Source organism: Peromyscus eremicus, chromosome X, assembly GCF_949786415.1.
Source record: "Peromyscus eremicus chromosome X, PerEre_H2_v1, whole genome shotgun sequence".
NCBI classification, from domain to species: domain Eukaryota; kingdom Metazoa; phylum Chordata; class Mammalia; order Rodentia; family Cricetidae; genus Peromyscus; species Peromyscus eremicus.
Genome location: NC_081439.1, coordinates 50,057,934 through 50,202,112, shown reverse-complemented (window position 1 = coordinate 50,202,112; position 144,179 = coordinate 50,057,934). Strand labels below are relative to the sequence as shown.

The 144,179-nt window shown below is 38.2% G+C and overlaps 1 protein-coding gene across 2 annotated transcripts; it reads left to right on the top strand.

The window, feature by feature from the left end:
- The first annotated feature begins 25,948 nt into the window (after positions 1-25,948).
- Positions 25,949-123,160, top strand: Arhgef9 (Cdc42 guanine nucleotide exchange factor 9). Of its 2 annotated transcripts, XM_059250136.1 has the most exons (10): positions 25,949-26,125; positions 49,408-49,599; positions 62,067-62,246; positions 84,561-84,793; positions 89,012-89,141; positions 97,144-97,275; positions 105,998-106,241; positions 117,943-118,011; positions 118,661-118,722; positions 120,885-120,995. In XM_059250136.1, exons 1-9 carry the CDS (start codon positions 26,000-26,002, stop codon positions 118,684-118,686), a joined length of 1,332 nt encoding a protein of 443 aa, XP_059106119.1. In that variant the 5' UTR covers positions 25,949-25,999; the 3' UTR covers positions 118,687-118,722; positions 120,885-120,995. The 2 variants fall into 2 exon arrangements, with proteins under 2 accessions (XP_059106119.1, XP_059106118.1); XM_059250135.1 differs by lacking the exon at positions 118,661-118,722 and having other exon boundaries at positions 120,885-123,160.
- Positions 123,161-144,179: the final 21,019 nt, after the last annotated feature.

Here is a 144,179-nt window from a genome sequence, read left to right as displayed (position 1 = left end):
GGGGTTTATTAGTAATTTTTGACCTTGCAACTGGCTGAGTGATGTGCAAATCTAGATTAAATTGCACAGGAATATTTAAGATCTACTAAACCATGCATATACTTTAAAGAAAAAGAACTGGCACTAGTGGACACTTGATTCCTGACTTTTCCTGTTGAATGTTGGGTTATATTTTTAGTGGGTTTCATACTTTGTATCACCTGAATTTTCCTGTGACCTTGTAAAGGAGTTATGCTAGAGACTGAGAAAAAAAATGAGATGCAAAGCCTTAGTTGTTATATAATTGCTTTCAGCTTGATCTATACTCAAATTCTGGAAGTTACAGTGTCATTTAGTCATTCCAGACAACTTTATCGGCTACAAAAGGAACATCAGTGCTGTCTTAAGTCTAATCCTCTCATTGTGGAAGCTGAGGAACTAGACACCGGGAAGACAATAGCTTTGCATAGGAAAACACAATGCAATTGTAGTAGGGCTAAAGCTAGAGCATTTCCTGATAATGATGTGAGTTCCTGAACCCATAAGATGTGCTAACCACTCTAGTCTTTCCGTCCAGAGATGACTTTAGAAACCTATATGTGTTATGGAAACTAGGGGTCTGTGACAATGGGCAGGGGAAGCCAACCTCGCTAACTTGATTTTCTTGTCTATAAGTTGAGCCTCATAGTCTCAAAACTCTGTAAGGCAGAGTTCTGTGAGTGACTGACATAGTGGAGGAGTTTGATACTCAGTACTCCCTGAATGAAAATACAGAGGATATGCTAATGGGAAGCCAGTCACCGAGTGCCCTTGAACAAATCCCTTTGTCTTTGGAGCTAAATTCTCTCCACCACAGCAGAGAGGATGCTTATTACTGTTCTGTCTCTTGGAAAGAAAGGGGCCTTATGATCCATTCCTGTGCTTTGAATTCTTGGTGGAAAGCCGGGATAATTTCTTAAACAAGAAGCTTTCTTTTATTTATTCCCAGCTCTATTCTCCATGGAGCCACACACATGTTTCTATGAATAGCAAACCAGTTTTCACTCTCCCTACCTCCTGCAAAGCTAAAAGAGGAGTTTGGAAGACAGCCCAAATTAATTGTGTTATTATTTAGCACCTTTTCAAGTTCCTCAAGCCTGAACTACCTAAGCACACTGCAGTTAAAAACAGTTCTTGGCCCCCAGGTCTTTGGCTAAGATTTGTTATGAATATTACTGTTTTCTTAATATGATTAGGAGCTGTTTTGAAATCACAAGCTTTTGACCAATGACCTACATAGAATAAGTGGATAGTCTCCATCTTTAACTCTACCATTTCATTCAGAATTATCTCCTCCCTGCTCTGGGGGCAGATGAAAAAGATCAAAACAGCTAAGAGAAGCAGTGGAGCCTGAGATGGAGAATGATTGTTTCTTTAGACATGCAGGTAGACCCTGACACCACCCCCCAAAATCCACAATGATAATTAATAAATAAGAACCATTATAGTTCTGTATTGTTTTCATTGACTCAGATCAGTGGTGCTTTAAAAACAGTGTTGTTCTAGGCAGAGCTAACTATCCCTAGTCCTTGAATACTTAGAACAAGCAATTCTTCCTAAAACTGCCTTGTACTCTTTGCTTCTATCTCAGTCTTTTTAAATAAAAGCTAGTTAGCCAGGCATGGTGGCACACGCCTTTAATCCCAGCACTCCAGAGACAGAGTCAGGCGGATCTCTATGAGTTTGAGGCCTGGTCTACAGAGTGAGATCTAGGACAGCCAGGGCTACATAACACAGTGACACACTGTCTCAAAAACAACAAAATAATATTAATAATAATAACAATAACAATAATAATAATAATAATAATAATAATAAGCTAGTCAAGACAGCAGGAAGAAATAAGTGGAAGATGATACCACTGGATCGCTCTAGCTTTATTAACACTAAGCCACTAGCTAGCATTTCAGGTACATCTACTCCATGTATGGTAAGTCTATCTGCATATATATTATCTAAGGATGTTTGAGAAGCCTTACTACATGTTGAAAAATGATCCTAAATTTGGCAGCCCTTTGTACCTTGATTAGTTGGGATGTTTTCTCCGAAGATTCATCTAGGTTTGCCCTTAAAGAGTGGGCCTTGAGCTTAAAGGCTGCCCATTAAGCCAGGTGCAGTGTGGCTCATCCCTATAATTCCAGCACTAAGGAGGTTGAGTCAAGAGGATTGCCATGAATTAAAGGCCAGCCTGGACAACATAGTGAGTTTAAGGACAGCATGTCTGTAGTGTGAGACACTGTCTCACAAAACTAAACAAAATGCTGCCTCATCTTCTATAGTTATTCCAATTGGATCAAGTGCCATGATTGAGATAAACCAAAACAATGTATTTCCCTGGGCTTTAGTGAATAGTATATGTCTTTGAGGCCTTGCTTACACTTGTATTCCTGTTTACTAAGGCCCCTGGGAAAATGGGTGTTGTATGTCCGACAGGTATAGGTTCCAGAAATTTGCCTTTGTCTAGAAGGGGTTTAACTGGGATAAACCACTTCAGATGCTAATTTACAGATACATATCTGCATTTGGATACATTGTGGTGGGGAGAAACAAAATTAACCCATGGTACTTAAGGTGAGAAGCCACGAAATAAGTGAGAAAGAAGTCACACATCACATTAAGCTTGCTCCTTCATAGTGCTGCTTAGGAAATTGAGGCATAAACACAGGCAAGTAACTGCCTGAAGAGTTCAAGTTGATATTTGATTAGTGACTTGTATCTATTCAGTAATTGCTGCTTGACTCACAGTTATGAAACTCTTTAGATAAATTACTGGAAATAAAATTTGAACCCATATTCTTCATCTAGCTTTTGTGCAGATTGACCCAGGTGTCTTGAAGGAAAGTTGTTAAATTATTGGGAAGTAAAGTTGGTTCAGCTTTGTTGTTTATCAGTGCCCTTTATCCATACCAATGCATACATGTACACTCAAGTCACATGTAATACAGCACACTCAGGCACACATGTGGAACACATTTGGGACATGTAGGGCATACAGAATTGGTGAGTGTCTTCATATTTGCATACTTAAAGCACAAATATTCATTGAAGAATGGGATAGTCTAACAGTTGGACATTCTCAGCAAAAGCAAGATATGTACATGATCACATGTGGTACACTTGTATATATATTTTATGTTTAAACATGTATACATTATACACCTATATACACATGGAGCTCACCCAGATGCATACCTGGATATGCTTGGACACTCTCTGTCCCTGGGCACACACTTAGATTCTGGAAAGACAGAGTGTTAAGTATATACTTGGAAAAAAATACTTCAAAATGACAACATGAGACATTCTTGAATACATCTACAGGACATACTCACATATGCCAGACACACCTGTGCAGAGTGAATCCTAACCCTGGGGCCAACCTGGACATGTACCTCTCTTCTAAGTGGAAATGGTAGGTTTCTAGTCATATCGGATGGACCTCTTATGAGCTTGCTCTGGCCTTCTTTTCTTCATCTTTGTTATCAGGCATAAGAGAGCAGGAAGATAAGTAATAAAATTGATGTTAAAGATGGCAAGTCACAGCAGGCTCCACAAGGAAAACAAGACTCAGATCTGAGACCTTAGATGTGAGTAAACAGGCAGTTATAAGAAGAATGGAAAAAGCAAATTGGCACTGACCAGTATAGAAAGCTGAAACCTGCTCCTTCATCCCTGTCTACTTAGAAAACATTACAGAGTGATTCAATTGTAAAGCAGCACCCTAGTAAACGTAAGGTAACTTAATATTAAAGTTCATTTTTTCCCCTCGGGGCTGAAATAGTATCTTGGATCAAAACAAGTATCTGAGTTGTGGATGGGAGGTTTGAGGGTTTAGTGACAGGATGCATAAAGGCAGACTCCATTGGTCAATGACCCAAGTTTTCACATTTGACCCGGGCTTACAGACCAGCCACAGCTTTAATCATCACAACTCAGACCCTAAGTACAGCGGCTTAGGCCATTTGTCCCCACTAAAGAGGGCCTACTATTTTTAGAATTCCTCAAACTAGAAACCAGGTCATGGTGTCCAGAGGAAGATTTTTTGGCTTTTGGTAGTACAGGCTGGAGCTGGAAGCAGGTAACCCTAAGCTGGATAAAGGGTGGGAAGCAGTGTGATAGGTAACCAGTGTGTGCTACCTTTAGAAACTGCTCTTAAGAAGCAGCTTCATAACCTTTGCTGCATTACCACAGACTGTGAAAGCCTTGAGACATTTATCAGCTTTGGACTCAACCTCAAGAAACAGGAGTTACAGTTGGTATTCTTGTTCTTAGGCTGAGCCTCAGTTTGTTTCCACTTTGTTGTCTGGGTCTTATTCATTCAACTTGTAAAAAGCACTGCAATCACCCTCAGATGATGTCAAGGCTCTAAGATCCAAAATGTTTTGTAGATGTACTTGATCTCCACCCCCAAATCTGCATCTCCTCCCTCCCTGAGCTGGTTTAAGTGGGCATATAAAGAAGAGTTCAAAAAGGGAACCATGGGAAGCCAGGCAATATGCCTTTATAGGGTCAGGGTGGTTATAGTCATGCTGGTTTTGCTTCCGCTCACACAGCTTTCTGATGCAAGTCAGACTGCTAGGAAAGACAGCAGGTTTCAACATTTACATGATCAAATTGCTGAGGTTCATCAGGAGGTCAGTGTAGTGACTGAAAGAAGGCGTCAGGGACACGATCTTCCCCTAAAACTGAGAAAAGCAAGCCTAGTCTGCCTGTACTTGCCTTCTGCTGGAGGAATTACCCTAAGGTGTCAGGTTTGGCCCCAGGAGAGACAATTTTTCTAAGAGTTTATACTACTGGCCATCTACTTTGTTTTATCTACTTTTTTGAGAGGGGAGGTCAGGAGCTAGGATATATAGTTTAGGTTCCCTCCTAAACTATTATGTCCCAGACATTATGAACAAAATTTAACTGAGCTTCAGTTTTCTATTCTATAACATAGGCTTAAGTTTAACATCATATGGGATTTGGTTTACAAGAACACATTTTGACAAAGGATATGGAAAGTGTTATTTGAAACATCAAAAATGGGTCTGTACTGTTTGAAATGTTAAGGTTTCATGCAGGTTATGGTTACAGTGAGTTTAGGGGTAATCAGGAGCTTGACTTCCCCATACCTCTCAATTTTACTTGCTCCCATCTCCTGCTCCCACCTCTCAAAACTTTCGTAAAGTATTAAAATAGTAGACTAACTCAAAGGTAACCTCATCTTTTCATTAAAGCAAATTGTCTTAGTTGCTTTTGTATTGATGTGATAAAATACCCTGCTGTCTTAGTTACTGTTCTATTGCTATGAAAAGACACCACGATCAAGGAAACTTATAAAAGAAAACATTTAATTGGGGTCTTGCTTACAGTTTCAGAAGGTTAGTTCATTTTCATCATAGGGGAAGCATGGTGGCAGGCAGGCATGGTAGTGGAGCAGTAGCTGAGACTTTACATCCAGATCTGCAGGCAGGAGGCAGAGAAGTGAGACTGGGCTTGGTGTGGATTTTTGAAACCTCAGAGCTTATTCCCAGTGATAAACCTCCAACAATGAATGCTACATCTCCTAATCCTTCCTAAGAAGCCCACCAACTGTGGATCAAGCATTCAAATATATGAGCCTATAGGGGCCATTCTCATTCATACCACCACACCTGTTAAAGGCAACTTAAGGGAGACAGTGTTTATTTGTGCTCAAAGTCCAAGGGTATATTCCGTCATGGTGGGGAAGTCAAGGTGACAGGTGCTTAAAGCAACTGATCACATCTCATGCATAATCAGGAAGCAGAGAACAATGAATCTGTTAATCTAGCTTTCTCCTTTTTATGTAGACTAGGACACCAGTTCTTGGAAAAGTCTTACCCACATTTAGGGAGGTCTTCTCACCTTAATTAACCTAATCAAGACACTCCCCCAAGACATGCCTAGAGGCTATCTAAACCTAAATAACCCCTTACAGGTGTACTTGGAGGCTTGTCTAGATAATTCCACGTCTTGTCAAGTTGATAATCAACACTAACCATCACATAACCTAATTCAGCTGGTGGGATTGTCCAAATTTATACAGTAAATAAGTAATTAGGTCAGACTTGTACATAGCCTATTCTTATTCCATTTGTTTTTCAACTAGCACTTGCATTTCAGATTTAATTTGAATTAGAAGTTTCTAAGCCAACATTTCTGGTTGTGAGGAAGATTCTGGAGTGTCTGTATTCAGTCTTCATTCTGAGATATCCATACCCCATAATCCATAGAACGGTGAGATCCATTTGGGAGCCGGAGAAGAGGACAAAGCAAGGAGTGGCTGTAGTAACGAGGGCATAATGTGTGTAGAACTGTGAAGAAAATAAAACCAGAAATATCTAAAGGGACGATCTCCTAAATGAATCTTATGGAAAAATATTAGACAATAAAAATGTTTGTATTTGAATTATATTTATTTTATAGTTAAATCATTTCCTCATCCCTCTCATCCTTCCAGCCCTTTCCATGTCCCCCCTCATGCTCCTTCTCAAATTCATTAACTCTTAATTTTAACTATTATTGTTACATATACATATGGAAATAAATATGTAAATTCAACCTGCTGAATCCATTTAGTGTTGTCTGTATGTATGCGTTTTCAGTGCTCAGCAGTTGGTATTGGATAACCATTTAGGGTACTCATTCCTCTCTCAGCAGTTGTTAATTGCCTATAGCTCTTCGTCTAGGGATGGCCCTATGACATTTCCTCCATATACATTGGCATGTCTACTGCTGTTGTCATTGTTTAGGTCATAAAAATCTAAATGGCACAGTCTTGCGGCAGACTTCTTGGTACTCTGGCTCTTACAGTCTTTCTATTCTTTCCTTCATGTTCCCTGAGCCTTATGCATAGGGGATGTATCAGTTGGAGCTGATCACCCCAAAGCCAGTTGTTTTCTGCATTTGACTAGTTGTGGCTTTCTATAATGTAACAGTTATATAATTATAATTATATTAGTAAAGTGACAGTAGTAGGTTCTCCTGTAAGATACATGATCTCACTAACCCTGGGTAGTTGGCTGGGTTTTCAATAACAGGCATGATTTTCTTCCTGTTGAAAGGGCCTTACGTCCAATTAGAAAGCATTTGGTTATCCACAAGATGTAAATGCCACTATTATACCTTTATGTAGCACAAATCTTAAAAGGTCTTATTAATTAAAACAAACCCAGGAGCCAAATATTGGGGTGAACACTGAAAGATCAGAGAAGCAGAACAAGCCACATTCAACCTCACCTTGCCAATTCCTCAGCTGATCTCGTTTCCTCAAACTGGAAGCCTCTGTGTCCTCATCTGAATGGATCTCAGCTGAACTGTTGCTAAAAGCCTAAAAGCTTAACAAGACCTCTAGTTCCTGGTCCTCACACCTTATATACCTTTCTGCTTCCTGCCATCACTTCCTGGGATTAAAGGCGCGTGTCACCATGCCTGTCTCTTTCCAGTCACAGAGATCCGGATGGATCTCTGCCCCAGAATGCTAGGATTAAAGGCATGTGTGCCACCATTTTTGGCCTCTATGTCTATCTAGTGGCTGTTCTGTTCTCTGACCCCAGATAAGTTTATTAGGGTGCACAATATATTGGGGGACACTATCACCACACCTTTAAGGATATTTTCCTTGCTGGTCATGTTTGTGGTTCATAGGTGTTACAGTTGGGTAGGACTATTGATTACTTTCAATAGGCTTTCAGCTCAGATCCAGCTGAAATTCTATGAGTCCTGTGTCCAAAGTGTATAGTATCTTCAGTAATAGGGACTAACCTTCAAATTTTGGAAAGCATCAAGGTAAACAGCAGTAGCCTATATTGTTTTGGGAATCACTTGGACTTCTCTGACCAACAACTCAAAAAGAGGTTGAAGTTTCTCATACCTGTTACTGGGAGTTTTGTTAGTTAGTCATTGGTTCTAAGTGGATACATTATCATCCCAAGTAGCATAACCTTATTTTAAATGTGGTATGTGTGTGTGTGTGTGTGTGTGTGTGTGTGTGTGTGTGTGTGTTTATATGTATTATATGTAATTTTAGGTAAACATAAAATAATATTCCCTGTGGTGGTTTCAAAACTCCTCAGTATTATTTTACTTCCTTCTTCTCTATTGCCTTGCATTATCTTGCCCCAATTATAGCACCCACATTTCCTCATTTCCCCTTTCATATCACCTGTATCCTGTTAGTCCCATCTCCAGAGCTCTTTACACACCCCCATGGTACTTATTTTAAAATTTCTGTTTTTTAAAATAATTTTTATTTTTTGAAATTAAAATTTAATGACATTATTTCCTCCTGCATTTTCCTTTCTCCAATCCCTCCCATCTACCCCCTTGCTCTCTCTCAAAGCATGGCCTCTTTTTCTTTAATTCTTGGGGTGTGTGTGTGTGTGTGTGTGTGTGTGTGTGTGTGTGTGTGTTTGCATGTGAGTATTCCTAATACATATAAATACAAATGGCTCAGTCCATACAATGTTACTTCTATGTATATGGTAACCAATTCGGAGACTCTGTCCTGGGAAGACTATTTCTTTCACTCTCAACATTCCTTAGTTGCTTATAGTTCTTTGTCTAGAGTTAGGGCCCCATGATATTTCTTCCTTTCATGTTGGCTTATCTACTGATGGCGTCCTTGTTGAGGTCTTGTTTAGGCAGCCATGTTGATGAGCTTCATTGGTGTAGCTTCTCTGACATGTCTAGAAGATGCAATCTCACAGCAAACTTCCAGTTTCTCTGGTTCTTATACTCTCTCTGCCCCCTCTTCTGCTGTGATCTCTTGAGCCTTTGGTGCAGTTGTGTTATAGCGGTATCAGTTAAGGCTGAGTACTATGGGGCACCTGTTCTTTGTATTTTGATCACTTGCGATTTTCCGTAACCGTCTCTGTCCGTTGGAAAGGGATGTTTTCTTGATGATAAGTGAGACCTATACTTATCTGTGGGTAAAAGGATAAATATTTAAAATGTAATAAGGAATTCTGCTGGTTTAATAAAGTGATAGTTGTACATTATCCTCCAAGATTCCTGACCTCACTATCCTCAAGTAGTTGGCTAGGTTTCAGTACCAGGCATAATTTCTCTCTTGTTGAACAGGTCTTAAGTCCAATTAGAGAGCTGTTGATTACTGCCAAAGTGTTTGGGACACGATTGCACCCATAGAGTTATCCTGTCTTGCTGGCGGTTGTTATGGCTCATAGGTGTCATGGCTGGGTAGGATTGCTTGTTGCTTCCCTCCTTTGGTACCTTGCATGGCATCTTCTTGTACTACAAAAGCTAGTCCTCATCAGGAAGGCTTTTGGGTAAGTTCCAGCTCGGGGGCCTCTGGGTCCTGTGTCCGAAGTGCAAGGTGTCTTCAGCAATAGAGACTTACCTTCAACCTCTGTGAGGCAACAAATGGCAACAGCAATAACCTATGGTGGGAGTGCCTTGGACAGCCCTGACCAACACATCAAAGGGAGCTACTTAGGCTTGGTGTTGGATTTGCTGTGTGGGTCTTGCATTATCCACTCAGATGAAAAAAAATATTTAAACTATTTACGTATATGAATATACAGACTTATATGTATTATATGTTATTTAAGTAAATAGATAGTTCCTTGAGACAACCTTACTGTTATTTTTATCCTCCTCCCTCTTCTTTTTTTATTTATCTTTCACCTCCTTCTCTAATTAAAGTAACCCCCAATCTCCCATTCCCCTTCAAATCACTTGTATTCTTTTAATGTTCCACTCCCATGGTTCCCCTTTACTTTTCTGAATTTGTGATAATTTATACACTCAAATCTGAAGTTTTGGAGCTAGGAACCATGAGCAAGAGAGAAACATGTTTCTCTTTCTGGATATGGTTACCTCAGTGAATATAATATTTTCTGGTTACATCCATTCACTTACAATTTCATTTTTCTTTACAGATAAATAGTATTCCATAATATGTATGTATCACCTTTTCATTATCCATCCTTCAGTTGATGGACATGTAGGTTGTTTCCATTTCCTAACTATTGTGAATAGGGTGGGCAATGAACATTGCTGAGCAAGTATCTGTGGAGTCAGATATCAATTCCATCAGTCATATATCAAGAAGTTGTATAGCTGGATCATATGATAGACCTATTTTCAGCCTTTTGAGAATTCTGATTTCCTGAGTGCTTGCACCAGTTTGCCATCTGACCAACAGATAGTATTTCATTTTCCTCACATCCTCTCCAGCATTTGTTGTCAATTGTTTCTTGATCTCAACCACTTCAAAATTGTTATAATTTACATTTCTATAGTTTCTAAGGATGATAAGCACTTTTTTTGATATTTCTTAGCCAAGTTTTCTTCTTTTGAGAACTCTCAGATCAGGTCCCAGAACCATTTTTTGAATGGGTTGTTAGTTTTTGACTCTTTGTTTGAGTTCTCTATGTATTCTGGATATTAATCCTCTGTCAGACGTATAACTGGCAAAGATTTGTGGGCTTTCCCTTCACTCAATTGATTGTTTCCTTAGTTGTACAAAAGTTTTGTAATTTTATGAGGTCTCATTTTAAAATTGTTTGCCTGAATCCCTGGGCAAATGGAGTCCTTTTCAAAAAATCCTTTCCTACAATTATGTCATGTAGGGTATTGCCTATGTTTGTATGGCAGTTTCAGTGTTTCAGGTTTTATATTGGGCCTTTGATCCATTTAAAATTAGCTTTTGTGCTGGGTGATAAATCCAGTTCTAATTTTATTCTTCCACTCGTAGACTCACAGTTTTCTCCATCATTATCTGTTGAAAATGCTGTATTTCCTGCAGTGTATGCTTTGATACCCTTGTCTGATCTCAGACGACTCTAGCTACATGGACTCATTTTTGAGTCTTCTATCTTGTTCCATTTGTCTATTTTTCTGTTTTTGTGCAACTAACACATGATTTTTATACTATAGTTCTGTAATATTTCTTAAAATCTAGAATGCTAATCCCTCCAATATTGTTCCTTTTGCTTATAATTGCCTAGGTTATCTTGGCTCCTTTGTGATTCCATACAAACTTCAGGAGGTTTTTTTTTTTTTCTATAAAGAATGTTGAACATTTTGATGGAAATTGCATTGAATCTGTAAATTGTTTTTGGTAGAATGATCGTTTTCACCATAATAATTATACCATCCCAGAGCACAAGAAGATTTTTCCATTTTCTAGTATTTTGTCCAATCTCTTTCTTTGGGGATTTAAAGTTTAAATTGAAGAGATCTTTCGCCTCCTGGGTTATGTTTATCCCAAGATAATTTATTCAAAACAATAGAAACTGAGGAGCACTCTCAAACTACATCTATATAGGCAGCATAATTCTAATACCAAAACCAGGTAAAGACACACACACACACACACACACACACACACACACACACACACACAAGACTACTGTGAACAGCAGTATATCCATTTCTTTCTTACATTTGTTAATGGTATATAAAAAGTCCAGTGATTTTTGTAACTTAATATTTTGTATATTGCCATGTTGCTGAAATTTTCATTTTCAGAAATTTTCTGGTGGAATTTTTGGGATCTCTTATCTATATTTTTATGTCATCTGCAAATGTGGATAATTTGACTTTTTATACATTTTAATGTTCTTCTCTTGCCTTATTGCTTCAGCAAATGCTTTGAGCACTATATTAGAAGGAGTGGGAATTGTGGCTAGGCCTATGTCATTCCTGACTTTAATGGGATTACCTTAAGTTTTACTCTTTTTAGGGTTGTAATGGCTGTGAGTTTGTTATATGTAGATTTTATTTTGTTGAGTTATGTTCCTTCTATTCCTTCATTCTCTAGGATGTTTAACACACTGGATTTTGTCAAAAAAACATTTCTGCTTCTATTACTATGATAATGTGGCTTTGTCTTTAAGTACATTTGCATGATTAATATGTTGACCCATCTCTGCATCTCTAGGATAAAGCCAACTTGTTCATTGTGGATTACCTTTTTAAAATATAAATCTGTATTTGATTTGCAAGTATTTTATTAAGGCATTATTAAGGCATATTGGCTTATAGGGTTTTTTGTTTGTTTGGGGTGTGAGTGTGTGTGTGTGTGTGTGTGTGTGTGTGTGTGTGTGTGTGTGTGTCTGTCTGTCTTCACCTGGTTTTGGCATTAGAGTTATACTGCCTATAAAGATGGAGTTTGGGAGTGCTCCTCAGTTTTTATTGTTTTGAATAATTTAAGAACTATTGGTTGCAGATTATGTTTGAAAGTCTGGTACAATTTTGCTGTGACTCCATCTGGGCTTGGCCTATTTTTGTCAGAAGGCTTTTTTATTAGTGTTGTACTTCCTCATTTGTTATGGATCTGTTGAATTTGATGATCTCTGTTTGGTTTAACTTTGGTGATTTATATGAATCTATTTTTCCATTTTTTTTAGGTTTTCGTTCTTAATGGAGTACAGATTTTTACAATATTATCTTATGATTTTCTGAATGTACTTGGTGCTTATTTTAGAATTTCCCTGTTCATTTTTGATTCTGTTAGTTTAGTTTAGCTCTTCCTCTTTTCTGTTTAGTTGAGACAAGGATCTGTCATTCTTGCTTATCTTCTTAAAGAACAAGTTCTTAGATTCATTGATTCCTTTTAGTGTTTTCTTTGTTTTTGTTTCATTAGTTCCTGCTCTGATGTTTTTATTTATTGCAATTGAGTGGGTTGGGGTTTTGTTTTGAATTGCATCATTAAGTCATGTATTTGTTCTCTTTCCGTTTTTGTTTTGTTTGTTTGTTTGTTTGTTTGTTTTTGATTTTTTTGAGACAGGGTTTCTCTGTGTAACAGAATTCTGGCTGTCCTGGAACTCACTCTGTAGCCCAGGCTGGCCTTGAACTCATAGAGATCCCTCCTGCCTCTGCCTCGAGAGTGCTAGGATTAAAGGCGTGCACCACCATGCTCTCTTTCTGATTTTTTAATGTAGGTGCTTAGAACTATAAATTTCCATTGTAGGACTACTTTCAGTGTGACCCAAAGGTTTTGTTGTATTATGTTTTCATTTTCATTTAGTGCCAAGATTTTTGTTTTAAATTTATTTCTTGATTTCTCCTTTGACCTATTCATTAAATAATGAGTTGTTTAATCTCCATGAGTTTATGTATTCACTACAGATTTATTTGCTGTGGATTTAAGGTTTTATTGCATTATAGTCAGATAAAATATACAGAATATTTGAACTTTCTGAATTTGTTATGGTTTGTTTTGTGTCCCAGAATATAATCCATTTTAGAGAAGTTTCCATTGGCTGCTGGTTAGAATGTTTTGGTGCAATAATCTATAGCTACATTAAGTCCGTTTGATGTATAATGTTATTTAATTCTGATATTCCCTTTTAGTTTTTGCCCAGATGAAATGTCTATTGGAGAGAGGTGGGCTTTAAAACCTCCTAGTATTGGGAAGTTGATGATAATTTGGGTCTTTGTTCCAGTAATATACTTTTTCTGAAATTGCATGCACCACAGTTTGGTACATATATATTTGGTGTTACAATGTTTTTTTGGTTGATTGTTTCCTTGATTAGAATGAAATGATTTTTTTAAACTGTTCTAATTAGTTTTACTTTGAAATCTATATTATCAGATATTAAGATAGCAACACCTGCTTGCTTCATGGTCACATTTGTTTGGAGTACTTTTTTCCCATAAAGCTGAGTTTCTTTTTTTTTCTTCATTTTTCTTTATTAAGAAATTTTCTACTCACTCTACATACCACCCACAGATCCTCCCTCTCTCCCAAGCCATCCCCCATCCCCACATCCCCCAAATCAAGGTTTCCCATGGGGAGTCAAAGCCGAGTCTGTTGTAGACAACAGAAAATGGGTCTTGTTTCTTAACCTTATTTCTCAATTTCTTTTGATTAGAAAGTTGAGGCCAATAATATTTAAATCTATTAATGAAAGGTTTGTGTTGTATGTAGTAATTCTGTTTTTCTTTTCATTTTTTTCTGTTTGTATTCTTAATCATACTTTGTATCAGTACACTATATGCTCATTTTTTTTCTGGAGTGTCTTCTGTATTCTTATCCCTCTCTTCAGTCTAAAGTTTTAGTTTCAGTGGTCTGTTGGGCTGGGTTTTTTTTGGGGGGGATATGAATTCCTTTACCCTGTTTGTATCATTTTCTTTCTTCTTCATCTATGGTGGATAGTTTTTCTGGACATCTGTGCTCTCTTAGAACTCAGAGTGCTGTAGCAGGCTTTTTCTTTTGGGCCACCAGCCAGCCCCCAAATCATGACAGAGACTTCTTTTTTAGTTATGAATGTTTGGTCTTATCTTACGCTTGTCCCACTAGCTCTTATAACTTAACCTGTTTCTCTTCATCTATGTTTGCCTTAGGGTTTTTTACCTGTCTTTCATTCTGTATGTTTTACTCGGTGTCTGACTGGCTGGCAGCTGCCAGGCTGGCTGGCCCTGGATATCTCCCTCTCTTTCTCCCTGTTCTCTCTTCTGTCTCCTTCCTTGAGCCTAGATTCCTCCTCCCATTTATTCTCTGTGCCCATCAGCCCTGACTGTCCCTCTCCTGCCTAGCTAAAGGCCATTCACCTTTTTATTAGACCAATCAGGTGCCTTAGGCAGACAAGATGAAACAAATGCAACACACCTTTACATAATTAAGCAAATGCAGCACAGACAAATGTAACACATCCTTACATCGTTAAACAAATGCAGCGCAAACAAATGTAACACACCTTCACACAGTTAAAGTAATATTCTGCAGCATAACCAAATATAATTCACCTTTACATAGTTAAAATAATGTTCCACAACAGAGTGCATTGCTCCAGGCTTCTGGCTTTCAAAGTTTTCTACTGAGAAGTCACTTGTTATTCTGATGAGTTTCCCTTTATATATGTCTTGTGGTTTTGTTTTTGTTTTTCTCTTTTGCTGCTTTCAATACTGTTTCTTTGTTCTGTTTATTTCGTGTTTGAACTGTGATATGCTGTAAGGAGTTCCTTTTCTAGTCTTGTGTATTTAGTGTTCTGTGTGCTTCTTGTAGGTGTATGGGTATGTCTTTCCTTAGTTTGGGGAAGTTTGCTTCTATAGTATTGTTGACGATTTGGTATTTGCTATTAACCTGGGATTCTTCTCCTACATCTGTGCCTATAATTTAAAGATTTTTTTCTTTTCATGGTGTCTCACATTTCCTGAACAGTCCTTTCTTCCCTCCCCCTCCCCCATGTATGTGTGTATCTGTGTTTAATTTTATGTATTCTTTGCTTCATGGTCTAATTCCTCTATCCTTATTTCTTACTTGATCCATTCTACTGGCAATGCTTTCCCCTGAGTTTTCAAATTTTGCTACTGAGCCTTTCAATTCCTGCTTAATTTCAACTTCAATTTCTTTTCAACATTTCTCTCTTTATTGAATTTGGTTTTCAATCCTGGATTGTCTTAGCCATTTCATTCAGACTTACATTTGTGTTTTCTTGGGTATCAATCAAGCATTCTCTTTGAATTCATTCTTTTTAAGTTTATTCAGCCTTTGATTTGTGTCTTCTTTAAACTCCTGAATTCTTTGATCAATATTATGACTGTCCTTTTTAAGTTCTGTGTCCTGTGGTTCATCTAATTCTTATTGCAGAACATTTCTATAGGACTAGTGAATTTTGGGCGAACAACATGCTGTCTTGACATTTCCTATTGTTTTTGTGATGAGACCTGGACATGTGTGCTTCTTTTGTTGATTGTGGGTCTCATGTGGACACAGCAGGCTATGCTGGTCCATAGAATGTGCCACCAGACACAGACACAAACCTGGCAGTTGTGAAGCAAACAGGAGAGGTTCACTAGTCTGGGCTGAGGCCCTTATTGTGAGTCCCAGAGTAATCTAAGAATTTAAAATAGTGTAGGCAGTGTAGGATCAGGTAGACCTACTAGGCTGTGTTGTAGAACAAGATGTGCCATTCAGCCTGTGCCTGGAGGATGGATCTGTTGCCCCCCCCACACACACACACCTACTGCCATGGGTTGACTGGAATGTGATGCTTGTGCTGAGGAGCACATACAGTTTATGTGTGTCTCTATACCATGTGGGAGGGCTAGAGAGCCCAGTCTATGATTTGGCCAGTCCCAAAGAGAGGGAGAGCTAGAAGGAGGTTATGATTTCTGGGAAGCAGAAGGTAGGCAACTAGGAGGCTGTGCCAGGGAGTACCGGAAGGTTAGCCCTGTCTCTGTGCTATTGGGTAGACTAAAGGGTCTCTGGGTGGGAGCAGTCAGTCAATGATCTGGCCAGTTCCAAAGAGAGGGGCAGGGGCTGGTAGGATATCATGATCCTTGGAAAGCAGTCACAGTGATCAGATTGGGGAGGGCTGTGCGTGGGAGCTCAGGTGGTTTTCCAGAGGGTCTCTGGCAGGAAGGCTCTATGGTCTGATGAGTCCCAAGGAGAGGGAGAGAGGCCAAGATAAGATCAGGGTCCCTGGAAATGAGCTGAGGGGTGACCAGAGTAGGGTGGGAGGCTGTGCCAGTGAATGCAGTCTAGAAATCCTTGATATATTAATTGCTTAATCTCATTGGTTTTTACAAATCAAATTGATTAGGAGATTTTTATGAAGTATATACTATACCAAGTAGTGTTCCGGTTATTGGGTTTAGTATGCTCTTGTATTTTAAATTTTTGAAAATGTGTTTTTTAATTATACATTTTCATAATAATTGTTCTTATTTGTTCCACCCCTTACTCTCTTCTCAGGCTCCCAGCACCTCTCTTTATGGTTCCCCACTGCCCGCCAATGACCCTGCTTTTGTTTTCATGTCTCATGTGTTTTACGACTCTCTCTTGGTTTTTTGAGACAGGGTTTCTCTGTGTAGCTTGGGAGCCTGTACTGGATCTCACTCTGTAGACCAGGCTGGACCCGAACTCACAGAGATCCACCTGCCTCTGCTTCCTGAGTGCTAGGACTAAAGGCGTGCGTGCGCCGCTGTCGCCTGCAGCTCTTCTCTCTTCTCTCTCTCTCTCTCTCTCTCTCTCTCTCTCTCTCTCTCTCTCTCTCTCCCTTCCTCCCTGTCCCCCTAAAGTCTCTTATTTCTCCTTCCATTCTTTTTTTAAAAATAAATTTTATTGTGTACATTTGAGGTTTACAATATAATGGTATGGGACACATGTAGATGGTAAAATTATAATAATGAAACACCATGGTCTATGATTAATCACATACAGTTAAAACACTTAACTCTAGTTTTTGACAACAGAGGTATATAGAACAAAAACAAATGCCAGCCATTCTTCTGAAAGATTCAGGCTTAGTTTCTCATGTTAGCTCTGCTGTTCGCTGGATTGACCCTGTAGAAACCTTTCCTTGTGGGAGCCTTCATTTTCTTACCCGTAAAATAGAGGGCTGAATTAGTTCTGATAGCTCTTGAGTTCCCTATTATAATCACTTGTATGCGGACTCACTAATTTCCAGGCTCTTGAGCCTCAGACAAAGTAAAAAAGAGCAACTTTGAGCCCCAGAACCTTATTAGATGCTTTGTCCCTTAATAAGTGGCCCTGGATTCCATCCCTTCGCTACCCTGACATCCTTTACCTAGTCCAGACAGGCAGATGCTGCCTTACATAAGCTTGACTGACCTACTTGAAGTACTTTTATTTAAGCACAACCACTTTTTTTGCAGACCTAGACCTGGTGCTCTCTCTCTAGGGCCCTGGGAGGAGGCTTGGTTTTGCTTCTTATATTATTTCTCTTATATTCTGTTCAAGTCTAATTTTTGATAATGTATCCATCTAAATCTTTAACCAGATTTGAGGGGAAGCCACGCCAGCCAGTTTCAGTGCCTGAGGCCTGACCTAGTCGTTGCTCACTGAAATGCGTCAGCCCCTCTGTCATCTACCATTTACTGAATACTTGCTGGAAACCCGAGACTACTAGACTTTTGACAGGAGAAACATGGCCTACTGGTCAAGAAAGACTGTTGACAAGGACTAGGTGTTTGGCCCAGGTTGGAGTTTCTTTTTTCTCTCCCGAGTCAATAGGCAGAGGGAAATCAAGGAACTACTGGAAAGCATCTTTTACTTTCTGATGGACTGTTAAATGCAGTTTCCTCTTTGAGCAGGAGACACAGTCTCTTTGAAACTGAATACCAAGGTCAGGAACTTTTTTTAAACTTTGGTCTTAGGAGATCATATCAAGTAGACTTGAAGGTGATTTAAGTCGATGGACATATGTTTTTCCTCTCTATTCTCTAGATGTAGGAACATTACTGTGTTGAATAAATGATGTTCCCGTTCTAGCCACCTTAACCAGATGGTCACATTTGGACATTGGATCCATTAGTTTCTGTTCCAACCTGGCTGTTCCTCCTTTCCTCCCCCCACCTACAAATCTCTTTTCCCAGCAAGATTTTAACACGACATCTGTCAAATGGATGAAAAAAATGACTTCTCCTTCTCTTTGCCTTGCCCACCCACCCTCTGGCTGTGGTGTTGATGATTATAGAGCTATGTATGTGGGTGGTACAGAGGACAAATTCTTCATGCAGTTCTAGCCCCCTCCTCCTACCCTTCTGGAAGCGTATAGGCTCTCTAGCCAGGAAACTCCAAGACTGAAGTTCAAATCACAGACTGGGAAAAAACTGAAGCCCCGAGGACTCTTCATAGTAACCCAAGAAAAAAGAATTTAGAACCGGCTGTGGATTTTAAGGTCGTTTTAGGTTACCTAAGTGACTTGGCACTACTGTATCTCCTCTGGCTTGCCTCTAGCAACAACCAGATTGAAGCTGGAAACAAGCAGGTCTTAATGTCCTAGAGAGAAGGAAAGGCAACAGTTGTCTTTTTTCCCTACATTCAAAGTGGCTTTTTCTTGCCTGTCATCTCTTTTTCTTTCTCGGATGACCACAAGATAAATATGTTGATCTGTAACAAAATCCAGTGCAAAATAGAAAAGAAAAAAAATTTAGAAGCCTTTAACAAGCTTGTAAGCTACTTGGATACATATTGTATAAACTGATTATTTGGCCACATACCATGCTTTAGAACCCGAGGGAGATGCTAACTCTCTTACTGATCCACTTGGAAGCTTGTCTGATTTTTAGAACTCATGTTAGTCACAGAGATTTAAAAAAGAAGTTAACAACAATACTGTCCATTGTAGATCAAGCAGATGTTGTATAGCCACTGCACAAGTGATGTTATTTGTAGAATTATACTCTTCTTGATAACTTTAACTTCTCCTAGTTGTTATTTCATCTTCTCCTAAGTAGAAATTACTAAAAGAGACAGAGGGAGAGAAGATAGTGGCTGGAGTTATCAGCAAACGGATGAAAGAGCAGGTAACCCAAGATCACATAGGAAGAAGCAGTCTGTCTGTGGAGTATGGCTGCATCATAGGCACAAATGTAGGGTTGTATTTTCATGTAAAATTCAATTTGGCAATCCCGGATTGTATTGTAGTTCAGTGGTAGAGCACCTTGCTTAGTATATGTAAGATCCTGGCTTTAATCCTCAGCACCACATGAAGAAAAAGAAAAAAGAAAGTTCTTGTCCAGTTAGAGGCAAGGACTGGATTCAGAGATGGGACTTACACAGAGTTTTAAGAGATTGATTGAGCACAAAGAGTGATATCAGCAAGGAAAATTGAAAAATACATCAAGCTACTCCTTAAAGTAGCTGGAAGAAAAGAGAAGCATATGGAATGTGGAAAACTAGTTAGAAGGCAGCTTGAGGTGATGAGGACCAGGTCTAAGAAAGGATAGTGGAGGTGAAGAAAGATATATCTGAGAGGGAGATGCAAGGAAGAAAGAAGGAAGTCCAGTAGAATTTTGTAAAGTAGGAAAACTTAGAAAGGAAAGGAATATGACACATTTTACACTTCATTGGAGATGACAACAGGCATTTGGAAGGATGGAACTGGAGGCATATGAGAGGTCTTGTCATGATAAAGAATGATTTCTCTGGGGACCTAAGTAGAGAACAAAAACCAAAATATTTATTGATTTTTTTTTTATGGGGCAGCCAAAGGCTAAAGTGTAAAACACATTCCTCAGTTTTCCTAGCCATTCTGGGAAAAATGCAGGCAGAAGCCTATGGTTTAATGTAATGCCATCTAGTCTCTGCACGGGTTCTCATTTTCCTCAGCAATGGACCATAAAAAAACATCCATTAAACCCAAAGAAATGGTAAGGAGCAATAAACTGCAAAAATTAAGCCTTTGTCCTTTATCCCTTGAAGAACTAATGTATTAATCTCAGCAGAATGCCCAAAGTGAGGGGGAATTGAGGGATCATATTTAGTTTCAGTGTACCATCTGACTGATTAAAATATTAGACAGGGGCTAGGTAGACGACACAGTTGGTAAAGTGCTTGCCATATAAATATGAGGAACTGAGTTCAGATGCTAGCACCTGTCTTAAAGGTCAGGCTCTGTGTCACACTAATCTCATTCCTATGGCAGTGGAGACAGGAGGTCCTCAAGGCTTACTGTGTAGCCATTTGTGAGCTTCACGCTCACTGAGAGACCCTATGTCCAAATAAGTCAGCAGGTAGAAGCTCATACTGTAACTCCAGTCCAGGTGATTCAGCAGCCTCTTCTGGCATTTGCAGGCACCCCCACCCATGTGTGTATACTGCCACAGACACAAAGAGTAAAATAAAGTGTACCTGCACACACACACACACACACACACACACACACACACACACACACACACACAGTTATTCAGTGAGTTCCTGGCAAGATTTTTCCAGTAGCCATTTGGAGCCCTTTTTAGGGCTGTTGTAGCAACCTGGGTTATACCTTGTCAGAAAATGGGGACGGTTGTTCTTCAACACTTTTGGCTAAATAGTCAGCGTCTACTTACAAAGCTGTTTAAAAAGGATAGCTTATCGACTCTGAGAGAACATAAAATCCCAGCTTGTCTTCGATATAACTTAAAGTGAACCAGGAAATGGAACTTGGCTCTTGTTCATGCTTAGCCGTTGAGAAAAGGGGCCATCTGAGGGGAAAAGGACAGATGAAACTTCATAGGGAGGTAGCAGCCTCCCTTCATATCCTTCCTTTTCTTGCTGTGTATATTTCTAGAAGGCAGACCTTGCTCAGTTACCATAACAACAGTTGGAACATTTGTTATTCTTTACAACACATAGTGGTTCATGTTTAAATTTAAAAAGTTATTTTATGTGATGGGTCTTTTAACTGCATGTATGTATGTATACCATGTGTGTGCCTGGTGCCTGTGGAGGTAACTAGAACTCTTTGGATCCCCCTGGAACTGGCATTACAGATGGTTGTGAACCTCCTAGTGGGCTAGGACTCAAACCCAGGTTTTCTGGAAGAGCAAGGAGTATTCTTAATTGCTGAGACACCTCTCCAGCCCCAGTAGTTCATTTTTTAAATGTATTCTGCTTCTTGATATTAAACTTTAATATTCTGCTAGCTAGTCAGGTTAATGACTAAATATCTATTTTGGGGGTGGGTTATGTTGTTCAACTAAAGGGAAAGAACAAAAAGAATAAAACAAGTGATACAGTTCTTGAAAACTGACTGAGGGCTCTGATCCTAGGTTACTTTATCCTTTGTCATTGCAACCTGCCATTGGGCATACATTTTACATGACCATAAATATCCTCAGACATACACCAACCACTGATGAAAGCCTCGTAGATAGGCAGGTAAAAGTGGAGGCAGAGAAACCAAACTCTGTGGTAGCATAGGGATTTCTGGGGAGAGTGAGTCATCTGGAGATGAAAGGACAGTCCCTAGATGAGGGAAATCTACTAGGTCCTCCATGTACCAACAGTGTCAGGATCGTATGAGGACTTGTTTTAAATGCAGGCTCTCAAGCCCCAGTTTAGACCTACCGGATTAAAATAAGAAGCCGCTCTTCATCCTTTTATTCATATCCAAGAGCATCTTTAGTGTAGATGTTGGAAGCACTATGTGCCCCACTTATTGGAAATCAAAAGAAGAACCAATATGTATTTGGTGCTGCATCCAGCATGCCTTGGGAATTGGAAGTTAATTTGTTAGATATCACAGGAGTGCTATTTCATAGCTAGAAATATTTGTGTTCCATGCTAGAGTAACTAAGCACCATCTCCTAGCTTTATATTGGGATTTCAGGATGAAGAGTGGAGGCAATTGGGAATTAGGACTTTCGGTGGGAAGTGAGGCATAAAGTAGAAGGAAAATAGGGGATGGAATTCCTGGTACAGCCACTCCCAAGTGACTTTTCTTGGCTTTATTTACAATGATCTGCTGCCAACTTTATTTCGATTTGTTTCTTTGGCTATTCTTCTAGTCCCCATCTCCCTTTGTTATTAATTTTTGAGGTTTATGGCTTTTTCTCATAATTCTATCCTCTGAGACAAAATTTCTTGGTTTCTACAATTTCTTCTGACTCCAAGAACTTTCTGTTTCTCTCTTCCTCTGACCTCTCTTGAAATTCCAACATATTTATATATTCAATTAACTATCCTCCATATTTAGCACATTCAAAAGTATATGTGTCATTAATTCTTTTCCTTCAAAGTATTCATTATTTCCTAGTATTGCTTGTGTTTTAATAACCTCATTTAGGATTGATATCCTTTCCTCAATTCAAGCCTCTTCACATGTAACTCAAGTTTATTTAACCTCATTCTTCAGCCTCAAATACCCTGCTATTTTCCCCAGCATATGTTACTATCTTATCCTTTAAATTATACTTCAGTGCTCCATAAAACCTTTCGTGGATCCCAGTAGCTATGCATAATACCTCCTACCCATGAAGTCTTCTAGGCTATTAAATCCAAGACTGTCCAGGCATTGTATATCCATCATGTTAATCCGCCCTTTCTGTAATCTTGCCTTTTGAAGCAGATATTATCCTGTTTCATAAATGAGGGAAACTGAAGTTCAATGGTGGATAGTTGGAGTCTATTGCATTTGGCTTTTGTAAAATGGTACTCCCAGTATCCCTATTGCATGCCGACAACTCCGTTTTGGTTTGTCCCTTTGACTTTTCCATTTTCACCTCATATCATCACTATTAGTTTCTAAAGTAGCAAAATCCAGAATCAAAGGTAGGTTTTCATGTTGTTTGAAAGGCTTTTTGATCTTTAAGTATGACTAACCACAGTGAGCAGATCTGTGCACACAGCAGGTCATTGAATGCATGCTGGATGAAAAATGAATGTGTAAGGTACATAAATGTATGAAAACCTTGTAGCAAATTAAAATTTAATTCTGTATAGAAAAGGAATACATAGAACCAATTTTAGCCCAAATTTAATTTACTTTTATTAAAATACCCAGAAGATAGGAGAAGAGCATTCTTTACTCTGACAGGTATTTATGGTAAACGAGCATAGGAATCACAAAGAGCTTCAAGCCCCGGTGGATTCATTATATTCATCACACTTCTGCATACACAACAGCCAGTTCTTGGCTCAGTGTTTGATAACTCATGCAGAAAGTAGGAGTGTAGAACCACGTAGCATAGCTTATAAGTTAAAAGTAGATTCTCTAGGGAAAGGCTATATCTGCATTTGAATTTTGTTTTCATAGATGGTGTCCTGAACAGAGGACTGATATTCAAAGCTAACAAACTGTAGACAATTGATCAGAATCTGGAAATATAGTTCAAACCATAATCCTCATGGTCCTCTAGGCTTGATCTACCTGGGCTTATTGTACTAATTAGCAACATTCAGTTGCCACCCATCTTTAGTCTTTATCTTATCTATAAATGTTTATTTTACTAAGATTACTTTTCATATCACGTTTACAGAATACTTGAGAGAAACAAAGTAGGGGGGATTTATTTTGGTTCATGTTTTTTTAAGGGTATAGTCTTTCTTAGCAAGGAAGGCATGGAGGCTGGGTTGGCTCTTTCTATAGCAGCAGGAGCATGGAGAGCTTGGGTTGTCATTAGAAGTGTGTTTAAATTTTCAGGGTCTGCCTCTAGTGACCTGCATCCTCCATCTAGGTCTGATGTCACAAAGGTTCCATAAACTCCTTAAGACTGCACCAGGAACTGAGATCAAGTTTTAAAACACATGAACCTGTGTGGGGCATACCATGTTCAAACCATAACAACCAGTGACTAACAATTCTCTTTCCCCATTGAGACCAGAACTAGCAGAAATTGATTATTGTTCTTTGGAAGAAAACAAGATCAACATAAAAATGAATCTTGTCATAGAGGAGATTAAAATCTCCTTCCTCAGGGTTCTTTAAGACCATCTGTTTTTATGATAGCATTCTGTAAGTTCAGTATAAGTGAGCCCATATTAGTAATATGGTTTGATGGTTCTGAGGTCTAAAGGCCTGTTTCTGTAATTTATTCATTGTTGTTGGCTGAAAAACAAGTTTAATTCACTGAACCTCAGTTTTCTCATCTTTAAAATATGGTCAATGGTGAAACACAGCTTATTTAGTACAGATTGTGTAATATGGTAGGTGAGAAAACCATTTGTGAATAGTAAATCACAAGGTATTTGAAATACATTATAAAAGGTCCTGCTGGAGATTTCCAAACTGAGGTTTTCCTGTGCCTGGCTTTCTGTGGAGAACATAAAGGTTAGAGTCCTGAGCAAAGAAGTATGTCTTAGGCAGGGCCTAGGGGATTAGAATACTTTAACCAAGTCAAAAGTACAGTGTATATTCATATGCATGTGTTCATATGTGTGTGATGTTCTGCATATTCATTTCTTGGCTGGACTGAGCATCCATTCTCTGGACAATGTATTATATGACAGGTCTATTGGACAGGATAAATAATCTACAGATGACAGTTTTTGTTCTTTGAAATGTTTTATCTTTGGTCTTATGGAACTATGATTTCCTTAGGCAGACATTTCTTCTTCAAATAGGCTCATGGAAAAACTTATTTATAAATGACACATTCAGTAATTCAGTATGGAGAGAGTGTTTAAGTCTTTTTGCTAGGCAGGCCATATGTTCTCCAATTCTAAAATGTGCCTCTACAAATGCTGGGAAGACAAATAGTTAGAAGGTGGAAGAGTTCATGGTAAAAATGAATATATAACAGTGGTCAGTAGCTAGAGAGAGGCAGTCTACCTCCCACTCCATCCTTATTTATGTGCTTAAATGAGTACCATGATGATATGTGTCTTTTGTTCATGTGCATGTGGTAATGAAATAGATGTTTGCTTTCTGTTGTGTAGAGCCCAGTCCTGTTTCTATGAAATTTGGTGACCCAGGTTAAAATCAAGGATTATGCATACCCTCTGCCTTACAGAGTGATCTTTAGTTTGTGGCCTCATTTCTTCATTATCAGTTTTATTTTTTAATCTACCAAATGAAGCCAACACAGACTCCTTAGTTATGCCACAGGCCAGTTGAATAAATTTTTATGCACCTAAGCCAGGATTGAGTTTATCATGCACAGCACATCATAGGAAGCCATACTCTTCCATACCTGTGATCTAGCTAAGTGGAATCAAGCATGGGTGAGGGTAGGAACCATAGGACTGGGGTCTATTATATTTGAAGAATGCCATACTCTCTTTTGACTTGGGAAGGCATATAGTAGAGTTAAATAATGTACTACCAACCCTCAGTTGGTCAGTTTCAAGGAGGAGAGGAGAGGGAGAGGAACATGAAGAATTGAAAACAAATACGCCTGCATTTCATTTCAGTCAGTGATACTAGCCTTTCTACTTTACAGATCCAGGGCTGCTTTAAAGCAGCAAGGAGAGCTAGAATAGAGCTTTGTTTATTTGTTTTCATTTTGGGAAGAGGAGTTCATGAAAATGAATGAAAGCATGATGCTTTGTTCATATTCACATGTTGGCTTATTCCATGCACTGGCTAATAGAGAAATGAAAGCATTGTTTGTCTTGTAGTCTGATACAGCTTGCATGTTGGTGTCATTTCCCCTTACCTCCACATCTCACCACTGGAACATGTGAGCTTTTCCATTAAAAGTAGAGCATTTGGGATGAGGGAATGCTTAAGTAGACCAGTCAGATGTATGGACTGAACACATTCTCATTTTGTCTCCTAAGCTGATCACTGGAGATTCCATCGTTAGTGCTGAGGCAGTATGGGATCACGTCACCATGGCCAACCGGGAGTTGGCATTTAAAGCTGGCGACGTCATCAAAGTCTTGGATGCTTCCAACAAGGATTGGTGGTGGGGCCAGATCGACGATGAGGAGGGATGGTTTCCTGCCAGCTTTGTGAGGGTGAGTGTCAACCTTCACTCTGCTCTTCTCTCATTGGCTGCCTAACCCTGGCTTTCCCTACACACACTCTTGTTTTACTCATTCCTCTCTTGGTGGGTTTTCTTTTGTCTTTTCATTTCTTTTACTCTTTCTCCCTCTCTGTCTCTTCATCTCCTTCTTTTGCTTCACTGGTACCCCTTTCTTAAATCTCTGCCTTTCTAATCTTTAGACCTTTCTTCTATCTCTTGTTTATTTTGGTTGCATTCTTTGCTGCTCACCTTTTCATAAGTCACATCCTATGTTTGATCCTATTCTTTCTAGATTTGACTTGGATGGTTTTGAAGTCTTTTCCCCCAACCTCTATGTAGTTGTGATTTTTTTCACCTTCCTTTTCCCTTTTCCCATCTACTTTCTTATTTTCTATATCCCCCTTTTTGATCCTTTCTTCTTCTAGATCCTTCTTATCTCTTCCACTCTTCAGTTTTCCTCTCTTCTCTTCTCTTTCTCCTAACATCAACTATACTTCTTTCCTTTTTCTTTGAAAGAAAGTATGAACACCATTATGTACTGTTACAGTCTTCAGCTGTTAATGTCAGCGTATGTACTCCCTGTTCTCTAGGTGCAGAAGCTTACTTATTGCAGGTCTTACTTCTTATACCAAAGTCAAATGGCTGGGATCCAAAACATGCTATGTATGAGAACAGGAAGCCTATAAAGGTTTTGAAGGCTCTGGACTGATTGTTTGATGCTTTACCATGAAGAACCTGGACATTAATAATGGTGCTCTATGAGGCCTCTGTTTCCACTAGATCAGCTTTCAGCAGGTTGCTGTGGGGGATTATCACTGACTATAGGTTCCAGCTCTTGGCTTTCCTTGAGGCTGTTAGTTTGAATTTGTTCTTTGACTATTGGAGGGGCCAGCTTTCCCTATCTGCAAAGTGGTCTTGGCATTTTTTTTTTTTTTGGCCAAGGGGGACATCACAGTGAATAGGAGACAATGAAAATTTCTTTATGGGAAGACAAGTAGCAAAGGGTTATGGCCACCCTTGCTATAACCTATCACTTTCTGTCAGTTCCTTTTGGAATGTCCTGTTTTTCTTTTATAATTTTTAAAAGAAATTCTTTGAGACTTTCATACATGCGTATAATGGAAGATCTTTGTTCTTTTCAGTACGGAGGAACCCAGGGCCTCATACATGCCAGGCAAGTGCTCTACCAACTAAGCTCTATCACCATCTTTATTGTTGCTGTCTCCTCTAAGTATTCTGAGTCCCAAACAAAAGGTTAGAGGGGCTTGGGATTTGGGAGATCGAAGGATCTAAAGGTTGGCCTTATGACATGTATTTTGAAGTGAGGAGAGAAACATTGGAGTTACTTGGATTGCAACTTTACTAGTTCCTGCCAATATGTTTTTTACTTTTTATTTATCTTTTTGGCAAAGTTTTCAACTGAAACATAGGGATCACAGCAGACTTTCTCTAAGAATTTAATGAGCTGACACATGCTAATAAAGATTAATAAACTATTTGACAAGTATAAAGTAGTTGAAAATGGCTACTTATGTTTTAGTTTTCATCATAAATATAGCTGTGATCATTTTTACCATCTTACTAGCTCTACCAAGCAAGGTTCACACATCAAAACTGGTCATATTACTTGAAAGAGAAACCATCCTGCAGGGTCTATCAACTTATAAAGCACAGTTAACCAATTGATAGGATTTAGGTGTTGGCAAGACCCTGAAGCAGGGAAATGGATAAAATTGCCTCTTCTCACCTTCTACGCTGAGTGTTTTCTAATGAAATATCTAATCCTTTATTCTCTGCTCATATAGCTTATTTTGTTAATACCTTGAAATGTTATCTGTGTCCCAACCCAGCTTTACTGGTTGATGAGTCAGTCCCTAGAGTATTCAGAATGAGCTCATCAATAACCACAAGACTTAAGAACTAATGTGAATCCCCATGCACATAGAGCTTGTGCCTCTTGTGCTGACCACCCCCTCTTTTTAAAAGAATGATTAAACTACACTCAAATATTAATATGTTTTGTTTTCAGGGAAATAGACCATGGGATGAGAAGGAACACTGAGCAAGTCAGGATGGCTTAGGGAAGTGAATGGGCAGGGTCAAGGTTTAGAGAATGACCATGAACAAGCACTGATGGTTTTAAGTCAAAGGTTAAAAGGAGTGGTATTTCAGGCACATATCCCTGGTAGCCATTTTGTATAGAATCACAAAGAAACAGATTAATAAAACTCAGAATCCAAATTAAACACCACCACCTCTTCAAATCACCCAATCCATTTATGTTCTAGTCATCCAGAATAGACAGTTTTCCAAAGAAGACATGAAAATAAACAGTTAATAAGTAATTTTTCCAAATGTTCAATATTCTCAACCATCAGGAAAGTGTAAGCCATTAATAAAACTACTTTAAAATAGCATCTCTCCCCAGTCAGAATGGCTAACATCACACACAAACAACAACAACGAACCTCAACAAATACTGGTGAGAATGTGAGGAGGAGGAACTCTATGCTATTATGGAAATGAATATTAAAAATGAAACATAGGCCGGGCGGTGGTGGCGCACGCCTTTAATCCCAGCACTCGGGAGGCAGAGCCAGGCGGATCTCTGTGAGTTCGAGGCCAGCCTGGGCTGCCAAGTGAGTTCCAGGAAAGGCGCAAAGCTACAAAGAGAAACCCTGTCTCGAAAAACCAAAAAAAAAAAAAAAAAAAAAAAAAAATGAAACATAGAACGATTACCTAATCCTGGCTATATACTTGTGTTTGTTAGTTTTCATAACTGTCATCCAATACCTGACAAGAAGCAACTTAATGGAGAGTTGGTTCATTTTGTCTTATAGTTTGAGGGATATAATTTATCACGGCAGGGAAGGCACATGTTTTCATTTGCTTTCTGTTGCTGTGATAAACACCAGACTAAAATGCATTAGGGATGGTATTTCATCTTGTAAGTTTTAGGCCTTTATTGAGGGGAACCAGGACAAGAACTCATGGCAGGAACCTGGAGGCAAGAACTGAAGCAGAGATCATGAAGGAATGCTTCTTACTGGCTTGCTCAGCTTGCCTACTTAGAGAGCTCAGGCCCAATGGCCTAGTGATGACACCACCCACAGTGAGCTGGCCCCCCACAACATTAATTTGCGATGAATAAAATACCTCAAAGACACTCTTCCCTGGTGGCTCTAGGTCTGTTTTAGTTGAAAACTGAATCTAACTGTGGCAGCATGACAGCAGAAGCATGAGATAGCTGTTGTCCCCAGTCAGGAAGCAGAGAAAGATTAATGCTGATGCTACGTTAACTTTCTCTTTTATTCAGTTCAAGAGCCTAGCCTATGTCATGGTGCTGCTTACATTTGGGGTGGGTATCCTCTCCTCAGATAAACTTTTCTGAAGACTTCCTCATATACATCCCCAAAAGTATATTTTCATAGAGGGAGACTAGCCACCATAATACCCAAGCACTCTCAACTCTACCACAAAGATATGTGCATATCCACATTACTATTGTGCTGCATTATTCATAATAGATAAAAAAATAGAACCAGCCTTAATGTTTTTCAACAGATGAACCCATAAAAAAATGGGAAGAAAACATATACAGAATGAGATGTTATTTAAGTAAGAATGAAATTTGCAGGAAAATGGATAGAATGAGAAAGCATTATGTTAAGTGAAATAAGCCATACTCAGATACATAGGAACATGTGTAGTTCATGAAACTAGAAAAAGCACCATGGAAGAGGAAGAAGAGCTCTTAAGGAGGCTAAGAAAAGAAAAAGAAGGTAGTAGAATATGTATGACGTGAAAGCAGAAGGGTATATATTAGAGCAAGGAAGATGAGCAGGAGGAGCCAGAGGGTAGGAGAGAGGCTTGGAGGAGGAGTGAATATAGGAATAAAGTATGTACAAAAATACTATAATGATATCTGTTACTTGTATGCTAAATAAAAGAAACAACTTTAAAAAGAGGGGAATGCCCCACTAAAATTCAAGCTAGCTTAATAAGACTTATTAATGATAAGGAAATTAGAATTTTCTTTTTAAAGAAAACCTAGATAAGTGGTTCTCAATCTGTGGGTCATGACCCCATTGGAGGTTGCATATTAGTTATTTACATCATGATTCATAACAGTAGCAAAATTACAATTATGAAGTAGCAATGAAAATAATTTTATGGTTGGGGTTACCACAACATGAGGAACAGTGTTGAAAGGTCACAGCATTAACAAGGTTGAGAGCTACTGTTCTAGATGCTTTTATGTTGTAGCTGGTATATAAAAATGTTGGTTATTATGTTTCTACTAGAAAATATACAATGTAATAAAAGACACAGACGTAGTTAAAATTTTCTAGTAGTCACAAGAAAAAGTAAAAAGTTACAAATAAAGTTAAATTTCATATATTCCAGTATATATAAAATATTATAGAATATCATACAATATCTATAAAATTAATAATTATATTTTATTACATTTTTTGAAATATGGTATGTATTATATATGTAGTAGATATCTCAATTTATATTAGTCACATGTCACTAATTATTACTTTCTCAATAATACAAGTACAAGTCTAGAGTGAATAGTATAGTTACAGACCTGCAATGTTAATGCAGAGCATAAATTATAACTTAGAAGTCTAATATTTTCTACAATATCAGTGTTTATTCTTTGCATATTTAAGGTAGTATCCCATGTCTGCTTCAAATTGTACTCTGCATGAACTTTTTTTCCTTTGTGATCTCCTTTGTTGTTTTAAGCAGAGTCAAGTGGTTTCAGCATCACTATTGGGGACTATTGAGGAATACCATGGAAATGTAGTTGTCAGCTACAATGCTATCGCTAGTTAAAGAAATGATATTAGGCTGTTTAATGATTGATAGTATTATTGGCTCCAAGATAGATCTTTTAATTCTCATGAATATTTATGCTTGTGTTTAAATTTATAGTACCATTGTGTTATAGTCAAGGGATTCCATGGTGAAGGTTACTAAGTTTCTTTTCTAGTAGATCTCAAAAATTAGAATTACTATGTCCGTTCTTTTATAATGGTTTTAGTTGATGGTAGAATGATATTATGAAAGCCAATACTGCCTGGGTTAGGAAGTGCTACTAGTGTGATATATGATAATGGGCCTTTATTTTTTTGTTTGTCTCTGAAACAGTATCTAGAGTCTAGTCCAGGTCTAGGTAGAATATAGAAATAGTACATTTAAGTAAGCTGGTGAGTGGGAAATTTCCTGGAAATGAATATATATTGCAGAATAGTTGCCCAATTTGTTGAGATTCACTAAAACCTGAGATTCAGTAATATCTTAAGAACAGATACCTAGGGTAAGTGCCATACAATGAAAGTATGGTAAGGAAGAAAAGGCTTCCTTCAAATGATATATCAAATTGATACTTTTGTACGTCATCAAGCTAAACTGATGACTGACTTAGTAAGAAATCTCTATTTCTTACCCGGATGTCTCATTTTTTTGTGTGAACATTTGAGTCCTGCAATGAATAATCAAGGGTATTTTGTGTGGTTCTGTTTAAAATTAGACACTTGTTAGCATGTTTTAAAAAAGGGTGGAGAATCTGAGAAACCAAAATTCTTGCCTCAGTTCTGTCATTAGATGAACCACTCAACCATCTTCCTATGCATCTTCAAAGCTCAAGCTTCCTCCTTGTAAACTGGGTAAAATGGGTCTTGTGGAAATGCTTTTTAAGTTGTGATATTCAATGTACATGAAAATAGAAACTACATGCCATTGGCTTCTGTAAGAGGTTATGAGATGTATGTCTTCTCTCTAGTCAAATCTGTATCCCTCGTTATTTAAATTTTTATTCTTGTATGTATGTGTTCTTGATTTCATTTCTTTTTGTAATGAGAATTTGGCACTATAAGAGCAACACAATAGTCAATGTGCCTTCTCACCAATTGGTCAGGTTTGGTGAATCAGATCATGCTGAATATCAGGGCCTATATCTGGCTGTAGAAATCTTTACCTGCTTTCCTGGGCTTGTTTCCCTGGGAGCTGAGAAGGATCTGCTGGCACATGATTGTGTTTCTAAGTAGCCTGTGGTAGGTATTTTTTCCCTGCTAGGGACCTATTTCAAGTCATTCAGTCTGTTTTACTTTGATGCTGTGTAGAAAAGGAGCCTTTGTTCTGACATTTGGCCATGGCCTGCCGAGAGCATATGTTAGGGCAGTTTTTATATAGGATACAAAACACCTTGTTATTAATGAGTGGTGAGGTTTGTGTCACAAGGCATGGATTTGTTCAAAAAGTAAATAATTGGCCAGCAAGATGACTCAGCTGGTAACAGCGCTTACTGCCATGCATAATGACCTGAGTTGTTTGATCACTTGAACCCACATGGTGAAAGGAGATAAACAACTTCACTTTGGCAACTTGTTTTCTGTCCTCCATACACATGCATGTGTACTGCCCCCAACTCACTCCCCAACAAAACCTAATATATATATATATATATATATAAAAAGTTGTATACATTTCCCTTGTTTTTTCTTTGTTGTGTTTTATTTTTAGTTCTAGATTGCTTTGGTATCTCACTTTCCTGGAGGTTGGGACATAAAAAGATTACATGAGGCTGGGAAGATGACTCAGTAAAGTGCCTGCTGTGCGAGCATGAGAACCCAAGTTTGGATCCCTAGAATCCATATAAAAAGCAGGGCATGGTGCCATGTTCCTGAAATCCTGCATTATCAGGCTTGGCCAGTGGTGCGGTCCAGGGAGACATGTGGATCTCTGAAGCTCACTGGCTAGCCAGCCTAGCTGAATCAGTGACCTTCACGTTTAGTGAGAGACTTTTCTCAATAAACATGGGAGCAATTGAGGAAACATGCCTAATGTCTACCTCTGGCCTCTATGCGTGCTTGCATACATAAGTACACACTGATACTAACAGGCACATATATCACACCATACACCACACACACACACACACACACACACACACACACACACACACAAGCATTGAGAGATGTACTAATATATGGGTATCACTATAAATCTTTAGGAGTCAGTTTGTCCATTTAGCAGAATAACAGTACCAGATTATCCCTTAGGGATTAATCCTACCTAGTCTCAGGTTCTTGGCCCCATTAATGACAATAGTCATGAATTTAGTCTTGTGGAACTTAAATCCAATCAGAATGTTGGTTATCACCATAATATTTATGCCCCTTTTACTTCAGTGGGCATATCTTGCCAGACTGGTTTAAATGTAATTGCCAGAGTTTACAGCTGAATAAGAGTGATTATTTCACCCCCCCCCAGAAGCATGCATATAACTTTCCAATACTATGAGAGCTAACCAGTAGGGATGAGGCTTTTAGTCAGTACTAGCTTTATTTCTTCCAGTGTTCTAAGAATCAAGAATGTGGTATCCTCAGGAATAGGGTCTTACCAGCAGTTTCTGGATGGCAACCAAAAGCAATGACAGTGGCCTATAATGACCAAGTTGTCTTCATCCCAAAGATACAGGGATGGTTCAACACATAAATCAATTAATGTAATCCATCACATAGACTCAGGAACAGAAATAACATGCTCATCTTATTAGACACCAAAAGGGCCTTTGACAAAATCCAGTATCACTTCATAAGGAAAGTCCTGGTGAATCTAGGGATAAAGGGAACATATCTTACTATAATAGTGGCAGTGTTCAACAAGCCCACAACCTACATCATGTTAGAGAAGAAAGTTAAATTATTTCCACTAAAATCAGGAATAAGACAAGGATGTCCACTCTCTTCACTCTTGTTTAATATAGTACTTGGAATTTCAGATAGAACAAGAAAACAAAAGAAGGAGATAAAGAGTATATGAATAGAAAAGAAAGAAGTAAAAATATTCTTATTTACAGATGCTGCTATACACAAAAGAATACAAGGATTTCATCAGAAAACTATAACTGTTAAACATATTCATCAAAGTAACAGCATACAAAATTAACTCAAAAGTTAATGGCCAAGAATGAAATCAGGGATATAATTCCATTCACAGTAGCCTCAAAAAATTGGAGGGATAATTCTAACAAGGAAGTGAAAGACTTATACAATCAAAACTTTAAGAGACTGAAGAAAGAAACTGAAGATACCAGAAAATAGAAAGACCTTACATGTTCACAGACCGGTAGGATCAATGTTGTGGAAATGCTCATCCTACCTAAAGCAATCTACAGCTTCAATAAAATCCTCATCACAATTCCAGTGCAATTCTTCACAAAAAATGAAAAAAAAAACAATCTTTAAATTTCATATGGAAACACACACACACACACACACACACACACACACACACACACACACACACACACACAAAAACAAGGATAACCAAAACAATTTTGAATAGTAAAAACAGTGCTGGATGTATCACCTTCTCTGATTTTAAATTGTGCTACAGAGCCATAATAATAAAAACAGCATGTTATTGACATAAAATAGACACATTGATTAATGGAATATAATTGAAGACACACAAATATCCCCACATTCCTATAGTCAGTTGTTTTGTTTTTTTTTTAACAAAGGGGCCAGAAAAGCACACATGGTAGAAAAGGCAGCATGTTCAACCAATGGTGTTTGTCAAACTGGGTAGCTACATAGAAAAGAATGAAACTAAATGCTTGTCTCTCGCCCTTCACAAAACTCAACTCCAAATGGATTAAAGTCTTCAACATAAGAGCCAGTAGCCTGAGTCTGTAAGAGGAGAAAATACATGGGCAATAGCCTTCAACTTACAGGCACTGGAAAGGACTTTCTGAAGAGGACCCAGTAGCACAGACATTAAGACCAACAATTCACTAATGGAACCTTATGAAACAGAAAGCTTCTGTATAGTGAAGGACACTGTGCTGGCTAGTCTTGTCAACTTGATACACAAACTAGAGCTATCTGAAAGGAGGGAGCCTTAACTGAGAAAAGGCCTTCATAAGATCCAGCTGTAAGGCATTTTCTTAATTAGTGATTGATGGGGGAGGGCACAGCCCATTGTGGATGGGGCTACCCCTGGGCTGATGGTTCTACAGGAAAGCAGACTGAGCAAGCTGGGGCAGGGGGCGGGGCAAGCCAGTAAACAGCACCCCTCCATGGCCTCTGCATCAGCTCCTGCCTCCAGAATGCTGCCCTGTTTGAGTTCCTGTCCTGATTTCCTTCAGTAATGAACAGTCCTATGGTGTGTAAGCCAAATAAACCCTTTCCTCCCCAACTTGCTTTTTGATCATGGTGTTTCATCACAGCAATAGAAACCCTGACTGAAACAGACACCATCACTCAAGTAAAGAGACAACCTACAGAACTGATAAAATCTTTACCAGCTATGTTTCACCCACAAGAGACACGAGAGAGTGTCACTCAGTGAGGTCAGATTAAGAGCCCTTTACTTGCCAGTGGTCTAGAGCAAGCTCACACCAGAAAAAAAACCCCCTCTGGACCCCAAAGTGAACAGGATGGGGCTTATAAAGCCCTGAACGACAATTACGTCATACAAGAGGTAGGCCAGGTGACAAAAGTTTCAAAAGTTTCTGGTAACAAAGGTTTCCAAAGCTTTAGTTAATTAAATAATTAGTTTCATTTTGTAAAACATGGATTCCCCCCAAACTGCAGGTGCCTTAGAATGTGCTGCTCATCAAAATGTAGATAGCAGGGTCTGGGAAGGCTTTGAGTGAAGCAAAAGCTGACGTTAGCTAAAGCTAGGCTAAAGCGGAGTCACTTTGGGCAGTTCCCTACACGTCTGACAAAGGGTTATTATCTAGACTGTACAAAGAAGTTAAAATAAAATAAAAAAAAAAACCCTGAACACCAAGAAAACAATCCAATTAAAAGTTGGAGTCTGGAATTAAACAGATAGTTCTCAAAAGGAGAAATGCAAATGACTCCTAAATATTTTGTGTTCCATGTTCAACGACCTTAAGCATCAAGGAAATTCAAATTGAATCTACTTGAAGGTTTCATCTTAGCCCAATCAGAATGGCTAAGTTCAACGAGAACAAAACTACAACAGATGCTGGCATCAATATGGGGAAAGGAAACACTTATTCACTGATGGTGGGAGTGCAAACTGGTACAACCACTATGGAAGTCAGTGTGGATGTTCTTCCAAACACTGAAAATAGACCTAGCACATGCTCCAGCTATGCCACTCTTGGGCATAACCCAAAGGATTTTATATCCTACTACAGAGTCACCTGATTATTCATGTTTATCGCTGCTCTGTTCACAATAGCCAGGAAATGGAAACAGCCTAGATGTGTTCCATTTACACAATGGAATGTTTTTTAGCTGTGAAGAAAAATGAAATTATGAAATTTACAGGTAAATGGATAGAGCTAGAAATATTCTGAGTGACGTAGCCCAGATCCAGAAAGGCAAACGAGTGATCTTGCTCATATGAAAGTGCTAGCTTTGAATCTTCAGATGCATGTGTTTAAATAGGAATACCTATATTATTAGGGAACCCAGTAACGGCCTGATTGGTTGAACTTTCAATAGAGGGGAAATAGGGTGTAGGTGATATTAAAGGGTAATGAGGAATTGAGCAAAAAATATTATATGTGGTACGGGATAGGTCAGAGGGGGTAGAGGACTTAGTATGGGGAGAGATAATTAACACCAAATCTTTTAAAAAGTCATATGGAAAGCTACTACTGTAGAAGCATATGCATATATTTAGATAAATAGTTTAATTGAGATGCATTATAATGGGGTGGCAGTATTTTTCTCAGACACCACAAGCTATCATATACAAAGCCAAATGCAAGAAAACTAGATCCATAGCCTTCCTTCCATTTTCAAAGAGAAGAACATATGGATCTATGTGGAGAAATCTGTGTGTAATACTCAGAGCCTGGAGTTCTTGTTTTGAAAGCTGCTGAAGAAGGGGATCTAGGCATTCTGTATTCATGCCACTTTCCTTCTACTGCCATTCCCTTTGCATCCCTCCTTTCTTGTCACTGTGTATTACTTAACCTTTACTATATTATGGAAAGGTTTAATCGTTGCTTTTCCCATCCCAGTTACAGAATAAGGTAAGGGAATGACTGTTTCATGATAGAATGGTATCCATCAAGGATCCTAGAGATAATTAGAATTATAATGCTGAATCAATCTCCAATTGATTGATTATTCATTGATATTTATATGACATTGCATTACCCATTAAACTATATTTGACCATCTAAAGATGCATGGAGATTAAATTTTCTTCTTTTCTTTCTTTTCTTCCTTCCTTCCTTTCCTCCTCCTCCTCCTCTTCCTCTTCTTTCTCCTCCTCCTTCTTCAATGAGGCATGTTCTTTGAGAGATTTTAATTATGTAATCCAGACTGATCACAATTTTATGATCCTCCTGTTTGTGTCTCCCTATTGCTGGGATTGTAGCCATGCACCACCATGCTCTGATCAGAATTTTCCTTTATGTGGCATAAAATCCTCTATGAATTCCTTCTTATATAACAATATTACCGGGGAACCTTAAATTGGTTCCCATGGATTATCTAAGAGAAACTACGAGTATTGTTATGTTATCATTTGTGTATTGACAGTTAGCTCCCTGCCTCTTAAGTCATTGTTTATGGCTGAGGGTGGGTTTGAGGGATTTTCTTTTTAGGCCAAACTATACTTTGTTTTTCCGGAGCTTCTACTCATGAAATGGGTTTGTATGGCCAAGACCACTGGCTCTGGAGATTCTCTCTCTTGGTTGGAATTAGAGCCTTCCCATTTACTAATAAATGTCTAATATTAATGAAAGGTGGCTTGTGCTTTCTGTGCTACAGTGACCACATTTTTGTAAACTAATGATTTCATACCACCTAACTGAATCTTTTGTTATGAGAACTAAATAAAATCATGCAATGGAGGCACTGACAGTATACTTGTTATATTACATATTATATATATATATATATATATATATATATATATATATATATATATATAAAGTATATTATATACTTAGGAAGCATTCAACAATAGTACTGCTGATACAGCAAACTTTTAAAGCTAATGTCAGAAATAATGTCTTTATTTTCCCTTGTTTACACCCTCCACTTGAGAATAGTCTTTCTTTCTACTCAAGAGTCTAGAGTCAAGATCAGATCTTCCAAGCCTCTCCTATCCTCTGACTTCTAGGCTTTTAGCCTTTTTTTAAAATGGGGTTTTTCTGTGTAGCTCTGGCTGTTGACTGTCCCAGAACTGGCTTGGTAGACCAGGCTGGCCTGGAACTCATAGAGATCCTCTTGCATCTGCCTCCCAGGTGCTGGGATTAAAGGCATGTGCCACCACTGCCTGGTGGCTTTCAGCTTTAATCCATCTTTTGGATAAATTATTCCATCTGAATCAGCTTCTTGCTGCTCCTACATGTTGCTAAGGTTAACTGGGCATACAGAACTTATGTTCCATCTCATCCAGCCATTTGTACAAGGACATGATCTACTCGGAGGTCTGAACATGCTGATAATGTCAGGCTTTCAACTTAATAGTGATAGTATTGTGACTGATGATCCTGCTGCATTTGTAACTGGCCAGTGTGCTTTTTTTGGCTATTTGGTTTCCAGAAAGAGACATAATGTTACTGCAGTAGTACCTTAGCACTTAGCCTCCATTTGTAAGCAACTAAATTGTAGACAAGTAAAGTACATTGGAGACTAAGAATAGATTAGATGTTATCAGGGAACAGAGCTGTAATAGCAGACCTATAAATTCTTCCCATTAGTCCAGCCCTTCTATAGTTTTTGCACCAAGGTTAGCAGGTAAAATACAGAGGATATTGTGGGAAGAGATGTGATTCTCAAGTTGGGGTGAGGAAGGATCATATGATTTGAGTAACCATTAGATAATACCAATGGATGAAAATACAAGGAGAGTGTTGCAAGAGCACACGTGGAAGAAACCAGCCAGATTTGAGGTATCTGTACCATTCTGCGGGATAAGAATGACCAAGACCCTAGTGGACCTACCTTTGAAAATAGATGGCATGGCCCAAAACATGCTTCAGTAGGTTATTATTATCCCCTAGGCTGGCACCATCTGCCCCTAGAATTATGAGGTAACATCTAAGAAAAACTTGTCCTGTATAGTCAGTGAACAGTTTAAGAAAGGATTTTTGTAATTGATTTCCTACTTTCCTCAAATCTTATCATACTTTAATAGCTATCTCCCTTGCAACCTGTTTCTAAACAATTTCTTACACCATTAACAAGGGGAGAATTATAGCTAGCCCAGGCTAGGCATATTGATGTCCTTTCTCATGACACAGATTCCTAAGGTGAGAATTCAAGAGTCCCAAGCCAATGCTTTACCAAATCCTACCAACACTTGTGTTTTAAGAATTTTTTTCTGAATCTTAGTTTTAAAAAAAAATGCCTGTTTTCTGGAAGATGAGTAACTTGGGTCAGATTGATATTCAGAATTAAAAAAAATTTAATGTGGATTTCATCATAAAATCAGGCAGGGCAGGACTTTGTATGTCCAAATGTGATAGCTTAAATGGAAGCCTTTTATATTTTTTCACATACTTATAGTGTATCCTGGTTATATTCATCTCACATACCTCATTCACCTCCAGCTCCCAGCACACACCTTACAGCATATCTCCAATCTCCCCTAAAGTAATGTCTTTTTTATAACCTACTAAATCCAATTAATATTGTCCAGGTGTGCATGTGTTTGGGTCATCCAATGAGACATGAACAACCTACAAATGGCTATCCCCACACCAAACAAAAGTGACTTTCCCTTTCTTAGTAGTCATCAACTGCCATTAGTGGGACATTGGGAGTCCCTCTTCCCTTCATGCTGGAATTTTTAATTTCATTGATTTTGTGGATATCTCGTATCTGTAACCAGAATTGCTGTGAGTTCATGTATGTAACAGCTATGTGATATATACAGGCCAGGTTTTCACAGTATTCTTCACATCCTCTGGCTTTTATATTTTTTCCAGCCCCTCTTCTGTGAAGTCTCCTAAGCCTTGAAGGTCTGGTGGTGGTAATATAGAGATGTTCCATCTGTGGCTGAGCACTCACTGGTGCTTATTCTTAGCATCTTGAGGAATTTGAGTCCCTTCCTTAACCACTGCACATTACAATAAACTGCATCTGTGACTAAGGTTGAAAACAGCACAAATCTATGGATGTAAACAAAATTATTAAAAAGGAATTTGGCAACATGACCATTAGGAAATAATAGGTCCTGCCCTACAGCCTATGGAGTCCCTAGCCATGAGTTTTGATCATGTTTACAGTACCAGGTGTGAATTACTTCCTGTGGAGCATGCCTCAAATCCAATAAAGTAGTTGGTTAGCCCATAAACTGTCTTGCCACTATTGCCCCAGTGGGCACATTTTGTCTGGCACATCATTATCGTAGCACGTAAAGTACTTCGTTGATTAAGACCACTGATCTTTTTTTTTTCTCCCCATAGCAGTCTCCATAGCACTTTCCATCATTATGAAAGCTAGCTCTCAGGGGAAGAAGTTTATTGGTCAGTTCAAGATTGATGTCTTTATGTACTGCAACTGAAGTATATGGTATTTTCAGCAATAGTATCTTAACTATCTATTTATGATGGGCAACCAAGGGCAATGCCTATAACCTGTCCTGTTTTGGGTGTCTCTGGGGCCTCCCTGACCAATAACTCATAGGGAGGTAACCTGTGCTTGGTGCTCATATTTTTACTTAATAGCTTACGTCTTCTGAGAGTAGCATTTTTCTCCCATGTGGGACATTTCTGTTCAAACTCATTTTCTTTTAAAAATTATGCTTTAGTTAACTTATACTAGTGGGGTTTCATGAGGTTTCTTCACACATCCTTAGTTTTGGTTAACCTCCGCTTACCCTTCATTTACTTCACCCTCTGCCCCCAGCCCCACTTAAATCTTTAGTTCCCAGTATTGCCATACTGTCTTTGAAATCACATGTGTTCTACATTATGCTTTCTACTTGGATTGCAAGATCATAGGTTCCCACAAAGATTCTTCAGTTTGAAGAATTGCCCTCTAGCAAATCTTCCCTGGCCCTCTAGCTTTCCCATTTCTCCACTACCTGCTTGACTCTTCCTGCCCTCAGTATTGCTGTCTCTACTTTCATCCCACCTATAATCTATACCCCCTTCCTAATATGCATCCCTTCATCCAGTGGAACATTGCTAGGTTCCTGACTACCACACATACTCTAAGCTAAATACACAAAACACAAGGTTTATGTCCTCACATAGGACAGCTAACCGCACATTTGTCTTTTGGGGCATGGGTGAATGCAGTGAGTAATTTTTCCAGTTTCATCGACTAATTTTTATGACTTAATTTTTCCTCTCAACTGAGTGGTGTTCATCAGTTGATATACATCTATTTTATTCCATTTCTTAGTTATTGTAGATAGAATAACAATGAACATAGGTGTGCTTGCATCTCCATAGTAAGATAAAAGTTCCTTGGGTACAAGCCCAGGAGCGGAATAACTGGGTCATATGGCAGATATATTTGTAGTTTTCTGAGATACATAGCTGGCAAAGATAGTCACCCATTTTGTGGGCTGCCTTTTAGTTGTCTCATGGTTTCCTTCGCTATAGTAACTTTTTAGTTGTGTGAGATCCCATTTGTTAGTTGCTGATCTTATTTCTTGTGCTTCTAGAGTCATATTCAGAAATCCTTATCTTTGCCTAAAAATTGACATGTGCTCCTTACTTTCTCCTCTAGTTGTCATAGGGTACTAAGTCTTATGTTGGTGACTTTGATCCAGTTAGAGGTAAGTTTTTTTCAGGGGTTGGAGAATAAGTATCTAGTTTCATTTTTCTGTATGCTGAAACCCATGTATCCCAGCACCATTTGTTGAAGATTCTGCCTTCTCTTCCATATATTTTTGGCATCTTTGTCAAAGGTTGTGCAGCTGTAGTGTATAGACTTATATCTGAGTCCTCATTCTATTTCATTGATTTCTGTGCCTCTTTGCCAGTATCATGCTGTTTTTTATTATGATAGCTCCTAGCTTGAAATCAGGTATGATGATCTATCTTACAGCTCTGTCACCTAACTGGATTATTTTGATGATCCTTAATATTTTGTAACTCCATATAATTTTGAGTTTTTAATTTTTCCTATGTTTATGAAGGGAGGCCTCATATTTTAATTTGGATTATATTGGATCTGTAGATTTCTTTTGGTAGGGTGACTATTTTCACGATATTAATTCTTCCACAAGCATTGGAGATGTTTCCATTTTCTGATATCTTCCTCAATTTTTTTTCTTCAGTGTCTTAAAGTTTTAGTTGTAGCATTCTTAAAGTTTCTTTGTTAACTTTATTTAAAGTTATTTTATTTTTGTGTGGCTATTGTGAAAGGGATTTTTTTTTCTGATTTCATTTAAGCTCAAACAGAAAGCCTATCAGAGGAAATGTAGAAGACATGGACTTGTAATGGTCCTGTCAAAGCACTCGTTTTGGGTTACTTTATTAATGAACATGAATTGCATCAACGTCCAAGCAAGAAAGCCCCATGAAAGTCAATAAAAAGGGGAAAAAAAACAGGGAGAAAGATAACATGGTATATCTTAGAGCCATTTAACCTTTATTTTCTGTTTTGACTGACTAGAACACTGTATTGTCTGTGAAGAGCTTCACAGTACCCCATGTTACCCCTGTTCACTTTGATATATTACCTTAGAAAGACTTTTAATAGGTTAAAGATATCAAGATTCCAGACTATGGTGATGGGGTACAGGGGCTATAGAGTCTGGCTACAAAAGAAGTGGTATTTAGTGTGCAAAATATTTAGGAAAATTATGAGAACAAAGTACTTTCTAAGTACTTTCTAAAGTATCCTGACTAGAGAATACCTCTCAGATGTTGCGTTATTATTCTAGGGGCAGATGGTACCAATTTAGGGGATAATTAGAATCTTGACTTGATTCTGGGAACTATTATTCATACCTTATATAAGAGTTTTACATGCATTACTTCATATGATCCCTACAATAGCCTTTGAAGTACATTGATACTATTCTATTTTACTGATGAGGACATTGATTGAGGATCAGAGAATTCAGGTAACTTACTGTGTGTTGGAAAGCCTGTGTTTCTACCCAAGCTATCAAGTCTACATTGTTTATTTTGCCAGACTTTTCTCCTGATTTTGTCTAAGTATTTAGAGACTTTGTATCAGTCTCTGATTCTCCTTGTTCACCATAAGAGACCCACTACTCTAGTCTTGGCTTTCTCACATAGGAAGTGGAAATAATAAAGCTGATTTGGTCTGCTGCATTAGTTTTGCTTGCTTGTATTGCATAGCTGTGACAAAAAATACCTTAAAAAAAAACAAATGAAGGAAGATTTATTTTGGCTTACACTTTCAGACTTAAGCTCATGGTACCTGGCTTTACTGATTCAGGATCTATGGTGAGTTAAAATGTAGCAGCAAAAGGAGCATGTGGTAAAGGCCATTTACTCCATGGTAACTATGAAGCAGAGAGAGTGGGGTGTGGACTGGGGACAGTTATAACCTATTTCTTCTATGAGGAGTTATTTCCTAAAATTTCCACCACTTCTCCAAATAGCTTTGTCATTGGAACTAAGCATTTAGCACATCAGCGTATGTGAAACATTTCATATTCAAACCCATACCGTGCTGGACAGTTTTAAAGCCAATGTAAGATGGTTTGTAGAAAGAGATTTAAACTTAGTTTAGGATCTAGGAGGAGATGGGAGAAGGAAAACCATGATCAGAATATACTGTATGAATTTTCAATGAAAAAAAAAAGCCAGGGGAAAAAAGAATGACAGAAAAGAGTGGGAAAAAAAAGAAACTGGTCTTCTTGGTCAGAAAGTAGGACCCTCACATTAGAAGATACAATGAAATGATAGTGAGAATAAACAGGATGTATTGGAAAGACATGGTTGATATCATGGGTGTGTTATGGTACAGTAAAATTCCATGGACAAGTCCTAGTTTAGTGTGTTGATGTAGTCATGAATGCAAATAAAAGTATTTCTGTGGGTCTTTCCTTTTCTCCCCATCCCTCTCCCTTCCATTTCTAGTGTAACCAAAATTTTTATGGTTTTATTGGAGGTCATTACTTCTAATTATGTGTATGTTAGAAAGGGAAAACAATTTGTTAACAGCTTTCTTATGGTGGTTTTCATTTAATTAGCAATAATTACTAATTATCTTTCCCTTGAGGGCCAAGGAGTAGTTTCTGTGCCTGCCTCTGTACACTATGTTGATTATCTTTGTGCCAGGCAAGAATGTGAAGTGTTTATATATTGGTTAAAGGGGAAATGTCCTACTTTATTTTTCTGTTGCTGTGATAAAAATCTGACATGGGGAGGAAAGGGTTTAATATATATTACAAGTTACAGTCTATCATCTAGGGAGAAAGGGAAATGGAGGCAAGAACTCAAGGCAGGAACCTGAAGGCAGGAACTGAAGCAGATATCATGGAGGAGTGCTGCTTACTGACTTGCTCTCCCTGACTTGCTCAGCCTGCTTCCTTTTAAATAGTTCAGACCCACCTTCCCAGGGATGGTACCAACTCCAGTGAGCTGAACCTTACTATATCAATTAGAAATCAGAAAATGCCCCAAACATGCCCATAAGCTTGTCCAATAGAGGCAAATACTAATTGAAATTCCCTCTTCCTATGTATATCAAGTTGACAAGTGAAGCTAACTGTGACTTCCACACCTTGTCAACTTTGACAGACAAACACATCACATTACACCAGAACTTTTTCCTTCTTGTCTGTCTCCAAGATCTCATATTAACATCCTAATATAAAACAGTCTAACTTAACAAAAGTCCTACAGTGTTTAAATTTTTCAACACATTTAAAGTCCAAGATGTATTTAAAAATTCAGATCTTTTATCTGTAAGTTCTTATAAAATACAAAACAATTTCTTATTCTAAAAGGGAAGAACTAGAGCACAGTTACAATTAGATCAAAGCAAAATCCAAATGTAAAAGCTCACTATCTGACCTCTGGGACTCATTCATGATTTTCTGAATTCCAAAGAGTTTGGCGAGTCCCACTTTTCTTGCTTTGCCATCTGTTGTCTTATAGGCTTAGGCTGTCTCTACTCCAAACTACCACTGCCATTTGTGGTCATCCTACAGTTCTTTAATATCCAATATGCTGGGATATATGCTGTAATTGTGGCTGCACCTTCACTAATGACTTCCCTTGGCCTCTTCAGGGATGCTAACCATGCCACATGTTGACAAGCATTAACCTTTCTCTCTTCAGTCCTAGAATTTCCACTGCAACTGACACTCCACCTTCGTTAATGGCCACTTGGGGTGTCTCTGTAGGGATTCCAGCACTGCCACAAGGTGTTGAGATTCAGCTATTCTCCGTGTCCTCTTCATGTCTTCAAAACTAGTACCATGTGGGAGAGTCTTACACATTATTTAGCAAGTTCTTCTGCCAACTTGAAGTGTAGTCTTGGCCCTGCCTGGACCAAATGTTTATGTGATAACCCTGAGCAAACACTCCTGAGAAGATTTTGTGTCAAAAATGCCTATCTCTTAATAATCATAGCTGATTTTTCATTACTAGCTAACCAGTGTCCATTGTCCCATTAAAACAAAGGCTTCAGTTCCACAGATGCTTGACCCAATATATCCCACAAATGAGAGAGCCTGATAGAGTCTTTATGGGATTCTCAAATTTTCTCTCTGAAACTTCACAAGCCAGGCCTCCATTACTGACATTTCTCTCAGCATTACCTTCCAAGCTCCCACAGAACAGCCCATCAAACTCAGCATCCAATGTTTTTTTTCTAGCCTAAAGTTCTAAATATTCCATCTTTCACCCACAAAACATCACATTGCTAAATTAAGAGATAAGGTAATTTTCTAAGAGACTCATAGAACTTCCCTTGAACTTGTAATGGTGCTAACAATAGTAGTTGGCTTTGCATCATTGGGACAAAATTCCTGCAGGAAACAATTTCAAGGGAGGAAAAGTTTATTTGGGATCATGGTTCAGAGATTTCAGCCCAAGATCAGCTGGTTACCACAGAGGCATAGCACAATGGTCCTTGGAATACATTACCATGGAGGCAACAAGAGAAAGCACAAGAACATGAATGAAGAGGAAGAAACTGAAGACAAGATAGAGCCCTCAAGGCCACACCCTTAAGGACTATTCCATTTAGCTAGGTCCCATCTCTTCTTTCCAGCATTCTCAATAGTCTGTCAAATTACATGTCCGTCAATTGATTAGCCTGTTGATGAAATCAACACTTTCGTGATATAGTCACTTCCCCAAAGCCTCACCTCTGAGCACTGCTATGTTGGGGACTCATTCTTTAGGAACATATGAATCTTTGGTGAGACATTTCAGATTCAACCAAATGGATATTGCCTTCTTTTATAATTACCAATTTATTTGGAGAGAAAGGCTACTATAAATGTCCAAAACTGTTAAATTGTTGAATTCACTCAATTATTTGTTTTTTTGGGGGGAGTGCTATTTAAATGTATCAGTTTTCTTAATTTTATTCATAGATTGTTCAATATTACTGCCAGGAAACACCACTTGATTTTTAAAATATTTATCTTATATTCTACAAATATTGCTGAACTTGTTTATTAGAGCACCTTTTTGGGTGGATTCTTTAGAATTTCCTATGTATAAGGTTGCATGACTAGAGTTAGTTTTTATATCTTCTATTAAATTTGAATTCTTTTTATTTATTTTTCCTGTTCAGTTACTCTTGCTAGAATTCTCAGTACAATATTGGATTGGAGTGATAAGAGCAGATATCCTTATTTCTTGAGTGTGTGGACCTTTCATATTTATTATTATCATTTGGAGAAAGTTACTTCTAAATTCTTAAATATTTTTTTAATCATGAAAGAGTGTGCTGATTGAGATAAGCATGTGGGATTTTATAACCTTTATTATTATGTTGTATTACATTGATTTTCTTATGTTAAATCAATTTTGTATTCCAGAGATCAATCCCATTTGATAAGAAAGATTTTTTTTTAAATGTTGCTAACATTTTGTGAGGTGTCTGCATTTTTATGTTTTGAGGATTTTTGCCAAAGATGAACAGTTCAAATATTTAAACCGCCAGACCTTGTCCTCTGCTTCCATGTGAATAGTTTCTGATTATTCAGTCTTGTACTTCTTATTGCCCTACTTAGATTACTATTTGTTCTTGAGTCTGTTCTAGTTTGTATATTTCTAAGAATTTATCCATTTCATCATTTTAACTGATTTTTTAGTGTACAATTGTTCATATTGTTCCCTTTCGATGATTTTTTTCTGTAAGTCTGGTGTAATATTGCCATTCTTGTCATTGATTCTACTAATCAGGGTCTTTGTCTTAGGGTTTTTATTGCTGTGGAGAGACACTATGACCACAGCCACTCTTATAAAGGGAAACAGTTAATTGGGGCTGGCTTATAGTTCCAGAGATTTAGTTCATTGTCATCATGATGGGAAGCATGGCAGCATACAGGCAGGCATGATGCTGGAGGAGTGGCTGAGAGTTCTACATCTGAATCTGCAGGTAGCAGGAAGAGAGAGTGACACTAAGCCTGGCTTGAGCTTCTGAAACTTCAAAGCCAGTGCCCAGTAATTCATTTCCTCCCACAAGGCCACACCTACTCCAAGGCCACACCTCCTAATAGCACCACTCCCTATGGACCTATGGGGGCCATTTTCACTCAAACCACCACAGTCTTTCTTGTTTTCTATTTCAACATCTTTTTTTGTTTTTTTGTTTTTTGTTTGTTTTGACAGGGTTTCTCTGTGTAGCTTTGGTGCCTGTCCTAGAACTCGCTCTGTAGACCAGGCTGGCCTTGAACTCACAGAGATCTGCCTGCCTCTGCCTCCTGAGTGCTGGGATTAAAGGTGTGCACCACCACCACCTGGCACATATATCTTCTTATATTGATTAAATAATTTAAAAACATTAGAAAACACATATATACAGGCATATCAAAGATGTTTTCCCTGGCAGTGTCTGTGGTGATCAGTTTCTTTACTTATAAGAAAGTTGAGTGTTTGAGTCACTATTGTTTAAGTTTTTAAAAGTCTTTGGGTTATATTATTTCTTCATTCTATATAGGCTTGACATATAGATTGCAATCTGTGTGCAGGAAAAAAAAAGAAATCTGAAAAAAGCCTATTATTTCTGAAGGAAATAGTAGGAGGAGTGGAAATACAGTTGGAGTCATATTGTGATAATTTTGAATGGTAGTATGAAGGACATCATAATAATCAGTGTGAGGCTTTTGATGATTTTGGGCTTTGAGGCTAGCCAATAAAAGTCATTGGCAGGACCTGGTTTGGTAGTAGGAGCTAAGTGTTTACCTGCGACTTTGTCCTATTATAAAGAAATGAAGGCAATAACAGAGGGAATAGAAGAAGAAGGACAAGAACTAGATATTGTCCCTGTGTTTGAAAGACTTCATTGGCTCTAAATGAAAGAGAACTCAATCATCTTCTTCAATGCTTCTTTTACAATTATGTAGTGGTTAGGCACAGTATATGTCTGATATAGATAACTGATAAATTTGATTTCACTAACCCTGATTTACTTCCATTCAATGATGGCTGAGGAAATCATCCATTAAGTGCTTTGAGAGGTCCTCTAGAAGTGTGACAGATTCTAGGCGTTTTTCATATTTTTACTTGTCACCTGGGAGCCTATGTGTGCTAGCTGAAGTATCTGTGAACAATACTTGTGAAAAGGTATGCATTAGTCTACCCAGATTCTTTGGCAAGCCTGATACAGCATTCTGAGATGAAATTCTTCCCAGTGAATGTATCTCACATGCTGACCTTGGCTGGGATGGGAGAAGGTAACAGAATATTAAGGAATAATTGTTTTCATTATTATAAATACAACTAAGTATATGCATCATTTTCCAGTGTTTTGGAATAACTTTTTAAAAACCAACTCCATTCCTTCGATATTTATCCATCATAGAACTTCTTAATTGTGTGAAATGGTAGGTATTAAGGGATCAATTACACACATTTGAAAAAAGGCAAGAGTAAAGAGCCAGGCAGGGTGTGCATATCTTTAATACCCAGAACTCAGGAAGCAGAGGTAGGTTAATCTTCTTGAATTTGAAGCCAGGCTTAAAACCAGCAAGACATCCTAGAGTCAGTCCTGGGTACTCTGTTTTCAAAAGCTTCTGATTGAAGGCTTTGTGAACACAAAGTTACTCATTTATCCTTTCTCTATTTAGTTGGAAATTTCTCAAAAAAGGTTAACCCATTTTTATTTGTTTTTTCTTTGCCTACTTCCACAGCTCTGGGTGAACCAGGAGGATGGGGTGGAGGAAGGGCCCAGTGATGTGCAGAATGGGCACCTGGACCCCAACTCAGACTGCCTTTGTCTGGGCCGGCCACTACAGAACCGGGACCAGATGCGGGCCAATGTCATCAATGAGATCATGAGCACCGAGCGTCATTACATCAAGCACCTCAAGGACATTTGCGAGGTAGCCATGGTGGTGCATGTGGGGGCATGTGTGGTGGGATACAGACACTTCTAGGAAGAGCTGACAGTCTGCACAGACTTACCTGTTCCAGTCCCAAAGCGTTAGAAAAGGCAGCTGCACTGACCTCCCAGATAGTTTTCAATTGATAGTGCATCCTTTGGGTTTTTGATTTCTTTTTCTCTCCTATGTTTCATCCATCTTTGCCAATAATTCATTAATATGTACTTTATGTCCTGTTACCCTCTACCTCCCTGTCTGCCTCTTCTTTGTCTCTGTCCTTTCCTTTTATGAACCTATACTCTTAACCTCTTGGTTTCTGATCCAGCAAAGGCCTAACCTTCCTCATTCACTGAAGCAAATTTAAGCAAGACATTAAGAGACTTGAATGTATAGAAGAGTCCCTAGGATTCTTTTTATTACAGATGCAGATGTAAGGTCTTCACTCCTGCCACCTAAATTGTGTGTTATCCAGGGCTATGGTAAGGCCATGAGCATATTCAAGTTTCAAGAGCATGGCTGGTGATCCTGATGTGCCAGTACTCTTCCTCACATGGAGAACATTGTGGCTAATTTAAACAAATCAGTACTTGTAAAAGAAATCAACAGGAGATGAAGGCTAGATCAATGAGCCTCAACCCCTTTAGTTGGTGTCACTATATTCCCCAACTCCATGCTTTCTAGGTCTCTAGACTATGGGGGTCTCCTGCCCCCCACGTACTATCTTTAGCTTAATGAAGGCCAGTTAACATTTCCAAAGGGTTTATTACTAAGCAGTAAGTGAAAATCAACAGAAAATGGAGAAAAGAATGTTTTAAAAATGTTTTTAACGTTACTATTTTATGTGTACGAATGCTTTGTCTGCATGTTTGTCTGCAGTACGTGTGTGCTTGGTACCTGAGGAGGCATTGGATCCCTGGAACTGGAGTTACAGATGATTGTGATCCACTGTGTGGATGCTAGCAATCAAACTCGGGTCCTTTGGAAGAGCAGCCAGTGCTCTTAACCACAGAGCTGTCTCTCTAGCCCTGTTTTAAAAAATTTAAACACACACACACACACACACACACACACACACACACAAAAAAAAAAAATACCCATCTTTCTTTTGACCTTCACTAACTCATCTTGTTTCCTTCCCTCATAGGAGGAATCAGAGCCTATTTTCTTTTCTTAACCTGGGGCCTACTTTCTGTTTGAGAGTATAGTTGTAACATTTTCAAAGTCCTTGTTTCCCTAGAGCTGTCTAACAAAATGTTCTCCAGTGATGAAAATGTTTTTATCTCCTCTCTCCAGTAGACATCTTCTAGGCAGCCAAGCTTTTGAAACATGGCGGTGTTAATGAGAAGGAAAACTTCAATTTTTTATTGAAATATAATTAATTTAAATTTAAATAATAACACTACTATTTGAAATCACATTGGACAGTATAGTTATGAAAAGATTATTTGGGGTATTAAATTTCACCTCAGTTCATTTTCTTTTCTTGGTGAAGTAGATTAAAAATTATCCTCTTCATGTCATGAAGCAATAAGATATGGTGGAAAGAATAAGAATTCTAGAAACATATTGTTCTGTCTGTTATATCTCAACTTAGTCACAAATTAACCCTGTAACCTTAAAGGTAACCCCACATCAGACAAACACATACTGTGAGCTCAATTTTCTCATTTGTCTTTTGGGCTTCATTATGTAGCTACTTGTGAAAGTTGTTGTGGGAATTAAGTAAATCCACTGTTGTTGTTTACATGTGAATTTTACTGGGGTTTAAACTTGGGCCCTTGTACATGTTAGGTAACTGTACTATCACTGAGCTATATCCCTAGATCATAAATGTAATACTATAATTAAATGTGCTCCAGATATTTTAGAAAGTGTAGTTTTATTTCTCCTTTCAAAATTCTTTTTTTCCGTTTACTCATCTATCCATAGCTCTCATTTTCTTCTCAAAGATTTGTACTGTAGCCAGCAACATCTGCGTCACCTGAGACCTTGTTAGACATGCAAAATCTTTGGCTCTATCTCAAACTTACTGAGTAAGACTGTGTATTTTAGTCATTCGCCCACTTAATTTGCAATACATTTAAAAGTTTGAGAAGTGGTACTTCAAAATGATAGCTAGATTATATGTGATGCTATCAGTACTAAACTAAGTAGAATCTGTTCGCCACTTGATAATTAGGGCAGGCTATTATGACCTAAGGTTGTATTTTTCCCCTTTGCTCAGAACTTTCCAGTGGCTCATAATTTCTCTTCAAGTAAAAATTGAAACTGTTATTACTTACACGGTCATGTAGGGTCAATCCCCTCACTATTTTGACTTCACCTCTTGCTCCTTTTCCTATGTTCTTATTAACCCACCCCTACTGGCTTCTTACTATTCATTGAACGTGCCAGACATGCTCCCGAAGAGAGACCTTGAATTATTTTCCCCCTGCCTAGAGAAATCTTCCTCCAATTAGGTGCTTCAAGTTATTTAAATATTCTATGAAAATTTTTAAGCTTGCATTGCTTCTTCTTCTTCCTGTTTTACTTTTCTCTATTATACATTTTACTATTGGATAAATTGCACATTTCTATATTCATTTACTTACAGCTCGTCTATCTTACTAAAATGTAAATTCCATACATGGATAGGGATCTCATTTGTTAATTACTGATGTCAAATCAATAACCCAGTGCCTGACACATGGTAGATTCTCAAAAAAAGTATTGCAAAATAAAAAATAAATGTAATTGTTCACATATACATACTAATTTGATTGTCATATCATTCGATCTTCAAAGAGGGCAAACAGTATTGTTATTGTCTGTATCAATAGATCTCCCTAGTTAGACAATTTTTTCATAGTGTTTCTAGTCTCAGACCCCATGGAAGTCCTTTAGTCTTAGAAGTATGCCGTATTTTCCCCAACTCTCAAACATCATGTCCTCAAAACACAAGACACAACAGTGGATATGTTAATCTGTACAGAAAGAGGAGTGCTATGATGCCACTTTGAGGAATAGTCCAATGCAACCAACCTAGTTACAGCTTTTGTTGAAGACATTAGAAACTATCTCTTTGTTCTACTTCTCAACAGCAAATACCAAAGAGAATTTGAGAAATCTGTATTTAGCTGGACCATGGACAGTATTCTAGCTTTAGATTATATTATCTATAAACCAAAGCCCATAAGCACCAAAATATTTTCAGAAAGAAAGCAGAGTTAGAATTGAGAGTGCAAGGCTCAAGTCATATTTTGGTCACTGATTAGCTATGAGACATCATCAGTCTTTTCCATCCTTGACCTTCTTCCCCATCTCTAAAATCAGTGGGTTGCAGAGCTCTGAGTAATATGTGGCTCTTAATCTCTCTGGTTTTGTACTCCATAGATATATTTTCACTGGAGAAATCTCTGGGAGTTAGACAGCACTCTTCTGCACTTTCTGCCCCTTCTTCCTTAGCACTCAAGGAAGCATCTGGTGTTCAAGTGTGAATGTGTTAATATGACAATCTACCGCACTCTCCACATGTTTCCAAATCTAGCCAGGAGGAAAAAAACTCAGAGATTAGCTCAGGATCATTATGACTAATCATCTGTGACATTGCCATTTGTAACCATGGAACTAATTTTACAATAGAAGAAACTAAGTACTAAACAGCGAACACTAAAGATGCTTCCATATGTTGTCTTTCCTGCCCCTGGGGGAAAATGAGCTCAGGCATAACAGAAATGTGAAATCAGTTCTAGTCTCAGATGCCTCCAGGAAACCTTGCCTATCTTTCCTTGGTCATTTGGATTAGTCTCTGATGCTTTACTATAAAGAAATTCTTCCTTTAGTCTAACAAAGTTTATCATGCTATAGTTCACTGTCATTTCTATCTTTTATGTTTAAACCTGGGTTTTGAGCTGCATGTGATGGCACACATCTGTAACCTCATCACTCAGGAAACTGAAATTTGAGGATTATGAATTTGAGGCCAGTCTGGGCCATATAGTGAGACATAATTTATGCCTGCCCTAAACCCTACCCCACATAGACATCTTAGATAACCAATTAGGGCCTCATCTAGGAAAGACTGATTTTTCTTTCAGCATTTGTTAATCAGTCTATATCTGTGGGTAGGGTCCTATGAGACTTCCCCAAGCCATATTGGTATGTCAACTGGTAGTCATTGTTCAGGACTTGTTTAGCCTATTATACTGTTGAGATTTCATGGGTGCAGTTTCCCTGTCCTATATAGAAGACATAATCTCACAGCCGACTTTCTGGTTCTCTGGCTCTCATAGTCTTTCTACCCCTGTCCTGTGATGTTCCCTGAGCCTTAGGTGTTTTGTTACAAATATATCAAGTGGAGCTGGGATTCCTGCTATTATTTGTTCTCTGTATTTTGACCAGTTGTGGCTTTCTGTAATGGTCTTCTTCTGCTGCAAAAAGAAGTTTCTTTGATAAGGAATGAGAGCTATATTTCTCTTTAGGTATAAGGATAAGTATTAAGAATACAATTAGAAAATATACTGGTTTGAGAAAGTGACAGTAGTAGATTCTTTTCTAAGATCTATGATTTCACTAGTCACTGGTATTTGGTTAGGCTTACAGTACCAGGCATGAATTCTTTTCTATCGAGCAGGCCTTAAGTCCATCTTAAGGTGCCTGTTGGTTACTCCTAGTTTATAAGTACCACTGTTATACCTTTGGGGATATCTTGCCATGATTGTTCTTTTTGTGTTTTGTAGGCATCACAGCTAGGTAGGACTCTTTGGTTGCTTTTTCTCCCTTTGCAGCTTGCATAGCATCTTCCAGTACCATGTGAGCTAGTACTCATGGAGGAGTCTTTCAGTTCAGTTAGATTCTTCCAAGTACTATGTCTGAAGTGTGTGGTGTCTTCAGCAATAAGGACTTATCTTCAGGCTCTGAGAGACAACCAGTGGCAACAGCAATAGCCTATATTGTTTGGGGAGCCTCTTAAGACTCATCCCCTAAACTAGCAATTTGAAAGGAGGTTTTCTATTCCTATTATTCTTAGCTTTGTTTCTTTCACAGTGTCTCAGATTTCCTGGATGCTTTGTGTCAGGGATTTTTTAGATTTAACATCTTCTTTGACTGACGTTATCAGTTTCTTTTAGCGTGTCTTCAAAGCCTGAGATTCTCTCTTCCATCCCTTGTATTCTGTTGATGATAATTGCATCTGTAGTTCCTGTACACTTATCTAGATTTTCCATTTCCAGAGTTCCCTCAGTTTATGTTTTCCTTATTGCTTCTATTTCCATTTTCAGGTCTTGAACAGTTTTATTTGTTTCCATCAATTGTGGTTTGTTTTTTTCATGTTTTTTATTTGCTATTCTTTAAGAGATTTATTGACTTCCTCCAATTTTTGGTTGTCTTTCCCTTGATTTTTTTAAGGGAGCTTTTTATCTCTGCTTTAAGGACATCTATCATCACCATAAAGGTTCTTTTAAGGTCATTTTCTTGTGCTTCAGCTGTCTTGGAATATTCAGGGATTGCTGTAGTGGGATGGCTGGGCTCTGGTGGTGACATATTTCCCTGGCTATTGTTGTTTGTGTTCTTACACTTATGTTTAGGCATCTAGATTTGAAGTGATTATAGGTCTAAGTGCTGATTTCTGGATTTGTCTTTGTTGGATGAGTATTTTCTTCCTTGGTTTCTGTTTCCTCTCTGGTCTTCTGGCTGCTGAGGCCTGTGGTCCAGTCTCCACTCATGTTGGGGGCTGGACTTCTGATGGACTAGATGGCCTCTTTTCCAGCAGGCAATTGCTGCCCAAGTTTGGGGCTGCAGTTCTGGCTATGTGCATGGCTTCTAATCTGGCTCAGGGCCCTCTGGTGTTCAGGATGCTGGCCTGGCTTCTGATGGGGTAGGAGGCTTCTGCCTGTTTTTCAGGGAGTTGGCCTGGTCTCTGGTGTTCAGGATGCTGGCCCGGTCACTTGTGTTCAGGATGCTGGCCCGGTCACTTGTGTTCAGGATGCTGGCCCGGTCACTTGTGTTCAGGATGCTGGCCCGGTCACTTGTGTTCAGGATGCTGGCCTGGCCTCTGATGGAGTGGAAGGCCTCTGTCAGAGATGTAGGCTGGGGTATGGTGAGCAGGAGGGGAGGGGCAGTTGGAGTTATGCTAGATGAGCACAGGTGGGGTGGGGACTAGTCTTCCCTGGGGTTCAGGAAGCTGGCCTGGTCTCTGGTGGAAGAGGAGACTTCCGCCAGAGGTGTGGGCAGGGATGTGGTAACAAGGAGAGGAGTGGTAGTTGGGGTTATATTGAGCAGGCAAGGGCAGGATGGAGGGGTCTTACCTGGGGTTTGGGATGTTGGCCTGGCCCCTGATGGAGTAGGAGGCTTCTTTCCAAGGTGTGGGCCTGGATAATGTGACAAGTGAAAGTGCTTACTTAGACTTACTGCAACTTGATATGCTATGTTTTGTTGATATCCATGGGAGTCCTGCCCTTTGATGAATAGAAATGGAGGAGGAGTGAATTGGGGGACACAGGGAGGTGGGAGAGAGGGACTGGGAGGAGAGGAGGGAGGAAAAACTGTGGATAGATATAAAATAAATAAATTTGAAAAAAGATAATTACTTAGTAGTAAGTTTAATAGATGTTCGTTTATCAGAATAACAGAAGTATGTTCTCCCCTAGGGCCTATGACCTACCCAGTCACAGGTTCTTGGTCCAGTTAACAGTATCAGACAAGAGTTCTATTTTGTGGAGTAGACCTCAAATGCAACCAGAAAGTGGTTGGTTACTCTCAGAACACTTATGCCAGTATTGTACCTATGGGCATATATTATCTGGCTAGTTATGATAGTTTGTAGGATTCATAGCTGAGTAAGATTGTTAATGATTTTTCTCCCCAAGTAGCATGCATAGAAACTGCTAGCATTATGAAAGGTAGCCAGTAGGACCAAAGCTTCCAGGTCAGTACTAGCTTGGTTTCTCCATGTCCTATGACTGAGGAATATGGTATCTTTGGCAATAGGGTCTTATTATCGAATTCTGCAGGGTCACCAAGAGCAGTGGCAATAAACTGTGTTGTTTGGGGCATCTATTGGATCCCATTGACCAAGAACTGGAATGGAGGTAACCCCCACATGGTACTGGGATTTTTGTTTGGTCTATATGATACCTTATGAGGCATTCTCCCCTATTAGAAGATGACTCCAACTAAACTCCTTTTAGATGTGTATAAATAGACATTTTAGGAAGCACCTATAGTATAAGGTTTCCATATGGCCATTTCAAAGGTTGTTAGTGTTAATTATCCCTCCCTAGACTCCCTCCTCTACCTTGTCTTCCCATCCACCATCCCACCTAACCCTTCCTGACCCAGAACACATTCTTTTAACATACTTTCCATTTATATGTGTAAAAAAGAAAGGAAGGTTTTTTTGTGCCTGCTGCTGGGATTTTTGTTGGCTAGACTATGGCTCTTGTGGAATATTATCATCTTTGGTTGTATAACTTGATTTAAACTGCATTATATATTCTATATAATTTTAGGTAAACACGAGATGATTCCTTATGGATATTTCAAACATTCTTAGTGATGTTTATTCCTCCTCTGTCTCTCTCCTTCTATGTTGTATTCCATCTCCCCTCCCCAACTAAGTCTCCACACCATTCTCCCCTTCATATTATCATATTCCCCTTTGTAGAGCTGTAGAGCTCCCCCTACACAGTCCTTTTCTATGGTCTTGTTTTTTTGTGGTTAGCCCAGGTAATATCTGAAGAATATCTGTACATCTGAAGATTTGGGCCTAGGATCCAGAAATAAGAGAGAACTTTTGGCATTTGTCTTTCTGGGCCTGGGCTACCTCACTTAGTAGAATATTTTCTAGTTCTATTTATTTATCTGAAATTTTCATAATTTTATTTTCATTTATCTTTACAGCTGAATAGAATCCTACCATCTATATGCACCATAGTTTCATTATCCATTCACCAGTTGAAGGACATTTAGTTTCTTTCCATTTCCTAGCTATCGTGAATAGAGTAGCAATGAACATGGCTGAGCAAGCATCTGTGAAGTAGGATGTCAGCCTTTTGGCTATATGCCAAGGAATGCTATAGCTTAGCATATGGTAGATTTAGTTTTAGCTTTTGGATTATTTTCACACTGATTTCCAGAGTTGCTATACCAGTCTGCAATACCACCAACAGTGAATATGTATTATTCTTTCTCTTCATCCTCACAAGCATTTGTTGTGAGTTGTTTTCTTGATCTTAGCTATTCTAACTGTGATTGATTGAAATCTCAAAGGAGAGGATTATTATTCAGAATATATAAAGAACTCAAAAAATAAAAAGTAAAGAAAACAAATGACCCAATTAAACACTGAGCTATTGATTAGAGCAGAGAGTTCTCAAAAGAAGAAATAAAATCAACTAAGAGATATCTCAAAAAAGTATTCCTTATCCTTATTAATTTGAGAAATGAAAATTAAAACTACTTGGGGATGTCATGGTACTCATAGTATCTTTTAAGAATGATGTCTTGTCATGTGAAGCATCAATCTATAGCATCTATCACTCTAAACATTTAACAGTACTTTCTGGTTATCCTTTTCATTTTTAAAACAGTATCTCTTATATCCTAGGCTGGTCTTGAATTTCTGGTCTTCTTGCTTCTACCTCCCAAGTTCTGGGAGTGGCATGCACTACCATGCCCAGTTTACTTGGTGGCGAGGGTCAAATCCAGGGCTGTATACATGCCAGGCAAGCCCTCTACCAACAAATAAAACCTCAGCCTTGTGCAGTATCTATTATGTGTTCTAGTCTGCTGTTCCCTTGAAAGGGTGTCTCAGAACTGAATGCTGCTCTCCCATAGTTGTGTGACTGCTCAGATTACCTCTCTCTTTTGTTTGCCTCAGTCTTTTTTGTCTTTTTTTTTCTAACTTTAAACTTTTCATAGCATTTATGGCTTGAGCCATCACAATTCATGACCAATTCATCTTAAAACTTATATACTTTCAAAAGTGTGAAGGAGAAGACACAGATATTGATAAGACATTGTCCACTGCTATATAAAATTTCATAGTCAATAGGCAGTCAAAATAAAGGAAGCTAATGATCTCTTTTGGCCTGTCTTCTCTCTCTCATATTCTTACGCCTGTTTCTTTATTTCCTTTTTGAAGGTCATTCTAAATATTGTCAAACACTAGGTCTGCAGGAGACATTTAGAAAATAATAAATTTCTTCTCCTTGTAGCTAAATATTTTGTTCTTTGTATTTTTCTGGAAAATACTTTTTCTGGCATTGAATAATGAAGACAATTTTAAAAATCAGAGTTTGAAAGAAAAAAGTCAACAAAAATGTACAAATATAACAGAATTGTGCTTGCGAATAATCTATTGTAATTTGACCTATTTAAGGTCAAAAATTAAGGTGTATTCCAGGCACTAAGTTTAACAATTAGTAAATGTGACCTCATAAAACTGAAAAGCTTCTACACAGCAAAGACATCATTATCCTGACAAAGCAGCAGGCTACAGAATGGGAAAAGTTGTTTTTTGTTTGTTTTGGATTTTTTCATTTTTTTAACCAACTACATACCCAATATAATGCTAATATCTAAATATATAAATAATATATCTAAAATATATAAAGAACTCAAAAAAACCTGGACATCAAGAAAGCAAGTAATACAGTTTTGAAAATGGGATACAGATCTAAACAGAGAATTCTCAAAAGAGGAAACACAAATGGTTGAGAAACATGTAAAGAAAAGTTCGACATCCTTAGTCACCAGGTAAATGCAAATAAAAACTACTTTGAGATTTCAGCTTACCCTGTTAGAATGGCTAAGGTCAATAAAACAAATGACAGCTCATACTGGTGAGGATGTGGAGTAAGAGGAGCACTCATCCATTGATGGTATACAAACTTGTGCAGACACTACGGAAATCAGTCTTTGGTTCTTCAGGAAGATAAGAATTGGTCTTCTTCCAGATCCAGCTACACCACTTTTGGGCATACACTCAAAGGACATTTGAAAGGTAGTATAGAAAGCTATAGTAGAAGCTTCCTCAAATAAATACATATATAAAGGCAATCTAAATGAAATTGCCAAATAATTGGGGAAGCATAGGTTCAACTGGACAGCTCTTGTCACCAATTGAAGCTTCCAGTACCAGGAATGGGTTACATCTAATAGAGTTGTTAGCCAAGTGGGCCCCATGGGAACCTCAAACAAACAACCCAGGCTGTTGCCCAGATTATAGGGTGCTACCCACAAAGTGATGGCAAGGTCCTAATGCTGAAGATGAAACCTATAAACTCATTGAACATGGAGAAGTTGAGATGGTGCCTACACAGAGCTTTTCCCACAGGTTCTAGTGTCTCTGTTACAGGAAGGTATTCTGCATACTACCAAAGGAGAAATGTAAATACCAACCCAGCCACAAACCCTTTGATGTACAATTGTGTCCTGCCTGTAAGATATGCCAATGTAATGATGACACAAAGCTTGTGGGAGTAACCAAACAATATCTGATTTGACTTAAGTCCCACTCCACAAGTTGAAACCCATACCCAAAGCTGTTTAGGTGATCAAGAACCTGAGACTAGATAGCCCAGTGATCTAGGTTCAAACCAAATACTACTGTTCTACTAAAAGAGCATGGTAGCAAAAATGGCCCCTATTGACATTCTGCTATACTTATAGATCAGTGGCATCATCAGAAACGCTTCCTCCTACAGCAGATGGGAACAAATATAGAATAAAATGCACACCCAGAAAATATGCAGAGAGTGGGAAACCTTGAACTACTCAGCCCTAAACAGGATATCTCTATCAAATCCCTCTTCACACACCCAGCAATAGTTGGCCAAGAGAAAATGAACTCAATGGCATCTTTAGTGGTTCCTTGTTTTATAATGTCATGTCAGGGCTTTAAAATTATATTTAAATATATATGTAGATATATATACATATATTCTCTTCTTTTACCTTACAGGTCCTTTCTGTATATATAGTATGGCTTCCAGTTTTGTGGGGGTTTTTTATTCCTGAGTGTGCGAATGAGTTATCTGTGCATTTATATCTGTTTCTTGTGCCTTTTCTTGACCTCTTTTCCTTCTGTAATTTTCAACGAGAGGAAGAAAATAAGGTGTATGCATGTATAAAAGTATTATCATATTGATACACCATTCATATTCTACTGTTAACATTATGCCATAAACATCTTCCATGTTTCTTCAGTATTTTTCAATCATTTTAATGGCTATATAATAGCCCATTACATTGAAAGTGTGTTAATTCCCTATCATTAACTTTAAGAAAATACTCTACCAACCTACATTGTTCTCAATATGTAGTTAAATTTCGATATGCATAATAGAAAGAGAAGCAATGACTTCACAATGATAATGAATGTATTAAGAGAATTGGGAAGCTTCTCTGGCATTCCTTTCCTTCTCTTTTATACTCATTACTTTCCACACTGGTTTTGAACTCCAGCATCATTGCTGCATTTTGGATATCATATGATGTTTGGATCGTTCCTTAAACCTTTCAAATGGGAAGAATGGGACATAACTATTAGCTGTTTTCTGAACTGACATCTCAGGGAGTGTGCTGTGTAGGCTAAATGTTTTTGTCACCATTATGTTAGGGGTTTCTTATCAGGCAATGAATTCTTGTCCATTCTCCTTTCATCATCATTGACATCCTGTAAGCATTTGTCTGCATATGTTTCAAATACAATGTCCAGTTACTCTTGATTTGCTGGCTAAGATCATCTATACTCTTTACTGGCCATAGATAGCAGAGAAATTCATTTAAAATAATAGTTTGGTGCCAGATATAGTGGCATATTATGACATATCTGTCCTTGAGAATCTGAAGCAGGATGGGTATGAGTTCAAGGAGAGTTTGGGCTACATAGACCTTTTCTCAAAATAGGGAAATGATGGTTTCATTTTTCTCAAGTCCTGTTTCTTTACTGGAGTGTTTTTGTGCTTCTACCTTGGTTACTGGATTGTTGTACACACATGCTATTTTAGTAAGTTGCTTTAGCTGAAACCATTCACATCATTGGTATTCCCTGTCAATAATAATAAAAACAACAACAGCCATAATAAAAAGCCCCACCTTTTGGTACTAGAAATTGAACTCAGATCTTGTGTATTATAGGCAAATATTCTAGCATGGAAGTATATCTCCATTTTCCCCTAATATTCTTAATACAATGAATACTAAGTACAATCTAGGCTCTGGAAAATGGCCCTTGGCCTTTTGTTGTTGTTATTGTTGTTGTTGTTTTTCTCTCATACAAACAGAGGAAAAACATAAGCATTCCAGAGTAATCATACTCTGAAGAGTTACTAATGCAACAGTTCCCTTCACTGGCTGTCCCTTTCCCCTTATGAAAATTGAAAATAAGTTTTACCTGCCTACTTCATGGAACGAAAATGATTCTCCATGTACTTAGGAAGCAGTGGAAGGGAGACCCTCACCCTGAGCTTTTCCTTTGTCTGCAGGGCTACCTGAAGCAGTGCCGGAAGAGAAGGGACATGTTCAGTGATGAGCAACTGAAGGTCATCTTTGGGAACATTGAAGACATCTACAGGTTTCAGATGGGCTTTGTGAGAGACCTGGAGAAGCAGTACAACAATGATGACCCCCACCTCAGCGAGATAGGACCCTGCTTCCTAGAGCATGTAAGCATCTTACTTTGTTCATTTTTAAAGAAATCATAGGGAGCAACAGAAGGATGTGTGAGCTTTCTGGTTCTAGTCAGCTGTGATGTACTGGAATGGGGTATGAGTTCTTATATGACTGATTTTTTGAACCTTCATCTTTAACCAGGTTAGGAAGATTTATAACTTATTTAGGATTATTTTTCTTTGCTATTATACTCTCTTCTCTCCCCAACCTTTTAGGAAGTTATCAGGAGGATTTTTTAACTTCTCTTTTCCTTTCCTGTTGGGTTCAGCTTCTATGAGATCCAATATTTGGGGAGGAATTCAATATATTCACTGCATGATTTGAGAAATAAGAGAAGGTGTAGTTCTCAAGAAAGTAGTTCCTGAAAGGTATTGAAAGGTCAGAATTAGAGTATGGGAAGTGTCAAGTATAACAAAAGGGGCCATGGGCTTAATGTAAACAAACTAGTGAGAATTTGGGACCTGTGTCTGAGGTTACTGGATAACTTTAGCTCTATCCATTAACCTATTTGAACTTCAGTATCTTCATGTAGAATGTGAGAAGAATTTACAGTGATACCTTTGTGTTTTTCTCTTTTGTGTATCTTTCATAAACAATTTAATCTAGCTTTTGATAAGGTACTTTTAATTTATTTTATTATTTTATGGGCATGGATATTTTACCTGCATGTATATCTCTGTATCATGTGTGTGTAATACCCAAGGAGGCTAAAAGAATACTTCTGATCCTGGAGTTACTGATGGTTTTGAGCCACCCTGTGGGTGCTAGGAATTGAACCCAAGTCTGCTGGAAGATCAGCCAGTGCTCTGAACTGCTGAAACACCTTTACAGCCCTGTAAAGTATTTTTTCAAGAAATAATATATACATGTGTATCAAAATTCAGGCTATACAGAACAAGTTCCTGGGGGGGGGCGGTCTGCTTTGTTTATGGGAATCTGTGCTGAAGGGGTCTTCTAGACAACTCTTATGTTCAGTGATTTGCTAAGAAATCTGAAATGACATAGTATATAGCTTGTCAATGGCTGTGCTTTGTTCTAATGAAACAACTAAAACTATCAAGAAAAGAAAAAGAGAACACCTGGCAAAAGATTCTAAGCATCGTATGAAATGTCTCAGAGAAACTAAAGATTCTGTGTCCTAGAGTTCATGGGGGATTGATTATACAGATACCATTTGTTTTTGTTTTGTTTGTTTGTTTGTTTGTTTGTTTGCTGTTTTTGAGAAAGAGTTTCTCTATAGCTTGGGAACCTTACCTGGAACTCTCTCTGTAGACCAAGCTAGTCTCGAACTCACAAAGATCCTCCTGTCTCTGCCACCTGAGTGCTGGGATTAAAGGTGTGTGCCACCACTGCCCAGCTTACAGGTACCCTTTGTATAGCACGTGCCAAATTTTCAGATTTTCAGAAGGAAAGCAAATATTTTATATAAACCACATTGTTTCTTCTGTCTGGGCACAATGAGCTATTGTGAGCAGGGCATGGTAGAGATCCATGTTGGTATTCAAGTTCTATGATGCTTGTGAAGGGTGAATTTTTCAAGTAGACCCTTCTACATATAGCACTCTCAGACCTGATATGATAACTCTTCTGCACAGTATATTAACTGGTTCAGCCATTTCAGATAGGACCTGAGTAGTTTTATAAATATTAAACATGTGCATGACCTAATAGTTCCATTCCCAAAATTATAGCTGAGAGATCTAAAATGGACATGCACAAAGCTGTTGTGTGTGCTGGAGTGAAGTCAGAACAACAAGAAAAAATCATATGGGGCATTTTGCTCTTAGATAGTACATAAGAGCAGACTAGATATACGTAATTTATAGCAACATATAGATATCAATCACATGTTGAGAAATCAGAACACAGATCAATGTCCTCAACTAGAGGTTTCCCTTTGCATTGTCATGTGTATTATTAGCATTCTTTGTCTCTGCCTACTAGATGTCAAGTATTATTTTCCTGTCCACCAGTTATAACAACCTAAACATTCTTCATGCATTGTCTTATGTCTCCTAGAGGACAAGAAGACTCATTTTCTTTCATGCTTTAATCTGTTAATGTTGCTAATTTGAATTGAACAGTTTTCATATGATAAATGAATGTTATAAAACTGGGATAAATACTTGATAATGATAAACTATCCCTTTTAAATATTGTGTTGCCTTCAAAAATCACATTGTTCTGGAATGTATTTTATCAGATTTACTTGGGTATAACTTATGTATAAGATTCCCCAATGAGAATTATATCTTGCAATGGATTTATTTTTTAGTAATTGAATGAAGTTATGTAACTACCATTATAAGCAAGAAGTGGTGGTACATGCCTTTAATCCCAGCACTTGGGAGGCACAGGCAGGTGGATCTCTGTGAGTTCAAGGCCAACCTAGTCTACAGAGTGAGTTCCAGGACAGCCAGGGTTGTTACACAGAGAAACCCTGTCTTGAAAAAAAAATATATTTTTTTCCATTAAAATTCCATCTCTACATCAAAGGTCTTATCCTTCTTTTATATTTTAACCCCAGGTTCCTTCAAACATTGATATACTTTCCATTATCATATTACTGCTTTTTCTAGAATGTTACATAAATGGATCTTTTGTATTTGTCTTTTTTCACTTAACATAATGCCATTCATGATGTGATAATTGTAATAGTAATTGATCCTTTTTACTTGTTCACCAGTTAGTGGATATCTGGGTTGCTCTCAGTTAAAAACACTTATAAAGCTCCTATGGCTATTCCAGTGTAAGGTTTGGCGAGAACATAAATTTTTATTTTGTCTTGGAAAAATAACTAAGATTAGAATAGCTAGGTTCCATGTATGTTGCAAATATTTCCTTAATTTTATAAATATAAAACGTTTCCAATGTTATTGTATTTTACATTTCCACTACTAATATTATAAGTGTTTCAGGTGCCCTATATAATATAATTATTAACATTTTATATTATCAATTTAAAATGATCTGCCATTCTATTAAGTAGAAAGTGGTATCATTATGATTTTAAAGAATTTTTAATTAATTTTTTAGGTCAGCATAACAAAACAATGAGTTTCATTATGGCATTTTCATACATATGTGTTATTATACTTTGTCCTAATTTGCTACTCTGTCTCATTGTCATCCCCTGAGGCTCCTATGTCCCTCTGTCTGGTTTCTTTCCTTCCTTCACTTTGTCTATCTTTCTCCTATCATGCCACATGTATTCTATTGCCCTCTCTTTTTCCATTTCCCCTTAAGATATCTCTGACTCATCTTATTATCTGCTTTCTAGTTTCATGTCCCCCTACATATAATGTATGTGTATGTGTGTGTATATATGTGTGTTTTCATATGTATGTATGCATGTGTATATGTATGTATATTTATACGTGTATGCACATATATATACATATGTATACACACATATATACACATATGTGCATACTTCCTCATATAAAATCAAGATTCATTATATTAGAGGAAAACATGTTTCTGGCTTATTTCACTAAGCATAAAAGATGATTTTCAGTTTCATCTATTTTCCTATAAATGTTCTGTTTTCATTTTTATCACAGCTACCTAAAATTCTATTCTGTATTAGTGCCACATTTTAAAAAACATTCATTTATTGATGAATATCTATATGGATTCCATTTCCTGGCTATTGTGAATAATGCAGAAACAAACAACAATATGCAGCTAGCTCTATGGTATGTGCCATATTGAGATAAAGGCCTTTAGGTGTATACCAGCAAAAAAATGCAACTACCAAGTGACCCAGTGATACTACTGTTGCTTATAGACTAGCAGGGAATGACAACTACTTTCTCCACCTCTTTACTAGCATTTTTTGTTATTTGATTTTTTAAAAATTTTTGTATTTATTTTTGAAAATGGCAAACAATGTCTTCTTTTACCAAAGGGTTATTCAACAGCATGCTATTTAGTATCTCAGTCCATTTTATGTTGCTATAGCATGATAACTTATACAGAAAAGAAATCTGTTTCTTGGAGATATGGAAGCTAGGAATACCAGAGCATAGTCCTGGCACAAAGTAGGGCAGGGGTCTTCTTGTTACATCATAGTATGGTGAAGGACATAGGAGCACACCCAAGACAGAAAAGATTGAGTCAAACTAACTGCCACTATAACCAACCCACTCTTGCTATAATGGCATTTTAGGGGGGCAGTGAGGGAACATGGAGGCTCTTAAACATCCCACTTCTTTATTTTGAAGATTTATTTTTATTTTAAAATGTATTATTTAAAAAGTAGCAAGTAAAAAAAATCACACACTATAATTAACAAGACCCAAAGACTCTACAACACAACAACCTTCTTAATAATTTTATAATGCCAATTAAATTTCAACATAAAATTTAGAGTGTGAATTCAAATCATGGTATCACATGATACCGAGACTCAGAAAAGCTGGGATTAGGTTGTCTGGGCTTGCTTTTTTTATTTAATTTTTTTATTTAAGATTTTTTTTTTATTCATTTTACATACCAACCATAGATCCCCCTCTCATCCTTCCTACTGCTGCCTCCCCGCCCCCCCCCATCCTCTCCTCCAAAAGGGTAAGGCCTCCCATAGGGAGTCAGCAAAGCCTATTACCTATAGTGGGAAGCCTTGCTCAGTCTTGACTCAAGGGGGAGGGGCTTGGTCCTGCCTCAACTGAATGTACCAGGCTTTGTCTGGGCTCTCTTATGGAGAAGCCACAGTACCCTGAAGCTCAGCTTGTTTGTTATATATATGGTTGAACTGGGAGGTAGGGTTATTACATAGGGCTGAACTAGGAGGCAGAGCTTAGGTATACAGTTGAAAAGAAAGATAGTTTTAGCTTATCTCAATAGGAGCAGTCTCTTTAGGAGAGCAATATTCAAGCTGTAAATATCCAGGGAGAGAAAGCTACAATGGACATTTTCTGCACACACTGTCAACATTCACACTTGGACCAGAGGAAGGCATGGGGAAGGCTTTGCCACTCCCATGGGTATGAGGCGTTGGGGTCCTTGTGGTCATGTACACGTCAAACAATACATACATTCACTCAGGACTTCTGTGGCACCCTACACCACCCCTTTTCTTATACGTTCAGAATTTTTCTATATGTTTAGTTCAGAGGCAGCATGCTGCCATTCTTGACACCAGACTTTAAGGATGATGGAAAAGTAAGAACATAATAGCTTTTTCCCAGTAAAAAGAAAAGGAATAGTTTCACAGGTTAAAGAGATTGAAGTCTCAAATTGTGTCAAGGATTGTTTTTGCAGTATTAACAGGAGAAACCAATCTGATCAAAAGCACTTTGCTTTTCTAGGATGTGCTGACACAATTGGGACACATCCATGCTGTTATTATTGTGGGTACAAGCACACAGGAGGTGGATCCTAATTAATTCCCAATTATCCTGTCAAAATCTCAAGGCTCTAACCCACTCTGAATAGTTGAACAGAGCCTATTGGGACTCCGGGTGGTTAGATCAATAATCCCCCAAACAGAAGAATATGTTAGTATAGGTTATGGCTTCTCCTGTGACTGGTTTTACCTGCATGTACACATCAGAAATAATAGCTGGTGCATTATTTGAGTCAGGTTGTTAAAAAAAGCTGGTAGCATTTATTTTTGTTTATATTTTTTATTTTTGAGTTTGTAATATAATTACTTCATTTATTTATAGTTTTATTACATTACCCCCTTTTTTTCCCTTCCTCCAAACCCTCCCATATACCTCTCCTTCCTCTCTTTCAAATCCACTGTCTCCTTTTTCATTAATTGTTGTTACATATATATGTGTAAGTGTATATACTTATATATTCCTAAGTACATAAATACAAACTGTTAATCTGTATAATGTTACTTATATGTATATTTTCAGAACTGACCATTTGATATTGGATAACCATTTTTTGTGCTCTTCCTTGGGGAAGACTGTTTCTCCAGCTCTCAGAATTCCTTAGTTTCCTGTAGTTTTTTTGTGTAAGATTGAGACATCATGAGCTTTCTACATTAGCTTCTTTATTGTTGTCCTTATTCAACTCATATTAGGCTGCCATGTTGGTGAAACTTTATGGGTGTGGCTTCTGATATTACTAGGAGACAAAAATATCACAGCAAACTCCAGATCCTCTGGCTTTTACAGTGTTTTTGCCCCTGGTTCTGCAGTGATTCCTAAGCCTCAAGTACAGGGATTGTATTATAGATGCATGTGTTGAGAATGACCTCCACAACTCTACAATTTGATTGCTTGTGGTTCTCTGTCATGGCCTTCATCTGTTGCAAATGGAGGTTTCCTTGAAGATTTCATTTAAACTATTTATGTATATTTATATACACATGTGTATGTATTATAGGTTGTCAGTTATTATATAAGACAGAGGATAATATTCACAATATATAAAGAACTCAAAATAAAAAAAATCAAAACAAAATATGACTCATTCCATAAATGACCCTGGGACCTGAACAGAGAATTCTCAAAAGAAGAAAATAAAATATCCAATAGATATCTCAAAAATGTTCATTTCCCCTGGCAGTTAGGGAAATGCAAGTCAAAACAACGCGAGGATTTTTCTCTTACCCCAGTCAGAATGACAAAGATCAAGAAAACAACCGATAACAAGTGCTGAGGAAGATGTGGGGAAAACAGAACCCTCATTTATTGTTGGTGGGATTGATAACTGGTCCAGCTACTTTTGTAATCAGCTTTCCTCCATGGTTTCTGCTTCAGTTCTTGCCTCCAGGTTTCTGCCTTGAGTTCCCTCCCTGACTCTCAGTATTAGAGGAGTGTTGTAAAATGAAATAAACCCTTTTCTCCCCAAGTTGCTTTTGGTCAATAGAAACTGTAACTAAGACAGTGTGTATATGTTTAAAATTGTAATACCTCTTCTTGTACCTCTCTGAACATACAGTAATAGTCAAGTAGCAACCAAGCACCCTTTAATTACCAACCATTTTAGGAAGTAAGGGAACTCTGATAGTACTGTATGCCCCAAGATATCGATTACTGTGTTCATGAGTGGACAGGAAAAATGAGAGTGAGACTAGTGACTATTATCGGGTTGATAGGTCAAATGTGAAGGAGGGGAATGGCAAAAGAAAGGGGAAGCAGCAGGGACAAAGGAGATGAGGAAGTTTGGGTTAAAGATAGAATGATACGATAGGAGTACAGGAATGCAGTGAGACAGAAATCTCACAGACTCACAGATCCTCTGTACTTTGTGAAAGCCTATTAAAAGGACAAAATGGAGGGAATGAGAAGAGAAAGAAAAAGAAGAGGAGAAGGGAACAAAACAGTGAGGGTGGGATGGAGGAAGGGAGGAAAATGGAGATGGGAAGAGGGGAAACGGGGAAAGAGAGGGGGAGAGAGAGCTGAGGAGAGGGAGAAATGGGGAAAGGAAGAGAGAAGGGAGAACAGAGCTAGCCTGCTAAACTGACATTAGGTTCTTCTTAAAGGAGGAATAAATGTGAAGGAGACAAGGCTAGATGGGAATGTAGAGTCTGAATAGTCTTCCCTGTTCCCTTCCTCCAGTCTCCACACAGTGTTCCGCTCTAGGCTTCCAGATTCCAGTCCTACCCTTTGTGAACTCAAATCACAGATGTTGGTCATGGATTGAGTCACACAATATTAGTCACCTTTCTGGATGGCCTTTCAGCATTCCATGTGACAGTAGTGGACCTTCTTTGAGCAGTCCTTCCTGGTGTCTGGTTCATGGTTTGGATTCTGTATCTGTATTCTCCTGCAAACTCTGCTTCTGGCCATATTTCTACCTTGCTTAAGAGAAGCAGGAAGATAATTCAACACCAACTTAGGCTATATATTCTGAATGTTAATTTACTATATTTTCCAATTGAATTGTTTGAAAGAGCCCCACATCGCCCCCCAGAAACACCAAGTATAGCAGCTTATGAACATATTTGTTGACTTCTGAACAACAACATCTTCTAGCCTCAAAAAGCTATTACCTCCAACCAAGCAAGGCAGAGGGAACAAACAGCAAAATTTGTGCATACTGACTGTTTGCTCTCCTTTTAAAATACAACAGTGCCAACTTCAACTCCCCAGACATCTCACTGAGTGTCAGTATGGGATAAATCCAGTATTATGTGCCGTGAAATGTACAGAACAATCTGTTTGATGTTTCCATCTAATCCTCAAAGATGTTTTTGCCTCAGTTCTACGTTCATCTGGCTCACGCCAGGTGCTATTTCCAGGCCTGATCCAGGCTTAAGGCATGGAATCTGAGAAATCTTTTGATCTTTATCAAAGCTCCCTTCTGAGTAATGTGCTTCTTTTGTTTTTCTGCTTTTAGAATTCTTTCAGTTTTGTGTAATCTTTTGGTGAACTCTGCTTATTATACTGGAGATCACTAAACTTCTTGAACCTAAATATTTGTGTTTTATCCCTGGATATGGGAAATTTTCAGCCACTATTTCTTTAAATGTGCCCCACCCGACCCCATCTGTTTCTTCTTCTAGAACTTGAGTTTTGCAAATATTAGATTTCTTTATTATATCCTATGGATCCTGTAAACATTTTTTATTCCTTTTTCCCCCTTTTTCTCATCTGGTTAGTTTCAGGTGATCTGTTGAATTCATTAATTCATTTTCTGCTTGATGTTGTTTTCCTTTTAAACTTTATTTTACATCAGTAAATGTAGTCTTTGGCTCCAAATACTTTATTTGGTTCTTTTTTGTGTTTGTTAATGTCTTTAACTTTTCATTTTGATTTTGTGCTGTTTTTTGATTTTGTTAGTTGTTTGTACTTGTTCTCTTAATTCATTTGACTTCCTCCAAAGAATTATTTTGGATTCTTTGTGAAACAATTTATGTATTTCCAACTGGGGTGTATTTATACTTTATTGTGTTCCTTTGACAGTGTATTTTACGAGGATTTTTTTTTGAGATCTTTTTAGTCTTGGAAAGAAGAATATGCCTTTTAAGAAATATTTCCCCCATCCAAAATTTGTGGACTGGCTTCGATAAGGAAACCCTTTCCTCTGTTTGGGATAATGGAGGTGGTAAGGTAGGGTGCATTTCTGCACTAGGCGCAGTGTCGCAATGAATCATGTGTGAGATCATGCCGTAGTTCCATATCTGAATGGAAAGACTATATTGTTAGTTCACGATACTGTATTGACAACAGCAAGAGCTGTGGAAGGTGCACAGTGGCTTTCGGAACTCTTGGGGTCCTTATTTACACAACGGTGTCTATTGGCTAGGTATCAATGGTAGAATCAAACACTAGTACTAAAAATTGAAGGGACATTTTTAGACATGTGCATGGTGGCAGAGACAAACTGTGGGTTTTTCAAATCATGAGGCCTTGGATGAGTGACAATAGGTTGGGTCAATGGGGTGCACATTTGTTATGAGAGCTTGATTGTACATGGCAGTGAGGCTGGAGCAGGGGGCATGTTGGGTTATCATGGACTCATGCTTGGTAGTTATTCTGAGTCACAGAGACAGAGCATCCAAGAAAGAAGTAGCTAAAATAACTATAGGAAATAAAGGTGGTAGCTTAGGAAACTTAGAAAATGTGGCAGCTGGGTTGCTGGGCTGGGCTGTCTCAAGTAGGAGCAATTCAGACAGTGCAGACACCTGGAAGGGAGAACTCTTGTAAATCAAGGATCTGGAGAACATTAAAGCTACAGGAATAGGGCCTTGGGTTAGGACAACTGTAGCAGGAATTGCTTACCTCTAGGAGATGGCTTAATTCTGGGAAAACAAGATGAGATAGAGTGTATTATATACCCAGAGAATGCGGAGGCAAAAAATACCTGATGCAAACAAACAAACTAGTCTCTGGAGCTTTTATTGCTAAAGGCTGGAGTCAGGCTGCTGCTATGTTAACAGTCAGTTATCTCATCAGTGTGAGCCACTAGGACTGCAGGGATCTGCTGAAGAACTCCTCTCTCCAACTCCTCCCATGCCCTCTCTCTCCAACTCCTCCCATGTCCCCTCCCAATTAATTCTTAGCCTCTTTATTATTATTATTGTTACATACATAAATAAGTGCGTAACTGTATGGACACAGCATGCTGAGTCAGTTTAGTGTAGCTTGTGAGTTTGATTGTAGGACTGACCACTTTTTCTTGGACAACCTAGGGGGCTCATCCCTAGGGGAGGCTAATTCTCTCTCTCAAGCCAAAGGGAGCAAGTAAGCAGCAATCCTCCATTGCTTCTGTTTCAGTTCCTATCTATAGGTTACTGCCCTACTTACATCCCTGCCCTGACTTCCCTCAGTGATATATGTTACCTGGAAGTATAAGATTAATTAAATCCTTTCTTCCCCAAGTTGCTTTTGAACATGGTGCTTTATCATAGCAACATAGAAACCCTAATTAATAATATATGCTTCAGTCTTGTGTAGGTCTTATGCAGATTACCAAAGCTGCTGGATAGCCTATCACTCTGAGAAGATAGTTAATAATTTTTCAAATATTTTAATAGAAATAGAGTTGCATCACTTTCCTCTCTCCCTTTTCTACCTCCAGCCCCTTTCATTTACCCTGCCACTAGCCTCTTCTCCACCACTCTTGAGCTGATAACTTCTTTTTCTTTGGTTAACATACACACACACACACACACACACACTCACACACACACACACACACACACACACACACACACACACACTGCTCAGTCAATTTTTGTTTTTTGTGTATATATAGTTTCATGACTGACCACTTTGTATTGGGCAACTAGTAAGGTGGCTCATACCTGGGAGAGGCTAATTCTCCTTCTCTACATAGTCATTAGTGTCCTATAGTTCTTTGTCTGGGGCGGGGTTTCCTGTGAAATTTTACCCATTGCCATTGTTCTGGATTTTTTTATGCAGCCATTTCTAAGAAAGACTGTTTTACAGCAAACTTCCTGGTATTCTGGCTTTTACAGTCTTCCTGCCCCACCTTCTGTGATGGTACTGAGCCACAGATGCAGGAACTGTGATGTAGATGTATCCGTTAGGGCTGCATTCTCCACAATCTTTTGAACTTTGCACTGTGTCCAGTTGTTATTTTTGGTGATAGTCTCCATTTGCTATAAAGAGAGATTTCTTTGATGAGGGGTTAATAGCTACACTTATCTGTGGGTAAAAGGAAGAGATTTAGGATATAGTTAAAGAATTGAGTTGGTCTAGCAAAGTGGCAGAAGTAAATTATTTTCTTAAGTCCAAAATCCAAGCATAAATGGGAAAGGTGCTCTCCAGATCCTACCCATTAATGAAGAGCTGGTAACAGTTGTAGCTATTGGGGGAGGGAGAATCATTCTTTTGGAGTTTGGAGAGAGAGAATTTGGAGACAGTTTGGAGAGAGAGGGAGTTTGGAGAAGAAAGTGGGGAAGATAAAGGAGAAATTGAAAGGGAAGAATGGAGGGTAGATATTTTCATACTTCATTGTATACATGTATAAAATTTTAAAATAATTTAATTCTACTAATCTCTATTGCAGTTTTATTTTAACAATGAACACTTCATGTTTCAGTGGGCCCATGTAGCTTAACAACCTAATCCAGAGAATTTCAATCTATTTCTCTCTCTCTTCTTTACAGTTTGAAGTCATTCAGTCATCTTTCTATGATCTCTTTTATCCCTATGTGCACAAGTATGATGTATGTACTCTTATACATCAACATATATTTTGATATCTGTATGCTGACTACTTTCTTATTTTTGTAAGTCACTGATACAGATTTCATTTGATCAAGCACTTCCTTTTGTAATAATAGTTTTGTGACAAAATTCTTCATTGCTCATATAAGACATATGCTATCCTAGTCTCTATTATAATTTTGATTTAAATCCTTAACTTTTTTTGGATTGATTACTTCTGATAAACTATTCCCATTTCATCTGCTTCTGTTTGGCTCTGGTGATCCCCAGTAATTTTGTAACCAACCTTTGCTATATTACCACCACTTAGGTTTGTGTACTGAGGTCTACAATGCCTTCATTTCTTCCTTCACATGGTTCAATCCTAGGGTACATTATAGGAAGGGAGGTTGATATATTTCTAGTAGGAAATCCATTGAAGTCTTATTACTAACACACTACTTTATAAACCATCAAGTATCACCGGAAAAAATTGAAGTAATTGTTCTACATAAGTACCTCCTTCCCCTCCCTTAATACTTCTAATTCATTAGAAAAAAAAGTGGATATTAATGCTCAGATATTTTATTATGAGAGCATATAAAGTAAACAATACACATTTAATAAGCCTACATTTTTTTAATTTTTTTATTTTTATTTTGCAATACAATTCAGTTCTACATATCAGCCACGGATTCCCTTGTTCTCCCCCCTCCCGCCCCCCTCGCCTTTCCCCCAGCCCACCCCCCATTCCCACCTCCTCCAGGGCAAAGCCTTCCCCACAGACTGAGATCAACCTGGTAGACTCAGTCCAGGCAGGTCCAGTCCCCTCCTCCCAGGCCGAGCCAAGCCATCCTGCATAGGCCCCAGGTTTCAAACAGCCAACTCATGCAATGAGCACAGGACCTGGTCCCACTGCCAGGATGCCTCCCAAACAGTTCAAGCTAATCAACTGTCTCACCCATTCAGAGGGCCTGATCCAGTTGGTGACCCCTCAGCCATTGGTTCATAGTTCATGTGTTTCCATTCGTTTGGCTATTTGTCCCTGTGCTTTATCCAACCTTGGTCTCAACAATTCTCGCTCATATAAACCCTCCTCATTCTCGCTAATTGGACTCCCAGAGATCCACCCAGGGCCTAGCCATGGATCTCTGCATCCAGATCCCTCAGTAGTTGGATGAGGTTTCTAGCACGACAATTAGGGTGTTTGGCCATCCCATTACCAGAGTAGGTCAGTTCGGGCTGTATCTCGACCATTGCCAGCAGTCTGTTGTGGGGGTATCTTTGTGGATTTCTGTGGGCCTCTCTAGCACTTTGAATAAGCTTACATTTTATGTATCCATTTTATTTAACAAAATATTGAATAACTTTATACTTTAGTAAAATTCAGTGAATATTTAATAAAAACAAATTTATGTTGTTTCCTGTAAATCATATTATCTACAGATAAGAAACCCTGAAAATTGTTCATCTCTGCACTTACCTTTCCTGACGTTTTCAACAGAGACTTTGCTAACATGAATGGATTGCTATTTTTAGTTCTTACTACCCATTTGTGTGATTGGGGGAGTGTAAAAAAACAGCAATCCAGTTACAAAGTATTGATTGCTCTTTAATCAAAGAGCAGTGAAGTTTTTATCTTGTGAAGTGTATATTGAAGTGTAGAATCAGGGCTCCAATGACAGACTTAACATTCAGAGTCGCTGCCCTACGGTGAGCTAGTATTATCTAATCATTAAACATTTTATGTCACAGGTTCTGAAAGTTCCTGTACTTCACTACTCATTCTTAAGTTTTTATGTGAGCTTTTTGTATTTTATTGAATTATTTAGTTTAATTTAGAAAAGTATTTGAGAGATAATTTAAAATTAAAAAACTAATTTACTTAATGGTTTTAATTTCAATTAGAATTTAAATTATTTTGTATTTTTATTTAGTTCTTCAAGAGTGTCACATGAAGTGTGATCATATTCACCTTCTGTTCCCCCTCACCAACTTTTCCCAGATCAGCTTTCCCATTCTCTTCCCACCCAAACATTGTATCCTTGTTTTTCCTAATCAAATTGTGCTGCTCAATAGTCTTGAATATGTGTCCTTCCACTGGAGTGTTGTCAGCTTATTAGTTGCTACACTCTTAGACAAAACTGACCTTTACTCTCCTAGCAGCTAACAATTGCCAAAAGCTCCTTGGCTAGCGGTAAAACTTCTTGTCCAGCTCTTTTCTCTGGGGCTTAACATGGCTTGGCTTGCATGCTGTCACAACTGCTCTGAGCACATGTGTACAGCTTCCATACTGTGTTCAGAAGGCATTGTTTTCTTGTAGTTATCCACTGCCTCTGGCTTTTACACACTTCCTTTCTATTTGTCTGCAGTGATCCCTGAGCCTTAGGGTGGGGAAATAGTATTATATAAAGTTCCACTAAAGGTTGAATATCCTGCAGTCTTTTATTCTCTGGGAGTAACCAACAGTTTTCTGATTGTCTTTGAGTCCTGTTGCAGAATAAAATGCATACCTGGAACCTTTATAGCGCCCGGAACCTATGGCTAGACAGATCATAGACCCTAAGAGAAAAATGGCCATTGTTATTCAGATAAATGGACATAGTATTAAAGCAACTCCTAAAGACTTATAATTCTTACTAAATATTTTAATAATAAAATTACATCATTTTCCCCTTCCCTTTCTTCCCTCTAACCTCTCCTGTATATATCCCTCCTTGCTCTATCTAGAATCCATGGCCTCTTTTTCTTGAATTGTATATATGTATATATTCCTAAATATATAAATACAATTTGCTCAGTGTGTATATTAATACTTATATGTATGTTTTTCAGGGCTGCTCATTTGGTACTGGATAACCAATTGGTGTGCTCTTCCCTGTGGAAGACTATTTCTCCCACTCTCAGCATTTCTTAGTTGTCTGTAGTTCTTTGTTTAGAGTTGAGACCTTGTGAGCTGTCCTGTGGTGATATTGTGTTCCCCAAAATATTGTGCACCCTAATAAACTTATCTGGGGTCAGAGAACAGAACAGTCACTAGATATAGAGGCCAGAAAATGGTGACACACACGCCTTTAATCCTAGCACTCCAGAGGCGGAGATCCACCTGGATCTCTGTGAGTTCAAGGCCACACTGGAAACAGCCAGGCGTGGTGGTAACACGAGGCCTTTAATCCCAGGAAGTGATGGCAGAAAGCCAAAAGGTATTTAAGGCATGAGGACGAGGAACTAGGCTGGTTAAGCTTTTAGGTTTTTGAGCAGCACAGTTCAGCTGAGAGGCATCTAGTCTGAGGAAACAGGATCAGCTGAGGAACTGGCAAGGTGAGGTGGCTATGGCTTGTTCTGTTTCTCTGATCTTCCAGCGTTCACCCCAATAACTGGCCTCAGGTTTGTTTTTATTAATAAGACCTTTTAAGATTCATGCTACACTGTCCCCCTTCCATGTTAGCTGTCTCCCTTCCATGTTAGCATATTTATTGGCACTATCCTTGTTCAGATAATGTTTAGGCAGCCATGTTGGTGAGACTTCATAGGTTTAGCTTCTCTGACATTTTCAGGTGGCATACTCTCACAGAAAACTTCCTGTTCCTCTGGCTCTTAAAATCTTTCTACCCCCTCTTCAGTATCCCTGAGACTTAAGTGAGGGAGTTGTGTTGTAGATACATCAATTGGGACAAGGCTTCACAACTCTTCATTTTGTTGGTTGTAGTTTTCTATAATGGTCTCTGTCAGTTTCCAAGAGACGTTTCCCTGATGAGGGGTAAGGCTTATATGTGGGTATAAGGATAAATATTTAGAATTAGTTAGAAACCGTCTTTTTAGTTGTTGGTCAGGGTTATCCAAGATACTGCCCAAGTATATGTGGCATGTTGCATTGTATATTACATTCTTAAGGGTATCGTGCCATGTTGGTCATTGCTGCCATTCATAGCATCCCAGCTGGGTAGGATTATTTGTTACTTTCCTTCTTTGGAAGCTTGCTTGGTGCCTTCTGGTAGAGCTTTCTCATGATGGAGTCCTTTCAAGTCAAACTCAGCTCGGGTCCTCTGGGTCCTCTGTCTGAAGTTCATGGTGTACATGGTGAGTAATAAGGTCTTACGTTCTAGAACTGGGATGTAATCAAGGACCTCAGCAATAGCCTGTAATGTATGGACAGTATCTTGGATAACCCTGACCAACAACTAAAAAGACGGTTTCTCATTTCTGCTGTTGAGGGTTTTGTTAGATGTCTATGGAGGGAACATTGCCAGCCAAGATGGGAAATTTTCATTTAAATTGTATGTGTATATGTAGATTTACAAGCATTATAGGTATTTTAGGTAGATAGATAGTAGCATGATTCCTTATAACTTTTTTCAGACATCCTTACTGTTATTTTACTTTCCTCCTCATTCTTCTGTAATTATATACCTTCCCCTTCCCTAATTAAAGCTGCCTGCTTTTCCCTTTTCCCACTTCAGATCATTTGTACCCTACTATTCCAGTCTCTATTGTTCCTTCCTGCCCCCAAAGTGTTCCCTTTTCACTTTCCTGATTTCTGTAGTTACTCGAGTTATATACTCAAATATGCAGATTTGGAGCTAGGAACTGCAGATGAAAGAGACTGTACAGTGTTTGTCTTTCCGGATCTGGGTTACCTTACTCAATATTATCTTTTCTAATTCTAGCCATTTACCTGCTAATTTTATGATTTAATTTTTCCTTACAATTGAATAATATTCCATAGTGTACGTGTATCACCTTTGTGTTATCCATTTGTCAGTTGAAGAACATTTAGGTTATTTTCATTTCCTAGTTATCATGGAGAGAGCACCAGTGAGCACGGCTGAGCAAGTATCTATGGAGTAGGAAGTCAAGTCCTTTAGGCATATCTTGAGTCATAAGGAAGATTTAATTTTAGCTTTTTGAGGAATCTCCACAGAGATTTCCAGAGTGCCTGGACAAGTTTGAGATAGCATCAATGGTGAATAAGGATTCCCTTTTCTCCACATCCCCTCTAGCGTATCTTCTTGGTTGTTCTGTTCAGGTTTGCCATTCTTACCGGGATAAGATGAAATTTCAAAGTTATTTTGATTGCATTTCCCTAATTGCCAGGGACAGCGAACACTTCTTATTCTTTTTTGTTTCTTCTTTTGAGAACTCTGTTCATATCCCAGGCCAGCTTTTTTGAATGGGTCATTTTTTTAATCTTTACTTTTTTTTTTTAGCTCTTTATATATTCTAGATATTAACCCTCTGTCAGAGGTATAAACTGCTGAAGATTCTCGCCCATTCTGTGAGCTTCCTCTTCAGTCAGTTGATTGTTTCTTTTCTCTTTTTCTCTTTTGGTTTTATTTCTTTGTATTTATTTCTTTTCTGTTTATTTATTTGGTTGTTTATTTTACGTCCCGACCACAGTTTCCCCTCCCTCCTCTCCTTCCATTCCCTCCTCCACCTCCCCTTTTCCCTACCCCCTCGATCAATCCACTCCTCCTCTGTTTCTTTCAGAAAGGGGCAGGCCTCCCATGGGTATCAACAAAACATGGCATATCAAGTCGCAATAAGACTAAGCATCTGTCCTTGCATTTAGGGTGGACAAGGCAATCCAGTATGAGGAATAGGTTCTCAAGAGCCAGCCAAAGAATTAGGGACAACCCCTGCTCCCACTGTTTGAAGTCCCACAAATAAACCAAGCTACATAACTGTCACATATATGTAGAGGGCCTAGGTCAATCCCATGTAGGCTCCCTGGTTGCTGGTTCAGACTCTGAGTTTCTATGAGCCAGGTTAGTTGTTTCTGTGGGTTTTCTTGTGATGTCCTTGATCCCCCCTGGTACATACAATCCTTTCTCCCCCTCTTCAGAAGGATTCCCTGAGCTCAGCCTGATGGTTGGCTGTGGGTCTTTGCCTGTTTCCATCAGTCACTGGATGAAGATTCTCTGATGACACTTGAGTTAGTCACCAGTCTGATCATAGGAGATGGCCAGTTCAGGCTACATAACCACTATTGCTGGGGTCATCCTTCTAGATTCATGGGAGTTTCCCTTGAATCAGGTCTCTACCTGTCCTTGAAAAGCGCCCTCCTTTTCCAGTCATCTCTTTCCGTACTCTCCCCTCTACCCACCTCTCAACCCAGTCGCTCAAGTTCCCATCCATCCAGGAGATCTCTTCTATTTCCCCTTCCCTGGGAGGTCCACGTGTTCCCCCTTGGGCCCTCCTTGTTACCTAGCCTCTCTGGATCTGTGGATTATGGTTATCCTTTATTTTACAGTTAACATTCACTTATGAGTAAGTACACACCATATTTGTCTTTCTGGGTCTGGGTTACCTTACTCGGGATATTTTTTTTTTCTAGTTCCATCCATTTGCCTTCAAATTTCCTGATGTCATTGTTTTTAACAGCTGAGTAATACTCCATTGTGTAAATGTACCACATTTTCTTTACCCATTCTTCAGTTGAAGGGCACCTAGGTTGTTTCCAGGTACTTGCTATTACAAATAAAGCTGCTATGAACATAGTTGAGCAAGTGTCCTTCTTATAGGATAGAGCATCCTTTGGGTATATGCCCAAAAGTAGTATCACTGGGTCTTGAGGTCATTGTTTTTTGCTCTTGTTTTTGTTTTTGCTTTTCCATTGGGTTGATTGGGCCAACGGTCTGTCAATCTTGTTTATTTTCTCAAATAACCAGCCCTTAATTTTGTTAATTCTTTGTATTTTTTCTAGTTTATTAATTTGTTCTGTGATTTTTTTTTATTATTTTGTGCAATCAACCAAATTTGGATTTGTTTTATTCATGTTTTTCCAAAATTTTGTTGGTTTCTTAAGTCATTTATTTGTGCTTTTTCTGGTATTTTATGTAGACATTTCAGCTATAAATTTCCCTTGTAGGACTTTGTTTAATGCATACCAGAGGTTTTGTTGTGTTATGTTTTAATTTTCGTTTAGGTTCAGAAGATATATTTTATTTCTTCTTTGACCCATTCATCATTCAGTCATATGTTGCTTTAATGGCATGAGTTTGTATTTACTAAAGATTTGTTTGCTGTTGGATTTAAGTTTATTGCATTGTTATCAGATAGGTTACATGAAGTTGTTTGAAACTTTTTAACTTGTGAAGATTTGGGGTTTTTTGTTTCACTTTTTGGGGGTTTGTTTTGTTTGTTTTATCCCAGGATGTGGTCTATTTTAAAGAAGCTTCCATGTGCTGCTGAGTAGAATGCATATTCTTTGGTGTATGGGTGGAATATTCTGTCAATTTCTGTTAGTCCATTTGATATATGATACCATTTAGTTTTGATGTTTCTATATTTTTTTGTCCAGATGACCTGTCTATTGGATAAAGTGGTGTATGGAAATCACCTACTATTAATGGGTTATTAATATTAATATTAATCTGTGTCTTTAATTCCAGTAATACTTTTTTTTATGAAATTAGGTGCAGCAAGTTTGGTACATATATATTTAGTATAGTAGTGTCTTCTTGGTTAACTATTTACTTGATTAGAATGAAGTTTTCCTCTTTATCCCTTCTGATTAGTTTTAGTTTGGAGTCTATTTTATCTGATATTAGGATAGTGATGCCTGTTTGCTTCCTGATCTCTTTTGATTAAAATTCTTTTGTCCATTCTTTTACTCTATTTTTAAAGCTATTGTGTTATAGACAACAGATAGATAGTTTTGTTTCTTGATCCATTCAGTCAGCCTGTGTCTTTTGATGGAGAATTGAGGCCATTGATATTTAAAGTTATTGTTAAAACATGTATTTTAATTGTGGTCATTGTGTTGTTAATTTTTAGTGGTTTTGTGTGTGTGTGTGTGCACATGACTTTCCATTTGGTCTATTGGATATCATTTTTAAGGCTGTTTATATTATGAAAAGTTTTTCTTTCTGTTTCAGTGATGGCAGATAGCTTTACCGGATAAGTCTAGGTTTGCCACAGTGTTCTTTTTGTACTTGAAATGTATTGTTGCAGGCTCCTCTGGCTTTCAAAGTTTCCCTCAAAACCTGAGCTGTTATTCTGGTGTGTTTTCCTTTTTATGTGACTAGTGTTTTTTCTCTTGAGCTTTGAACATTTTTTTCTTTGTTCTGTATACTTACTGTTTTAACTATTACATATCATGGGTATTTTCTTTTCTGTTCTTGTCTATTTGATGTTTTGTGTGCTTCTTATATTATCTGTATAGGTATGCATTTCCTTAGTATGGAGAAGTTTTCTTCTATGGTCTTGTTGACAACCTGTTCTATGATATTGACCTGGTATTCTTTTACCTCATCTATTCCTATAATTCATTGAGAGGTATCTTTAGGTTAGTGGCAGGCATGAAAAGTCCTGGCTGAACACTTAAAGGTTGAGAATGTTGGAGGCATTGGTGGTCTGATTAGACCAGGGCAATGGATGTGGGACCATGCTAGGTAGGGGAGGGTATTTGGAGGGGATATCAGGCAGACTAACCTGTCTAGGCCCTGGAGAAGCTAGTTCTTACATTTTAAGGATCTACAAAATTTTTCTTTTGTCGAATGTCATTTTCACTGTTTGTTTTGTGTTTTAGACAAATTCTAGATGTTCTCAAGATCAGCAAGTGACTTGTGGTCTTCTCTTGATCCAGGCCCTTGTTACATGGATTCCCTACCTGTAATTATTCAGCTACCATTCTGATTCTTGACATTTGCTTTAACAACAGAAATCAGTCATACCTGATAAAAATCTGTCATGAGAGAAAGTTGATTCCATGTCATTGGTTATTTATTGAAATGTCTTGGCCCATTGTCAGTTTCTCTCTTTTAAAACTCAGGTTAAATCTATCAGAAAATTTAGTGAGTATCCTTCTCACCCTGAATCCCCCATGCAAATATTTCTCTCTTTTTGCCAGTGGCCAAGGTTTCCACGGTATGTTTCTTCTACTTCTGATTTGTTGTAGTGGCTTTATAACTATTAATAGTGTTGTTTACTAGCCCTGAGATCATCTGCTTGACTTTTAATACAACAGCAGCCAACTGGCCATTCTTGTTTCTGTGTAATGTGTGTACACTACACACACATCAGTGTATGAGTGTATGAGGCCAGAGGTCAATTCAGGTGTCTCAGCTATCACTTTCCACCTTATTTATTGAGATGGGTCTCTCACTGAGATCTGTTCCTTTTGTAATTTTTAAAAATTTGTTTTGCGGGCGGTGGTGGTGCACGCCTTTAATCCCAGCACTCGGGAGGCAGAGCCGGGCGGATCTCTGTGAGTTCAAGGCAGCCTGGGCTACCAAGTGAGTTCCAGGAAAGGCGCAAAGCTACACAGAGAAACCCTGTCTCGAAAAACCAAATAAATAAATAAATAAATAAAATAAATAAATAAAAATTTGTTTTATTTTGAGATTATAGTACAATTACACTTCTCCCTTCCTTTTCCTCCTTCTAATCCCTCCCATATACCCCTCCCCATTCTCCTTCAAATTTACTGCCTCTTTTTTCACTAATTGTTATTGCATGCATATATGTATATACATCTATTTCTAAATATAACCTCTTTGTTGCATATAATGTTACTTGTATGTGTGTTCTTTAAATATGTATTTGTTATAAATATATCAGGCCCTCCAAAACTTCCTATCTTACTAAGGTTCAAACCTAAAATCACTAAGGTTCTGAACATTCAGAATACCCTTATGTCAATGAATCCTTATTTTCCTTTTTCCATGTAACTTACTCTAGCTATCCTGTCTCCTGGATATCTCTAGGACACACCAATTTCATTCTGTCCTGGGGATCCATAGTCTTGGGCTTCTTTTCTGCATAGAAAGTTTTTCTTCAGATAGTTATATGATTTCTCCTTCTTTAAATACTACCTTTTAATTTTTTTCTTGGAACTTTCAACATGAACACTGCATCTACATAGCCCTCTGCCTCTGTCTACCCTGGTTCTCACTGCTCCCATGTTTTCCTTCACCCTCTAAAATTCCTGATCACTTAATTATATATATATATATATATATATATATATATATATATATATATATATACACACACACATCAACATGTATGTATATATATACATCAACATGTATGTGTATATATATATATATGCACACTTGTACATACAACCTACTGAGTCCATTGAGTATGGCTCATATGGAATTGGATAGCCTATGCAGGAGCTCCTCTTTAGAGGAAGAGCAGCCATTGACCATCTATAGCTCTTTATCTAGGATAGGTTCATGTGGAATTGGCATGTCAGCTAGTGTTGTCATTATGCTGGTCTTTTTCAGGCAACCCGTTGAGTACATTTCCCTTGTCACATCTAGGGGACATTATCTAGTGTCATGGGCCTATGGCTCTTATGGATAATAATTTCCCCAGGAAAATTTCATTATACTCTTTAGACTTTCCTAGCTCCTTTCAGTGGCAGAATGTGTTAGTTCGTCACTGCAAGAAGTAGACTCTCTGGTTCACCTCTTCCAATGGTTACTAGAATTTTATTTGCCATATTCTGTTTACTATGGGTAAGGTTAGTCTCCCTTAACTACCCAGAATTGTTTTATTTTTCCTACTTACTCATTATTGCTACATGAACTTTGTAATTGGTTTGCGTAGCTACCAATTGTGTAGCTATCTTTTAATTTTTTATTACTAAATTATGAATCAAATAAAAATTGACATTACCTTAATATTCTTACATATGAACAAGATCTGTCTTTCTATTATTTCAAGACTTCCTTGGGGTCTCTGAGCCTTTATTTTTCCTTCTTCTTTTCTCCACAGCAAGACGGATTCTGGATATACTCTGAATATTGTAACAACCACCTGGATGCCTGCATGGAACTCTCCAAGCTGATGAAGGACAGCCGCTATCAACACTTTTTTGAGGCCTGCCGACTCTTGCAGCAGATGATTGACATCGCTATCGATGGTTTTCTTTTGACTCCAGTACAGAAGATCTGCAAATATCCCTTACAGTTAGCTGAGCTCCTGAAGTATACTGCCCAAGACCACAGGTAAGGGGTTTGAGGACACAAAGTAAATGTCTTTTGAATATTGGTACCTTTTGACAATATATAGCTTTGCAGTTCTTGAGCTGTAGTTAGTTTATCTGTAAAGCATGTTATATTTCTCCTTACTTCAGAAGACCCTTGTGAGTAAAGTAAGGGTTATACTCTAGAGGGTTGCTTATGAAGTTGTAAGTCAGTCTGCACACAAAATCATATACATCATCATTATTATGTAACTTATACCCCACCTTCATGGACTGAAGCCTATAACTTGGCTTTTAATACTGGGCTCAGCCTCATGAATCAAACCTGACATAGTAATTGCTCAACCATTTATTCCATTCTGTTTGAAAGACTCAGATGTCCTGCTAATATTTTTCACAACTAGTACCAATCCTACATTCTTTCTGCAAAGCTAATTCTCTTGTTTACATATGTAACTTTTCTACCCCTTTCTACCCCACCCACTATATATTTTATATAGACTTTGAATATAGTGGAGGGAAAACAGATTGAGACCTTCCTTGAAGCTTTTTTCTTTAGTTTTTTAATATTTTCTTTTCTTTCTTTCTTATTTTCCTCCTCCTCCTCCTCCTCCTCCTCCTCTTCCTCCTCCTCCTCCTCCTCCTCCTCTTCCTCCTCCTCCTCCTCCTCTGAGACTGGGCCCAACTATGTTTTCCTGCCTGGACCGCAACTCAATATGTAGATAGACCAAGCTGGCCTCTAGCTAAAACAGATCTGCCTCCTGAGTGCTAAAATTAAAGGCATGTGCCATCACACTCCACAGTTCTTAAATTTTTTCAAGGGAACTTACCCAGCAAGGGCTATAAAGGCTATCTCTTTGAGAGGAAATGATGCATTTCATCTCCTACCAGTATGGTATGTGCTAAAAATAATCCCCATTGATGGCGATGGCTTACAGTAAACAAGCCCCACCCTTTCACATATCTTACCTCGAAACTTAGAGACTCAGAATATTTCTAGCTTGTCTTTATTTGGTATGAAATTCCTGAGTTTGGACTTGTTGGTTCAGCTCAGCACTAATTCTTATAATAAGCATTCCAAGAAGAAAGAAGTCTCTCAAATTTCCTACCTTTCATTTTAAAATAAAATATAGTTACATCATTTTCCTATTCCATGTCCTTCTCATTACCCTTCCCCATGTCTCTTTTCCCCTGCTCTCTCATGGCCTCCTCTTCTTTAACAAATTGTTATATATGCATATAAATTTACACAACCTGATGAGTTCGTTGTTTCCTGAATGTATGCTTCTAGGGCTGATCACTTGGTACTGAGTAACCAATACGGAGGCTTTCCCCTTCATCATATATTTCCAATGATGAAAACTCAATGGTCACATATTATTTGGCAAATATCTACATCAACTTCAAATATTTTCCTATCAGACTTCCACAACTTATTTGAAGGAATAATTTTTGGTCTCCTGACAGTGGGCCAGAGACTGACAGGACAAGGAAGCAGAAGAAAAAGACAGAAGACAAAGCCAGAGAAAACCTTTTTTGGGTCTCAGGAAGCTATGTTAAGATGTCCTGAGCAACTTGTAGGCAAGTCTTAGAGACTTAGTCTGATAGGAATGTCTGAAATGAGACAACCAGGGTGGTCTCTGAGGTAGAAGACTGGATGAAAAGTGATAAACAGTAAATAAAATTCCATTCACTTGTGAGAACTTGGCATAATTGTCCCTTACTTAAGAAGAAAAAAGAAAATATATAATAGGAGAGTTAGTTGATGTGTCTAAAACTAGAAAATCTTGGTTCCATCCCTTCCAATAATCAGTAGCAGCCAGACCTCATCTGAGAACCCAGAGACACTGACCGGAGTCAGAGTACATCACAGCTATTTTCTTATTTTACTCACCTTTGAGGCTAGTGGTACAGATTAGATATGACAACATTCATCCTTTAACCACTGTAAGAAAGATAGCCAGTAAAAATGACAAAACTAACAATTATAGAGCAACAGCCATGATTGCCTAATACTTGTGGTCAGGAAGAACATTTTCATATCCTTAATGTCCAATTGAACTTCATGTGTATATGGCCTTGGATTAATTAAGATCATAACTAATACAACTGAGGAACTAATTTTTTTTAGCTTACTTAAGTTTAATTAAATGTGACTGTGGTACCATTCTAGACAAAATAATTGTGGGGGCCCACAGAGGCTCCCTGGTAAGACTTTACTCAAAGACAGAGAATCTGAGCTTGCTTTACCCCTCAGGGCTGCATAATGGAATGATGTGGCCACAGGTATGGTTACCAGGTGTTTTGAAGGGTCTACATTTGGCTGTACATTGTGCTTTGATCTTGAAAGGGGGAGGTCTTTTGTCTGTCCCCTTGGCAGTATATAAAAAGACAATTAGAATAAAGGACGAGGTGGCTTGGTATTGACCCAGAGCCCTCCCAAAGCTATCCTGTGTCTCTGTCTTTCTTATTGTCTCCTTCTATCTTTCTATCTAATACTTCCTCAATCCTCTCTCCTCCCCGAAAAGAACTCTTCAACAGGTCAGAGCTAGACTTGAACAGACTCCCACAAATAATTTTATGATTACTTCCCAGAAAATGGATTAAAACACTGATATCCTAAAATCAACAAAGAAAAGACACAGGGCATAGGGAACTGGGCCTGAAGAACTGAAGTACATATTTATGCCACTGTCCTGTCCTGTGTCTAACTGGCAGGCTCAGACAATCTTGTCAAGGAGAAACATTGGCAAGGTTAGAGAGCACACAGATCAAAAAGGAACAAGCAATGTGAAAGGATGAAATACAGAAGGAACAAATGTGAAGTTTTACAGGTGAATCCACAGAATCAACAATCCAAGGACTGGTTGAGAGATACTGCTCCTAGAAAGCATGTTTTGAAGAGACTTAGAAAGTATAATTAGTTGATAATACACTCAATATGAGTCATCATAGCAATAGCTAATATTCATTAAGGCTCAAAATAAGAATACTTCTAGCTTTCTTGAGAAAGAATAAATTGGTTAAGAAGAAAAGTCTGTTACTACGGTGGATCAAGTGTAATAGTGTTTGAGGTCCATAGTTCTGGAACATGGGCAAGGTACAGACTGGAGTCATGGACGTTATCTAAGAGGAGGTGTTAGATAGCCTCTGTCCTGACAATTAGAATTCCCCTCCTTAGGCCTATACTTGTTCCATCACCCCATTCTCCAATACATTAAGAAGAAAAAACCATTTTTTTGCATCCTTTTCTCACGACTTTTTCTTTAATCAGTGCTGGAAGAGTAAGAAAGCTACAATCACAAGATTTTTTAGCTTTACTAAGAGAAAGTATTAACACTGAGCTGTAATGAATCTTATTTCCTTTTCAGGTCATTCTGTCTGTATCAAATGGTTGGAATCTCACTTTCAATCTGCCTTTCATAAGAGCTGTTCAGTTGGAAACTAGGTCAGACAAGCAGACAAAATTGAGTAGAATGATATGCCTCTCAACACATGAGTAATCAAATGTTTCCAGAAGCTGGGGTATAGGTTGCACTTCTCAGACCAAGAATTCTGTGGGAGGCAGCCTGTATTGTATCTACTACTGGAGAAATGTTTGATTTGAAATAAACATACAAATAATACTCTTGGATCAAGAGTAAAACAGTATGTATAAATGATTGCATTTAATTTATTAAACCCCTCCATAAATTATGCCAAAATTCTCCCCATTTTATGCATGAGAAAATTGAATCAAGTGTGAGTGACACTTGCTAGTTAGCAATAAAATTGGATATAAACTCATGAAGTCTGGCTTCAAGTTCTGTGTTCTCATACATTATGCTACTACATCTATCTCCTTACTGTGCCAGAGGAAAAATCGCAATGTTATTCCATGGTGACCATGGGCAGAGACTCCTTAGAAATACAGAGAGAAGAGAGGAGTAAAGTGTCTTCTGGACTATGCCATGTATAAGGCTTTTCTTTTTCTTTATCCTTGTCTGGTTTTATCAGATACAACACAAACAGGTATAAAAATAAAGAGGTCTGTTTCCCCTGTGAAAGAAGTTTATAGGTAGGATATCTATAAGTCATATAGTCATCTCTTCCAAAAATAGGACAGGAAATATAGTTGTTCTCTAGGTGGTATAGATTACCATCTGATAATCAAGACTCTTACTAAGGAGGAAAACTAGAATGGATTTAAGATTGGCATTTTGCACATTGGTTCATCCACCTTTCACTCATATCTTCACAGTGATTATAGATATGTTGCAGCTGCTTTGGCTGTCATGAGAAATGTGACTCAGCAGATCAATGAACGCAAGCGACGTCTGGAGAATATTGACAAGATCGCGCAATGGCAGGCCTCTGTCCTGGACTGGGAGGTAGGACCTTTATCAACAGGGGTGTTGGGAGGTCCCAGTTGCTTGTTGAAAAGCTTGTTATCTTAGCCAACAATTAAAAAGGAATAAAAGGATTTATTTTAAACCCAAGGCAAAGCCAAGGAAGGAGTATTTAGAATAGTCTCTGAAGTTTGGTGAAATCTTTGTGACTTTATTTTATTTATTTTACTTTATTACTTTTATTTACTCATTTTACTTTATTGTGACATATTAAGAAAGACAGTGTTCATCTCTTTGGGTGATTTTAGGAAACAACTGGATTGACTTTAGTACCATTCCAATGCTCTTTTTGTCTTGGATTTGAGATCATAAACTTCATAGGTAGATAAGTAGTAGTACATACTAATGTACTGCAAGGCACACAATAAAGGTTTGGTATTCTTGTTTATAACCATATAGAATATCAAGTATACTTATTTTGCTCTTGGTGAGATCACCTCATTCTAGTATATCTACTAGACTAATCAAGCATGCATATTCTAGGCTGTAACTATCATCTTGCCAAATCCAATGACCAAGCTCTGTTTTCATCATCATTCTAAAAATAATCTGTCACCTAGTCATCACAACATAGACACCCACAGTTTCTTTGAACTTTGAAAGGAAATGACTGAAGTCATCAACCTTTCCTTCCCAAATGCCACAAACTAGGAGTAATAACAGCTCTTACTCATCTTGCAGACCCAAGTTGTGTGATCTGATAGTATGTAGGCTGACATAGTCAAGATGGAAAATGTCATCAGGCAGGAAGTGACATTCTTAAACTTTGTGGTGATAGTATAGATATAGATCCAATATCTTTTTGTACTGCCCTCACCTCAGGCATAATTTTCTGTGTTTAAGTAACAGTATTTCTTTTAACATTTCAAATTGTTTAGTCTATCCAAAGGGGACCATTACCAGTCTTAACAAAGAGTTAGCCAATGTTCAGGCAAATTTTTTTTTTCTATTCTTGCTAATGTGGATGATTTAAAAACACCACAATTATTATCAGTTGACACATTTTTATCCCATTTGATAAATAAGATCCTCTAAGGGTAGAATATCAGTGATACCTTGAGATATAGAAAAATTAATATATATACAGAGAGAATAAATACATTGATTTCATTCATTTATACACATATATATGTGGACACACACATATGTATGTACACATACACACATATGTAAGCCCTCTTGCTTATAAGGAGAAGCCATCACTCCCCAGACTTACTAGAAAGTAATGGATTTGCCTTTATGTGTTTTTTCCTCTGTTCATTTATTGTAGGAGAGATAAGGAGCAAGACCAAATTAACTTTAAGCAAGCCTACCAACAGAGACACTCTGAATCTGGCAAGACCCTTTTCTGTCTCTTTTGCAGGCTTTCTTGTAAGGAAAGGTTCCAAAAAGCCACTGAATTCCTATTCTTTGAAAGGTTTTTCTTCTGCCCTGAAACATTTTTCCCCTTCTAATTTTTTATGTGTTTTCTGAGTCTCCATAAATTAGAGAGGTGAATAAAAGTTTGAAACCCTTTGGCCTACCCAAAGACCTTTTTTACCAAACTCCAAGGACTTGAGCTATGGTTCAAGGAATCAGTGTCTGAGAAAGCATTTCCTGTTATATTTCTGGAATGAGGGAGGTGCTCCTTGAGTGGACACATACAGTTAATTCTGACCGTGTTTCTGGAGGGGTGGTGGAGAAGAAATGGAGGATGGGGGTAGGAGATAATCAGACAATGCCTGCCTTACAAATAAGCAAGCAAGCAACGCTTCCCAGCGTGGGCCACTCCCCACCTCTCTCAGATGTAGAAACAAACAAGGGGGCTGTCAAAACACGTCCTCATGGTGACTTCAGCTGTAGTCATCAAGTGAAAAACAGTAATCACAGGGGAAACCTTCAAAACCTAATATCCCTTGAAGAGGGAAAGGTAGGATTGGTGACATGCAGGCAATTGTTGTTGGCTTGGTAAATCAGATTATCTGGCCAAAGAGCAGAAAACCCTGCCTTAAATCAGTATCTGTCTCTTTCCCCTCATCTTTTTCTCATGAGTATTCAGATTTCTTTACCTTACTCCAGTTACATTATCAGTCACTTGTTATAGCGTCTGGAGACTATACCCCTCAGAACTCCTGAAAAATAAAGAGATAAGTTAAATTGTCCTGTACTTCTTCAAGTGATTATAACTCAGGGCAGTTTAGAGTAGCAGAAGGGAGGAGATTTCCAAGGACTGTAGTTTCTGGAAATTTTCCATGTCTCAGTTCTCTGGTTCAGAGTTTTGGATGAGCTGTCATTTTGCCTCCGTTCACATTAAATCATTTTAAACAAAGAGAAATGGAACATATCCCTGATAGCTTCTCTTCAGCCTCTTTTGTCCTGAAGATTTTCAGAAAGTGCCCTTGTTTGTAGCTCATATTTGGGAGCTGGATCACATGGTCATAATTTCTCTTTGGGGTTTCCCTCCCTTTCTTGCCTGCTTATATAATACCCCATGTCCTTTTCTGGTTTACCATTGGATTGTATAATCCAAAGAAACTGAAAAAACAAAACAAAACTAGTATGATAGATATAGAAAAGGTATCCATTTAAAAGTGAAGGTGAATAAATGAAGCGCACTCCTTGGTCCAAAAGATGAAACATAGGCCCGGGTAGACATGTCACTTCTCTACACTTATTGACACATAGGTTAACACAGGTGCCACTGAAGATCAAATTGGTTGAAAAAGATGACATTTCTTTTGCCCTTATTTCAGGACTGTTCAACCTTTTGACATTAAAACCTGGCATTTTTCATCACCAAACATATTGGTTCTCATTTGTACCAGGCTTTTTTCTTTGGGGCCACCAACCGGCTCCCAAATCATGACACAGAGACTTCTTATTGGTTTTGAATACTTGGCCTAGCGTAGGCATGTTTCTGGCTAGTTCTTTTAATTTAAATTAACATGTTTCTCTTTATCTACCTTTCGCCTTGGGCCTTATCACCTTTCTGTATATCTTACTTTCACTGCTTCTGTATGTCTGGCTGGTTGGCATCTGCCTGGCTTCTTACCCTGGGCGTGTCCTCCATTCTCTCCTCCTTCTCTAGTTCCTTCTTCTCTTTCAAGCCTAGATTTCTCCTATTTATTCTCTCTGCCCTCCAGCCCTGCCTATCCTTCCTCCTGCCTAGCTATTGGCTGTTCAGCTTTTTATTAGACCCATCAGGTACCTTGGGCAGGCAAGGTGAAACAGATGAAACACATCTTTACATAATTAAACACACATCCTTACATTGTTAAACAAATACAGCATAAACAAAAGTAACACACCTTTACACAGTTAAAGTAATATTTTTCAGTATAAATGAATGTAACACATCTTTGCCCAGTTAAAATAATATTCCACAGTACTCATTCATAGGTTTCCTGGGATGCATGCAGCTTATGGACCACAGGTTACATATGCCTGCTAGGCCATTCAGGCCATAGCTCCATCATCAATTATCCTGTAATCAGGATGAAGTAAAGCTTAACAAAATGGGTTAGTTAGAATTAATTAAAATTAAATGAAGCCTACTCCTTGAGATTTTGGCTGCAAAAAAAAAATGTGAAAAGCTGATAAGAAAGTTTTGGGTAGGGTTTAATGGTCACTACTCATTTATTAACCATTGATTCATTCTTTGTAGATCATTTATTGAATACTTTCCATCAGGCTTGATTCTGTGTTCTAGAAATGTGTTAAGTGGTGGAGCAAAGTTTTTATAGTTTATGTTTCAGTAGAGAAGAAAAGCAACACTTAAGCATGCTATCATCAGATGTTGATAGGGATTATGGGGAAAATTAAATAACAGGCTAGAGTAATTGAAAAATTACCAAAAGGAACAACACTTGAGAAAAGACCTGAAGAAGATGAAAGAGAAAAATCATGTGAGCTTTTTGTGGTCGACCATTTCAGGTAGAAGGAAGAGGCATAACAAAGCCTCTGAGATATGAGAATATATAGTCTAAGAAAAAGAAAGCGGCCAGTGTGGCTAGCGAAAAGAGCAGAAATTGTATAGGAGCAATTGGAGGTCAGCCTATATGTTCTCATCTAAGGACTTTGTTTCCAGTTTGGATGGAAGGCACTGGAGGATTTGATATGTGATTTTAGGAGACTTGCCTTTTTTTTAACCTGATTATATGTATTTATTATTATTATTATTATTATTATTAAGAAATTTTCTATTCATTTTACATACCAACCACAGATACCCTCCTCTCTCTCCTTCTACCCCCCAGCCTTCTTTCCCATCCCAACCCCCATTCCCACCTCTTCCAAGGCAAAGCTTCCCTTGGGGAGTCAGCAGAGCCTGATACACTCAGTTGAAGGAGGTCCAAGCCCCCCCTCCCCAGACCAAAGCTGTGTAAAGTGTCCCACCATAGGCAGTAGCCTCCACAAAGCATGCTCATGCCCTGAGGATGGATCCTGATCCCACTGCCAGGGGGCCCCTTAAGCAGATCAAGCTACATAACTCTCACCTATCCAGTCCCATAGAAGCTCAACAGCTATTGGTACACAGTTCATGAGTTCCCACTAGTTTTGTTTGGTTGTCTCTATACGTTTCCACATTATGATCTTGATGCCCCTTGTTCATAGAATCCCTCTTCTCTCTCTTCGACTGGTCTCCTGAAGCTCAGCCTTGTGCTTGGCTGTGGATCTCTGCATCTGCTTCCATCAGTTACTGGATGAAGGCTCTATGATGACAGTTAGGGTAGTCACCAATCTAATTACTGGGGTAAGCCAGTTCAGGCACCCTCTCCAGTATAGCTAGTAGTCTAAGCCGGGGTCATCCTTGTGGATTTCTGGGAACTTCCCTAGCATCTTGTTTCTCCCTATTCCCATAATGTCTTCCTCTATCATGATGTCTCTTTCATTGCTCTTCCATTCCGTCACTGTTCCAACTCAATCATCCCATTCCCTTATGTTCTCATCCCCTATCCCCTACCCTCCAATACCCCCCCTGACCTCCAGTCCACTCATGGAGATCTCATCCATTTCCCCTTCCCAGGGCGATCCATGCATCCCTCTTGGTGTTCTCCTCTTTAGCTAGCCTCTCTGGAGCTGTGGGGTATGTACTCACTTATAAGTGGAGACTTGCCTTTTGAACAGCCTCTCTTTGCCTTGTCCTTGCCAGCCGTTATACAATCTGGGATGAATCAGACATGGCCTTGTTCATCTGGAGTAGGCAGACAGATTCCTAGGACAGTGAGCAGTTTGTGCTAAATGCTGGAAGAGTACAGAAACCCCTAGAGGCAGTGGGAATGGATTGTGCCCTGTGGGGCAAGATACAGAGATGTAAAGTACAACTGAGGCAGAGGAGACAAGAATGAAAGCTCTAAACAGTGAGAGCATCCTTTCTCTCATGTAAACTTACTATTTCCCTCACACAGATTTGATGCTTTCAAGCAGCATGTGGAGTAGATCAAACAGTAACTGCTTAAACTGCTTTCCAGGGATACAGAGTGAGTTAGTAATAGCACTGGACACACAACACAGTTATTTTAACAGTCTCATCTCACTAATCTTCCATTGTAGCTGATTTTCTGCTAGGCAAGGTACCATCATTCAAATGCAGTCTTGTAGTTAGGCACATAGGCTTTGGAGTGATTCTGAACTTGGTTCTGCCTCTTTGGATAAATTACTTCTAGTTTCTCTGATTTATGATTTTGAACAGAATCACAGCTCATCCTTTATAAGTTCATTGTATTAGTAGAAAACAGGAAATATGTATTACTACCTGGAGTACATGGTATATCCAATATGAAAATTACGTATGCAAAGTTTACAATGTGATGTGTGTATTCATAACTACTTATGAATGTTAATTTAAGTATTCTTCACAATATCTAAACAAATTTGTAATGTTACATTCTCAAAATGAATGAAGAAACAGCCTTTAATCTCAGCTCCCAGGAGGCAGTGGCAGGCAGATTTCTGAGTTTGATGCCAGCCTGGTCTACAAAGCAAGTTCCAGGACAGCCAGGGCTACACAGAGAAACCCTTGTCTCAAAAAACATGAGACACAATGAGGATATATTAGTTGTTCAAGGTTAGTTAGCTCAGTGAGCATAGAAGTATGTTTTTTTTCTCAGCATTTTTTTGTTGTTTTTTGTTTGTTTGTTTGTTTGTTTTTGTTTTTCGAGACAAGGTTTCTCTGTGTAGCTTTGTGCCTTTCCTGGAACTCACTTGGTAGCCCAGGCTGGCCTCAAACTCACAGAGATCTGCCTGCCTCTGCCTCCTGAGTGCTGGGATTAAAGGCGTGCGCCACCACCACCCGGCTTTCTCAGCATTTTTTAACTCGGTGTTACATGCAGCAACTATTTAAAAATAGGGTTAGTATGCCCCTACCTAAGAAAATGTTGACTATTCCCCCAGGTCTGATCATCCTCAGTTCATCAAATGGTAACTTTAAAAGTCATCCTGGAGTCTGGGCATGGTGGCTTATACCTATAACCCCAGTACTTGGGAAGCTTCAGGAGGAGGATTGCAAGTTCAAGATCACCCTGAGCTATATAGCAAGTTCCAGGCTTGCCTGGACTACATAGTAAGACCCTGCCTCAAAAATAGTCATGTTTGTCATCAACTTGTATTATTAGCCAGCTTTTTTGCATTCTTTCACTTTATACATACTCAAAGTGGATTATGGCACATCTTCCTCTCTTGTATGCGGAACAGCCAACTCTGAGGAGAGGTCTGACCCAGCCCTATGCATCCCAAGTCTCAGTGCTAGTATGTCAACTCAAGAAGGACTGCTTGTTTACCTTTGTCTTGGATACTCTTGTAGCTAAATTTGGACCCTAGAGTTAAGATGGTATTTTTTGAGCTGCTTTCAAGTTCTGTTATTAGAAAATAATCCACTGAGATCTCCTTTTCTTTCCAGTCCCTCAGACTAGAGGAAATGGTACAATTAAGGATACCATTTCCTGATGTCACTCTGTTTTAGAGGATTATTCTGCCAGAGCTATTTGCTTTGATATTTTCGAAGTGTATGGACTTATATCTTTAATCCAGACTCGAACTTTGGGTATACATTTAACTGTAAAGGTACCAGAGCTGGTACTATGGATATTATTCTGATATACCTCATTTAACAGCTGGTGAAACAGACCGAGGGAGAGGAAAGGACTGGACATCTAGGCACTTTTGGTGCTAGAAGTAATATAATTTATGATAAAGAGTAAAGGTGCTCTCTGAAAATAGAGAGATTAGGATCAGAGTATCTATAGCTAACAAGCTTCATGATCCTATCCTATCACTTGACCTCTTGGTACTTGAAGATGTAAAATGGGACCAAGACTGTTTATCTGACAGAACTTTTGTGAGGTCCAGATGAGATAGTAACTAGCACACTATTTGACCCATATACATCCCCTGGAACGATAAGTTCTCTTTCCTAGGCCACTGCTCATTTCTTCCATTTTCACATAGGCTGAAGCATGTGTGGTAAACTTCCTGATTTTATCATAAAATATTTCCCCCCTTATTTCATTTTTACATGGAAAACAGAAAATTTTCTACTACCTTTTCAGGCTTACTCTTGAAGTAAGTGAGAGGCCAGGTAGGAATTGAGAGACTAGAGCAGAAAAGAGACTCATAAACGATACGAAGGAGAAGAAAAGAGAATGCTTGCCTGCCTGTCTGCCTTGCTGGCTGACTGACTGACAACTGACTTCCGGGTGTCATTTAAGTTTAGAGTAAATAAGAATACAGGAGGAGTGGAGGGTGATATAGAGGGGACGGGGGACTGACTGACGAAGGGATGGGTCTTATTTAACCCCACAGTAAATAAGAATATGAGTCTTCTCACCTACAGAATTGTAAACCTTTTAAGGGAGCCCAGAAGTCTCTCTGTTTTCCTTCATCTCCATAATCTCTTTTTGGCTACCTCCCACTTTAGTCTATGCTCACCTTTGGGTATCTATGTGTATGGAATTGTACCGCCTCTACAATTGTACTGGCATCTCTCACCATCACATGTCCTTCCTAGGGAGAGGACATCTTAGACAGGAGCTCGGAGCTGATCTACACTGGAGAGATGGCCTGGATCTATCAGCCCTATGGCCGTAACCAGCAGAGAGTCTTCTTCCTATTCGACCACCAAATGGTCCTCTGCAAGAAGGTAAACTTAACCTCTTCTTTTCTGAGAGAGATGAGGACCTCAGGAAGCACTATAAGCTCTGTCCCTTTCATTATCCCCAGGTTTGTAAAGAAATAGGCAAAATCTGCCAGAGGAAATTGGCAGCAGTTCTATATCAGAAGCACTGGTATGTCATGAAGATCATAAGCAACAGTGATGCTGAGGTTAACACATTTTGTCCCAGTAGCATTTATGTCTTTCCTTCATAACTCCTGTGGTATTCCTTCTGAGCTCCTTGCACACACGATAGTCAGCAAGTTTGGACCAGTGTTAAAGAATATTGTGGCATTTGTATCTTACTTAGCAAAGAATAGCTTCCAAGAGTACCTTTCCGCATTCCCACTTGACTGGGGCCACTTGCCCACTTCCTACCTGAGGAACCAACAACACATAGGCCCTCCGTGCTACAAGATTTTCCTTCATGTATCTATCAATTTCCTATACAAAGTGCATCATCAGTTCCCCCCAAACTCTCAATCATGCTGTTGCTGGATATCCTGTCCCCGTAAGCCCTTTGAGGAGATATCCTGTACTTGTTGTCACTGATCCTTGGATACCTCTGTAAATAGTGCTTTCTTAGGCACTTCTCTTTGGCAAAGAGGGATAGCATATGTTCCTCACATAATCTCTCCTGAGGGTTTCTAATGGGATACTGTTCCTCCTTTTGTAATAGGAGGCTCAAACCAGTGTTTTCAGTAAGATTTGTTTGGGAAGAATTTTGACTCACAGAAAGTGAGGGAGAAATCAGAATACCCAGAGTGACTTTCAAAATTTGTTCTCATTCTTGCCTTTTTCTCTGTTACATAGCTCCTCTTTTTTTTTTTTTTTTACATTGTGGTCTCCCTTACCAAGTAGCAAATGCCCCTAAAGAGGGGTGCTCAGTCATGACATACCAAATTAAACACTAAGCAGACATCTGGTTCACGTCCCTTGCTCTATGTGTGCATGTGTGTGGTGTGTCCTCCATTAAATCGTGTTGCGTGTTTGCCTTTCACAATCAATTGAGAGAGTAAATTGAGCTTAGATTCAAACTGCCTTGGTGCTTGTAGATAAACTCTGAATGCCATATCTGGAACCAATAGCCTGCTAGTTAATTAGGGTAGTTATTTCAGTCTCGATCTGACCCTGGAAGAGAAAATCTATGAATGAATCTGAGACTCTGCAAAACACCAATGTCTCTTTTCAGCTCCCCTAGCTCTTACCAGAAGTTTCGTACAAACCAGGAGTCAGAATTTCTGAAGATTAGTAAAGGCAATAAGGAAGTTCTTAGCTTATTAGCCATGTCACCAAAGGCATTTGTCTATTCTTCCCATTAATGTATGTTCATGCTTAGAACAACAGAGGGAGAGAGAGGCAAAGGAAGAGGAAGAAGGAAAGACTGGGAGGAAGAGGGGAGAGAGAGAGAGAGAGAGAGAGAGAGAGAGAGAGAGAGAGAGAGAGAGAGAGAGAGAGAGAGAACAGTTATTCCGGTTTATTTCAGGGTTCCACACTACCTGCCCATATTTCTTGATTTTTACATCTATCTCCCAAAGATGCAGTTGCTTTAAGTAAAATGGGTAAGTGAAGCAGAGCCTAAAGATAAAGAAAAAGAAAAAAAGAGATGGTACAGTATGCTCTATTTAGGAGCGAAGGGGCAGCAAAAAACTAAGATGAACTGGTGTGTCAGTTCTAAGGCAACTAGTTAGAAAGACAATGGTAAGAAAGATGTGGAAGTTAAGGGAGGGCCTCTGAATTCAGAGTAGCCACGTTGGAGCACAGGAAAGGCTAACAACAGGATGGCAAAGACAATAGACACCTTGTTGAAAGCATAGCTTCTCTCAGATGAGAGTTTTCTTGTTTTAGTGAGGTCATCAGCTTTCTCTCCAGAACAAAGCCAGTCTAGAGTTCAAGACTCTTAACTCCACATACTTGGATATTCTTAGCACAGGCTTCCCAGGATTGAAAAGCTACAGCCTTGTTAAGTAAAGACCGTTAATAGTATCTGATATTTGTATTGAGTCCATGGTTGAGGATTTCCTTGTTATCTACCATAAACCTTTCTATTTTCTATTGATCAAATAAGAGGTAAGCCCCAAAATAATAATGTAGTGGAAAGAAGGTATGCAAAAGAACAAGGTATTTTGTCTGCCAAAATGTTCTTACCATTACTGCAAAAGAGTGAGTCTTAGTAGCACTGGGTGGGGGCGGGTGCAGGGGACCAACATCATTCTGGAGTTGAAGATAACCTTTGACAAAAGAAAAGATGGGAAAGAGTAGACTGAGGTGAGTAAGGATTCACCTCTGGAAAACAATTTAAATGGATGCCTAAAAGCTGAGTTATTTTTTTTTCATTAAGAAAGAATGAGCTAGTCAACAACTAAATAATTGAATATGGCTACATTATCTTTCTGATAAGCTCATATTTAAAAAGAACCCTTCACAAATTTATCAGGAATAACACAAATAATTTCGTAAATACTAGAAGGCTAGTTTAAAAATCTTAAAGATAATATTAAAGATTTCTAAATACCTGAATATATTAAAAATAAAGGATGAAAAATAACTGATAGTTTCACAGGACTTTACACGAGACAGAAGTTTTAATGGTAACCGAGGAACAGAAAGTCCTTTACCAAGAGGAATTGAAACCTAAAGGATATGAGGTTACAATAAAGTATCTCACTGCTGTGAATTTTCATTTTGAGAGCATACTCTGTGGCAGTCACATTTGCCTTCATGGGACCTGTAATCTAATAAAATTTAGTGTAACATAAATATACATTTTTATATGTTGAAATAACCCTCAGACGTGTCTGGTAGAATTGCTTTAGGCAATCGTGGCAATATTATAAATAATAATGAAATCTGTGATAAAACTATAAAGAAGAAAATACACCAGTATTCAAAACAGAAAGCTATATTATGGAAAATATAATGAATATGAAGTAATGATGAATTGGCATTATTTGAATGTCTCTATGATTCTATTTAAATAACTTTATATTCATTAATTTAATTCAGTATTCATAACAAATTTACCAGGGAAATACTGTGATTATTCCTATTTTAATGATATATGATATTGAAATACAGAGTACTTATATATTTATCATGGCTGATAAATAATGAAGCTAGGAATTAAGCTTCAATTTTTTTTCATTCCTCAGGCTACAGGTTTACCCAAGAATGTGCACTTGTAAGGCAAGTTGTCTACCACTGAGCTATGTTCTACAGCCATGGAGCCAGGGACTAAAACTAGTCAAACTGTCCCAAGGTTCTATACTAGTGACTTCTATGTCACTACTTCCATTAAGCTTGTCCAAATTTTGTAGTTGATTATTAAGCAGTCTAAATATTTAGGGCAAGATTAATTGACCATGAGGGCTCAGCATTTGTTTCTAAGAAGAAGCTATGATGTTTCAATAAGAACTCTATTTGTATTATACCTGTACTCGATGATAAGACTGAAATTCACAGAGAGAATCTGTATTTCAGGGTAGGAATCGTTTGTTTGTTTTACTTTGAGACAGGGTCTTTTGCACCTCAGCATATCCTAGAGCTCATTATGTATCAGAATGTAAGCCCAAACTTCTGATCTCTCTTGCTTCTACATCCCAAGTGCTGAGATTGCAGGCATGCAATGCCAGGGATCAAACCAAGGGCTTCATGTATACTCTACCAACTGAACCAAATCCCCAGCCCCAGGAATCTCAATTTCTTTCTGCTGCCACTTTAGATTCTCGCACAGTTTCCTTATAGAGACGAGAAACAAGGAGTGATATATAAAGTCAAATGGTTCTGCTCTTAAATCCTGGTTTTAACATGACTATTATTTCAAGCAAGCAAGTAACTATTTATTTCATGCACCTCCATTATATCACCTATAATGCAGGGAGAGCAATCAACAGGATTGTTATGAAGAATAAATGAGATCAATGCATATAAAGTGGCAGTTGAGGGACAGGACTGTTAGAGATGCATGTGAAGCTTGTTCATCCCCTACTTTCAACAAAAAAACATACTATTGTAAATTGGTGAAGTCCCCATCAGTAGATTTACTCAAGTGTGGACTGAATATTTATCTGCTACAGGTAACATGGGAAACATTTAAATATTCAGTCTACTCTTTAAAATTCAACAACTAATGTCCACCTACTAAATTTCTGTGTGACTCTTCTGATTCCTTTAACTTGCAGCCAGTTAAACAAAACCTTGCCTGTTTTGTACACTGGGACTTGGGATTGAATAAAGCACTCCGAAGAGTTTGAACAGTGTGTACAGCTTGTAGCTCGTCTTGCAGAGGGAAGGATAAAAGAGGGTACTTTTAAAATAGCAGTTATAATACACATGAAAGACACCAGTAGCCCCTTTAATTTCTGTTCCTTTTCTTTCGTTGTCATTTTTTTAAAATTGTAAGACCCCTTTGTTCTCTTTCTTCTTATCCTAGGTACTGGCTGCCTCTGCTCCTCTATTAATTTAGTTTTGTGTTTTGCTGTTTTCTCTCAGATGTCATTATTTTGAAATTATTTTGATGTTGTAGGAATAATTCTCCATATTTTGTTTTTGTTCTCCCTGTTCACTGTTTACTGTGGAAGAGAATAGACCTCTTTATCCCATTATCCGCCAATTTTCCTACACAGCTATTATCATCCCAAGCAACCTTTTCTCTGCATTCACTGTTCTTACTTGTGCTTCTGCCCACACGTTCCATTGTCCGCTATCATAACTGTAACTGCATTTATGTTGCTTTCATAATATTCTGAGAGATAAGAACTAAATTACATGTAATGATGCTGGACAGAGGACTTTTGTTCAGGGAAGTTTGTGCATTTAGTCATTTCTTCTTGTACTGAAAGGACAGAATTGCAACAGGAGCCATTTGAAACAACTCACATACAAAAGTAGCAACAAGAGGGAGGGATGGGGTGGAGAGATGGCTCGGTGGTTAAGAGCACTCACTGCTCTGTGGACGACCTGGAGTTCAATTCAAAACACCCACATGGTGGTTCACAACTACCCATAACTCTGGTTCCAAGGAATTCAGTGTCCTCTTCGGGCCTCCTCATTCACAGGCACTCACATGTTTCAAATACATAAATTCAGGCACACACATATACACATAAAATAAATAAATACGATTTTAAGGAATGAGACAAGGACAATATAGGAATAAGATAAATAATGGAGTTGAAATCAGAAAATTGGATACTAGACTCTACTTACCTCTTACCAATCAAGTCTGTGTTAACCAGTACTTTTTAATCTATTTTTTCCTTTATTTGTCCTTTTATTTATCTATTTTTATCAATTTTATTACTGAACTAGTAATAGAATACATTTCAGAAAGGCTCTAGAGGGAAGCCATGATAGCTAGTGGGAAGTGATGGAGTATAATGTTAAAAGCATGTCTACTACAGCCAGATGAGAGGGTACCCATTACTTTTCTCCAGTGAGCTGTCTGAATTTAAATATGTTTTCTCTGCTTATAATTATTCCTCATTTGACAAAATAGGAATCTAAAGGAAGGCATGAAATTTAAATGAGGCTGTACAGATAATAATTGCTGGCACATTGTATTTACAAAATGTTAGCAATTAATTCAATTACAGTGAATGTCATGTTGGTAATCATTCACTTAGCAATTTTAACTCTAAAGCAATATATAATATATTTCCTAATAAAAGGCACAGATTTTAGAGCCAGATGTTGTGGACCCAAAGCCTAGCTCCACTGTTTAATCTTAACTAAGTTCAATAGGGGCTCTATATCTATAGTTCCTTATAAAATGCAGCTACCTACCTTGTAGTACTTTGTCAGCAATATTTAAGTTGACAAATGCAAAGACGGTAGGATAGCAGTTGGCATATAATATATGCTCTTTAAGTGCTTGCTAATGCTGTTGTCATTGTTATTTTTATTTTGACTGTTAAGCATGTGCTATACATGTTGGAGTACAGTAGTGACCAAAACAACCTTACCCTTGTCCACATGTATTCCCCAAGATCTGGATAGAAAACTGGAGTCTTCTAGGCTGGGGAAGAGTAGTCATGACCCCCTCTAAAGAAGTAGAGACAAACTTACTGATAAATAAATAAGGCAGGCTATAGTACTGAACAGCTTTATACTCCAGATTGTAGCATCTGTCACTTGTACAAAATGTCCTGTGAAGTCTTGCTAAATCCTAGGATTACCTAGTGGGATCAAGTTGAAATATCTGTGAGCCGTTTGAATTATGTAATGTCAGGGATTAGGATAGTTCCTTGCTGGAGCCACAGGCTATGTCCAGGAGCTTGGTTTCTACCAGCTGTTAAAACAATCCTGGAGAAGTACTAAGCTCTTTATGTCCCATGACTTGAACAAACAAAAAGGGAAACTGAGAAAGGCTCATGTCCTCTTAGAAACAGTAAACTCCACTGGACAAGGAAGCTGTGATCCAAATATTGCCTACCTATTTGTATCATATTATCACCACACCACTTTGGAGGCATCAAACCATGTAATACCAACAGTACCACAGGCACCTAGGACTCAAGAAGAATTTATTGTATTGCTATGTTCAGAAGGCCCAAGAAACCTCAGAAACTGCTTTTCTATGGACAATACCTAAGTGAGGCAAGTTCAAAAAAGACAGAGTGCTGAGCGCAGTCTAAATGAACACATGGAATTAAATGCTGTAATTGGTATGATGGTTAAGTGCCAAGTGAGTAGCATTTAAGATCCTTTGTAGTTAGTGGTAGAATTTATACAAGGGGAGCCACAACAGTTAGAATGTCTAATCAGAGAACATTTCTTTGCAGAAGACTATGTGACTTGACAATGAAGGTTAGAAGGATTGAAATAAGAGAGCTGGTTGAGAAGAAAAGGATACATTATTGTGAACCCAAGTAGATTTGTGGTTTGTATGAGTGGGCTAGCAAGTACTATTCCTACCTAAATGCCTGTCAAATTTCTAGAATCAGTGGCCATGTAAATTAAAAGATATTGAAACTTGTCTTTTCTTTGACCCATAGTACTTAACTGCTCATATTTGGCTTGCTTGGACAATTTAAGTTGCAAGAGTCAGTAGAATTTGAAGGCTTATCAAAAAGGATTCTAAAGGAGCACAAAAGTTCAAGGCTACATTTACTGGACAAGGCTGGCTTCGTAGGATTGAAACTTTACGTTTAAGTAGGACCTTTGTAGCTATTTAATACGATAAGGTTAACTTTTCTAATTTTACAGTTGCAACAGTTGAGGCTGAGAGAAGCTAAGTGGCTTGCCCAAGGCCACACAGTTAAACATCTAGAACTCAAATTTGAATATTTGTGTTTTATTCATATTCTTTTCACTATCCCATGCTGTTCATGGCCTTTGCTACCCATTTTGATTGGACTTGCCCGTAGATCATTTGTAATCGTTTCTATCATATCCCTATACTTAGCTTATCAATAATATGGTGCCTGAAAACTCATATTGAACCCTCTATTGAGCCACAAAGAGAAAAATTTAATAACACAGAGTTTTAACAACACATCACTCTAATCCTTGTTCTTCTGCTAAAGAAAGAATATTTCCTTGTTCCTTTGTCATATATAAATATATAAATAAACATTAGGATATTAAGATTGATACTGGTAATGGAGCCCCATGATCATACATATTATTAAATTTTAGGAAATTGCCAAAGGCGTTTAAGATTGAAAATGATCATGAGGCACTAGTTTGGAAGAGGGGAGAAGGAATCTTTGGACAAAGGTTAAGAACCAGGAAGTTGAGGTTGTTAGTAGTTTAGGTTGTAAAAAGTTTAGGACAGCCACTCATGAAGTATGCTGTCTTTCCAGGTCTATATATGCCATATTATCAACTGTAAGGGAGAATTCAAACCATACCTCTGTATATTTTCCCACATTATCCTCCTTTTGTCAAGTCAAGGATGAACATGAAATTTAAAATGGGAGTGTTTGGGAGTCATAGCTTTGCATAGGGTGGAAGGCTCACCAATACTTAATATACCATTTAAAATGCATGTAAGTAAGTAGAGAAATAAGAGCACTATGCACAGACTTAGGATGAGGGTCTCATCAACTAGAATTAGGATTCATTTAATTCTATGTAAATGAGTAAAACAACAACAAAAGAGAGAGAACACTGAATTTGTACATATCTATTACTTTGCTTTGCTAATATAAGATCATAGGATTCATCTGTGTTGATATATGTACCTTCTTTACTCTCTTTTAGCTACTTTTCCTGTCAAACTAGCTTTTGTCCCCAAACACCACGTATTAAAGTAGTAGATCCATTACAGTTTACTCTTCCTGTCCAACAGTCTATGACCTTCTTGTAACTCTCACCATTGAACTTTCGTTTAAAATTTTATTCTCGGTCTCCTGCTTAAGTTTTTCAGCACATTGCAGCAAGCTTATTTTATGCTTCTGGTAATGATGCCAAGTTTTTAGAAGAGGAAAAATTCCCTTGCTGGTAGTGCTTTGTTGCATACTTCTTTCTATTGCTTATAAGCAGCTTACATGCCACAGATTGATGCTGGGCTTTGAAACAGTCTTTGGATGTGGGACATCTCTTAGAGCACCTATTTAACCAACTTGTCAGTGTCCAGCTGGTCATCTCAGTGCATATATTGAGACCATAAATCTCCATTCATATTCCAGAATAATGACAGTGTTTGTGTCCTGCTGGCATCCACTCTGCCTATACTTCTGACAACATAACCTTTCTTCCCACCTAGGACCTAATCCGGAGAGACATCCTATACTACAAAGGACGCATTGACATGGATAAATATGAGGTAATTGACATTGAAGATGGCAGAGATGATGACTTTAATGTCAGCATGAAAAATGCTTTCAAGCTTCATAACAAGGAAACAGAAGAAGTTCATCTGTTCTTTGCCAAGAAACTGGAGGAGAAAATACGTTGGCTCAGAGCTTTCAGAGAAGAGAGGAAAATGGTACAGGAAGATGAAAAAATTGGTAAGTGACCTGAGAGCAGAAAGAAAAATATAATTGTAAAGAACCTTCCATAGAGGGTTCCGATTGATTTCGTCTTTCTAGAGTCAAAGGGAAGATTTTTGGTGCAAAGTGACCTAAGTCACTATGGTGGTTCCTTATTATAGGTCTATGTTTGTAAATACCAATAGGTATGAGTTATAGATTGTTCATGTCTAATATCTATTTTCAGATAGGAATATTGTACCAAAATCCAATTCCAAATTCAATTCTCCCCTGTCACACACATATGTTTTAACAAACAAACACAAAGGAATCATGCATCCTGTTCTGTAATCTCCATAAATTCACAGATCTTTCTGTCTCTAGGTGTATGAGGAGGATGTGTTTTATGAAATGATTTGTCAATGCAGATTTGGTAGAATTATACCAATGAGATGGATAGCTTTATTTGTTTGTGTTGCTGGGAATAAATGCCAGAGCCTTGTTCATGTTAGCCAAATACTCTGCTAATGAGTTACATTCCCAACCTTTAGCCAACTTCAAAGGCAGAAAGTAGCAACATAATTCTGATGAGGACCAAGGCAGGGTGTGGTAGTTTGAATGTAATTGGCTCCCATAATCTCATAAGGAGTGGCACTATTAGGAAGTGTGGCTTCATTTGAGTAGGTATAGTCTTGTTGGAGGAAGTGTGTCACTCTGGAGACGGCTTTGAAGTCTCATATATGCTCAAGATACCACTCAGTGTGTCAGACATCCACTCCCTGTTGACTTCTATTCTAAATATAGCCAGCATCATGTCTGCTTATGTGTCACCATGCTCTCCACCATGATGATAATGGACTGAACCTCTGAACTGTAAGCTGCAACTTCAATTAAATGTTTTCCTTTATAAGAGTTGCTGTGGTCATGGTGTCTCTTCACAGCAATAGAGACCCTAACTAAGATAGAAGTGATCTTGTTTTATTCAAAAACCTCAGGTCTCTTTCAAGTTACAGTGGTTTTTTATCCTTATACTGGGTTCGAGAAGGCCAAATTACATGTATACATCTTGAATTACATTGATTTTACCAGTGAAAACTGATGTCTAACAGAGTTAGGCTATTTAGGCCTTCTCCATTAATGTGGTAGTATTAGTCCCTGAGGCAAAGGCATCTGAGTATTTAATTCTTGATAAAGTTACTTCAGATATTAACTTATAATTAAAATAATATGCACTTAGTCATCATATTCTAGAACTATTTAAAAGTAAATTACAGAAAATACAACAGTATCAAAAACAATGACCACTCATTTCATTTAGATTCAGAATAAAACATCCTTTTTGGGTTGAAGCAGTTTATATGGCTATGGTTTTGTGGCTATAGATTTGTAGCTTATTAAATACTATGTAATATCTTCCTAAAGGTCCTATTTCTATAATAAGAAACATGTAATTGCAGTACTCAGAAGATGGAAGCAAGATGATTCCAAGTTCAAGGCCAGCCTGGGCAACATCATGAATTCAGGCCAACCTGAACTATAGTGGGAGTCCATTTCTTTAAAATGAAGGGCCAGGGATATAGCTCAAAGATAAGTACTTCCCTAGAATACACAAGGTCCTGTGTTAAATCTCCAGCACTGAGGGAGAGGCAGCAAATAAGATAAATCAACCTTTCTAATTCCTAGAAAAGTTTCTTGTTTTGCTCCATGTTTTGTACAAAAGAATTGTACCTTAAAATGGTTATATGTTCAATGTTGCAGAAATTGCCTCTAGAAAAATATGCTTACCTGTTGAGTTCCGGCACAAAAGTGTTCTTATATCATGCTAGGGACTGAAATGACCCAGAGTGAAAGATGGATGGCCAGAAAGACAGGGTAATCCTTGTCTTCCCTTATCTTAAAGTCCACATTGAAAACACACTTAGAGTCTTATTAGAGTATTTCCTTTTAAAGTACAAGCACAGCATTGAGTCATGATGTAGAATGATATTGAGATACTGGCTGTTCGACCTATCAATGAAGAATCTGAGTTCATAGATCCTGCATTAATTAAAAGATCTCTGCCATTCCCTCTGCCTCTAGCACCATATCTCCCATACAATGCCCTACTAATTTGTGCCTTCAAAGATCTGCTTCTAATGAAAAGCTTCCATAAATTATTTTCTGACAGGCTTATGTCATCTTTGTTTTGTTTTTAAATATGGATTTATGTGACTTTTCCCCTAGTCTAATTACATTAAGTTAGAAAATTGCAGAAGATACTGAGCAATCAAAAAAAAAAACACAAAAAGGTGAAAATCACAATACCATAACACTGTAATAAGTTTTGTAAATGTTTTGATATACTTCCTTCTAGTATTTTCTTACATATATTTCAATAAAATTGTGAGAATTCCTATTACTCTTTCTCTCACACCCATCTCTATAAATGCAATTTTTATCCCCATTTTTCATTTCATATTATTTCATTAGGATTTCTACCAATCATTTAATGTCATTGACTGTCATGTATATTTAACGTAATTTTATTGTTTTTTGTGTATTATTTAATTATAAATCTTGGCCATGATAAACATTTAAATCATAGTAGAAATATATCAAGCATTCTTTTGCATTTCCTCTCTTTTGTTTTAATCAGAGTTTAATGAATAATAGTAGTTTTAGTCCTGAATAAGTGACTAATTTTTATTAGAAAATTGGGCCTGGTGGTGGTGGTGCACACCTTCAATCTCAGCACTTGGAGGGAAGAGGAAGGCAGATCTCTATGAGTTCAAGGCCAGCCTGGGCTACAGAGTGAGTTCCAGGAAAGGCTCCAAAGCTACACAAAGAAACCCTGTCTCAAAAAAAAAAAAAAAAAAAAAAAAAAGAAGCTGGGCAGTGGTGGCGCATGCCTTTAATCCCAGCACTCCGGAGGCAGAGCCAGGCGGATCTCTGTGAGTTCGAGGCCAGCCTGGGCTACCAAGTGAGTTCCAGGAGAGGCGCAAAGCTACACAGAGAAACCCTGTCTCGAAAAACCAAAAAAAAAAAAAAAAAAAAGAAAAGAAAAGAAAAGAAAGAAAATTAATGAACAATCTCATGAGAAATTACATAGTTCAAATTCATATTATTTTTCATAATTGAATAAAGAACAGTTTATTTGATAGTGTTATACTTTGACTATCAGTATACATTTAACTTATTAAAAAAGAAGACTATTAGGATTTTTTCTTCCCTCATACAATACATCTCAACTGCAGCCTCCCCTCTCTCCACTCCTCCCAGTTCCTCCCCTAGATCTACTGCTCCTCAGTTTCCCTTCAGAACTCCCAGGGATATCAACTGAACATGGCATAACAAGATGCAATAAGAGTAGGCATGCACCTTCATATCAAAGCTGGACAAGGCAACCCAGTAGGAGGAAAAGGGTCCCAACGGCAAAGAAAAGAGTCAGAGTCACACCACCCTCCACCCTACCAACTCACCTCTTGCTCCCACTGCTAGGAGTCCTACAAGAACAAAGCTGACAACCTAATATGGTTCAGTGGTAGAATCCTCTCACTCTTATGTTCTATGTGATAATGAACATTAACAATTTGGTGTGTTTCTTTCCATACTTATCCTATGCACTCTATCTCTCTCCCTCTCTCCTTCTCTCTCTCTCTCTCTCTCTCTCTCTCTCTCTCTCTCTGTCCTCTCTCTCTCTGTCTGTCTGTCTCTGTCTCTCTCTCTGTCTCTCTCTCTCTCTCTGTCTCTCTCTCTCTCTCTCTCTCTCTCTCGCTCACACACACACACACACACACACACACACACATACATAAACACACACACTCACATACACAGACACACATGTGCACACTTACAAAAATGTGTTTTACATATTGCTTTGTGACTGGTTTTTAAACTAAATTTTTCATAAGTAACTATCTAGGTATAGAACCTTATATACTTCTTTACATCAGTTGAGCTTCAACCAGAAAGGCATAACCAGGATTACTTTTAAGAGCTTTATTACAAGGAATTGGCTTATGTGATTCCAAAGGCTGGACAAGTGATTCCTACATCTGAAGGGCAGGTGGTCAGGCATGGAAGGTCATGAGTAGAGACAAAGGTGTCAGGTATAAGAAGTTAGTAAGAGAGAAGATCACATGAAATATGGGACTCTATAGTAGGAAGCTCTGTTCCACAGGTAAAAATTCTTTCACTGAATATCTCAGTCTTCTTTTATAAGCCTTCTAACAGATTCAGTCAGGTCCATTCATATTATCTAGGATACTGTTCTTTATATATCTCTGATTAGGGGGTTTTTATTGCACCTGGAAAATTCCTCGTGACAATCCCTATATTTGCAAGGAAATCACTCCAGTCAAATTGCTACATCAGTAATGGCACCACATGTCTCTCTTTAACGACTGTATAATACTCCCTATGGAGATGGATCAATCATTCCCTTTTTCATAGACATTCAGAGTGTGTTTCCAAATATTTAATTCTTTTTTAAAACTTATTATTATTTTTATTTTTGTGTGATAGTGTTTTGTGTACATGTATATCTGTGCACCACATACATATCTGGAGCCAGCATAGGCCAGAAGAAGGCATAAATTCCCCAGAAACTGTCAGTAAAAACAATTATGAGCCACCATGTAGATGCTGGAATCCAAACCCAGGACCGCTTCGAGAGCAGCTAGTGATCTTTGTGAACCATCTCTCTTGAACCATCTCTCCAAACCCTGATTTCTAGCTTTTCCCCATGAAACATAGTGCTGTAAAACATATCTACATGTATATTTCATTATACACTGTAGTTTTTATTCCTGCAGGTACACACTCTAAAGGGGAATGAGTGAGTATGAGGATGCACAAACATAATATGTGTTTACACATTATGTATCAGAAAAGTTATAAAGTCTACCCCGCAATAAGATTTTGTACTTATGTCTCTATATCTACACCAGTACTGCATAATTTTAATTTGTTACTTCAGTTACTAAAGTTCAACTTTACTTACCCATATAATTGCCACTTGTTGCCAATTTTTTTTTGTGAAATTAACACTGAATACTCTTTACTTGTTCTTATTTTTATTTAATTTAAAATAAAATCCTAAACGTTGTCAATCACAAATAGATTTGCAATTGCTTATAGTGTGTGAGTTACTAGTAATGAATGAAAAAAGAACTTCCAATTTTAGACTATTTTTAAAGAAGGGATAGAAGAAGAAACAAATGTATACATGTAAGCTATATATATATGTTTGTGTTTTTATATTTCATGGTGCTTTTTTATAGAAACATACCTACAATATCATATACACCAACTTTTACATATTATGTTCTCAAAAATGGATTAAATCTGTAGGCTTGGTGTTAGTTCAGTAGTAGAATACTTGTCTAGCATACATCAGACCCTGAGCTCTATCCCTATTCCTACAGGAAGGGAAACGAAGCAGAGAAGGATAAAAAGAAAATATAAATTTGTATGTACTTCATATTGAAAATAGTAAAGCCTTGTCAGTTCTCAGTTTCACATAGTTTCCTCGATTTACAATTTGTCTTTCCAGTTTGTTCATGGTGCTTAATTCTGCCAAAAAAATAATTACTTTAATATTAAATAAACTCCCAAGTTTATTCTGCTTAAGCAGATCCACACTACCAACACCTAACAGTTTCTGAAATTTTAAAAAATATTTAGAAACAAAATTCATCTGCAATTATTTTTTTAATACAGTTCAAGGTTTTAGTCCTGTTTTATATTCTCTCAGGTGAATAGCCAATTGTATCAGCAGTAATTTACTAATCAATGGTTTATTTCTCACAAATTTCCAGTTTTGTAGACTGTAACTGTCCATACATACTTAGGTTTGTTTTAGAATTTCTATTCTTTTTTCACTATACTAGTTGTGAAGACTATACTAATTGTTTTTCATCACTGTTTCTTAGCAATTCTTAGATGCTTATTCTTTGATATGAATATCAAATTACTTTATTCTAAATGCAAACAAGATACATTTAGATTCCGATTGGCATTGTATAAAACTTGTTAATAATTGAAAACTTAGCATTTTTATTATTTCCTCATTCAAAGAGAATGCTCTTTTCTCTTTTAACCCAAGTCTTATTCTTACCTGCTTCAAGAACATGATATAATGTCCTTCACATTATACAATTTTCTCCTTTATGCATTGATTTTGATAATCTGTACTTTGCTAAGATGTCGTTCATAATATTCATAATATGTTCTGTAATTGTGGTTATCTCTCCTTTTCATTCCAGATAGTGAATATTTCTTATTTTGTAACATTTTATTTACTCAGATACATTTTTATGAGGTACAGAGTAATAATTTGATATATATTTACAATGCTTAGTAATCTAATTAGGGCAAAGGACATTTCTATCTCTTCAGTCACTTTTATGTATTGAAGAACTGATACTATTCTAGTCATTTTAAAATGTATTGCAGTGTTTTAATTTGTAGTTTTTCTACCATTCTAATAACAACTACAAATAATTCTTGCATTCTCTTTTGGTACCTGTATTTGAACTGCTTTCTGGTTCTGCCTCCCTACATTGGTCATTTTAAAAATAATGCTTATTAGCAAGCATTAGTTTTTGAAAGAACTTTCTAGGTTTATTAATATATGTATAATTTGTTTTTAAGAATTAATTTTAGATTTTTACCTATTTGATAATATATATATATATATATATATATATATATATATATATATATATATATTCATTGTGTATGATATTGTGTTATGGAATGACATTTAAAGACTGGGTTGTATACTGATCATACCAATCTTGTAACCTTTTTCTTCCCCCCTTTCCCCTGCCCCCTTTTGTTAGTCCACTGTGCATTGATACTTGCTGTTTTTGTTTTGTTTTGTTTTGTTTTGTTAAGATTCTGGGTTTGCTTATTTCTTGTTTTCGTGTTTTTTCATAGCACAAGTGTTTGGGTTGGTCTCAATTTTTTAAATGAAAATATTATTTTTTCAGTAAACTTTCTTTGAGTCAAACCCTGCATTTTATAAGTTTCTATATAAAATGTCCAGGTTTGAGGGAGAAGTGTTTATAATTTGATTTTACCTATGGATTCTGTGTTTTTTCAGACTGCTATTACTGACAATGTTTTATATGAACTTTCTTTTGCTGTGCTGGAGTTGGAACTCAGGGTGTCTCCTACTTGGTTAGCAAGTGTTTCTAAAGCTGAGCTGTATACTAGCCCACAGATAAGAATTCCAGTGATAATGTTATAACCAAGCTGCTACTTCCTCCTTCGAGTATGAAAGATTATTTTCTTTATTATTTACATTTAGGAATTTCAGTCATTAATCAACATCTTCATACCTGTGTGTATATCCTAACCCTGCCTAGGTCTTAGAAGACCTTTTACTGTTTCAGCAAGTATGTGTTCTTTCACTCAGTAAAGTTTTCTGTTGTTTGTTACTTCTATTTAATTATTTTCCTCTTTCTGAAACTTTTATTTTCCAAATATACATTTTCTATTCTAATTCTCTTATCTTTTAAGTCACTATTTCCTTTTCTTTATATTTTTGTTTTATATAAAGTGGTTCTTCCACTTTAGATAATACTTAATTTAAATATTCTCTATATTTTTTTCCTCTTAACTTTTTAAAATAATTTTTGGTGCTATATTCTGTAACTTGCATCTTTATAGCCAAGTCTTGGTTTTAATTAATTACATTTTAATTTAGTTGCATATAATGTTTGTATATATTTACTAAATACAACAATTCATGTAATCATTGAAGGTCATCAACTCAAGGTAATTAGTATATTTTTCACCTTAGAATTTTGTTACTAGAATAATTATGTTGAAAATTCTATCTTTTAACTATTTGATATATACAGTGCATTATTAACTATATTCACCATACTGTGCCATAGAACACAAGAATCTATTCCTCCCATCTAACTGTATCATTGAACCTATTGAATGGCCTCTCTACAGTCTCGCTACTTCCTCTTCTCCCCAATTTTTATTCTGCTCTCCACATATATGATATTAACGTTTTAAGCTATGAGATTATACAGTGTTTGTCTTTCTACATCTGGCTTATCTTAACATAATGTCTTTCAAATCTCACTATTTTATAAGAATTTCAGATTTTTTACAGCTAAATAGTATCTTTTTATTTTCTTTAATATTGTGGATTTTGTGAATAGTGTTTCGATAAACCTGGAAATGCAAGTATCTTCTTGACATGCAAAAAACACCTGTATAGAAAAAGAAATAATCAGTACAACCATGGGATGTACTACAAGATGGGAGAAAATTCTTGCTAACATATAGTCTGACAAGACATATGTTACATGACTGTTGTCCCGGTAGGGAAGTTGGCAGTATATACCTCATTCCTCCTAAGATCCTAATGACAAACTAAAGTTCAATTCCATCAAACTTTTACAATGAATAATCAGTGAGTTTACTAGGCTTCATAGATGGATCCCCTTCCTCTAGTCTTCCCCAATTTATATACTGTAGCACCTCTTAGAAACCCCAAGGGCACACGCAATCAAGAGTAGAATTACATAGACCCACGTAGTCAGATTTTTCTTTGGGCCACCAGCTCACAAATAATGACTTGGATACTTATTATTAATTATGAAAGCTTGGCCTTAGCTTAGGCTTGTTCCTAACTAGTTCTTACAACTTAAATTAACCTATATCTATTAATCTACAGTCTATTTCATAGCTCAGTTACCTTTACTCTGTACTTTCCATCCTGCTTCCTCTGCTTCTGGCTGTTGACCCTGCCTTTCTTCCTCCCAGTGCTCTCTCTCTGCTGGGAAGTCCTGCCTATCTCTCCTGCCTAGCTATTGGCCATTCAGCCTTTTATTACACCAATCACAGCAATACATCTTGACAGTGTACAAATATCCCACAACATTTCCCCCCTTTTTTTTTCTAAATAAAATTACGTGCAGTAAGAACAATTATCAGATAAGAATTAAATTTATAATATCCAGTCCATTTGTATTTGGCAAATTTGGAGAAATTACATTATTATGTATCATATCTTGATGAGTCTAAAGTTTTATACCTAAAACATTTTCTATTATAACTTGCATTACCATTCTAAAAATACCTTTTTAGACTTTAGCACATTTTTAGATAAACTATTTAAGTTTTTATGTCTCTCAATCTTATTTTACATCATTATGCAAGTTTCTTTTCTGAATTTAGTAACAAGGAAAACTATAACTATCTAGTCTTTCAATCCCCATGAGAGACCCAAGAAGTATAAAATATTACTTAATTAAACAAGAAGTGCAGAACAAACAACTTGCAAAACTATAGGAAATTACAGAAACAAACATCAATAAAGACAAGTAGCCCAAGTGATCCAGCCTCTCAGAATGCCTCTGTTGCAGGTTCCTCAAAATTCTTCATCCAAAACACCTTCAACGCTGCTAGCTGAGATGATCCAGCTTCACAGACTATCCAATCAAGACTTCAGATAAGCTCTACACTTTCCAATCACACAGAGACTAAACAAAAAACAATACAACCAGCTCTCCCAGGACTTGAGCATTATCCCAATTTTCTCAGGGTGCCCTAAAGATGCCATTGCCCCCAGACAACAGGAAGCAGTCTAGAGGACACAACACCCACATTCCCAAGAGGTGGAGTGGGTGGTTTTTGGTTATTCAGTACATTATGGATGATTGTCATTGCTTAGCAGGAGTTGGTTACAACTTGTTATTGGTCATGGTCAGGAAAAAAGCTGAACAAAAGAGATAAGATTCAGGGATCTCTTTCTGAAGGGAAAAGGGGGGCATATAGTATAGAAATTACGGGATAAAAGGGTGGATTGTTGAGTCTACTTTTGAACAACTACTAGTCTCAAATATTTTACATTGGTATGGATTTTTATAGATACAAATTTAAGGTTATTTTTGTTATACTGTATAGATATTTTTATTATTGTTTAAGGTACTGTACCTATGCAGCTCACTGAAACATGTAATGTAAAGTTTTAGTCCTTGAGTGCTATTTAGAATAATAAAAAAATACAGGTTAATAGTTATCTATAACAATCAATAATATTTTATCCTTCTTGGGTCTCTCAGGTAAATTGAAAGCCTAGATAGTTATAGTTTTCTTGTCACCTGCATGTATGTATGTGTACATGCATATTAATTTTTTAACATAATTTATTGATTCTTTGGGAAATTCACACCACGCTCCCCAATCCTATTCATTTCCCAGTCCTTCCACATCTGCTCTTCACCCATGTAGTGCCTCCCCCAATTATTTTTGAAATAACAAAAATAAGATAAAACATTAATAAAATACAGATAGGAATATTAATTTTAAAACAAACAAAACAATCAAACCACAAACAGACAAACCCCTTTGCTCATCCTTCTTTCCTACCTCTCCATTGCCTCCTCATTTATCTTAGTAACATTGGGAGCTGCAGTGGTACACCCTTTTGTCCAAACAGCTTTACTTGCAAGTGTTCCATATGTAATGTGCTGTTGGTCACGTTCAAGGCCTCTGGCTTCTGGTACACCATCAATACTGGATGCTCACCAAATCTCCTCTCAGACATCCTGCTGTTGCCCTGAATCATGGAGATCCTACAGCTATGATTCTGCAGGACCAGTTCCTTCACACACTTCAGCAGGCACAGATGGGGTAGAAGTTGGGGAATGCCAACTCAAAGCCCTGAATGTGTGCCTGGGTAGTAGCTGAGCTGGTCTGTCCAGGCTGCTGGGACCACCCCACCTCAGGCAATGGGTAAGGCCAGCTTTCCCAAGTGGGAGGACAGCTCTCCTATTAGGAGTGGGGCCAGCTCTCCCCTTCTGAGGTCATGGCGGCATCCTCCAACCCAGGGCCAGTGAGGGGTGGGGCCAGCCCTGAAAGGCCCTTGCACCTCAACACATGGTTCAACAAATGGTTCACATGGGTCCCTGTGTCAACATGGGCAACATACTAATATTTTTATTTCTAAACTAGCATATAATGTGTTTGGTTTCACTATGGCATTTTCAAACGTAATTTGTTTTTGTTAATCCTTTTCTCCCAGTCTTCTTACCCACCCTCTAGTCTCCCTTGTTCTCTTCTACACCCAGTAGTCTCTTTCCAGCTTTTGTGTAACATATATTCTATTACTTCTTCCCTTCCTCAAAACTTCATTTTTCCCTTTTCGTGGTTCCTTCTCCAATTTCATGACTTATGCCTACACACTCACGTTAAAATCTAGGCTCCACATACAAGAGAGACCCCTGAATACTTGTCTTTCTATATCTGGGTTACCTGATTTAATATAATTCTCTACTATCACATATTTTCTGCAAGTTTTATAGTTTTGTTTTACTTAATGAAAGTCCATTGTGAATATATAACATATATTCATTATGTACTCATCAGTTGATGGGCAGCTAGGCTGTTTCAATTTCCTGGATATTATGACTAGAGCAGCTCTCAGATGAGCATGTATCTCTGTAGTAGGATATAGAGTCCTTTGGGAATTGGGCCTAGGAATTTCAGTCTTATGGTAATTCTATTTTTAATGTTTTGAGAAGCCTCCATATTGATTTCTATACCATTTTATGTTCCTGCCAGCAGTGATTAAGACTTCATCTTTCCCAACATCTTTGCCATCATTTTGTTTCAGGTTTTTTGATATATTTGTCTGATAGCTTTGAAAGGAAAGATATGTTCATTTTTACAGTGCATACAGGTATCTGTTTTTCAAAGCGAAGTTCAATTTTCTTTTCTCTTGTAGGCTTTGAGATTTCTGAAAACCAGAAGAGGCAGGCTGCAATGACTGTGAGAAAAGCCTCTAAACAGAAAGGTACATTTGCCTTTGCTCCTTCAGACCTACTCACTGTATGTATGAGACTAGGAAACCAGGCTATGTGTTTTCACATTCCTTGGCTCCTTTCCATACTGAGGTTCACTTGGAATAGTTTCCAGCTACCCAGGTATTCTTGACAACAGGTAACAAATGCTCTTGTGTTTTAATTCTCGGGAGTAAATGGTGTGGGGTAGTCATATCCATGTTATTGGCTGCATAAACAAAACAAAATAAAAACCATTGTCTTTGTTTTTACTTCAAAAGCACAAAAACTTTATGAGTAACTTAGAGAGAGGCAGGCAATAGTGCATGTATATAATTGATTTAATAAATATAAATATATAGGGATATGCTCTCGGCTTTCTTTCAGTTGTCTAGAAATGCTTTCCTAATCAGTAGCCCCAAACCAAAGTGAAGAGCCTCAAATTGAAAGAAGATGGTCTTTCTCTGAGGCATACACTGAAAATATCTTTGAAAATTTAAAATACAAACAGAATCAACTTAAATATGAGATCGTTTTTCTTTTCTTTTTCATGAACCAGAACAAAACTAAAGTGCTCAGTTGAGCAAAAAGAAGGAGCTACCTTCCACTTACTAGAGTGTCTACTTAGTATCAAATTTAATTTCTTTCATTTCATCTTTATAGTAACCCAAAGAAAATGGCACTATTAGCCCCTGTTCCAGGTTAAGAAACTGAAAACATTCAAGGTAAAGTGATTTTTTTAACCTAAGTCGTCTTGATTCTGAGACCACTGCTCTCTCCTCTTCATCTCAGGGTCCTGATGATGATGATGATGATATCTCTTGTTTGAAAGAAGAGCTCATTTTACTGTCTCATCTCAATTACTGGCAGCTATTTTTATTACTGGCAGTATTTTCACTGTCCCCAGGATTGGATAATCATAATGAGACATCATTTTCCCCAGCCCTTTCCTTCTGCTGTCATTAGCTCTCATTAGCTCTGAATGAATTCTAGAAATGATGGAGGGAAAACTGATAAAATCGGTCTAATGCAAGTTTCATTATAAAAGTAATCATCTTGTGTCGCCCTCTCCCATGGTATTTGTACACCACGGGATATTATCAACCATCTATTTTTCTGAGGGAAGGGTTATCTGGCTGATAGAGAGACTTTTTCACTTTCCTTTTTTTTTACTTTCTTCTGTCTTGTTTTCAGAATTTATATATAACTTCTTGGGGTTAAATACTAATTACTGATACATCATTGCAATTGAGTTTATCAAGACAAAAGATGTCAGAATCATAAACACAACCTCCATCTTCATAGGCTTTAGGGCCAGGTAGATATCAGATTAATAATCTAGAATAACTAAAACAATCTTGAAAACTAAGAACAAAATGGAAGTAATTAATTTATCTATTTTCAATACTTACTATATAGATACATTAACTGACGCATTAGAGATAGTTTAATGGAAAAGAATTCCGAAATAGACCTACACACATGTATGTGGCTTATTTTCGACAAAGACAGAACAGCAGTTCAGCAAAAAGTAAAAAAGTGCAACCTTTTCAACAAATAGTGTTGAACTAGATTTCCATACACAAAATAGAACTTTGATATAGGCCCACACCTTATATAATAATTAGGTAGAAATTCACTGTGAAATTAAATATCAAGCTATAGAGCCCTAAGAAAAAGTGTAAAAAGTCTTTAGGATCTAAAGTAAAACAAGGGAGTTCGTAGATTTGACACCAAAAGCTTGAAACAGAAAATGGAAAATAGAAGTTGATAAAGCAGGCCTTCCTCCCTGACATCCCTGTATTATTTTTTGTTAGTATCTAATACCATTATGTTTCTGGCACTTGCCACCTTTTAAAAAATGGCTCCAGAACATAACTCTTCCTATGAATGTGCCAATGGCTGATGATTGATTAATATTATGACTACTGTCAGAGTAGTTGGATTCCTTGAATCCCCCACTAATGTGAACTTTGGTGTGGTGGTTGCAACCCCCCCCCCACACTGAAACTGCCCTTTTAAAGCTAGATTCCATTTTTCCTTTATTTCTATGAATCATGTCTACTGATGATGAATTTCCTTTCTGCTTTAACTACTAATGTCAATTTTCTATTAAATACAGGTTTGTCATTGTCAACTCAAAGCAAAACACTAAATCACTTGTGCCTTAAGCATTATGGAAAGTCCTGAAGTCAGTAGTTCTTAACTAGGTTATTTTGACACTTTCAAGGAGTATTGGAGAGGAAGAGAACTAAAGTCTAGAAATAAAAGGAGTTTGTTAGGTTCTTCAGAGGAACAATCCTTAAATCAGGGATTATGGGCTCCTAGAAAGAACCCCTTAATCAAGAGGTCAACAAATATGAGTTCTAGTTCTTGCTTTGTTGCTAGATGAGCATGAGACCTTAGGTACAATATTTCTGTCTGGTCCTTGATTGTCATGTCTGTCAAACAAGTGATAGAAACACTCCAAATTTTTTGGTGATACCCAATGAGATGGTGAAGGATGTGGTGTTATAGAAATATAGATACTATTGCAAATATGACAGGGAAAGAAATAATTTGCAGTACTGGCTGATGATCTATTACCCAAAATGCTTGGTACCCAAAGTACCTTAGATTATAGAGCTGTTTGAATTTTGGAATGTTTGCATAGACTTTTTTGAACAGCTTTAATATAGAAATCTTAGAAGGTCCAAAATATGAAAGTTTCTGCTTGCTAGTAAGTTTTGGATTTCAGAGTATTTCAGTCTTGGGGGTTAGGGATATTCAATATGTTACCAGGTTACTCTCAAAACTAGAGTACTATGAGAGATCATTGGTTAATTTGAGAGCCCACTTGGTACTAAATTTATATTTTTTTTCCTTTTGATCTCCTTATTTGCTCTAGGTGTCAACTCTGCCCGCTCAGTTCCTCCTTCCTACCCACCACCACAGGACCCGTTAAACCAGGGCCAGTACCTGGTCCCCGATGGCATCGCTCAGTCTCAAGTCTTTGAGTTCACTGAACCGAAACGCAGCCAGTCACCATTCTGGCAAAACTTCAGTAGGTTAACCCCCTTCAAAAAATAATACCTATAGGAAGGCAGATAATTTTAAAATAAATAAAATTATATTTATAGATGGACCTTTTTTTCGGAGAAGCACTGTTGAAAATTTATATATATATATATATGTGTGTGTGCGCGTGCGTGTGTGTGTGTGTATGTGTGTGTGTGTGCGTGTGTGTGTGTGTGGTGCACATACACACACACACATATAGACCTTTAAGTATACACGTGTGTGTGTGTGGGCATGTGTGCACATATGCATGCACATGCATGCACACATACATACATATACACACACAGAGAAGGACCAAAACCATTTTCTGTTGTTTTGGGAAATTGAAATCTGTAGTTGGTAAGAAGTACCACTGACTTCCAAACATGTGATCACTTCTTAAAATGTTTAGTTCTTAACCTTGCTCCCTTCCCCCTTTCTTTCAGAAACTGAATTTCTCTTTGTTCTTTTTCCTGTTAAGATAACCTATTCACTCCTCTGGTTCACTGACCTGTCATTACTACCATAGACTATTTGCATTGTTTTATTTCCCTTTCCTGATGATACTGATGCTGATAACTTTTGCATTTACTTTATGTGGTGGGTTTGGAATTTCATTTCTCTCTCTGTCACTTTCCACTAAGAAGGGGAGGACTCCCATCTCCTGTCCCTCATGCAACCATATGCAAATGTTCCTGTAGCCCTGCGGTTATACCAACAGCCTTTTCCCAGCATCCTGTGTCCACAGTTGTACCAGTCTAGACATGCTCTGTTGTGCCCTGTGACTTATCTGCTTGGTATTTCTATTGCTTTCACTGTTTTAGGTATTGTGGAAGGATATAAAACCAAACAGAAACAAAGGAATATAAGAATGTAATGAGGGTAGAGAAGGCTTCTGTTGGGGGGATATTTTTTACTTAGATGATTTTCTTCTAGCATTGAGGATTCCCATGTAACAGCACTGCTCTCATTGAAGGTTTTTGTGTAAGGGTTGGTCTCTTTTTCAAGCCCCCTCTATTATGAGTCTCCTTTTCAGCCTGTCTCTTCCCTGGTGAAAGATTTAACTAAACTGGAAGCAAAGAAATTGAGACTCTGCCTCCTGGGGAAGAGACTTATCTCCACCCCCACAGCCCATATCTAATAGGTAGGTGTCAGGTAGGGCTCTCTTTATAGCAGTCATTTCAGTGTTCTGGTCAGCCCTGCTTCTGTTTTCAGATTCTTAAGGCATCACTGTTAGAAGCTTATGGAGGGGTTCAAGACAAAACCTGAAAAGAGTCCAGAATTGACAATACAGGGAAAGATGGGGCTATCAGGGAAAGAGACAGGCTTGATCCAAGATAATACACCTGTAGTTACTACCACTGAAATTATGAGAAACATTCCCAATTGTTAGCACATTGCATGGATAATCTTCTCTGTCTCCTTCCTTGCCCATACTCTCTCTTCCTGGTAGAGGATTGTGAGTATTGGCATAATTACAGCCATTCTGGCACTTGAAGTAGGCCTTCTTTCTGACATACTCCCACCCCAGGACAACTGAGGTTAGTGATAGAGAAGCCTAGAGCTACTTTTACCTCTGGGAAAAGAAGATCTGAGGCAGAACACTGAAGTTAATGCTTGGCAGGTTTTCCATTTGACCAGAACCTTCCCAACAAAAATCAGAATCCCCATGAGTACAGAAGTACTTATTTCTCCTTGTTATATAGCCCTTTATGTGGATAGACCCTAGGTAGTGAGGATAATGGCATATAAAGAAGTGGGAAAACCCACCCTATCCAGAATCTGAAGATTGAGTCTGTCCTGGACCTCACAGGAATAGACGTCATCATGAAGGGACCTAAGCTTACCAAGCAGCAGCCATAGCTATATGAGGTCTTCAATAAAGCTGAGTTGGATACTTTGTGCTTCCTGACCTAAACTAAGCCCTACCCAGCTCAAGAATCATTTCCCTATAGAAAACAAATTACAAGTTGTTGAAGCTTCTATTTAAGTCAGACTTTTTATAGTTATCAAAGCTAGCTAGCAGAAGACCAGGGCTCGGGACTGGCTATCACTGCTCAGCACATGTCAGAGTTACTTATGCCCTTATGGCAAGAGATCTGGTATCTAGCACTTAGACTACAATGTTCTCCCTTGGCAAACTGAAATATGTTTCACTTCCTATGCAGGCCTCCCTTAGTGTACCTTCTTTTCCTACTTTCTACCCAGCCACACTTGGCCTTGGCAACTTTCTCCAAGGATTATGGGCACACCATGAGGGTTGCTTTGAAATGTTGCTAGATCTTAAGTATCTTTTGGCCAGACCCTGTCGTACTCTTCCCCTTTCTAACTCTAACATTCAAGGCTATAGGATCAGAGGTATCACCTCTCATCACCCTGTTTCTCCATCCAATCCACTGGCCTTACAATATGTAGTAATTTGTGAAGGCACTACTAATTCTGCTCTCCTTTGATTGGAATGTCCCACCCTACCCCAACATCTACGGCTCAAAGTAGATCAGTGGCCAGTAGTCCAAAGGGAAACCCATAAATTACCTGGACTCAGTATATAAACCTGTTGTATTCCCACAGCCATGTTATCCCTCCAAATTCTATAATTCTCCTGTTTCTGCATGGCCCTGTACTGCCCTTCCCTCAACACAATAAGGCCTGAATTTTCTTCCCAAAAGGGCTTTGCCAGTTTCTTCTATGAGTTCTACTGTAGGGAGGTCCTAAAACAGAAATACAATTTTTCTCTCCTTCTCTCATCCTCTTTCTATGTGTATATCTTTAATTGATCTATTAAGGAGAGCAACAAGAGAGTTCTAACAATTCTAGTATGAAGCCAAATAGTGATATTTTAGTGCTTTGGGGGTGGGGCGGGCTGGGTGACGAGATGGGCAACAGTGATTTTGACTACCCCTGCTGCTCTGCATTTGCCAGTTTATTCTTTTGTTTCTATTATCTGACTGTTTGACCCTGTCAAACAAGTGTCAAAATTGTGTATTTGGAAATGTTTAATAACAACAAAAAAGATGTTGTAATGACATAAAGCCTTATGAAAATATTTATGGAGTTCAATAAAAGAAGTAAAAAGACTTTCAGGCACAGTTGTTGTGCAATTTGTGTGTGGGTCTGTGTGTGTGTGTGTGTGTGTGTGTGTGTGTGTGTGTGTGTGTGGTGTGTATGTGTGTCTGTCTGTCTAATTGCAAAATAAAGGCAGTTCGTGTGGTGTGAGACTACTTGCTCCAATTATCTTGAGTCTGCTATTTCATTTCCCGAGCATTCCATGGGCTATTGGGAGACATTTTTCTATCACTTCTGGAAGAGCAGAAGACAATAACGCAGTTTGAGCCTGTAGCCATGAGCACTTAAAATGTTTTTATGGCTAGGACTGTCTTTCATTTTACCTGGTACTTTGCTAAAACCTAATGGCCCATTCCTAACATTGCTCATTTTCCTTGTAGCTGTAGTTCTAATATCCACCCTGGGTATTTGAGACAGCTACAACATTGCATTTTTAATGTAGTCAAGGCCGTAACACTTGGGATATCCCACTCCAGGTTCCTTATTAAAACTTGTGAACTTGTCTCCTTAAACGTAGACTTTCTTTAATTGTCCTTGTGTGAGTACAGTGATCTCCTTTATTATGTGTTGCCTTTATTATTTATTGTCTATATGTACATATACTTTGCTTCCTACTAGGCCCGCACATAACATGTCATGTTGCCTGTCAGAGGTCCACATGAGTAAGAATGTCTTATAGCCTTGCTCCAGAGTGATAGAACCCTTGCGTTAGTAGTATTCTTATTTACTGAAAGACTCCAGAAAGTTCTTCAAAATATCTCAAACATGAACTCTGACCATGCAGGCCTTAAAAGTGCCCTCCTACACTGAAGCATTTTAAAAAGTGATAATTCAAGCCCTCCTTACCTTTTCTAACTTTTGCTTTTGTCCATATCTTAGATCTTCTCATTTATCCCATTCTACTGTCAACATCCTATCTTTTTTACCTGAGTTCTGTCAACTCTCTCCATCCAAATCACCAAGATTTTGCCATTCTTTTTATAGATTACCAATTCCCAGCTTCCCCAGATTCCAGGATTAAATTGTAATTACTTCTTTCTGAGTAAGTGGGCAACATCTGGTTTCAGTCTTCCTAGACTACCTCTTATGAGCTTTAGACATGGGAAGACAAGTGACAAGGAGTTTATTAGCTGGATTTGACAGGGGAAGACAGAGGTTAAAAGTGACTGGCTAGGACTACCTACCCTCTTGAGTTTTCCACGCCTAACCTCTCTCTCCACCTCCACTGAATGTGATTTAAGAGTTCTTTTGTCTTAAGTTTTTGGTGGTGCAAGGGAAGGCAAGAATGTGGAATAAACTGATACCAACAAGTATATGAGTATTTTTTGTGCAGTCATTAGTAGATCCATCTCTTAAATTTTTTAATCACAGCCTCATTATCAAACAAAACCAACTGCAGTTCCAGATCATTTTGTCTCTAGAACCAAGAACAAGTGGGCAGAGAACCAAGGTCTCCAATGTGGACTTTGCTTCACTCACTGTTCCAGTTACTTAAACCACCACTTTGCTTCCTAGTCCACTGGCTTTTGGACCATTAGGGATTTCCTTATTCATATTCACCTATTCCCCCTGGTTCCCAGAAACATCTTTCTGACAAGGCTGTGGTACTTTTGAAGTAGATCTTCCTTGTTAGGATACTACTTGCAAATCCCAAGACTACAAAATGAGAGTATCCTATATTGTGCCCCTCAAAGCCCTATCAACTGCAGAATAATATTTCTTCCTGGACTGAATTTATTTATAACACAGTTGATCAGACTTAAGAAGCAAACAGTTCTGGTTGAGTATCATATTTATCTTTTAGTTGTGACCTTCTCCAGTGGACTATTACTGTCATATAGATAATGGTGTCTCATGTAGTTATGAGAAAGCAGGAAGAGGAATTGGCATAGAGAGGTCCTTGTAGTCTTCAGATGCTACAGTCACTTTTACTCTACTCCAAAAATTAAGAGGCCTCCAACAATGTGTCATTTAAGGTAAGTTCCTGTGCCAGGCCACATCTCTCCACAATAGCTATGGACCTCTCCAATCCTGTCAGAAAGCCATACTACACTCAATCCACATATCCTAAGTAGGCATTCTGGGGCAGGGGTTGGTAAGTTGCAATAAGGACATTAAAATGATGTTAAAGTAACTAAATATCTCAATCCCACAAATTACTTGGGGCTTAATGTTGATGTATAAGAATGGACTAGGACTTGGTGAATGAGAGTTTTAAGGTATTCATAAAGCAAAGTAATTAACCGTGAAGAAAATCTCTTTGTCCATTAGAATCAGTTTGGTTGTACTGTAGTAACTGATAATCACAAATATGTCAGTGGCATAACATACAGGAGTTTATTTCTTGTTCATGCAAATTCTGCCATAGGTTCAGATGATTTCGCAGGGCAACTCTGAGCTATTTCCACTTCATTATATCTCCATCTCAACACGTGCTTTTATCATTTCCACAGCAAGAGATAACCCAAGAGTATTTCTCAGCTCACTAACAAATTCTGTACTTTTGCTTTCCAGTCATAGAGAAAAGGGAAGAAATGACTTACTGGGCAAAGGTGGCTCCCAAACCAAGAGGGCTCCTGGGCCATGGTACTGGAAATAGACTTGATGAAATAGGCAGATAGCTGTGGGTTAGAGGAAGGGCAGGGATATGGAAGACACTTGGTACATATTTCTCATGACTATTAATATTTAGTTCTCTTGTCTCTGCTGCCTTGAAGTTGTATGAGTCATGTGATCATTTTTGTCCCTTTTCTCTATAACTCCTGTATGTTATGCCACTGACATATTTGTGATTATCAGTTACTACAGTACAACCAAACTATTTCTTCTCTTTCCCATTCTGCATTGCCCCCTGCTTGTGGCCATCTCCACACCCACAGACCTAGGTCCAGAAACCTGCTTTGTTCAAGAGCCAACTTTGACTGATGAGACACTCCTTCACACTTCCATCTTTCCCTCTGCTTCCTGCCATCTCTGCACCCACAAACCAGGCTTCAGACTTGTGCTTTGGGGGCCTTCTTTAACTGATACAACTAAGCAGCTCATCCATCAGCTTCACCTGGCATAGCACAGGTCATGCGGTTCCTGCACTAGCCCAGTCTAAGAAAAGACAGATTAGCACATCAAACACACACCAAAGGAAGGAGTCCACATACCCAAGTCAACTCTCAAAAGCAAAACCAATATGAATGGCTAAGAAAGCATGTCTATCATCAAACGTATTAGTCCTGTGGAAGTATCATGTACTAAGTACTACCTAGATAAGCACCCTGGACACAGAATTTTAATGAACACTTACAATCTTTATCAAAGAGTTCAAGGAATTAAAGAAAAATAAAATCAAACATCCACAGAACTCCAAAAGAATGACAATAGACACTTGAGTGATGGCCAAGAGAATAGAAATACACAGCTGTGTGAATTGATGAAGACAACTAGGGATTTGAAACTGAATTCAATAAAGAGATAGAAACATTGATGAGAACAGAAGCTGAAATGCAGATGAAATTGGAAAACTTCTAAGCCTGAAGATGGCCTCACACCCAGGAATATATGGGCAGCACAAATTTTACGTTGATGACTCATTGAAATAAAAAAGGAGGACACAAAAGTTGGATGTGAGAAGTTAGGGGAAGGAGTGGGGGTTAGATGTTATCAAAATTCATTACATACATGTATTAAATTGTCAAAGGATGAACAAAAATACTATTTTTAAAAGGCTTCAATGTGGGGGGGGATTTTACTGTACCTTCATGCATGACCCTTCTCTCACAATGTGGGTTACGATATAGTACAATTGAAATGAGAATCATGCATAATTGCTACTCTTTTGTTACTACATAATGTGTAAGATGTGTCTTCTTAAACTTCATTTTAAATGACACAGGGTTTTATGCCTCTTGATAGGCAAATGCCATTAAGGTAAAGGTCAAAAGCTTTTGTGGAAATCACAACTTCATTTTCAAAACCTAGAATATCCTCTGACAATTAATCTGTGGGTGTAGTGCATACCTTGTGTCAAGTGCAGGTTGTTCTGGGCACTCAGCATGTGAATGTTTACAAAGAAGTGTCCACATGCCCCTGCCTTGGAAATGTCTTTCCTTGTTCCACTGAACTGATGCTAGAACATCAATTTAAGGTTTTTTTCAGTCTAGATGAAAGAAATTTAATTCATGGCTCCTACAAGTCATTAAAGTGTTGTCTCTGCAAGTCATCAGGAACAGCTCCTGTACCCATGCCTGTAACTTCCAGGTACCTGTGCCCTGCTCCAAACTCAGGCTCCCCTTCGCTCCCCAGCCCTACACTGGAGTTTCCTGGTTCTCTTGTGCATTTCCTAACATCTTCCCCTCTGAGTCTAAAAGGTTTGTTATCTTTCCTTTGTTTACACGGAATTCTTTTTCTCTGCCTCACTATCTTCTCCCCCTAAGACTCTAGAGGCAAATTGCCTGGGTTCCAATCCTAGGCCCATCACATATTTCCTAATTAATGGCACACATATTCCGAGTCTCAATTTCCTCATCAGTCCTATGTGAGTAAGAACTATCTACTTCACATCACTGGTTTTCAGGAGTACATTTTTAGTTAAACATGAAAAGCACTTTTACAAGGATAGTCACAGGACCATTATTCACAGTTGTTCTAAGGTGAAAGACCAACGTCTCTTAACTAGTGAAGAAATAAGTAAAATAGGAAATGATACAACATGCTATTTGTCTTAGTTAGGGTTTCTCTTGCTGTGAAGAGAGATCATGACCACAGCAACTCTTATAAAGGAAAACTTTTAATTGGGTAACTTACAGGTCAGAGGTTCAGTCCATTATCATCATGGTGGGAAATGGCAGCATGCAGGCAGGCATGGTGCTGGAGAAGGAGCTAAGAGTTTTAAATCTTGTACAGGCAACAGGAATTCGTCTGTCTCACTGGGAGTAGATTGAGTATAGGAGACCTCAAAAGCCCACCCCTACAGTGACACGTTTCCTCCAACAAGCCCCTGCCTACTCCAACAAAGCCACAACTCCTAATAGTGCCACTCCTTTTGGGGGACATTTTCTTTCAAACCACCACATTCCACTCCCTAGCCCCCAAAGGCTTGAAGCCGTATCATAATGCAAAAATGCATTCAGTCCAACTTTAAAAGTTCCCGTAGTCTATAACAGACTCAAACTTGTTTCAAAGTATAAAGATCAAAGTCTCTTCTGAGATTCATGCAGTCTCTTAACTGTAATCACCTATAAAAATCAAAAAAGCAGATCACATACTTCCAACATATAATTGCATAGAATATACATTACCATTCCAAAACGTAGGGAAGGGGGCATAGTGAGGAAATACTGGAACAAGACAAGATTGAAAACCAGTTAGGCAAACTCTAAACTCTGCATTTCCATGTCTAACATGAAAATGCTCTTCAGATCTCCAACTCCTTTTAGCTTTATTGACTACAACATACTTCTTTCTCCTGGGCTGGTTCCACTCTGTGTTAGCAGCTCTCCTCAGCAGGTATCCCATGACTCTGACATCCCCCAACATCTTGCGGTCTCCAAGGCAATCCAGGCTTCAACTTCACAGCTTCATGCAATGGCCTCTCTGGGCCTCCATGCAGGGACACCCCTGCCACTTGTCTGACTTCAGCAGCTTTCCTTAGTCACACTGGGAGATTCCATAACCCATTTCTTCTATCCTTGACTCTAAAGCCAGAACCATGTAGCTGAAGCTGCCAAGTTCTGCTGCTTACTGGGGTTGGAACATGGCCCCCTGATTCAATTACATCTTCCACAGCTTTCTGTTTTTGATGCCTTCCCTCACTGCCTAAGCTTGCCTGTTTGGGAGCTGGACCTGTCTGTAGACAAGGTTGGTCTCAAACTCTGAGATCTGCCAGCCTCTGTCTTCTAAATGCTGGGATTAAAGGCGTGCACCACCACACCTGACTCTAAATGTTTCTTTAATTCCTTTTCACAAGTTGGAAGCTTAGCTGGGTGGGATCTTGACCTGAGATCACCAATCTCTTTATTCCATTTTTAAATCTGTTTATCTCCTTGAACATAGGACTTAGCTCCATTCCACTTTCTGGTGTTCCTTTTCTCCTCAAATTGTACATTTTGTACATCTCTTGTTCAGTGTCTTAGTTAGGGTTTCTATTGATTTGAAGAGACATGATGACCACAGAAACTTTTATAAAGCAACACCATCATCACAGCAACTTTTATGAAGGAAAAACATTTAATTGGGGTGGTGTACATTTTCAGAGGTTTAGTCCATTATCATTATGATGCGACATGGTGGTGACATGGTTCTGGAGAAGTAGCTGAGTGTCCTACATCTTGATTTTTCAGGCAACAGGAAGTGGACTGAGACACTGGGTGGTATCTTGAGAATATACAAGAACTCAAAGCCCATCTCCAGAGTAATATATTTCTTCCAACAAGGCCACAACTACTCCAACAAAGCCACACTTCCTAATAGTGCCACTCCCTTTGGGGGCCATTTTCTCAGCTTGTTCCTTTTCATTATAAATCTTTGTAAGAGTGACCACTAATAACCACATGACAGAGTCAATGCTAGGCTGTTTTAAGATTTCCTCTGCCAATAGAATTAATCCAAAACTCTTCACTTTAGCCTCAGGCAGACTCTTTAGACAAGGGTAAAAAGCAGCCACATTCTTCACCAAAACATCACAAGAACTATCTCTAGGCAACATACTAAAATTCTTCACATCTGAAACATCTTGAGCCAGCCCCGCACCATTCAAATCATTCCTAACACCACTGTTTTTCATGGTCCTACTAGTATGGCCCATTAAGCAGCACTTAAAGCATTCCACTGCATTCCTAACCCAAAGTACCAAAGTCCATATTCCTCCAAACAAACACATAGTCAGGCCTATCACAATACCCCAGTCCCTGGTACCAACTTCTGTTTTAGTTAGGATTCTTATTGCTGTGAAGAAATACCATGACCATGGCAACTTGTATAAAGGAAAACATTGAATTGAGTGGCTTACAGTTCAGAGGTTCAATCCATTATCATCATTGTGGGACATGGCATGCAGGCAGACATGGTGCTGGAGATGAAGCTGAGCTTTCTATATCTGGATCCACAGGCAACAAAAAGGTCTTTCTCACTGGGAGTAACTTAAGCATAGGAGTCCAATAAGGCCACACCTACTGCAACAAAGCCACACCTAGTAGTGCTACTCCCTTTGGGGGCCATTTTCTTTCAGACTACCACACTACTCATCTCCAAAAAGGAATGAAGTACTGATGCATAATATAACCTTGAGTGAACCTTGAAAATATACTATATGAAAGAAGTCAAGGCCAACAAGATTTTGTGTAGCTAGTCTTTCTCTGTCCTACTAGCCAGCTCCCTAATCATGACCTGGAGACTTATGAAATCTTGGCTGATAGCTTAGGCTTGTTTATAACTAGCTCTTATAACTTAATTTAACTTAAATTAACCCATATATTTTATTTTACTTTCTGCCTCATGGCTATATTACCTCATCTCTATATTTCCCATCCTGCTTGCTCAGAGTTTCGTGGTGTCTCCACCTTCTTCCCAGTGTTCTCTCTGCCCCAAAATTTCTGCCTAGCTATTGGCTGTTTAACTTTTTATTAAACCAATCACAGTGACATATCTTCATAGTGTACAAAATGATTGTTCCACAACAATTTTGTATGATTTATTCATGTAATATGTCCCCAATAGGAAAATCCATAGACAATAAATTAGTGGTTTTTCTCGGACACTAGCCAACAACTCTTTGTAATCTTCTATGTCAACTGGGGTCCTTGGCCATAGCCTATTTGGTTTAACCACTGGAAAAGTATAGGTGTGAATGCTGTGCAAGTTTGGGTTTCCATACAGTTTCTTTTTAGAAGGATGAAAATTATCTAAAATCAATTGTGATGATAGATTGCTTAACTCTGTGATATTCTAAAAACAAACAAACTAACAAAAAACCCACTGAATTCTATAATTTAAAGGCAAGTGATGTAAATCGGTTTTGTTTCTTTTTGAAGAAAAAAATCATAACATACGAATTTTTTCTACATATAATCTTGAGGGATGCCTCAACAAAGCTTTTCAGTTTTGTCGCAAAGAGAAATTTCCATGTAATGGCCCGTACTTGCCCTAACATACTTATATAGGAAATTTTTTCTCAGATGAATGGCAGGCTTTCCTTTCACTGCTGTACCCAGGCTTTTAGCCACATACTCTTGGTAATCTTCCACATCTGCTGGGATCTGTGGCACTACAATCTTTGGTTTGTCCACTGGATAATTATGGGGGTGAATGAAAGGCTGTGCAAGTTCTTTTTTTATTCAGAAAACAAATAGAGAGATATACTATGTTTTGTACATGTTTTATCTTTACATTAAGTCAGTTAATGAAACACCCTGGCATCCACAAAGTGACTCAGTGTGCTTGCCACCAAGCCTGTCAACCTGAGTTAAATACCCAGGCTCCACATGGTAGACAGAGAGAACCAACTTACACAAGCTGTTCTCTGACCTCCACATACAGTCCATGGCATGGATGTTCTTGAATGAATGAATGAATGAATTTTTTTAGCTTTCCAGCACCTTATGATATTCTTTAAGCTATAGGGTATATGGCAAGTCATATAAGAAACACTCTGGAGCCTGTCGAACTGATATAGAGACCAAGTTAAGTTTTCTGCAGTCTTCAGCCTCCTTCCATTCTGGTAGGTGAAGCCCTGTGGCTGCTTGCCAGGCACTGCCACCTCCTCCTGGCCTCTCTCTTTGCTTTTGGGATTCACTAGATCCTAGCTTGCTCTCCTCCAAGGACTTTCCAGCTTGCCCACATGGAACAGAGTCCCGGCTAAACTATCTTCACACTTCTTCCTGGCCTCCCTATATTGAGGTCTCCCAAGCCCAGCAGCTGTGTTCCAGAAACTGACACCTCCCAGATCCTCTACATCCCTTTGAGACTCACCAGATCCCAGCCTGTACCTCAACAGGACCTCTCCAGGCACCACCAGTGACCTGAAGATCCAGAGCCATGCCAGCTACCTAAATGGATCCTCCAGTTGTCCCAAGGCAAGTCCACACTTTCAGAACTGTGATTCAAGCTCCTGGCAAAGGTCACTCAAGCCACCAAGACAATATTTGACAAACAGAAGAACTGGGATAGACTTTGGTTCCAAATACCAGATAAACAGAGAAAATCAATACTCAACCTTTCTATGAATTAGCTCCCCCCAGAACATTATAAACATGGAAAAAAAATTTGGCATGAGCATAAAAGACAGATTCAAACAACAAACTAATTCAGATGCACCAATCTCAATATAGAAATAAAAATAACACATACACACTTGAGATAAGGAATTTAGAGGAATAGTCAACAACTCGAAGGAGACAGAGATAAAGTAATGAATGAAACAAGGGAATTAATCCAAGATGTGAAAATTGAGTTCAAATTGATGAAAAAAACCTCAAATGCAAATGAGTCTAGAAATGAAAAACTCAATAAGCCAAAAAAAAAAAAAAAGCAAAATAGATATTGTCAAAACAGTCAGGGATGGAAGACAAAGTAGAGAAATTGGAACACTTAACACCTCTCATGGGCATAAGAGAAGAATACCATAGTGAGGGCATAGAAAATATCTTTATTAAAATCATAAAAAGTAAATTCCCAAACCCAGAGAAAGAAATGACCATCCAGGTACATGAGGCTTATGAAATAGACAAGACCAGAAATTAAATTCTCCACAAGATATTATATTTAAAAGATTAAAAACCCAGTATTATTTTTTAAAGCCAAAAGAGGGAAAAGTCAAGCCACTTATAAAGGTAGACTGATTAGAATAACATCCAATTATTTGACAGAAACCTTTAAAGGTAGAAAGATCTTGTTTTGGTTAGGATTTCTGTTGCTGTGACGAAACACTGTGACCAAAAAGCAAGTTGGGGAGGAAAGGGTTTATTAGGCTTACACTTCAGCATTGCTGTTCATCACTGAAGAAAGTCAGGACAGGAACTCAAAGAGGGCAGGATCCCAGATACAGGAGCTGATACAGAGGCCATGGAAGGGAGCTGCTTACTCGTTTGCTGCCCATGGCTTTTTCAGTCTGCCTTCTTATAGAACCCAGGACTAACAGCCTAGGGATGGCACCACCCACCATGGGCTGGACCTTTCCCCATTGATCACTAAATGAGAAAATGCCTTATAGCTGGATCTCATGGAGGCATTTCCCCAGGTGAGGCTCTGTAGATGAATTTCTAAGCAGTCTTATTAAATAAGAAACACAGAGCCAAATACAGGGGTGCCATCAGAGCAATAGCCGCCAACTAACCTTAGCTCGCCACATTGCAGTAGCTTCCCAAGAGAGCCTCTTCCTGTCTAACCTGCACCTTTATTACCTTCCTGTTCTGCCTTCTCATTGGCTCTAAGCCCAGACACATCACTTACTCATCACTGCCTGTCTATACAGACCTCCGGGTCTCTATGGTTGGTACTGGGATTAGAGGTGTGTGTCACCACGCTTGGCTGTGTCCTTGAATACACAGAGATTCTGCCTGCCATGTGATCGGATTAAGGGCATGTGCCACCACCGCCTGACCTCTGTTTATGGCTGGCTATGACCTCTGATCTCCAGGCAAACCCCATTTATTAACATACAATTAAAATATCACATTTCAGCACAAATAAATATCACCACAGAGGCTCCTTTCTCTGATGACTCTAGCTTGTGTCAAGTTGACACACAAAACCCCCCAGTATAGGCCTGAAAAGATACATTTCAACTTCTTAAAGACCATAACTCTCAAACCAGACTATTTTGTTACACAGAGCAAAACTATCCACTAAAATTGAAGAATATTTTTTAAAACTTTCATAATAAAAATAGATCAAAGAAATTTATGACTATAAGGCCAGTTCAACAGAGGATACCAGAAAGAACACTGAAGTCTGAAGAGAAGAATAAACATACCCAAAAGGTTAAAAGGATCAAGTAAACAATCCTCAGACAAGTAATCAAAAGAGAGATCTGATAAATAAATACCATAAAATGACAGGAAATTATACACATCCTTCAATAAATCTTAATATTAATGATCTAAATTCCCCCAACAAAAAGATGTAGACTAACAGACTAGATTAGAAAACAGGATCCCTCTTTTTGCTGCTTCCAAGAAACATACTTAACCATCAAGCATAGACATTACTTGGTAAAAGGATCAAAAATGGTATTCCAAACATAATGAAACTAAGAAACAAGCAGGTGTAGTTATTTTGATATCTGAAAAAAAAATCATCTTCAAACTGAAATTAGTCCAAAGAGTTAAGGCAAGTCACTTAAGTCACTTTAAACAAAAAATATACCAACAGGATATTACAATTCTAAACACTGATATAATAAACACAAATGTCACAAAATAAACACTATTAAATCTAACACCACAGACTGACATCAACACAATGATGACAGCTGATTTCAATATCTCATTATCTCCAAAAGACAGACCATCCAGAAAAAATCCAGAGAAACTCTAGAGTTAAATGACATCATAAACCAGATGAACCTAGCAGATATGTACAAAACAGTCTACCCAAACAATATAGAATGCAATTCTTTGCTGTAGCCATCTTTGCAGCAATTCATCTCTGAAAAACACAGATGCAAAATTCTCAAGTAACATACAAAGGCAGACCTACTAGAATTACACCCAGTTTCTCAATGGAGACCCTAAAATACAGAAGGGCCAGGACTGATGTCTTGCAGACTCTAAGGGACCATGGATGCCAGCCCAAACTACTGTGCCCAGCAAAACTGTCAATCACCATAGATGGAAAAACAAGATAGTTTACGACAGAGTCAGATTTAAATATTACCTATCCACAAATCCAGCCCTACAGAAGATAGTAGAAGGAAAACTCAAACCCCAGGAAGTTAACTACACACACAAAAACATAGGTAAAAGATAATCTCACACCAGCAAAACCCCAAAAAGGGACACACACACACACACACACACACACACACACACACACACACACTAACTAACTACCACCACCACCAACAAAATAACAGGAATAAACAATCATTTGTCATTAATATCTCTCAACATCAACGGTCTCAATTCCACTAATTGGACTGGGGGTGGGTGGGGATGGGAACATGAACAATCAGGTTGCAGGGGATGGAGGGAGAGAGTACTGAAAGAGACTACTGGAATTGGGGGGCATTTCAGGGTCAGGTAAAAACCTGGTGCAAGGGAATCTTCTAGGAATCTACAAGGATGAACCTAGCTAAGAGTCTTAGCAATAGCAGGTACGTAGCCTGAACTGGCCATCTCCTGTGACCAGGCAAATCTTCCAGTAGAGGGGGTGGAAAACCAACCCAGCCACATAATCTTCAACCTACAGTCTGTCCTGCCTATGGGTTGTGCTGGGGTGAGGGTAGCCTACAGATTGAGAGAGTAGCCAACCAATGACTGGTCTAGCCTAAAACCTATGCCAGGAGAGTAAGTCCACCCCTGACATTGCCTGGAGTACCAGGACCCACAGGCTGGATGACCCTGGGATCTAGGATAGAACCAAACATGACTGGAGAAAAACAATGTCAGTGTAATGCTGTCTGTCTAACGATGCTCGGCTATACTCATAGATTAGTGCCTAGCCAATAGTCATCACAGAGGCTTCGTCAGCAACTGATGAAAACAGATGCAGACCCACAGCCAAACATTAGGCAGAGCTCAGGGAATCCTGCTGAAGAAAGGGCGAAAGGATTGTAGGAGCCAGAGGAGTTGAGGACACCATAAGAAAACTCACAAAATCAATTAACCTGGGCTCACATGGACTCACAGAGATTGAACCAACAACCAGGGAGCCTGAATGGGACTGACATAGACCCTCTGCATATATGTTACAGATGTGTAGCTTGGTCCTCTTGTGGAACTCCTAACAGTGGGATCAGGGACTGTCTCTGATGTTTTACTAGCTTTTGGGACCCTACTCCTCATACTGGGTTGCCTTGCCCAGTCTTAATACATGGGGAGGTGCTTAATCTTACTACAACTTGATATATCATGTTGTGTTGATACTCATGGGAGACCTGCCCTTTCCTAAACTAAAACAGAGGAGAAGTGGATTGGAGGTGGGAACAGAGTGGAGTGAGGGAGGAGGGACTGGGAGGAGAGGAGGGAGAGGAAACTGAGCCAGGATGTAAAATAAATAAATACATGTATTTATTTAAAAATTGCAACAAGACAATGATATCTACTTTCCCCCATTATATTTAATATAGTACTTGAAGCACAAATGGGGTGAAAATGGAAAGGAAGGAGGCAAAGTATTCTTATTTGCAGATAATATCATTCTATACATAAAATGTGCTAAAGACTCCACCAGAAAATCCCTACAAAGTGATGAACACTTTAGCAAAGTAGCAGGATATACCATTAAGACAAAAAATTAGTAGTCTTTTTATGTAGAAATGAAAAATACACCAAAAAAGAAATCAGAGAAATAACATCATTTACAATACCCTCAAAAATAACTTGGGGTAAAACTAGCAAGGTTGAGATCAACTTGTATAATAAAAACACTAAGATACTGAAAAACTAAATTGGAGAAGATATCATACCAGAAGATGGGAGACTTTCCATGAACATGGATTGGTATGAGTAATATTGTAATATTGTCAAAATCACCAACCTCTCAGAAACAATTTACATATTCAATACAACTCCCATCAAATTTGTTTGAGAATTTTATATAGGAGTACAGGATTTACATTGTTTTCAGGCCCCCCCTTTCTCCCTCCAACTTCTACTTTGTCCCCACCTACTCTTACTCCTCAAAACTCATGACCTCTACTTTTTTGGTTATTATTGTTACATATTCATTTTTATGTATTTATCCAACATTCTGAATCCATTTAGTATTGCTCATATATATGTGCATGTATATATGTATCTAGGGCTGACTGTTTGGCATAGGATAACTTACCAGGGACCTTATCCCTGGTAATTTCCCTCTCTCAACAGCCATTAATTGCCCATAGATCATCTAGAAGAGGGGCCTTGTGAGATTTGTCCCATGCATATTAGGATGTCAACTGGTGTCATCATGCTGATATTGTTAGGTAACTGAATTTTGAGATTTCATGAGTACATCTTCCCTGATATATATATCAGGTGTCCTGGTCCTCTGACTCTTATAATATTTCTGCTCCTGTTGGGGAATATTATTTTAAGGTGTTACTTTTGTTTATGTTGCATTTGTTTAACTCTGTGAATCTGTGTTACTTTGCCTGTCTAAAACACATGACGGTCTAATAAAGAGCTGAATGGCCAATAGCAAGGCAGGAAAAAGGATCGATGGGGCTGACAGGCAGAAAGAATATGTTGAAGGAGAAATCTGGAAGAGAGAAGAAGTAGGCAGAGAAGGAGGAGGACATCAGGGGCCAGCCACCTAGCTACACAGCCACCCACAGAGTAAGATTTACAGAAATAAGAGAACAGGAAAAGCCAGAGGCAAAAGGTATATGGGATAATTTAAGTTAAGAAAAGCTGGCTAGAAACAAGCCAAGCTAGGGCTGGGCATTCATAATTAAGAATAAGCCTCTGTGTGTGATTTATTTGGAAGCTGGGTGGTAGGACCCCCCCCAAAAAAAGAGAAAAGAGTCAAAGCAAACAACATGCTCCTTCTGTAATGTTCTCTGAGCCTTAGCTGTAGAAATTATGTCATAGATGTATTAATTTGATGATGGGACTTCCATGATCAATTATTATTTGTATTTTTACCAGTTCTGTATTTCTGTAATAATCTCCATCTGTTTTCTCTAAAATAAATCTCCTTTGATGAGGAATGAGTGTAGCTAAATTTTTCCTGTGTTCTTCTTGGTCCATGGTCAGGACAAATCTGGTGGTACACATGGCTCCAGAGCCAGAGCTGGTATTTAATGTACCACCACCATGTTGAAAAGCTGAGGTGGGAGGAGGAAGGGCTGAGTCAGGAGATGCCAGCCCACTGTCCAGGGAATAGCATGTAATGGCACACAGGTAAAACCACGAAACCTGTGGTGAAATATAGATTAATAGAAATGGGTTAATTTAAGATATAAGAGCTAGTTAGCAAGAGACCTGTTATAGACCATACAGTTATAGATAATATAAGCCTTTGTATGTTTATTTGGGTCTAAGCAGCTGCAGGACCACAGGGCCATGGGAGCTGGGCAGGACCAGGAAAATTTTCAGCTACAAATGAGAACCTATGGGTATGTCTCAGTTTGGGTTTTTATTGTTGTGAAGAGACACCATGACCACAGCAACTCTTATAAAGAAAATATTTAATTGGGATGGCTTGCTTACAATTTCATAGGTTCAGTCTATTATCATCATGATGGGAAGCATGGCAATGTACAGGAAGATGTGGTGCTGGAGCTGAGAGTGCTACATCATGAAGGCAACAGGAAGTCAAATAAAAGTCACACTGAGGGAAGCTTAAGTAAAAAAGACCTCAAAGCCCACCCCCCACAGTGACACACTTCCTCCAACAGGGCTACAACTCTTAACAGTCCCACTCTCTTCGGGGGGACATTTTCTTTCAAGCCACCACATTCCACTCCCTAGCCCCCCAAAGGCTTATAGCCATATCATAATACAAAATAAATGCATTAAGCCCAACCACAAAAGTCCCCATAGTCTGTAACAGTATCAAACTTGTTTCAAAGTCCAAATTCCAAAGTCTTTTCTGTGACTCATGGCAATCTCTTAACTGTAATCCCCTGTAAAATTAAAATAAAAAGGCAGATCACATAATTCCAATATATAACAGCACAGGATATACATTACCATTTCAAAATGTAGGGAACGTAGCATAGTGAGGAAATACTGAACCTAAGCAAGACCAAAAAACAGCTGGGAAAACTCTAAATTCTGCATCTCCATGTCTGATGTTAATGTGCTCTTCAGATCTCCAACTCTTTTCAGCTTTGTTGACAGCAACACATTTCTTTTTCTTGAGCTGGTTCCTCTCCCTGTTAGCAATTTTCCTTAGCAGGTATCCCACAGCTCTGGCATCTCCAATACCTTGGGGTCTCCAAGGTAATCCAGGCTTCAACTTCACAGCTTCACACAATGGCCTCTCTAGGATTCCATTCAGGGACACCCCTGACACATGCCTGACCTCAGTGGCTTTCCTTAGTTGTGGAGGCAAATTCCATAGCCTCTTCCTTCTATCCTTAACTCTCCAGAACCATGTGGCAGAAGCTGCCAAGTTCTGCTGGTTACTGGGGTTGGAACATGGTCCCCTTATTGAATTACATCCTCACCAACTTTCTGTTTTCAATTGTTAGACCAGGCTGGCCTCAGTCTCAGAGATCTGCCAGCCTCTGCTTTCCCAGTGCTGGGATTATAGTTGTGCACAACCACACCAGGCTCTAAGCTTTTCTTTAATTCCTTTTCACAAGCTGGAAACTTAGATGGGTGGGATCTTGCTCTGAGGTCACCACTTGCTTTATTTCATTTCTTAGTTTATCTCCTTGAACACAGAATTTAGCTCCAATCTACTTCTTGGTCCTCTTTTTCTCCTGAAAACACATTTTTCCTTGTTCATCTTGATTCTTTTCATTATATATCTTCTTTAGAGTTACCACTAATAACCACACAGCAGAGTCAATACTAGACTATTTTGAGATTTCTTCTGCTGATGATGGAATTAATCCAAAACTCTTCTCTTTAGCCTCAGGAAAATAGTTCTGACAATGACAAAGCAAAAATCAGCCACATCCTTCACCAAAATATCACAAGAACAACTTCTAGGCAACATACTAAAATTATTCTCCTCTGAAACATCTTGAGCCAGCCCCTGACAGTTCAAATAATTATCAGCACCATTGTCTTCCATGTTCCTACTAGTATAACCCATTAAGCAGTGGGTCCACTCCACTGCTTTCCAAACCCAAAGTACCAAAGTCTAAATTCCTCCAAACAAACACAGGCTTCTCTCAGCAATATTCTAGTCCCTGGTGCCAATTTCTGTCTTTGTTATAGTTTCTATTGCTGTGAAGGACACTATGACCATGGCAACTCTTACAAAGGAAAAACATTTCATTGGGGTGGCTTACATTTTCAGAGGTTCAATCCATTTTCATCATGGTGGGGAGCATGGTGGCATGCAGGCAGACATGGTGCTGGCTACATCTTGACATGCAGACAACAGGAAGTGAACTGTGACACTGGGAGTAGCTTCAGCATAGGAGACCTCAAAGCCCACCCCCACAGTGACATACTTCCTCCAACAAGGCCACACCTATTCAAACAAGGCCACACCTCCTAACAATACCACTCCCTTTGGGGGCCATTTTATTTCAAGCCGCCAGAGACCCTGATGGCCTCTTTCTAGTTTCCTTTAAAATAAAAAAGGCCTTATCATTGTCCTACTCTGAAAATAATATATTTGTCTCAGTTACTTTCCTATTGCTATCATAAAGCACCATGACCAAGGCAAATTATATAAGAAAGACTTTAGATGGGCTTATGATTCCACAGTATTAGTGGTCCATGGTGGGAGAGTGAAGGCATAATGACATGTGGCTGGAACAGCGGGTGAGTATTCAAATCTCCATCCATGAGCAGGAGGCAGAGAAAACACACAAGAGATGGTGAGAAGATTTTGAAACCTCAAGCTCTCCCCCAGTGACACACCTTCTCAAAAAATGCCACACTTCCTAATTATTCCCAAACAGCCACCAACTAGAGACCACATATTCCAATGTATAAGACCTTGGGAGCCATTTTCATTCAAATTACCACAATATATAAAACTATGAATCAAATTATATCATTGGATAATATATATCTTCCTCTTTAACTACTTTAATATCCTCTAACAAGTATCAAAACTCTTCAGTGCTGTGCTGACTATTTTGTGTCAACTTGACACAAATAGTGTTATTTGGGAAAAGGAAAGCTCAATTGAGAAAATGGCCCCCTCCCCATATTGGCCTGTGAGCAAGACTGTGAGGCATTTTCTTGACTGATGATTGATGTGGGAGGGTTCAGCTCACTGTGGCCAGTGCCACTCCTGGGATGATAGAATTTGGTGCTATAAGAAAGCAGTCATGTATAAAGGACAGCCCTTCAGAATAATAGCTGAATTTTTGAAGAAGTTTGAAAGGCAGAAGGACCTGGAGTAATATACTCCAAATTCTAAAAGGCCATAACTGCCAACCTAGGCTAATGTACACAGAGAAACTACCCACTAGATTTGAAGGAAGGGGAAAAAGTTTTCTATAGTTAAAATAGTTTTAAAGTGTATATGCAGCAAATCTAAAAACATCACATGAAATAATATTTCAGAAAGAAGAAAGGAATATGCACAGTCAAAAGAATGTGGAAAGAAAACAAATGAAGCTATAATTACTGAAATAAAAGTTACAACTGAGAACACAAACAATACCATAAAAACAATCAACACAATGACTGAAATCAACACATATATTTTAATAATAGCTTTAAATGTTAATGTTTTCAATTCTTCTATCAAAAAACACTGGCTAGATGAATGGACTAAGAAACAAAATCTATTTATATGTTGTCTACAAGAAACATATCTTAGCTTTATTAATAGGCACCACATTAAAGGGAAAGGATGGACAAAAGTGCTCTAATCCAATGGGACCAAGAAACAAACAGGCATTGCTATCCTAATGCCTAGAAGAATAAACTTCAAACTAAAACTAATCAGAAGAGATCAAGAAGTACACTTCATTTTAATCAAGGGAGCAGTTAACCAAGAAGGCATTACTGCCCTAAATATACATGCACAAAGCTCTGGTGCTTTCAATTTCACAAAAACCCAACATCTGGAATTAAAGACATAGATTAACACAACCACATTACAAGGAATTGATTTCAATCCCCCATACACAGGTCATCCAGACCCCCAAAAAAATAAGCAGAAAAACATCAGAATTAAGTGGCATCATACATCAAATTGACTTAACGTATCTGTAGACTATTCTACTTAAACATCAAAGAACACACATTCTACTCAACAGTCCATGGAAACCTCTCTAAAATAGACATCTTGTGATGCAAGACAAATTTTCACAAATCCATAACGATTGAAATAACGCCATGTATCCTATCTGACCATAGAACAATAAAATTTAAAATCAACAGCAAACAAATTTCTGGTAAGCACGCAAACTCAGGAAGATTAGACAACCTATTGCTGAATGATGAGTGCTCCAAAGAAGAAATCAAGAGAGAAATAAAAAGTTTCCTGGAACTAAATGAAAATGAAAACACAATACAACAAAACCTTTGTGACACACAAAAGTCAAGGAAAATTTACAAGTCTAAGTGCCTACATTTAAAAAGCAAGAAATAGCACAAATAAGAGGCTTAAGGATGCAACTCAAAAATTTGAAAAATCAAAAATAAAATAAACCCAAATCTAGTTGATGGCAAGAAATAATAAAAACCAGAACATAAATTGCTTAAATAGAAATTAAGAAAAGTCAATGCATCTAAGAGCTGGTTCTCTGAGTACATAAACAAGATCAACAGACCCTTGGCTCAACAAACAGAAGAAAGAAAGAAAGGATACAAGCTAACAGAATCAGTAATGTAAAGAGAAGCATTACAACAGACACCAAAGAAATTCAGAATATTATAATGGAATACTTTAAAAACCTGTACTCCATTAAGTTGGAAAATCTAAAGGAAATGGACAAATTTCTAGAGTCAGCCAAATCACCAAAATTAAGCCAAGAAAAAATCAACAGCCCAATCAGACTCATAACAAATGAGACTGAAACAACAATAAAAGCCCTCCAACTAAAAAATCCACCTTCAAATTTAGAACATGCATATATAGGCTCTCTCCCTGCCTCCCGTCTCTCTGTATATGTGTGTGTACGTGTATGTATGTATGTGTGTGTGTGTGTTTTCTCATCGTAAAATTGGAGCCACATTTTTTTCAATGTGTTTTTCAACATTGTTATCTCATTAGCAGATCATATGATATTAAATATTCCTTAAAAACACAGTTTAGAAAAGCTCAACAGCCTCCTCCTGCCCACCTCCATTCCCCT

Excerpts from the sequence above, each read along its gene's own strand:
- Arhgef9 (XM_059250135.1), top strand. The coding sequence starts at position 26,000 with ATGGCCAACCGGGAGTTGGCATTTAAAGCTGGCGACGTCATCAAAGTC. Across the intron at positions 62,247-84,560 it reads GACCCTGCTTCCTAGAGCAT|CAAGACGGATTCTGGATATA; the intron begins GTAAGCATCTTA and ends TTTTCTCCACAG. Across the intron at positions 118,012-120,884 it reads AAAAGCCTCTAAACAGAAAG|GTGTCAACTCTGCCCGCTCA; the intron begins GTACATTTGCCT and ends TATTTGCTCTAG.